We start from the raw sequence: 144,179 nt of genomic DNA, 5'->3' as shown, positions 1-144,179 counted from the left end.
AAAATGGTTCTGGTTGTATGTGAGTGAAGGTAGTTGGTACTTCATGTTAAAATTAGGTCTTGACTGGTCAGTGTTGCAACAGTCAAAAATCAGACCTTTCAGCTGAGTGAGCTGACACAGGGTCAGAGACAGGAAAGGACTCTGGGCACATTTGGTTTGCATTATGCCAGGTGCAGTACATTGGGTGACACCTTGACTGTGAGGCCTGTGTAACCTCAGCATCTTTGTCATCTGTCCTTGTTGTTCAAATTCTGAGATGAAGTTTGAGTGGCCCCCTGGGACTGGGAGATGCTGGGAAATGACAGACATCTGTTTGGTTCATTTGGGAAGTAAATGCACTGAACTATTTTGAACAAACTAGCTGAAGGCCAGGGAGCTTCATCGCTGAGTTTTAAGACTGGCATCTTTTATCTATTTTCCTTTGGGGAGCCAGACAGGTCTTCAAGAATTTGTCATGTTAAGAAGTATTCAGCCATACATAAGTTTTGACAACTTTCAGGACTGAACTGACAACATTAAATAGGGACCAGCCAGTCATCATTAAGAATCAATAATCCTGAAATTCCTGTTTTAACTTCAGCAATATTTGGTGGGTGTTCATTCCCCACTGCTGGCTGCACCACTGGTGATCTTCTGTGAGTGGCCTGGGGCTGTCAGGCTTTAAGCAGTAGGAATGACAAACCCCAGGAGCATCCAGCTCACCTAATTGCAAACATCTACACTTCAAAGGCACGTCGGCTCACACCCCAAGCTCTCTTTGGACGAGAGAAATAAAACATGTTCTGTGTGCAATCCTAATGACCTGTGCTGGATGGCTGGTTTACTCTGCTGACACATATATTTTGTCAGATGAATTCCACACCGAAGTGAGCCTTGGGGCAAAATGCTCACAGCATTCACTACATGCTAGTAAATTGCCTAATAAACATCTGTAGTGGCTCCACCTTTTCTGCAGTCACATAAGGCAGAGTGTGTTTGGCATCTCTTTGCTTGTAAAACAGCTTTAGGCTGGAGACCAAAGGGAGCTCTTCTCACAGGAGGGTTTATGGTACTTGAAGCAACTAGAATTGAACAAACAGTTCTGTTTCCATGCAGCAGCAGCAGCAGCAGCAGCAACCTTCTGGGTATTGGTGGAGGCCTGGGAAAAAGAATTCTTGAGGGAATGTCTTACACATGACTCACCAAGTTTGTCTGATCACGTGGAGAGTCATTTTGGGACCTCTTTTTAGAAAGGGATTGGACACCTAGATGCAACACCCCCAAATTACCTAGGTAAGATTCTTCCATCTGGAAGGCTGTAAAACATTGATGCTGCACTTCCTAGGACTGCAGGGATTTACATTCATCAAAAGCAATGTAAGTAACACTTAAATAAATTTTTATATCCTACTGTCTATATGCTACAATAAGGGTAACTGAAACAAAACATGTATTTGATGTACATATAAATTTATATGTGTACAAATCACAGAATCATAGAATATGCTAGTTGGAAGGGACTTGCAGAGAGGGATAAAGTCCAATTCATCAAGTCCAACTCTTAAGAAAACAGCCCATGCCAATGTTGAACCTGCAGCCTTGGCATTATTAGCCCTGTGCTCTGACCTACTGAGCTCATAATGAGAACCTCTGAGAAGCTGAGAAGAACAATTCCCACCAGAGAATGCAGATGTGTGTAAGTCACTCCACTTCTCTGAGAAACTGGATGCTTTGGTTTTAGTGCAGACCAGAGGGAAAACAGCATCTAAACTTGCCTCTTGCTTGCCAAGACACTTTCCTTGCTTTCTCAGATTAAAGGGAAGGGCTTTTGTGGGGCCCCAGTCTGGCAGCCCTTCTGAAGAGCTGTCCCAGTGCTGTAATAACTTCACTGAGTTGAGGGTTTTGGGTTTATGAATCCTAATAAATACACAGGAAGAAATATTTTAGAAAGGATCAGCATGAAACATTTCAAGATTTTTTAAAAAATGTTTCGTAGAGAATTTTTCTTTTTTCTTTTGCTCCAGGGTGCTGTAAAAACAACACCCACATTCCAAAAGTTTCCAGGAATGTAATTACCATTTCCCTGCAACTTTATAAAGCTGCAATCTGGTACTAACAACTGAGTTCTCCACTGCATTACCCTGCTACACTCTGATATGTATGCAAAAAGCAGTGGGAAAGTAAAGAAGTTCCCTGAGTTCATCTAAAATTCCAGCTATCTCTGTAATTTTAGTAAATATATTTACCCAGTGAAGATCCTTGAAAATGTAAAATAGTTTAAGGACATTAGGATTAAGTTGGAATTCTGATAAATCAAGATCATTAGGCTTTCCCTGAACCATATCAAAAATACATTACCATCCACTTTATTTCCCAAAATAGTAGTAATGTTTTTCAGTGGTAAATAATCTATTGTATTTCAATGAAAACCAGAATATAGATGCTGATTTGTCTGTGGGATACCTCTGTTTTCTTATAAGGCGTGCAAATTTTTTTTGTCTTTTCTGCTGATTGTGAGTAGCAATTATAAAACCAAATTAATAAATCTCATGTAAATTAACTATCAGAAGTCTCCTAGACTATAAGCAGGGCAGTGAGATAGACAAATAGAGAAATCTAATGTTCATGCAAATTATTAGAAGATGAGTTTATAAAAAGAACTGAATGCTAAAATAGAATGATTCATTCAGTCAAGAATCTCAAACTGTGGTACATGGTATATCACAGAGAGTTACAAATAACTCTTTGTGATTTATTGTTATGGTATATCACAGAGAGTTACAATAAACTCTTGTTTATAGTGAAAATCTCTGCATTGAAATCATCATAGAATGTGAATTCTTCATCTACTACTGAGCACAAGTACATCTACTTTTGTGTGGGAGTTCAAGCATCCACTCTAAAGGATTCAGCACACTGATATGCAGTGATTACCCACTGACCAGAGCAAAGGATAATATAACAGGGATTCTGTAAGGATCCCACAGCTGGAGCTTATCTGAGGCATGCTTTTAGAGACCCTGCCAGTTTTCTTTGCATGGTGTAATTTCCTCATTCATTAAAGAAAATATTCAGTTATGTTGAAATTCCAGACTTGTCAGGCTTGTGCATCATCTGCTGACTATTATTGATAAGAGTGTGTATTAGCTGGAGGAGCACATCTCACAGCCACATTTTGTTTCTTGTACTTAACAGATGTTGGAATGCTCACCACAGTTCTGTTCATCTGCCCCATTCCCACAGTCATTTATGCTATCACAGTGAAATGCCCATGGGAGACATGTCGTATGATTTCTGCATGGAAAATAACCCTTTTGGCAGACACTTCCAACAGAAATGTTTTCCATCAGCCAGGGTTCTGAGAAAACATGGAAAGACATTTCCTCTACATCTGATTAAGTTTCAAATTAGAAACTACAAGCACCACATTTGAATACTTCATTTTTACTTTAAAATGCATTGTGTGCCATTATAATTCAGCCTTTTGCACTACACTGTCAGCCACAAATGGCTTACCACCACTGAAATTTGAGAAGAGAGAGCTTAACTTTTTTTTCCCCCCTCTCTTTCCCATCTCTGAAGAACTGTGCTGGCCAGAATATCAGTGCTCTTTCCTGGTAGATTGACTCCTTGGAGGTGTAGGCATTTAGTAGCAGAACCCTGTGGCATGGCTGGGGATGGACAGGGATGTGTTAGCTGGGGAAAATGTAAGTCTCGTGGCTGGGGGAAATGTAGGTCTCATGTGAAGAGAGAAATTCCAGCTAAAGCATGTGGAAGGCAACTTCCTAAGCTGAAGGCAGCTGGGCAACAAGAAAGTGTTGACTTACACATCAGAGACATACAACTACATAGAACATTTTCTGCACACAATTACAGTAAAATACTTGAACAATTGGCCAGTGAAATCATAGTACAAATCTGCAGAGTTGGACTCAGTTTCATGGCTTTCCCTTTTTGCAATAGTGAAATTATATTTATAGTCTTGTAAATCACCAATTTGAACAGTATGTTCAAAGCAATAAAATAACTTATTTCCTCTTGTGGTGCACATCACAATTTACTGGCTTTCTGTAGAACATTTTCAGGAAATCTGCTCTATTGTTTCATTACATGTATGAAGAATATGTTCACTTATAAAACACTTCTGCCCTTTCAAAAAGATTACAGGAACCAAGAGAAGCCAATGAAAGAATGCTAAAACTGGGGAAAAAAAAAGCAAGCCAGACAAAACAGGAAAGTTCTTTGTGTCATATAGAGCTGATTCTATTTTTACTTGTTAGCCATGTCTTTCAAAAGAGAAGTTCAAATTTGAAAAAGAAAATTTTATTATAAACTTAACTGAAGAGGTAGAAATGTCTATGAACTCAGCTTGTAGTGACAGACATTCTGACTGTAGACACTTGAGATTCCTTTGGAATATAGACCAGATTAAAATGAAATATATGGGATAAAATTATGGAAAGGAATGACAGAAACAAAGTGAAGTAATCTGGTTCCTATGAGACCAATGGGCAGAACCAAAAAGGATGGAAAGAACAAAAATTCAGCTAAATGGTGATCTTTTAAAAGTAAGTTTTAGTCTTACCTCGTTTTGTGCTCATAATACTGCTGGATGCAACGAATTGTATTTCAGAAACATAGTTGATTCCTAGCCCAGGCTCAATTTCCACATTCAATTAGTTTTGGATACTTCAAGATACTCTTTGCCTTGTAAGTGAGATTTTTTCCTAACAATCTCTTGCTACAAAACCTAAAGATGGATGAGGAGATAAAGATTAGCTGTTCTGAAGGCTTTTGCAGGGATCCACTATGTGAACAGAAATAGGTAGTTTAGACTGGTTAAACTATTGATCTTTGTACATCAGTATTTTAACAATTAGACTCTGATAGTTTGCTGTTCTTGTTGGAGTCCTTATGGTAGTGCCACTATTTTTAGTTCTAACACATTTTTTCATGTATTGAATCTTGTACAAAGGTTGGACTGGAAAAAGCTTTCTCTCTGTATTCGTTCAAGGACAGAAAAAGCCTTTCTTTAAAGTACACATATATGCTCAGTATAGCCTGACAGTCCCTTTTAAAGAGCCGAGTGTGTACGTGACCTCTTGAGAGAAGCAAAGCTGCAGCAGAATGCATGTGGTATAGCCAATCTCAAAATGAACCCTGAATCTCTCTTCCCTCTCAGCATTCAGTTAATTGCCCTGGCAGACAAGAAACCTGCTACTATTCAAACAGAAAGGGCTTGCTCTTTTAGTTTTTCTCTTTGAGCCTCTAAATTCATTTTAACTTGCATTAATTGACGTTTTTTCTCAGGCATAGTGCATTTACTGAAGGCTGCACCTGTTCCTGACACACTTTCCAGTAACCCTGACACACTTTCCCACAATGCTGACACACAAACAACAGTGTCATCTGCTCAGTATCCACATCCATTCTCATCAATGCCTGCAGGATTATGTGGTGCAGGTCCACAAGACTCATGATTTACTACTCCATGGACAGCACTTTGGCTGATGAATAGATACAGATAAAGCAAAAGCTTCCCTTTCAAAGCAATAATTCTCTAAAGGCAGTCCTTTCTCCACCATGTGATAAAATTCAGTCTTCAGATTTCTGCCTATGATGAAGTTGCACCTTCCCTACATACTACTACATTTCCCCTATTTCTCACAATAAATTTCTGAAGGGCAAACATCAACCAAAACGTTGCATGCATTAAATTCATGCAACATGTGCACAACTCTCAAACATGTCATCATTATTCAGTGCTTTAATGAAATAAGTCTATAAATTGATTGCAAATGTGGTAGTGCAAATAAGGAATGTTGGCTCCTTTAACGACTGTGCTTGTAAGAACAGTTTTGTTTAAAGCAGAAAACCTGAAAGATTCTCTGCAATATCCAATTTGTGCAAAAGCTCTCCATTGCAATAAGACAGATCCAGAGATTTCAGCAGTGGTTAAAATTGGTTTATTGAAAGCCTCCAGTTGAATCAATACTGCTTGAGGCCATTGTAACACATAATTGTGGCACATTTCAGATGATAACAGAATATCTTTTGATCCTATTATTACTGCTCCCAGGTCACTGGGAGACAGTTTGCTTTACTTAGTTTAAAAATCACTGAGATAATACTGACTGAGACCTCAGTGGGAGCACAGCTGTTATTCACTTATTACATAAGAAGGAAGAGATGAAAAGAAACAACAAAACAACCAAGTCAAATGAATCATAAGCACTTAGAATTAGTAAAAAAAAAAATTGAAAAATAGAAAAAGAAATATTTTTATATCTGGATCCTATTACAATAAAGACACACACTAAAACATACACAAAATTATTTATTTGTGGACAAATTTTCCTAACCATTTTTCTCCCATATGTCTTTTCTAGCTGGGGAAAGAAAGACTTGGTCTTATATCAGATTTTCCATGGGAAACTCCCCAACTGCATAGATTCTAACTACAGGATAAAGAGATATTTGATGAACTGCAAGAATTATTGTCATAAAATTTTGAAAATTCTGTGTACTGTCAGCATGAAAAATCCATGTCTGAATAGTGGAGCAGGATTAAAGCAATGGTGCAATTTAGATACCATCCATATTTGAAATTTAAAAAAAATCTACAAAAAATGACACTGTTGTCGGGTTTTCACATAAATATTAAATGTTCTTGCTTTAAGGTTCCTGCATTTATTATGACAGACTCTTCATCCACAGTGTTCCATAGGAAAACAAAATCTTTTAATGCTTTGTTTTTTGTTTGTTTTTGATAAATGGGTGGTTTACAAGCTTATTCTTTTCCCTGGTTAAAAAATTACTCATACTATAATTCATGCTCGGTAGTTGTATGACACTTAAATAGGATTGATTGTGTCATTTTTAATAGGGGAATTTTTTTGTCATTGGTACTCTTATTAAGGACTGGACTGTAAATCCCTTCCTGGCATTGAGAAGCAGCTACTCTGAAGAGGTCCTGTGGCTTCTGTGAACAGTAGTTTGCCCTAAAAAGAAAAGGCTTAAAAGTTTGATTTAAATATTTTATCCATAAATTTGTTACTAAGAGTATTTCTAGGCAGTGACACAAAAAGTGTGAAATTGCTGTTAAAGATACCTTTTCTCTCAGCTACATCAGAAGAGCCTTCAGGGCTTATCAAGTCAGACTGGTAAGACTTGTTCAGATGTCAAAGTTTCAGCCACTGATGTTTTAGACACAGTTTGTCCAACTACCATCAACCACTAAGTTACATCTCTGGCTTGAACAACCTTTTTCCACTCAGGAGGGTTCCAGTTTTGTTTCTCCAACATGCCCAGGGTGCTGTATAGTTACTTTTCATAGGTCTTTGCATGTGAGGATAAGTACGCGAGGTTCATTCTGTTTGGAAGTGTCTCAGTGGCCTGCTGAGGAGAGTTTTTTGGGGAATAAATGTGGAAGAAAGTCTCTGGTTCTGGGCAGCCATTAGAGGGCACTGGAACACCATCTTTTTATTCAGGAGCTGTTCATCGGCATCAAGGGCACTTTTTGAAGGTTAACCAGCCCTTCGGATAGCGACAGGATTTATAACCAAGTGGTGTTTTCCACTCATTGGGGGTGGACTCACACATCTGCTCTAGGAATTGTAGAGGACACACCTAGTGAAGCCTAAACAACCCGTAATCAATACTCATTTTACAGTACAGATATTTTCTGAGGAAGTACACTGCAGATGTGAGTTTCCCAGACATAAGTGCATCCTATGACATTAAAGCTGCTGTACTGGACATGTTCATTTGTAGAAACATTTAAAAGTAGGAAGCAAGTCAGGAGCTGGTCAAGCATTCCCTTTCTCTTCATATTTCTGTACCCCTTAGAATACAGTTATGTGAGGGCTGTGGAACTCATCCATGCAGGAAAAATCTGTCTGATATTTTGTGTCTCCTTCCCCATGGTTTTTCCTTGTACCTGTGATTATTCAAGGCTTTTGAGCAGCAACTGGTTCTGAACTGCCTTGGAGTGCCCAGATGTCAGAATTCAGAATGCCTCTGGTGCAGTCTGAACTGGCCTGGAACTGGTAAAAAGAACAAAGATCTTACACTTAAACCAAGATAATTAGTGACAAAATTGTTTCAAGCCTTATTGCCAATTCTTGATAGCGAGCATATGGAAAAAGAAATTTGGAAGAATGGTAAAGTGAATATTCATATTGTTTTCTAACAGTTGAAAATAAATAAAGATACATTTAATGGTGTATGAATAGGAAACAAAATAACATGCTTTGCCAATAAATTATTTTCAACTTTCATTTCTTCTAGTCAAAACTGTAGTAACAAAAGCAATATATTAATTATATTAATTATATTTGTATATATATATATATATAAATAAATATATAAATATATATAAATATATATAAATATATATAAATATATTAATTATATTAATTATTATTGTGTAATGAAAATGGGAGTCATTATACGGTTTTTATTAACCACATTGCCTTAATCCAAATGTTGAAAACATAATTAAAGTTTATGTTAAAAATAAAAATTTTATGTGAGTGGAGTTTCAATAACAAAACACGACTTTAACATAGCTATTTTTAAGTGAAATTCAGTATATTAAACCTTAGCATATTTTACTATTTTATATCACAAGGTGTCTACAATCTCTATTGCTAATTTTCTGTCTCTAATAGGCTGGCAATTTCGAAAATTTCCTGATATCAATATGTTTTTTGCTTCAGTACTTTATTTGGATTATATTTGGTTGAAGGACAGATGTCTGCCAATAAAGGCAGAAGCTTCTCTTTGAAATGGAGAATGTAAACCCCCCTCCCTACAAATTATTATAATTTTGAAATTAAGGGGCTCTCAGGCAAAGATATGGGAATTAGGAATAACAGTTTTTACTAGGAAAATTAAAATAGAAATGCAGTATTACAAAGAACAATCCCAAAACACTGACAGAGTCAGAATACAACCTGACACCCCATCAGTCAGTCAGGGTGTTGGTAGCAGTCCCATTAAATGGTGGCCACAGTCCCCCTGCAGTGACAGATGTGGTTCAGCTGAAGCAGTGCTCCTGTAGAAGGCGCAGTTTTCCTCTGAAGGCCCAGGGATGATGTGGAAAGGTCTGATTTTCCTCTGGAATCCAGTGGAAAGAAGCTATCTTGCTGTCCAAAATCTCAGTTTTTATCTAGGTAGGAAAGGCTTGGCTCCCCCCCTGGCTGGAGCATCTCCCAATGGAATGATGTAATTTTATCAGTCATGCAGTGGGACATAATGGGCCAGCAGCAGATGATATCCTCCTGGAGGGAGGATGGGTTGTGAAAAAGATAAAGATGATTGCCCCACCTGGTTTTAAAGATGGCCCATTAGCAGATAGTGTGTGCCACAGAGATAAGGGTCACTGCCCCACCCAGCTTCAACAGATGGTGACAGAATACACATTTCTGGCCACATCAACCCAACACAATATTATAACCTGTCCTTTGTACATTGTTAAATAAATAAAAAAGGAAGCTTTTCACAAGATGAGAAATTATCATTCATGAGCTAATTAAAGTGAGAACCACTTATTCATGCCTTTGTAATGCTCCAGGAATTACTAAGAATAAGAAAAATATGTATTATTGAAAAATAAATTGTGCAGGTATTGGAAAGGCTTAATTCTAGAAATGTTGTGTAAATGAAAACTGTAACTTCTACTTGTATATGATTATACACTGTGTTTCAATGGGAAAGATCTTTTCTCGTAGAAGCAATATTTTAGGCAATATTTTCTGAGATTCAAAGGGCTCTAGCAAATGTTTAACTCAAATTTTAGTGTGCTTAAACTGAAAGGATTTTCCTCATGTGCTGTGAACATATTTTTCCATAGTTATGCATTTTAAAATACTGTAAATGAAAGTTCCTTACTAATTCCTTATTTTAGATGAAATATCTTGGTAATTCTTTAAAAAAAAACTTGGTGAGTGTGTCCCAAAAGGCGGTCAGGTTTATAATGAATTAAGAAAGAAGCAACCTTACATTGGATTTCTATCAGAGGAACAAAATGGAGTAAAATAGCATTGCTGACAGTCTGAAGTCAGTAAGATTAGAAGTCAATAATATGTTTATGGCCACTGAGCAGTGCTTAGGGTCTGGTCACCTTTGTAGCTGCTCTCATAAAGAAATCTCCAGTTCAGGTTGGTGTGGCATTGAGCATGTTCACAGCCTGCTGCTTCCCACTTGTAAAGGAGAAATCTGTCACCCATTAGGTTGTTGACAAGCGTTTAAAGCATTTGAACTGTTCTGTCTGACTGAGATTACTGCTGCTCTCATCTGAGAAAGAGTGTAAGAGATTGAATTTTTCTGGATCTGTGAGGGATTTCTGACAAGGTAATTTTGCCTTATGGGAGAGATTTTTTCTATGAAAATAATAAGTTACTTTGTAAGGGTGATGAAAATTTCAAGTTTGCTGTTTTTGTATTGCAATTGGGTTTACAAATATGTCAGTTTGATCTTTCAGATTCAATGCCATCTAAGTATAAATATCCAAATATTTAAACATGCTATCAAACACTGCATGGAGTTTGCCTGCTGAAGTCAAGTTGCTCAATTGTGTCCCAGAATGATTTCCAAAATGACAGTTTCTGAAAGAAAAATCATTACCCCTTTGTCCTAATTATTATTCTGGAAAGTTAGTACTTTTGTGCCCCATGCTGTGCCAGTCTTCTATATGTCCCTCCCTTAATAGATGTTTTATTTCCCCTGAAAAAGAGGATAACAAAGACATTCAAAAACATCTTCATCTGCAATTCTTATACTGGAAAAGCAGATGTAAAAACTGAGTGAATTAAAGGCACAGCTCAGGCTGTGAAGAACAAGAATCCAGTCAACAACAAAGGGTCCCAACAAAGTGCTGTGGTCGGGGCAGTGCTCAGGCACAGTGTGACAGGAGTGAGCTCACCTGCAAGAGAGAATGAGCAAAAGCAAGGTGCAGGGGGGGCACTGGTGTAAGGGCAGTGCAGGCTCAGGCAGGAGTTGCTTGATGAGCACCAGGCAGTGAACTCTTTGCAGACATTGAGCTCTGATGTGCCCCCTAAAAGTGTCAGGAGAGTGCTCAGGAAAGGAAGATATGAGCAGATGTTGAGGAAGACCCTTGGTAAAAAGGAAGGCAGGAAGTCTGCTGTGGGTGTCAAACACTTCGAACTGAACTCATGAAGCAAACATGAATTTTCCTTTTGAGGAAATAAACCTCCAATATGAGATTTTTAATAAAAATAATAAAATGGAAACATAACTTCCAGTCAGTTCCCCAACATTTTGCCATCCACCTACTGATTTTTTTTAATGTTGCTGGATTGGGGTCACTACTGTTTCTCATCAGGCTGTGAAGAACAGCTATATGTTTGTAATTCTGTTTTTTGCCTGATTAAAACTGGCATCAGGAAAGTAGCTGAACTGTCACAGGGAGAAATTGTTTCTATTCCTGCTTCAATCTTTAAAAACAGAAAACAGATGTTCCTTTCATTGTCTGCTGTCAAGTACCTCCAAACAAGAAAAGCATCTGTGATATAGGCAGGACTGTAGAGCCTACAACAGAGTAGATATGGACAGGATATTGTCTTGTGCAAGGTTTCAAGGTTACCAGAGACAGTTAATTTTGATCTCCTTTTTGCTCCTTTATTCTGTTTTCTCGTTGTGTTTTCTCACATAATATTGTTTGTGGAGTTCTTTAGATATGACTAGAACTGGTTCAAGGTTTGAAGGAGAAAGTATCAGAAATGTTGCTTTGCAACTGCTGGCTTTTGTTCTCAAATCTGTGTATCACCTACACATTAATTCAACTTAACTCCCTCCAACACTTTCAACAAGCTAGCAGATTTGCAGGCAGTGCCTCATGATTTTTTTCCCAGACGACTCAAACCTCTCAGAAGAAAACATGTTTTACCTGTAGTTAAAATCCTATCTCTTAACACCCACAGAACGGAGTTTTTTGAGTTTAATGAGTGCACTATCAGGTCAGAACTCCTTGCAGAAGACATTCCAGAGTGCTGTCATCAGGTACTTTTCTTGCTCAGATAGTACAAGACTGGCCTGAGGCATTCTGTGACATTATGTTGTCTTCAGTGTCTTGGTTTACCATTTTAATAATTCTTTCCATGTGCAGGGAAGAGTGGCTTGTTTAGCCTGAGTAATTTTCCCTTAAAAATGGTTTATTTGCTCCATTCAGCTGTAGCTGCATTTATATAGTGTATACTTTTTTAAACACAAAATATAGCACTATTTTAAGTAAATGTGAAAGTTGAATAAAGCTGTGCTGAAAATGATACACAAATGGGTGCTTTCTGAGTTTAACTTTCATTCATTGTTTTCAGGAGCTTTGTGTGGGGAACACTTATTTTTCCTGGGTTGCAGGGCATCAGCTGGAAGAGACAGCTTGTTGTTGGGAGTAAAACACAAATCCCAGGCAAGCTCCTTTTAAACTTCTAGTTAATTAATCCAATCAAACAAAATTTGAATGCTGGCCTTTTAATTGTCTGGCTTTAATGTATTTGTGTGTCTGAAAATGCACAAAATGCTATCAAAAACAAGAGGCAGACATACAAAGGCTTTGTGGTGCTCCCAAACTGATTTTCAATATTCAGTATAGACCTTTGCAACAATGTTTGTGACAGTCATATCCATAAAAACTCATCAGAATTGCAGGAAAATAGAGCCTGAGGAATCTAGAGCTGCCACCTAGCCTGAGATGAGGAATGAAAGCTTTTTGTGATGGATGGTTCACGTTGCCAGCCCCTCCTCGCCCTCCCCAGTGAGGCTGCAGAGCTGCTGCCTTGCTCAAGTCCTGCTCAAGCTGCTCTCCTGTGCCTGGTCATGCAGCACGAGAGAACATCTGGGCTGATGTTGCAGGCAACAGAACCCTTTACATTCAAAATGACACTGTTAGCCTGTTTTGCCAAGAGACATTAATGTTGGGTGTCGTACTGCAGTGTTATGACTCTGTATTGTTTTTGGTTTATGTTTTGCACTGAGAAAAATGGTTTGTTCTGCACTCTCTTAGCTCCTCCCTACCGGTGCAGCCCTGTTGGCTGCAGATGGGTTCCTCCTCCACTCACCCAAGGTTTGAAAAGTCCCCACCACTGCATGCTCTGGCTTGGAAGCATTTGGGAATAAGCCTTGGATTATCCTGGGAAGAAGAACCTCCTCAGTCTTTTGCTTTGTCCATGCCAAACCCCCTCCATCTCTGACCTAGAGCTAGCCAGAAAAAAGGTCAGAGAGTGGAGGAATCTCGACAGCTGGGGGCAAAACTGTTAATTAATTTGAAATACTCAGAGGCACCCAGTAGAAGTTTAATTTCCTAAATTGGATGCTGTGTTACCAGGCTACTCAGTGAAGGTGAGATTTTTCCTTAAGGCCAAGCTGACCTCATGGTGAGCTGCTGCCAGATAAACTGCTCTGGTCCCTCTTCTCCAGTGACATCCCCTTTGGACTGTGCTCTCTGCAGGAGCAGATTTCTGCTGGTTTCATTTTGTTCATCTGCCAGGCACCAGAGAAGCAAGAGGGGTAGTGGGAACCTGAAGCCAGGAACAGGTGGGGATAAACAGAATGTTCCCATCAGAAGACACTGTAAGGTCTCTCTCTGCTCTGAAGATCAAGGTCTATGCCTTTTTTGGTGCATTATTCTGTGCAAAAGGCATGCAAGAGACAGAAGAAATCCACAAAGAATCAGAGAATAGGATGAACCCAGTGCTGCACTACTTACAGAAAAACTACTGACAGCAAAGTCTGCAGGTGAGAAAGCTCCCTGCTTTTCTAGTATCTCTACTTTACTTCTTGCCCCACCCTTGCTCCTTGGTGGAGCAAAATCTGTCTTCTGCTAGACAAAAAAAAAAAAGCACAGTTAAAAAAACAAGTGCTAGGCTGTTGTGGGTGTTTTTGTGCTCAAACACTTATTTGCCTTGGTCTGCAGTGGTACAGCTGTCAGCTGAACTTCCTTCTGGTCTCCTGCTTTGCTTGATGAAGAGGTTCACTCACTCTGCTCAAGATCTAGCTGGCCTATAGAAAAAAGAACACAGAACTGTAATGACATACTGAATCACTTAAATGCTGAGAGCACACTGAGCTGAAAGCACACTGAGCTTCTAGGAGAAGAATATATTAGCTTTCCAAAAGAAGTCCAGGAACAAATCCAGTTTCCTGTGTAGGACAGGGTGCCATGCAGCAGAAATAGGGAACCATCTATTTCCAAATTTTTGGTTCAATTAGCAGATGCCCAGCAAGTTCCTGCAATAAGCATTTGTTTCCTGCCAGCCTATTTGTATGTCAGATCTCATGGAACTTGTGGGGGAGAAGACTGCAGGAGGTCTCCAGGGATCCTGGAGGCATCATGCTTAGCTCAAGCCTCCACCCTGGGTTTTTCTCACAGTGCCTTACACTGAATTCCTGGCTGTACTTCCAGAACACTTCGGAAATTCCTGTTGATTGCACTAGAAATATCAATACATATGTTTTGAGTCTTTAATGATGTTTTGATGTCATTAACATGTGGTTGACTGTGTGGTTCTGTGACTCCAGAGCCAAACTTGAGAGACTGAGAAACATGAATAGCTGTAATTGCCATCTTAGTTAACTTTGATTTAGTCTTTCTCCCCTAACATATAGTAAAAATCACTGGAAAGATTTTGAAACCTATTAGAAGAAATTATGTTAGAGGAATCTAAGTGGCTTAATGTAAAGCAGGAGATACTTAAAGAAAATATGCAAGTTAATATTTGAGACTATAGCATTTTTAGAGCCAGTGTGAATGTGTGTGGTCAAGAAGTTTTCATATCTTTTCCATAAAAATACATTCTAAACTGTTATTTTCTTCCTCAGTTGGCTCATATGCTTAGGATGACTCTCAATTCAGTTCATTGCAGTTCACCTTCAAGTCCCAAAGCTGTTTTGTTCCACGAATATTCTCATAAAAGAGAGAGAAAAAGAGGAGTACACTGTGATTTATCAGGGACATCAAAATATAGCACATTTTGTGGATATAATGTCAGACTAGACATTCTATCAAGCTGTCCACAATGCCTTTTGCATGATCTCTACATTTCAAGAAAGAAAGAAAAATTGACTCATTTCCCAGCATAAAGTTATCTTGCATCCAAAGCGGTGTTCTGCTGGAGGAATATGACATGCTCATAAAATAAGTGACAAGTAATAAAATTGTTTTCTGAAAGGCAGCTAAGTTTAAATGCAGAAGTCCACCACCACACAGCTCACACCAATTGTTTGCACATGACCCACAGCACATGTATAAATACATGTGTATTTACACATTTTACATGTGTATTGTGTATAAATACCATCCAGTGAAATGTGTATGTAAACCTAAACCCATGATTGTAAAGTTTTAACAAACAAAATATGGTTATAAAGCACCCAGCAGCTGAGGAAGCATGAATCTCTCATGGCACAGATGAGTGACTGGGGATGGCAAGAGGAAAGAGAGGGAGGAGAGAAACTGCAGCAATCACTGTAAAACAGTACCATATGCTTGTAGCCTTTAGGATCAACTAAGACCTCATTCTTGTAATGCCAGAGGTATTGGGAAAATGCTCTGCCTTTGGAAATTAATGACAGAGATGCTAAAAATGCTTATAAAGATATTATCTTTGTTTAAACTGAGACATTGAAATTATCTAGGCAGAATTAAATAGCACATTATCACAAATAGATTCACCTTTTAAAAAGGCAGAAGCACTTTCGTGCTGAATATGTGAACTAGGTCAGCTCTTATTTGAATTCTGTATTGCTGAGAAAAGGATGCCAAAAGGAAAGTGATTTATCACTAGATCCATCTGGCAGATCATAGCAAAAAAATAGTGTTTTAATTACCATTGCTTTGTCAAACCATGAAAATCACAGAAATGTGTAGTGAAAGGGACTTAAAATGAATCTTTTATGCTTCAGTAATCAAGTAAGATTACACCTCCTCTGAGAGATACTTGGCTAAATCACAATCATCCAGGACTGGGATTTTGCTATCTTTCTTAAAGCCTGTTAAAGCCTTTTAGCACTTTCTTCTATGTTAGCCTTAATAATAGAAGGTTTTCTCTCATATCTAGCTGATACCTCCATTTCTGAAAATTAAGCTACTTATTTTTTTTTCTAGCTTTTGTAGACATGGAGAACAACCACAACAACCACCTTTATTATTGCAGCCCATAAAAAAAAATTCATTTACTCAGTTATTTTCTGAGCTTCCTGACTCCATTTGTATTTTTTTATAGACCATGGTGCCAACAACCTCTCCAGCTGACTAACTTTCTTTACCTTCCTGAAACACCTTTGTCAGATTTCAGGCTGAAATTTGACATATTTTATTTTGTGAAGGTGCTGCTTTAGCTGAGCCAAAATTATTCTGTTTCTTATCATAATACTATATAGGCAAAAAGAAAATACTTCTCCCACCATGAAAAACAAATGTGTGATTGCCATTACAGGACTCTAATATTACTAGCTAAACAGAAGGAGTGAGCTTCACCATGCTTGTTATTTTGGGTTAATGATATTCCATTTGACAAAACCGTAAAGACTGAAAGACACTTTTTTTCATTTGCACACACTTCTTAAGAATTGATTTTCTTCCTGTTTTTGCACCTTCTAATCCTTTGTTGGTGTTTTATCTTCTTAAAAAAAATATTGGATGGAGAAAGATCTCGAGGGAAAGAGGCTGAGTGACTGGATACCCACAAGCAGATCTCCTTAGGTTTTCCTAAAGGCTGGAACATGGATTTTCTCCAGAACATCCCCTTTTCCTCTGAAGCTGGAAGAGGACACAACTGGGTGAAGGTAGCATGGCCAGACCTGTTGGAAGTCCTGTGTAGGTACCTCCTGAGGTGAACTGAGCTTTTCAGGCAAACAACTAGTCCAGTAGGATGGAGGGATGCCTTCTATGAAAGGAGGAGAAATTATTTTGTTTTCTTGTCTTTCTTGAGCATATGTACTGCAGAATTTTCAAAAATAAATTTTAACTCTCCATATGTTTTTGAACTGCTTGCACAAACAAATTAGATAGGGTCTTTTGATGTTGTTATAACATACTTATCTAGAGTGAGATTTATGAGTATTACCACATATTACCATGAGGCCACACCATGGCAGACCAGAGTGGGAGAATCCCCTCCCTTGACGTGGTGGTCATGCTCTGCTGATGCACTTGAGGACATTTTATTCAGTTCCTTGTAATTTCTCTTCAGGCACTTTACTGCCTCTGCTGTAAGTGGTCTTTAGTTTATCTTATCATTGTTTTCAGTTTTTCCCAGCTGAAAAAATAAACCCCATCTCTTTGCATCCTCTCATGAGAAAACAAAACAAAACACATCCCAAAACCCCTGTAGCTAGGGACTTTCATCAATGTAGCTGACTTTAAAACCTGCATTTCTTACATGAAATGCATTAATTCAGTGTTCATTAATTTCAGTGTTTATTGGAGAGGGGTATCTTTTTACTAAATGGAGCAAAAGAAGATAATATTTTTGTATCACAGATTTAGAAAGCTAGGAGAGGTAGTTACAGATAGGAATCTTGTACCTACTCAGGGGAATAATATAATATTCTGTCCTACAAGATATTTTACCTTATTATTTTGAAGAATTGTCTTTAGTGTGTTTTGCGAAATGCTTTGAGATCTCAGAGGGAAGTCTTATGTAAGAGCTCAGCCTCAAAAGATGCCGAAAATGCTCTGACCAGTAAAGCACCTAAACAGGTATTTAACTCTAAGTGCACAGGAATACCCTGGGGCATAAATATCTTAAAGCTAAATACATACATCTGTGCTTTGTTGGATCAAAACCACAGCTCTCAAATCCTTGCAGGACTGAGCCCTTGTGTTTTTTGTTTTTATAGAGTATTTGTTTACTGAGTCTCATAAATCTAAGTATTTCACTCAGCTCAAATACAGTTCTAGAGAATATTTCCAGGGCTGTACTGCCTGATCCTGCACCATTTGTGGCCAGTAGAAAGCTCTGTTTTGATAAGACCAAGTCTTCATGGTTTGATAGATTCCTGTGGAAATCCTGTTCATCTATCAGACAGATAATAAATGTACTGAATCTGAACAGAAAATACCAGTCTGTGTCCTAAAGTTAAATATGTAAATAATAATTCTTGTCGATTACAAAAAGCATCCAGAAATGTTCATAAAGCAAGGCAGAGGGAAACACTTCCCTTGAGGCATTTCCCACCTGTATGGCAGTGCACCAGGGGATCATCATGTGTGGACAAGGCTGTGAGCAGGAAAGGGAAGATGAGCTGGGAATGTACCCACACCTTAGGGGCACAGCATGAGCCCTGCAGAAACACTTACAGCAAACAGCCTCTCACTGCAGAAAGAATGAGTTAACAGCCTGCCACTTTGGATAAAAGAGCTTGCCTACCTTTCTCACTACTTCTCAAAGATGAGAAGGTAGACAGCATCATAAAAGGCAATAGTTGCAGGAAGCAATTAAAAAGAAAAGAGGAAGGTAAACTTAGGAGGCACAATAGAATCAGGCTGTGGATTTCTTGCTCGTCTTAGAAAAGCAGAAATAAGAAAACCAAGAAAGTGCTCTTTGAAAGGCTTTCCCACTAGGCTGTGGCCAGAGTTCAAGAATATGCCTGCACTTACCCCATACAGAATGCCAGAGCTGTCTTGGTAAATCATATCAGCACTCTTATAACAAAGTCTGAGGGTTTATTTTTAGCAAAATGTTGATATAGCAACTACCTGGATGTACTGTGAGAACCTGCCGATGAACTTCTCAGTCATGTCATCAGGTCTTAGCCAGCATTTATATTGGATAGTATTCATGAACTCCTGATCCACCTCTTACAACCATTCAGGGCTTTTTGGTTGACAGTTGATTGATTGTTTTTTTGGGGTTTTTAAAATCCTTTTCCTTTGTAATCTCAGTGTGTGGAAAACTACTGGTCTTTTCTCCTAGTAATGGTTGTTTCTGCCCTACAAAATGAAAGCTGCAGAATGACAGGCAAGATCAGAAATCACAAAACACAACAGAGAAGTTGAATCAAAAGAGCAGAAAATATACAAACAGTGCATGAGACGTGTAATTTTGCATAAAGAAAAAAGTAGCAAGAAAGTAAGTGTACATTAAATACTAAGAAAACCTGTTCTTATCAAAATCTATTAAAGGAGCAACAGACTAAGTTGCTCCTAAGCCCTACTATTGTCAACGTAGTGCAGTACTCAAAGGAGATGGAGGTGAACCATGGCAAAGATTATTTTCTTCCTAAAGTACATAGCTCTACAACAAGGTTATGGCTACAAATAGTTTGTGTTGTAATCATTTACAGCATTCAAAATGATAACAATTTACCATTCTACTGAAAAACTTAACAGGAACATACTTCTTGAATAGACACACCTTTTTATGGCATAGGAACAATGGCACAGGGCTGTTGCAGCCACTGTATTCTCTTGTTGATAACAGCCTGTATTTCTATTGTATTAGGTCTTAAAATTCTGGAAGATGGATTTGTTTTATTATAAAATACACAAAGGAATGGTATAATTTCTTAAATTTCTTTCAGCTACTACTCTCTTCTTTAAAACTGTCCATGGTTTACTGGTTTATGTTTTTGATATATTTTAGGTCTTGCTTTACTCTTCTTTATAAATTCATACAGTACCTCCCTGTACACATATCCTCTTTGAAGTTCAAAGAAAATTATTAGCATTTAAAAGAGTTTTGGGAACCTGAAGTTTAAGTCTGTATGAAAGTCCTTATGAAGGTAACTGGCAGGAGATAGAAAAGAGAAGAAATATGGACATTTTAAAATCAACTAATGGTAAGTAAATCATTAAGTGTACCTTTTTTATATGAGGAGCTACATTTTTTCTCTCTTCTTAGTTATTTTGCAGCTTGTTTCTATCATTAGTAATTTATAGTTTTTAAATGACTATGAGTAAACTGCAGGGATACTTCCTCTCCTGGATATCCATGGAACAAATTACTTTTTTCTATTTGTGGTCATTCTGTTTTGCATGGCTTTGAATGCAAGAATGTGCTGGATTTTACAGCAATTAGATTTTCTGCAAATTTCAATGGTGACAAGTAATCAGTATTTTGTTTTTGCCAACAGAATTTATCAATGAGAAAATGCCAGGAGCAAGACAAGTATGATAAATTACTGCAGTGATCAATACCATTATGATTCATTGCACAATAGCACATATTGCATATATTGCCTCTGTTGTTCCATTATTCTGTGAAGCATTTGCTATGTGCTGTGGACAAGATCCTGATGACAATTACATCATTAACAGATCTTTTGCTAGTTTAGGGGGTGTTTCACTCTCTTTAATAAGACAAATATGAATGATTGCAGATTAATCTAACAAGCAACACCAGATTTTCTTCCAGACTCCCCCTGGTTTTCTCTTGTCTGGGAGCACAGGCTGCAGCATTGGCTGGGGGATCTGACTCACTCACATTGGTGGTGGCTGATGCCACTGCCCAAAAGGAGCTGCTGAAGGTAGAGGCTGTTTTGGAGACCCCAGAGGGCTGCAGAGGAGCTGAGACCTTTCTCCTGGGGCAGGGACAGTCAGCAGGGACAGGACACCTGCCTGTGAAAGGTGTGCCCAGGGCAGGACCTCCTGCTGCAGGTGGCTGAGCTGCAGGACATGGTGAGAGGGCTGCATAATGCCTGGGAGACTGAGAAGGGCTTGGATTGCTGGGCCCAAGCACAGCCTTGGTCAAAGAGCCCAAAACTCCCACAACAGCACACACAGCAGGGAGGGAGGGGGGCCAGTATCACAGAAGAATGGAACATTGCAACAGTGAGAACCTACAGGAGGAAGAGAGTTCCCCCAAACCCTGGCATGCCCTTTCAGAAGCACCTCACTGCCTTGCAGGCTGAAAAGGGAAGATTTATCAGGAGAGAGGGGACCTGCAGGAGGGCTGGAGAGGACCTTTCTTCCAGGGCACATTGTGATAGGACAAATGGGAAAGGCTTTAAACAGAGAGCAGGTTTAGATTGGATATTAGGAAGAAATACTTAATAGTCAGGGTGTTGAGGCAACGGGATGGGTTGCCCAGAGAAGTTGTGGATGCCCCATCCGTAGAAGGGTTCAAGGCCAGATTGGATGGGGCTTTGAACAACCAAGTCTAGTGGAAGATGTTGCTGCCCTATGGAAGGGTGTCATAACTAGATAGTCTTGAGGGATCCTTCCAACCTGAGTCATCCTGTGATCCTATGATTCTATGTAAAATTGTATTCTTGGTCTGAGTTTCAGAAAAAAATTAAGTCTTTACTCCTAACAATCTTCCTTATAAAGATGTATGCCTGTCATGGTGCCTTGCAGATAAGGGGATGGAGTGTTGGCAGGTAACAATCCTACCTCCAGACTTCTGGGAATTGCAGGATTCCTGTGGTTTTATTGGACAATATGACCACAAAGTGCAAGTGAGAGTGAAAAAGAGAAAGTGAAAAAGAGAAGGCATAATAAAGTGAGATTTCCTATGTGTAGATAATAAGTCCAAAGGAGGATGGCTGTGACATGTCTAGCAGAGGGAGCTGGACTTTTCAGTTCTACTTCTTGTGAGAGTAAATCTTGGCTATTTACAATCAGCCTCAGGTAACTGTGGAAGTAAAACCATGAAAGCATTGCAAGGTAGTAAAGATTTATAACAGTGTAATAATTTTTTACTTAAAACAGAGATTCATTCTCTCTTTTGTGTATCAGAAATAAAACATAACCTCCCCTTACAGTACTAACATCTTTTGAGAGCTGAATGAATTTCTGAGATTTTAAAAATCCAGTCTGCTAGATAGTTTAGGAATTAAAATTAGTGGAAACTGAACTCTCTAAGAAATTTAGCATCTGTTTCAGACTCTATTCCTACCCCAAACGAGCTAAGTAATGAAATAGCACAGGTGAATATATATTTCCTATATGGCTAAGCTTATTGAGAAACAGTGCATATGCCAAGTAGCATGAAATTGAATAATCTATTATTTATAGAATTATTTATATATTTATTAGAAGTATTTCCTGGGCATGTAATGGAAAGCTGAATCAATGCAGAAATGGGATTATGAGCACAGAATTTTGAAATCCCTGAGGCAGGCATGAAAATACATACACGTCGATTTTCATGACGGAAATATCTGCAGAAAGACTATTCTTTCTGATGGAATATTGCAATGAGTTCCCACTTTCCTACAGAAAAATCTCTCATGTAAAACTTGTACTAACTCCTTGATATTCTTGCATATTACAGCATCACATGGTGTTGTGGCAATTTTTTGCATTCCAGTTCGCATACCCAAAATACAGACAGGCATAATTGGTATCTCCTTAGCAGTACCTGATTATACTTTAAAGCAATATTATTGTAATCATGTTAACATTTACTAAAAAGAAATACCCCACTGCATTTTAGCCAACACAACTTTTTTGAGGGCAAGTTTGTAAGCAATACAGTCAGAAGGCCACTGAAATCCAAATATAAAATTATTAAGTTTAAAGATATGCAAAATTTGATGTTGAGGTTTTGGTACGAGCCCACATCTAAATTAAATGAAAATTCTTATGGTTAAACACAGATTTACAACCCTTTTAAGTGTTTCTTTTAAGGCTGTTTAACTTACACTGTAACTCAAAAACACTTCAGTCTCAAAAGCACCTAATTTAAAATACACTTTAAAGAACTATCCCTTCCCTTCCCTCTCAGCCAATCAAAAGGTTTAAGATTTAAATGCAAAAAAGGCATGAGCAACATGCAGGGAATTTGCACTGAGAAAAAAACCCAGAAGAAATAAATTGTGTGAAGGATGAATTTTAAGGCAGAAGTACTGCAGTGTTTCTATGATTGGTAAAGCAAACTCAGATTTAGCAAAAATTCTGCATGTCACATCAAACTAAAGGCTACTGCAAAAATACAGAATAAAAAAAAATTACAAACCAAAATGGCAACATGCTTGGTCTGGATGTTTTATCTATTTTTTCTTTTTCAAATTAAACTGCATTTTATGCATTCCCTTATCAGAGAGGTAAAGCTGGTGACAGGATGCCTTCCAAAGCATTAGAAGGTAAAGCATTGTTAAAAAATAAATAGTAAACTGTTTGTAAAGGCCTCAGATTTCTTAAACTTTTGGTGAAACAGAAAATTTGCAAGGACTTTCAGGAACTGCATGATTTTCAGTGTACAATTACCAGTGGAGTGGCAGTTCAGAAATTGCATATGATGTTCCACTCATGGTTCTTTTGCTGCTCTGGGTGGCAGCAGCTGCCAAAGCTCTGTGTTGCTCAGGCATGATTAGATGACAGCCGTGCATGGAGTTCTTAATTGAAAACTTGGTAAACCTCTGAGTTCCTTGCTTCAGCTTATTGAAGATAGCAATATTCATATGGGCTCAAAGAGATAATAATTTCATGGAAGGGTAAACTAGTGGTTTTCTAACTACACAGAAACCACATCAATCTAAGGAGGTCTCTGGAGCTGAAAACAGTTGGAAGCTTGGAGCATATTAGAAAGAAATACTGTTCTCATTGTTCAGGCACTTGCCAAAATAACGTTTTTTGAGTGCAGAGTTGTTCGGAACACATATCTGCATTTCTTATCTCTTTCATATAGTAGTTGATATCCTAAAAGCAGGAGATTTTGCCATTTTTAACAAAGTTTGCGATTTCAAAAATGCTAAAATAAGGCAAAACAGTGAGTTTTGTCTGTTGCCAGAACCCTAGAATTCACTGTGCTTGTGGAAGTGCTGGTAATTATTTCTGAGCAAAAGGATATTGCCTAAATGGTGTTCCAAAGTAATGTCAGTCAAATTGAAAACAATGCAGGTCTTTGGTTTTACTTCTAAGTCTCAAAAATATTAATAGTATACACACACACAAAAATTGGAGCAATCACTTTCTTGAGTGATAAGGTAATTACAAGAGAGAGTTATGATGCAAATAGCTGCTCCCCTCATCAAAGTGAAAACATCAGATGTTACAGTCTAAAAGTGTTGAAAAGCTGTTGAAAGCCTTAGAAATTAAGATAGTAAAAGGGAAAAATTTATGCCTGTCAGAAAACCAAAAGCAAGGTTTATCTCAAAATGGCAAAAATATCCTGGCAAATAGAGATAATAACAGTGAATTATCAGAAGGGAGAACAGCAACCATTCCATAAATTCAGTGCTCTGGTTTTATATGCAGTGTATGTCTGCTGCCTCTGTGAATTCATGCAGTTTATTTAAAAAAAAAAAATCAAGAACAAAAGGTTAATTCTTGTCTCTATCTGGTATATCAGGCAGCTGAATATGCTTCAGATTTAGAAAGACTTTTCATATTAAAAGTGACTTTAAAAATTACAGGAAAATGTTTTTGGTATTCCTGGGGACTGTAAACCATTCCATTCTGAATGTGAGATACTAAGAGAATACATAATTATTTATATATATATATATATATATATATATAGCCGTTTAGTCAACTTCCAACTTTCATGTTGAAATCTACATGAAACCATAATGAAAAATTTATTTTTGCTTTTGCAGACTCCAAGATGAAATTATAAATAGACATCAAGGCATTTATTCAAAAGAGTAACTAATTACTATCTAAAAACTGATCTCAGTATGATATATTCCAATACACTTTAATGTGCTGTAGAGTGACATATCACAGGTTCAAATGAAAGAAGATGTCCTCCAACACTGCCTTTGATTGTAGGGGCTTTTTGAATTTGTGTTTGTTACTTTAATGTCAAATTGAAGAAAAATTGTAATGCATACTAAACATTCATGGGTTCATGGATTCTGGATTTTCTACATTGTTAGAGGCTGCAGGGTCCAGTGAACATGAGGACCCAGGGGCTTTCTGTCCCTGCCAGCTGACTCTGGGCATTCCTGCAGCTCTGCCCTCCAGCTATGGCCAGCAGAGACCTGAGCAGGCTGTGGGAGTTTCCACTTGTCAGTCATCCTCTCATTCTCACTGGACCTTTGGGATTATAGCATTTAGCCTTTAATCAGGTCACAAATTAAAATGCACACAATTTTCAGAGCTGCTGTAATCTGATAGCATTATAATATGTTTTTGAGGTTTTTTTGCAGAAGGGGAGAAGGAAAGGAAAAAAACTGTGGAAACATCAATTTGTTTTAAGGGAAGCCTCATTATTTGCTGTTCCTAGCTGATCCTACTGCTCCTGGTCACAGAGCTCCTTGTGGCAGTTTCAATCAAACAGCTGCTCCTGGCAACACTCAGCCATGTACATCAGCTTCTTCTTACCAGCTATGAAAGTAGGCAGTGAAAGATTTAAAAATAATGGGAATAAGTTGGGAAGTATAGGTAAATGGAGGGATAAAAATTAGATAGTGGAAATGAAAGAAAAGTTTAATTGTTATCACACACACATTTACTTTACTGCTATGAGCACAATTTTCCTGATTGCAGACATTCATGTTCATCAGTGGGCCTAGCAAACAGTAACCAAACAGGATAAAAATCATTATCAGTCAGATCCTCAACCTCATCACATCATGACATGACATAATAGTCTTTCAGAAGAGGAATATAATATGAATAGCTTTTTTTCCCCAAGCAAATAATTTGAGAAATAGCAATTACATTCTCCAACCTCTCTTTATGGGGACTGTTAATGTCTTTGATGTTAGTCTTTCCATTACATCTGCTTTCAAGCTCCAGAAATATTTAATTCATGAATACCACAGAATCTGTTCTGGAAACGGTTTTTATTAAATAAAAGTGGTTTTAACTAAGTTCATAGTAATTTTATGTTCACTTTCTGTAGGTATACTTATACCAAAATTTAATGGCAAAACTCTTTTTGAGTCACTTGAACATCAGTTCAAATTGTCCACGGAAAAGACTTGAAATGAAAAGGCAGGCTGAGCAAGAAAGATGAGTGACTATTAGGCTGGTGACACAAAGAAGCTTGGTTTACCAGCAGGACTTGCAAGGTGTGGATCTGGTTCTTTTTGCTGTCAAAACTCAGCCTCCACCAGGTATTCATTCTTTACAAAGTCCATAAAAGTCTAAATCATAGGGCAAGGGGAAGATAAATTGTCCACTTCAAATACAAGTTTGCACATAGACAGGAACTCAAAGGCATATTGTGCACCAGGAAAAGTGGTTCTAATGTGTGCAAATCCACAGTGAAGGTGGAAATACCAATTTAGAGACATTACTGGAAAAATGGTGGTCAGGCTCTGCAGGATCACAACTTATCACAGTGAAAAAACACACTGTAGAGCTACAGGTATGAGAAAATACCCACTCCCCATTGTTTCCACCAAAGCCAAAGCTAAGCTGTGGCAGCCAGTCCATGCAGAGGTGACTAGCACTGACTGACCCAGATGTGCTGCTCACTTTTTTCTCCAGCCAAACCAGTGGTTCTGTTACCTTCCACTCCAGTCCACTCCACTTCTGTAATTTGAAATCAATTTGTAGCCATTCCAAGCTATTATAGCAAACTTTACATCTGGCAACTTTAATAATAAGCAGAAAAACTATTTTATTTACTGCACTCGGTTTTAGATTTGCTGTAGGTACTTAAATCTCAACTGGACAGCTGTTTCTGCACATGCCCAGTTTGAAGGAATGGAAGTGACAGGTGGCAGTAGCAGTAATTCCTGCTTCCATCAGGCTTCCTGTGACTCTAAGTGGTTTTGATTAATGCCCATGCTTACCACTTTCTCTCCAAGATCACCCATATATCAGAGCAATCTGAGTGTGAGAATGAGTAAACAATCATTCCTTTCACCATATAAATAATTTCTAGACTCCTCTAAATTCAGGAATAGGCAAAATAAGTAATTTTAAGGACAAGAAATTGGGTTCTGTGTGAGTTTTATGTATACGGTTGTCCCACACTTGGTGTTTCATCTTCCTCAGGGGCAATTCCTAGAAGTAGGCTCTTCAAAGGAGATCTTATTCCATAATAAAAATTCTGAGAAGACACACATTTCCCCCCGCACCTCCAGATCTCATATACTCATTACAGAGTGTACCACTGCCAAAATTATTCTTTCATCTGCAATGGGTGTTGTAATTGGAAGCAGGGTATATAGCCCTTAAATAACATGCTGCAATAATTCAGTCCATTATTAAAAAGTGTATTATATGACATTCTCAGGAAGAGACAGGAAAACCTTCCAAAGGACAACCTTTTAGATCCATTAATTTAAAACCAGTGCTTCTTAAAAAGGAATGCCGTTTTCCTTGGCTCTACACTTCATATCCTCTGTTTCTCAGACCTATTTATCACAAGATTTTGACAGAAAGTTTAGAGAATCTAATCTAAAAGTTCTTCAGTGGAAGAATCTCATACCTTGAAGGCTTTATGCCAGTCAGTAATTCCTATTATGTTCTGAAGACTCCCATAGTTTCCTTCAACATCTGCCTCCAGAAATAACAATCCCTTTAGCTAGAGGAACTTTGAAAAGCAGTAAGTTGAACAGTGGGTACTTCTAATTTTAACAAAATTTTTTGCTTTGCAAGGAATATGCCAAATTACTATATTATTGAAAAAAAAAATTGGATTCACTGTCATGACACTAACATTAAAAGCTCACTGGTTTTACTGGTGTCATTTGAACCTGGGATCAGTTTTATATTATTCATCTTGGTTGACACCAATTCCTTTTTCTAGTATAGAGTGAGACTTTCTAACTCAAAGGAAATGCACTAGAAAAGGTAGCTATCTTTAGAAAATTCTGCCCATGAGATCCCCTAAGAAGAGCTTCTTTATGAAAACAGTTTCATGAGCAGCTTGTGAAATTTTCTTCTCTTCCAAAATGTGTGTAGTTAGGACAGCACACAAAACATTCTCACTGTATTTTGAAACAAAGAAAGGCATTCAAAATATTATGTTCCAACTTTTTCTTCTGTTTACTTTATGTTGCCTCAGCGGAAATGCTTTCATGTGGTGCTAAGGGAAGGTTTATACTGGATATTAAAAAAGTTTTACTCACTGAAAGTGTTGTCAGGCATTGGAACAGGCTTCCCAGGGAAGTGGTGGAGTCACCATCTCTGTAGGTATTTACAAGTTGTGTAGATGTGGCACTGGGGACTTTGGTGGTGGACTTGGCAGTGCTGGGTTAATGGTTGGACTCAATGATCTGTCCTATGGTTTGATGCTTCCTGATTATTTTCCTAATTTTGGTCATGTACATTATTCTGTAAGTGTTAGGTTTGCATTAAAAAGTTATAAACAGTGTGGAAAAAAACGTAGTTTGGTATTTACATTTGAATGTAACTTATCTAAATCAAGAATAAGTTCAAAAATTGATATTTTGTCATTAAAAATTTTTACAGGACACATTCTGACTTTTAAAATGCCATTGAAATGCATGTTAAAAAAGAATAAAAATAGTTTATGTAAAAAGGAGGTTCTAAAGGGAAACTGCTCTAGGAATTTCTTCAATCTCTTGTTCCACCTAGAAAGCACATTTTTAAATTGCTTTGAGTTAACAGACAAAACCAATACATGCATATATAAATATATATGTATACATACACACACATAACATATATATATATATGTATGTGTGTGCATATGTATGTCCAGCATACATAGCCAGCATAAGAGACTAAACAGCACTATCCTCTGGAACTGGGATAAAGGAAAACAAATTTTTGATAGATAAAAGTGATTACCTGAAAAATAGAAACAAAATACTGCTTTTCACTAATAACTAAAGGATCCCATCACAGGTCGCCTGGAATGTCCCTAAATTAGATTTTGGCGCCTCAGTCCCATCCACAGACTCAGCAGTGATCAATCTTCTACGACCCAAAAATCAATAGTTACTCCTACAAATAGCACAGAAGGTCCCATGACAGCCTAGGCTGTGCTGCAGGCACTCTTGTTGTACATGAAAAACTGAGCAGAACAGAGAAAGAGAAAGGAGATCAGGAGTGGTTTGTGTGCTCTGCATCTTGCTCTAGTAACTAATACCTTATGGTCAAATACTGTTCTAATTTTCCAGCAAATATGTCATAATACTGTCAGTTAAACAAAGCATTGCTAGGGTTATGTTGGTTTATGATCTTAAAGTGAAAACACAATACTGGTCCGTGACAGCCCCTAGAAGTCATGCTGCAGGCTGCAGCACAGTGAACTTCCACTTCTCAGGAAATATATTAATATATATTTGAATATATGAAATATATTTAAATATATGAGTATATGCACTCAGTGAGCGCATGAGACAAATAAATTGATGTTTGATGTTTTTGCAATGGAACTGTGAAAGCTTATCAAGTGGGACATTATTAACCACATGAAGGACATTTGTTGAGGTGTTTTCCTGTGCTCAGTCTAGTCAGTATATCTGGCAGCTCCTCATTTCCTCCTCATTGTGTTTTTTTTCTAGTGGCAAATTCCATCTGCTCTGTGGCACCACAGTTGCCATGTGCTCCTGGCCAAGCATTTCACGCCAGTGCATCCTTTGAGATAACAGCAGGATGCCCACAAGGAGCCCATGGACTCAGGATACCCTGTGCCCCCAGCAGCCTTTTGCTGAGCCTGTGCAAAGGCAGGGACACAGCTGGGTCACCTTCAGCACAGCAGAGCGTTGCAGACTGGCTGAGTGCTAATAAATAATGTCCACAGCTGCTCTAGTAGGAATATTAAGCTGCACTTTCAATTGCCTGGCTCACTTTCTCAATCACCTCTTGCAGCTCAAGATATTTCCTTGAGATTCGTGCTATCACATCCGACATTTCTGAAGCCAGTTCTTTGCACAAACTGGATTTATGCCCTTCCCCATGAAGCTGATTTTTAATCCTTCCTCAGATTTCTCTTTGCATAGCCTGCTTCTGACCAGTCACCCTGCCTTTATCATCACACTCCAGGAGTATTCCACTAAAAAAAAACAACAAAAAAAACAAAAAAAACCCAACAAAATAAAAACCCTTAAGCATTTAGGTGGGGATCATGCCTAGAATGTTTTCAAACTGCCCCTCTGTCTCTGTACTGGTGACCCATATCTTTTGTTTTCCTCTTTTAATCACTATGACTCAAAAAGCACTTTCTATTCAATGTAACTTAAAAAAAATGTAAGGCAATTGCAGGCTATAACTTATCTTACCTTTTGGCAGTTCTCACCTTATGCCAATGCTCTCTGACCTCTGATGCTGAAGGTGATTTAAGTTAATTTATGGTTACTTTGCTGTGAAGCAGCCTGGAGTGCTCACACATATTTAATGTTTTCAGCTCTGGAGGAAATTGCTTCCAGCTGACAGTAGCCATTTGAACCACTTCTGGTAGAGCTGTGTGAACATGATTGTTAACACCAGCTGGTGTTTAACAACTTGGTAAATCAGAGGGGCAACTTTAGGCTGGCACCTGGCAAAAATAGATGGGAAGTAGTATTTTATCTAAACATAGTGCCCACTCTCTAAGAGTCTAAAACTTTAAGCAAAGTAAATTAGAACTCAATCTACCTGGTAACTTTGGTAAATATATGTTATTTGCATTTCTGGCACAGAATTATTTGTCATCCTCTATTATCATACACAGAATGCTGGAGGAAGCTCCAGCAATAAAAAAGACAGAAAGACATATTCTGCTCATTCGATTAAAAACTAACAAAAGAGATTGCTTTTATCAATGTCAAAAAAATATACTAACTCCTGAAGGAAAAATCCTACATTTATTATTGATGAAAAAAGAGACACAAGGAAAAAACATGCATTAAATTAGAGCCAAGGACTAGGAGTGGCTAGCTAGTCTAATTACAATTTAAAAAGTGGTGTTAAATAATTTCTATTTTTATTTATAAACTCTCTGAGAATCTGAATTATTTATATGTTGTACTGCTGCAGAATGTTATCCAGCCATTTTGCTCAGATGAAAATAAAACCCATGTTACACTCTCACACCCCAAATCTGAACACTGTGACAGCTGTCTAACATTCCTAACAAATTTTTAGGTATGTTCACATAATAACATCTCCAGCAACTACAGCTAGAAAAACATCTGCTCCTATAAGAAAATATTTTCCCAAACAAAAGACCTTTTAACTGTCTTTCTTTCTAGTGCTTCTTCAGCTGAGAAGTCTTCTCTGTGTGTGTGGTGTTCCAGTTGCACTCTTCCTCCCCAGGTTGTGAATCACTGTAAACAGCTGATTTTCAAGACTTAGTAGGCATCACAACAAAAAAATTAAGTCTTTCATTTGCACAGTTGGAGCAGGGGGCTTCCCATGTTTTTCTGATAAATACAGGGTACCTTGGCATTGTGATGCCTTCACTTATCAATTTTACAGCATCATTTTGTATATTTAAGTATCTTTATACATGCCAATAATGTACTGTTTTTTCTTTTTTTCTTTTTGTCAGGATGGTTTGGGGTAGTTTTTCTCAATTCAGCAGTTAAACAATTTTTTCATCAATCTCCAGCAAGAAGTCCCCCTTCACAGTCCTTCCTCTCCCCTCCAGTTGTGGGTAGTTACCAGCTTAGAAGGAGAATGGATATTGCCTGTGCTATTTTAGAGACATTTGACATCACATCCTGACATGGCCTTTTGCAAAGAAAATTGTTCTGCATAGTTTATTTTATTACTTTCTGGGATTACTAGTGTGTTCTGCACTAGAAATCTCAGTCTGTAGTCAGAAAATGTTACAATCAGCAAGGTTTTTGCAGGTATTTCTCCACATTTTCAACAGGTCTGAGTTATTTCAATTTGATAGTTTTTGTTTTATGCACATATGAACAGAGCTTGAGATCTATCACTGAGTGTTTACTTTCACAATGCTACAGTGCTGGTAAAGGTAAATCCTAAAGAGGTTTGAAAACACTGAATGTAATAGACAAAATTCACCTAGTAGGCAGATGTTTAGAAAGACTTGGCATGGTTGAAATGGTGTGCTTAGGAATTTATTTTAACATCAACATTTTTTGTGGCTGTGGAAACGGCAAAACAAATTTGTCAAGGTCTGAGCAAGAGCAGTGCAGGACAGCACCGTGGGTGCACACCCAGTTTCAACCTGAGCAAAAGTCAAGGCTGGGCTCTTACCTGGAGCAGCTGAGAGAGGGCAGAGAAGAGCCTGAGCTGAGCACTGAACTGCTGAGATTGGTGCCTGAAAGGAGGACCAGAGCCTTATTTTCAGCAAGCACCTGGAAAATGCATTTAACTATGGTGGAAAGTAGTGACAGACATGGTCATGGGAGCTGTGCTCCTAATGAGGTCCCTTGGAGCACCTGTGCCAACAGAAGTGGCTGCCAGCCTTCGAAGAGGGGTGAATCTCCAAAGGATACTGAGGGAGGCAACCAGCAGACCAAGAGGATGGTAGAACAGTAACAGCACTCAAGGCAGTGGGGAAACCACTCTTTCAAGACAAGCAGTGCGCCTCATTTAGCCTCTCTGTGGATGGGAGATGAGAAACTTGTTCAGCTCATTCAAAAAGTCATGGACAACTTCCCCTGTAGCAGCCTCAAATACAGATCTCCTGAGCCACTGAGTTCCAGCTGTCCTGGGAGCCCTAGTCAATTGTGTCTATCTACTCTGTTATCCTGGGAAACTATTGTGTTAAGCAGTTTTGATAATCTACTTGATGAACATAGATATACTCCTGACATTCCCTCACTCCTCTCTATTGTTAAATCCTGCTCTAGGTGAAATAACCGAATAAATGGAAATCAGAATAAATGGAAAAGAGACAAGGAATGACTCCTGGGACCTTGGCTCTTTCCTACCTTCCTCCTCTGGTACTCATTCATTTAGAGGCAGACTGAATACTGAGCCTTTTTGTGTTCATAGTTTAGTAACCTGGCATTGTAAGTGCCTCTCATTTTTCAAGACTCAACCATCAGACAATGTACCAAGGAATGAAAATACCTCCTTAGTTCAGCAATGCGTGCAGAGGGATCAACATCTTGAATGTGGACAGAACTTGACATTTGTTCAGGTCAAAAATAAAAATAACATTTGGAACCTGCATCTCAAGGAGGTGATAAATGCTTGTAAGATCAGAGCTGCAGCTGTTGACTAGCTGAATACTACACAATGAGATGAATACTCACCTCAAAGAGAATAGAATATGAAGTGAACCTGCAAAGAACAAGAAATGCTCTTTGGAATTCAGAAAGTGAGCATAAAGTAAAAAACATTAAAATGGGGTTAAAGCAGGTCTTTCAGTGGAGATTTAAATAAAATGAGGGGGTTCTGATGATGCAAAAGAAAGAATAAATTTATGAGTTGCTCTGTAGTGAGGCAAGGTTTATGGGAACTGTCACAAAGTGAAAGGGGTGCCCTGTCCCACCTGGGTGCTCAGGAGCCAGGATCTCTGTGGATCAGAATCTTTCAGCTCCATAGGTGTTACAGATAGAATCACAGAGAAGTTTGGGTTGGAAAGAACCTTCCAGGTCACCTGCTTCCAATGCCCCTGCCATGGACAGGGACACCTTCTATTAAACCAGGCTGCTCAAAACCTCATCCATCCTGGGCTTGAATACTTACAGGGATGGGGCATCCACAACTTCTCTAGGCAACCTGAACCAAGACTTCACCCCACACACAGTAAAGAATTTCTCCCCAACATCTAATCTAAATCTGCTCTTTTTCAGTTTAAAGCCATCCCGCTCCCTATCATTGTGTGCCACTGTAAAAATTTCCAGATATCTGGTTCACAACTGCAGTAATAAGTGTATTTAATTTCAGAAACTGGTCTGTGCTTGAAGAAATAAATAAATGTCAGTGGTTTTTGTTTTAACCTTATCTGTATCCATAACCTTTCAATGCTGGCACGAAGCAGATTTAAGAGACAGCTCTCTGACCCATATTCCTGAGGAGGAGTCTGCTCCTGGCTGGGGAAGATGGTGCCATTTCTTGGAGGCATGTCCCACCTGCTCCAGGACAGAAGGCTCAAAGACCAAAGGATGGTAGGATGAGGCACAAATGATAAAGCAATACACAGTACTGCTGTAGACTTCACTTCCCAGCAGCATAAGGGAACCAAATTGTTATAGGTAAGGTTAACTGTCCCGTGGGTAGAACTGGAAGACTAAGAAGATTTTAAGTACCAAAACCCTGTTTTAGGTTCTGAAGTGGCCCTTCCTGTCCCTTCACAATTTTGAGAATCAGTGTACCTGAAAACTGGTTCGATTTTTGCAGTTTTACCTGCTGAGCTAATATAGTTATAGATATGGCATTAGCTTTACCTTGCTCATGTAAGCTGGGATTTGCTCCAGAATTATAGCTGAGGCAAACATGACCTTGCACTTGAATGCAGCCATGTGGCTTTTTTACACAATAGCCACACTCATACCAGCAGGATGTTTGGATTAATCCTGTCTTAACAGAGTGATAAGGCACATATCATGTGGGACAGCTGTCCTGGCCAGCAGCCACACTACTCTCTTTTTCCAGCTCAAGTTTTCACCAGCTCACCGAGTCCACAAAGCTGTTGAAAGACCCTGCTGAAATGAGAAAGATTCAATTAAAGCTGTGACATATAGAACTGAAAGGGTTGTTTTTGAGAGTGCTCAACTGCTTTGCTTTGACAGAAAAGGTTTGGGTTTCCTGAGGACAGATGCAGAACACCTTTTGCCATCAGTAAAATCCTGTATGGGAAGGAGGGAGGGAGGAAGGAAAGGAAGGAAAGGAAGGAAGGAAAGGAAGGAAAGGAAGGAAGGAAGGAAGGAAGGAAGGAAGGAAGGAAGGAAGGAAGGAAGGAAGGAAGGAAGGAAGGAAGGAAGGAAGGAAGGAAGGAAGGAAGGAAGGAAGGAAGGAAGGAAGGAAGGAAGGAAGGAGTGCTGAGCTTGTTTGTGCCTGGGAAAAGCCAGGAGCAGCAAAGCATGAAAGACAAAGGTTAAATTGGAAGTATGGATGCTGAGGGGCTGGGGAGAAATGTGGTGATTCTGTGCATCACCACCAAGCTCTTCCATGGCTTCCCTGGGGTGGTTGCAATGATAGAAGGAGTGGCAGTTTTGGACTAGCTGAGGAAAAGTTGCTTTCTAAAGAAAAAAATCCAATGGGAAAAAGGACTGAAGTAATTCCCTGAAAGTGTATTTTATTTATGACATTGCTTAACAATTGCTTAACAGTACCATTAATAGATTTAATTTGACTCTTTCACTTAAGAAGAGTAATGGACATTAATTATAAATGGTAAATGGCAAGGATTTTATTTGGGGGCTTAAAGTAATTCTTAAGAGTTGAGCCCAGGTTTATGTATGTTTAGATTTGTATGTAGAAATGGGGAGTCACCTTTGACACTGGAATATGTCACACTGGGGCTTAAATGGCATTATTGTGCTCAGGTCACAAAACAAAGAATAACCAGACTTGTGTTAAAGGTAACTCAGGCAAAGGGCTTTACACACTTCAGCAGGATCAGCAAGTTTAATTGGATTAGCCAAAAAATTGAGTGAACAGATTAATAATGCTGCATGTCAAGTTTCCTGACTGTTTACATAATACAGGAGATGGATCAACCATCAGAGCATGAGTCAGCTTCTCCTCTCACTAATGCAATACTGAAGTTGGGGTTCTGAAGGGTTCTAGGGGACAGCACATTTTGTGCCTGTGGTACATTTTAACATCTATACCAGGAAACATTGCAAAGGACAATTAGGGATTTTAAAGGATAAAAGGTGAAAGTGGAGGGAGATAAAGATCCTTAGAGGTTGGATAGAATTGCTTATTTATGCAAACCCAGAAATAGTTGGTGAACATAGAGCATTTTAGAATATTGCTAATATATTAATTTACTGAAGTAAGATAATTCTTTACAGCAATTTTGGCAAAAGAGAGCCAAATGCAGAAGATACAAAGTTGTGAAGAAAAGGATGTAACTTATGATTTCTAAGACTTGGATCTATAGGATACAAGCCTTTTATAACTCTTAAGTCTGTTTTTACCTGGCACCATGCCTTTATAGCATAGCTGCTGGAAGTGCTTTAACTGCAGGTGCTTAAAAGGATGTGCTCTTCATGAAATGTTCAGTGACATTTCCCCTTTGGCTAATTAGGAGCAAGAGTTAATTCTTTTGATTAGAACATAGCCAAGATACTCTGTGAAAGTGAGCTAATTTCAGTCCTACTTCACATCAAACATTATTTTTTATCTGAACTCTAGTTGAAGAACCCCAGGCCAAGCTCTCACTTATGGCAGGTTAAATAAAAATGAAAGAAAAACCCAGTGAAGAACCAATTAAATAGACTTGTAGGAACATTTTTGATCTGATATTGTGAAAGGTATGGTCTTCAAAGGTGCTGAGCATCTATGTGCATCTCCACTGACATCTCAAAAGCTGCAGGTGATGGCTTTGCCGTGGTACTGCTGGGGTTGGCAAGGCTGAACATGGTCATTGGCCTGTTCTTTATGGCAGGAAATAGGAAGTCTTTTCCTTTCTAATGGTTAAATTCTTGCTCTCAAGCAGTGATTCATGATTTCACTTACCTTTGAATAAATCTCTTGTGAGACTGTGTTCCTGTGGTCAAAGCCCTGTAGGTTTCATGCCTGTTGGAATAGTTCTGTAAGTGATCTCATACATTTAGGATGGGAGGAAAAAAAAGAAAAACAGCAAATGGTGTCTCACAGCTAAATGATCCCACCAAGTAAATCAGGCACACTGGAAACAGAGCTGCTGGATTGTGTGAGGGGCTCCAGCTTTTCTAGGGACTCCAAAACTAAACCATCTTTACTCGAGGCTCCCTGACTCTGCTCCTTCTCCATCTCACTAGCCCACTCCCACAACAAGCAGGTTCTGTTTAATTTTTGTATTACCTTCATCTGTGTCTTCACCTCTTATATTAACCTAGCCTCAGTGTAAATTTCCCATTCATTATTTCTCCCTCTTTTCTTCTCCTGACTTGTCTCAGCACATTTCTGTATTTCTTGTTGCTGAGGAAACTCAGCCATGTTCCTCAGAGAAAAGGAAAACACCTCCAGGGCTCTTTTCCTGATGTTTCTTTCTCTATCACTCAGCTTTTTTTCTTTCTCTGTGATGTTGTTTCATGAAGAAATGTAATAATGAGATTAAGACATGAGGAAAAATGTGAAGAACACAGGGGCTGGAGCAGCTGACTGTGTCCATCTCAATTTTCCCAGTCAGGTCCTATGAAAAGGGTACCATCAGTCCCTTTTCTATCTGCTGGGAAGGGAGGGCAGCCAGCCTTGTTCCCTTCACCCCAAAGCAGGAAAAGTGCTAAATACTGTGAAATAGCAGCATAGTCTCACCTTGTCAAAGGCTGAACTCCTGCTATATGCTCCTATCTGTGTAAGACTGCAGGTTTAGGCAAATAAACACTTTCCCTGTCACAGCTTATCCATTTTGATCAATTCATAGGATGCTAATTTGAGTAACTGAGTACAAGGATAATTAGCAATCATATCACTGATAGTGCACTTATTCAAATTAAGTCACATGTGAGTAATCTCTGGATGTTTTTTTGGGTTTTTTTTTTAGCCAGCACAGGGGAGAATAATTTAGCAGCTAATTTTAGACTTCTCTGAAAGACAAAAACAAGTTCCAGAGGCTATTCCTGCTTTACCTGTTAAGAAGACCCTGGGCTTCAAAGAATAATATTTTAACATAATTCAGAAAACTCATTTTCTCATTTTGCTGCCCAGTTATGGGAGAAAAGGTTTTGATCCAATTTCTTGGATCAAAGGAAATGATCTCCTAGTTTCTTTTTCCTCCCACTCACCCTGTGGGTGGGATGTTTGCCTTCCACACCAGGGATGGGGAGCCATAGCACAGCTTGTTGCAGCCATGGACACTTGAATTTACAGCCATTTGGATCACTGGATGAGGAAGTTGCTTGAGTTGATTTATAGCCCTTAGTGAGGATTTTTTGGGTGATACTACAGCTTCTCACTAATGAAATTCCTGCACATGAGCTCTTGTGGGACTCTCACAAATAATTTTACTGCACATATTTTATTGATCCTCTGGCAAAGGGGTACCATGCACACAGGCAGAGAGGTGCAGCAGCTGGATTCCAAAGCTGGTTGATGGATGGACTCCAGGCAGGGTCCTTTCCAAGCAGCCTTCAGTTTCTTTGGGTCTGTGTGATGGTGATCTCCTTCTTCTCAAAGGAGACTTTGCACCTGCCCTTTGTACAGACCACATCCATCCAGGTGTCCAGCTTGCCCTGGGTTTGGTGTGCCCTGCTGGCCCACGGTGTCTGCATGCACCAGCAAGCACCAGCCCAGACTGGGGCAGTTCTGCAGGTGTGAGGGCTGCATATGAGGCAAGAAACCCTGGTCCCTCGTGCACTTCCCAGGGGAGGGTGCACACAACAGTCAGTGCCCACCTTGCACTCTCCTGAAGGTTTCTCTTCTTTCTTGAAACCCTTCCCTATCAGACCTATCTGCTTTGCTGGTGGCTTAGGAGGGACAGGGCTTCCCAGGGCTCTGGCCCAGTTGTTGCTGCTGTCTGCATGCCCAGGACATAAGATAAAAAACTGCTCTGTGTCTCAAGAGGAGGGACTAAAGACATGCTTTTACCCTCCTGCCTGCCCCCTGAGTCTGATCTCTGCCCTGAAAGCCACCTCCTGCCCCGTGGGGATCCTTCCTGAGGCACCAGGAATAGGATGGGTCTGGGATGGGCTGCCCTGAAGCTTTGCTGAGACTTGAGGTAGAAACAAGACTGGCATCATCTGCACTTAGAGCAATCAGTTCTTCTATACGTGTGCCAAGGATTACTCCAGGAATCAAACCAAACAATGTTGATATATTAACATTAGTTAATTTGAAAGATCCTATAGCAAGTAAGTTAGAATTTAATCAGTCCTATCCATTGATTCCTTTATAATATGAAGGTGTGATATTATAGCAAGATCAAGTGCACAAATTAAAACAATCCTGTCTTAGGTGATTTTCCAAGCAGAGATTTTTTGAAAATTTCTACCCATCTGGTCCCTGATGAAAACACACATGTGCCACTGGTGCTGGTACCAGGACAGTGGGGAGGAAACCAGGCTGAGAAGAGTGCTCAGCATTGCTCTGATTTGAAGGAGAGCACACCTTCTTCATCAGGACTGCCTCTGCCTGGTGTTCCCTTGCTGGGTTCATTTTGCCTTGAGGAAACAAACACCTGCTTTGCAGATCTTGGAGAGCTCTGTAGTCTTTTTCTTGATTTTCCTCAGAGGGCAACAGAGTCTAACTCAGTTGAGCATAACTCTATTAACTGCTTTAAGAGAAATCCACATCTTCAAAAGAAGCTCATAAAACATGCAAACAGACATGCATTATTTACAGACAGCTGCTGCAGTAATGACCATGTGCAAAGAATAACAGAGTCACAAATCCTAAGCACCACATCCTCATAAAAGTCTCTGTGGATGTAACCCTAAGACCCTGGTAGCCTAATGGGACTAAATACATTCAATGGTTTAATTGTTTTGCAGTTCTAAACTCAGTTTCCCCCCTTACTTCCCTCTGATTGGATCAACCCTGGGAATTTTTTCACTGAGAGACAGATTGGCTCATATTTGGATCAACAAATTTTTCTGAGTGCTTGAGAAAACTCTTACCACATGGACTGAGTCTCAGACAATGGACAATGACAATTTTGGACAGATTTGTCCTAACAATGGAAAAACATGTTATCACTGATGGCTTGTACTAATTAATTCTACCTCCCTAGAACCAGGCCATATGTGATATTGATTCATTCAGTCACAGGGTTTTCCACTGCAGATAATGCAGAGGCAGCAAGCTGAGTGGCTCACAGCAGCATATCAGAGCAAAGTACACAGCAGACACACACCACCAAGATGCAGAAGATTGAAAAAAAAGCACTAGGCAAAGCTCTAGAAGTACCACTTGCATGATCCTGATGAAAGCTCCAAAGGGGAGCTCACTGTGTGCTGTTTTAGAAAAGCAAAAATCTGTCCAGCTTTCCATGCCCAAGACAATTTGGGTAATTGCTCACTGAAAACCAGTGATTATTTCTGTTGCATTTTCTGAGGGAAATTGGAGACCAAGCCATCACTCAAGTGAGCAGAAGGGCTGATCCCTGTAGGGGTCTTAAGAGAGATTATTTCTTGCATGACCATGTACAAGCTGAAGTACAGTGCCAGTGGCCCCAGGCACAGGTGTTTATCACCCTGCCAGACACAAGGCATCACTTCTCACTGTGAAACCACAGGAGTTACATGTTCTTTGATAACTGAGCACTGAGAAAAGCTCAGTGACCTTCAGAGGTTTGGATTCACTCCAGTCTGCACTGCAAAGGTGAGAGAGGATGTTGCATGGACACTCCTTCATGAGCTGTTCTGCCAAACCAAGCAGAGCTGAGTCCAGAAGATCCAGATTGCAGCAAATGCTCCACTTAAACCCATGTTTCTCATCCCATTCCAGGGCAAAACGTGGGATGTATAATTTTGAGCAATATCAGAATGAACCACTTCAGCTTCTGCAGAATCAGAGTACCTGGTTTTGGCACAAGGAATTCATCTTGTTGCTAAGTTCATTTGATAATTTTCAGCTCAGAGTTGATGATTATATTATTGATCTTTGTAAGCAAAAGGATGGAACAAATTCAGGGTGCTGTCACCTCCAAACACACTCAGTAGGACAAACAATTTTCTATAATCCTTGTCCCACGAGAGGCAAAAAAAGGGAGAAGTCAGGACTCCCTGAATGCTGAGAACTCAGAACATTGTGACTTGCTTCAAATCTGTAAAAAAAGAAAAAAAAAAGAAATTTTCCCTAAGAAAACATTGGGGGTTTCCTAATAATTATTTTTCTTTAAAATGCCTTTCTAATCAAAGTTTACTGGCCAACTCTAATTCTGAATAAAATAAGAAATTTAGTTTTTCAAAATTTTCATGGTAAGGTAGGAAAACTTTCTCTATAACAGTAAATAAAGTAAGTAAATATACGACCATTTTCAAATTATTAATTTTATATTTAAGTAAGAACAGCAACTCTGTTACTTCCTTTGATGAAACATCATCTTCCCCTTAGGACAAGACCAATGGACAGAAATGAATGGGAGCTGTGAGCTGCTAAAGCATCACTTAGTTTCCAGCAGGGAAACAAGAAAGATTTAACCTTGCAGGACTCTGTAAAGCTGGGCAAAGTTTTTCAGTGAAAATCACCAAAAATCCCTTGCTTTTCTTGAAACTTGCAGGAAACCCGAGGAACTTTTGTGAGATCCACTTTCTTCCCATAAGGCATAGCATAAGAGGAACTGCACAACACTGAGCTTGAACAGCATTTACAGAAACAGAAAGAACTCCAAAGCTACCCGGCCATAGGTACACTGCTCTCTGTTACTTGATAAAAGGGTTGTTTCAAAATAATTCCAAGGTTTTCACCAATCCACTTGCACAGACACCCACGGGCACAAAGGAGGTTTCAAGAGTGCTTCCTTAAGGGGTTCTGACCATTCCCATTATCCCAGCCAGGGCAGAAGGTGGCTGTACAAATACAGCAGTCACAGAAATGTCCATTTAGGCAGAGTATTAGCTTGCATGGCCTCTAAGAGATGAACTGAACAGACAGTACCTTTCCCTTTGAAACCAAGTCTGAGCCCCAGGGATGGTTTGAGCTTGTTAAATTTGTGGTGGATCCCTCCCCAGCATCTCCTCAAAGGAAATCATCCTATGAGCTTGATTTTAGTCTGCCATGGGCCGTGAGGCAGTCACAGCGTTGGCCATGGCAAACAGCCTCACATGGACTGTGTGAGATAAAACCATGGGCAGTGCAGGCTCACACACAGCTGAGCAGGCAGCTCCCATTCATCTTCATTTCTTTCTTGGCTTTGAAGGCAAGCAATTCACCTCAGCTTTGAATCTTGAGCGTAAATTTGATTTTTCTTTGCCTTCTAAAGTAGTTTAATCTAGTCCTTTCCAACTGCCAGATATAGCCAGAATTACCACTAATGGGTTACTATACATTAAGCTTTATGACTTGGTGACTGACACTGTTTATATCACAGAGATTTTCATTTATGTACATTCTGTTTGTCTCGATTCCCAAACATCAAATTTACTAGCTAAGAAGGGCTGCCTGAGCTGATACAGGGAGCAGTATTTAAAACACATTTGTCAGCCAAAAGAAATCTGTGATACAAAGTGTGTCTCTGGGGATTTCATAGAAAGAGGGTTGTCAACAAGCTTTTTTTGGAGAAGTTGTGCAATTACCCAGCTCATGTATATGTACACAAACGTATAGATGTACCAAACACCTATATGAAGACTCATCTATCATACAGAAATAAAATTTACTTCCACCAAATGTATAGTTTTCTGAAGGTACAGATTATTCCAGTGCCCAGAAAAATAAAGTAAAATAAAATGGAGGCCCACATTTCACTAAAGGTTATTTGGTTTCCTGTGTCTTGCTTTAGGTGTCTGTGGCTTTCCTTTCAAGGGTACTCCAATCCAGGACTTTCTATGGACTTATAGACATGAAACTATGCTACCAATTGACATCTACAGCTATCCCATCTCACCAGGCACAAAATAATTTTCCTGAGGTCATGCAGGGTTTTGCAAAAAACCCCCAGAATTTACTTGAGTCACATTCTCTCAGTCTCTGTGGACTTTTATCATCTTTGCCTTTTATCATCTGCTGGAGTGCAGCAGAGAAAAGTGTTCTGGAAGGAGATGAAATACTCCTGAGCTATAGGCATGTGCAGGAAAATTTGCCACAGGCCTTGAAAATCAGTTGAGAAGGCATTTTATCAGATAAGCCAAAACAACAGGATATAGACACTGCCTGGAAATCTGAAAGTGGAGAGGAGAAGAAATTTTTATGGATGACCACATTTAGAAACCTTGACCAATGATAATTTTTCTGAGAGTCAAAATTAAATCATCCCAAAAAAGTGATTTCAGTGGACATGATGTACATACAACTGAGATGCCATCAGTCCTTGAATACCTGAAATACTTGAGCTTATGTAAAATTTTTAAAATATTCAAGCATGATTTGGAGTAAAGATCCATATTTATCTATACAGTAACATTTTGGTTTATAAATGTCAAGGAAAGCCGGAAAGCAGAAAGAAAAATAGCCTTATTTCCTGGAAAAAGTATGTTAAAAAGAATCACACTGGCTGTGGAGAATTTTTTTCCAGTTCTGAAGAGAAATTATACCCACTGCAGTGTTCACGAGTACTGGGTGCAGAGGAATTAATTAAGGACAAAATAACAACTGTGTATTGGTCTTCAACAGCCTGCAAAACTTTTCCTTTTTCTGGGTTTGTGTAGTTCTGAGTTCTGCCTCCTCCTGTAAAGCTCTTCAACTTCAAGTGTGTTCACCACTTTTGATAATTCTTCCTTCATGGTGATGCTTGGATGAAATCCCTTAACTGCATTCAGCATTTACATGTAGGGACCTTAATCTCAGGTAAGAGAAGGGTTATTCAAAACACAGGAGGCAGATTTATAAAGGTGCCAAGGGCCAAGGTGGCTGAGCACTGGAAAGAAGGAAAATACCACATTTTGTTTTTTTGGAGAATTCCTTGCTGGAGGCACCGATGGGAGCACTGACACACAATAGACCTGGGGTGCTTCTCTGCATTGACACTGTCAACCAATTTCACATCTGTCTTCTCTGTGGGAGCAAAACAGAAAAATTTGCTCGTATATGAAGGCATAGACTGGCAAAAATGGCAAGCAGGAGAATAAATCTGAGGTATTTTCTACTTCTCAGGCAGCCTTGGTTTAAACAAGTTGGCTGTGTCCATGTCGAGGGCACACCAGACTAGCTGGGCTGGGGTGGGTGACTGAAGTCCCCTCAGTCTCCCTGCTAAATCTGTTTGAATGGTAGGTTCACTAGGCAAAAGAAATTTAAAAAAAACAAAACGAGCTGGAGACCAGAGGGAGAGAAGAGTGAAAGAAAGGAAAAAACAGAAAAGAGCAGGGAAGTAAAATTTAAGACTGCATGAAGTCTCTAAAAGTCTTACAGGCCTTGGCATTTGTTACACAATACTGATTCTGACTGCCAAGTGAAAAGAAAGTTTAAAGTGTTCCAGGAGGAACAGACAGACTTGTAATTATCCCTGCAGGACTGATGAAATGTGTGGAGCTTTGCAGCACGCCTGTGAAGAAGCCCCACCAGGTTAATCCACCTCTGTTGCTTTTACAAAGCATTTCCCTTTGCCTGTCTGACAGGGCTGATCCACAACCCCTGACAAATAACTAGAGAAAGAAAAGATTGTTGTGTTTTTTACCTGTGAGTAAATCTCCTTTTTCTATCTCCCTTATTCATAAATAAAATTGAGATGCTTGCCCAGCAAAGATAATAATGTTTGTTATTCAAAAGCTTATTGTTGAAAATTCCTGTTTCCTGCTGCCAGGAAAAACAAACTCTCAAAATTTTCTATTCAATAATCTCTTCCAGCAAGTAAGGCTTTGCCCTGGTAAAAGTTTGTTTGTAATAAGACCAGGGTTTTGGATGAGCTGTGGCACACAGACATCAGAGGCAAGAGGCTGGCTCTCAAAAGGGATGTGGCACCAGGGCCTCAAGGTGTCAGTGGCCATTGGTGATCTCAGAGGCTGTTCTGCTCACAGAGAAGTCAACAACATGAGCTAATATCTTGTGAAATGATAAGGGATTTGGGACTAATGGTATGATTTTGCCCAGGGAGCTGTACATGGCTATGAGAACATAGCTTTTAGCAGTATGCAGTTTAGACATGGAAGTCTTATACTAGCTTTGAACCACTTTTGGAAATAATTAGAAGTTCACAAAGTTATTTGAAGCTGCCTGTCTCCTCCTTTATACATTTTTAATTATATTTGGTAACTTCAGATGGAAGAGACCTCTTATGTAATGTTTGGATGTGTACTTTTTGAATAATTAATTACACCCTGAATGGGATGATTTGGTCAACTCAAACAGGATTTGTTATTTGTCTAATGTGGGATATTTCCATCTGTACAATAGTCATTGCATGAGATACATTAGAAAGACTGCATTTTAAAATAAATTCTAAAAACATAGAATTAAGGAAACCTTGCTACATTCCTCACAGTGCCTGAGAGGTAAAAGCCCACTAATCACTAACATACACCACATGTATTTTTTATTTCTGGCTCACCATTACTGTGAATAGAGATAAATGGCCCTCTGCTGCAGAGAGGTGCTCTACATCCACAGCAACACAAGCAGAATTTTGCTAAACATTTCTCAGTATAAAGACAGGTAATTGCAGCCTTGTCACCTGGATAGGGACCTTTTATCTTTCTTTATCTCAACAGAGCCCACAACCACCCAGCCAGTACAGAGGAAGACCTGAGATCTGTGGACTGCTGCTCTGGGTGTGTACACACTCCACCTAAAATGAAACATCTCCAACAGCAGCCTGGCCACCACTGCTGCTCCACAAGTCCAGTGGCTCCAGGGAGCATGGAGTGTTTCTGCTTCAAACTTAGAGATGGGCACTCCAGCTCCCTCTCAGCACAGGTGGAAAGGGCACTTCAGAAACCAAGAACCAGAACCAAGGCATGAGGAGCACCCAAGAAAATTACACAGGGCAGTATAAATCATTACCTGTATGCTCCTCTGTATTGCACCATTATTTCCCAGCCCAGGGATAATTAAATGTAAACACAGCATTTTAATGGTGGTAACTGCATAAAATCAGTTCCTTGGTGCTATTAACAGTGAGGTTTGACAGAATCATGGGTCTTTGAAAGAGGTCTTAGAAATGTACATGTATATTGTAGAACACATACCTATAAATTATCTTTAGGCATACATTCCAAAGAGATTGCTGCTGATTTTTTTTTTTTTTTCATTTGTGGATGGGGGAAGAATATATCATGGTTATCTGGAAATCTGCAATCATAACTATATTTTCACTAATCAGGAGGACCTAATATGGGAAGCAAAACATTTTAGAAGCTGAGGGATGTTACAGAAAACAGTATTTGTATCTTACCATTTTAAACAGCTTATATTTCCAAGTTGCCACCCATAGGTCAGATCCTCAAGAGCTGACTAAAAGTAATTATACTGCTCTGCACTCCATGGTGAGGCTGCTGTGGAGCTAATTGTCTGCTCCTGAAGATACAAACCTGCTTTGAAGGTATAAACTGGCTCTTCAGTCCTATTGGGGCATCTCTGGAGAAATGTATTAATTTTTTTCTCACCATGGAAGCAATTCCATGTGAACGTTTAGGGAGATAGATGCCTGCACCAATCCTTCAAATGTTTTAAACCCTCCACTCAGCCTCAGCAGCAAACACTTTTCCTCCATCCTTTGCACTGGGAGAGAAACTGTGGCAAGAGAAACCTCAATTTGACCCCAAAAATACTGACACAGCAAAGCATGCACTTTTAAGAGCAGGTTTGTGCTGGCAAGATGAGGGCTCTTCCACACTGGAGTGTCAGGGGAGGCACAGAGCAAATGGAAGGAGGAAATTTCTGGAGGAAATCTCTTCCCAGCACCTTCTGTTGGAGCAGTACAATCCCTAGGGAGGATGCAATAACACCTTATGCTGGATACTGGTAATGAACCCTGAAAGGGGGCTAAGGGTTAATGGAAAACTGACTCTCCTTCACATGCAAACGATTTAAAACCTGCAGATTACAGCAACTGCCCATTGATTTTTAGTAGGATGAGGGCAGCAGGAGTGCTGTATATGTCACATAACTCATGGCTGGTACTGGGGGTTGATGTGCAGAGCTGGAGAGCTCGGCACAGTGATGGGGTGACTGGAGACAAAACCAACCAGGGCAGGGAGGCAGCAGCAGAGAAGGTCTGAGCAGTGATGTGAGTGATGCAGACAGATTGGGCAGCTTCCCACAGGGCTGTGATCCATGGATAACACGGCTGGCAGAAAGGTGCCACGTGCAGGTGCGGGGGCACCGAGGAGCTCACGCGTCTCTCCAGCTCCCAGTGCTGCTGGCACCACTCCTGCAGGGAAGAGAAATGGGACTCTGAGTGGGGAACTTGCTTTGCATGGCTGTGTGGGTGGGATGAACCTCGGGGTGCAGGGAGTAACAGAGGTTTTGTGCTGCTGCTGACCGGAATTTTTAAAAGCGTTAGCATTTTGTATAAATGTTACATTTGAATCTCTTTGACATTTTCCCCTTGGTGCTAATTATTCCCAGCAGCTTCTCACCATGCAGCAAACGCCTGGCACTCTGACAGTCATTAAAAACCTGTAAACAGGCTCTGGTTGAAAGTTCCTGGAGTCACCTTGCCGTGTTAAAGAGAAACTGTCAAATAAACAAAACCAAATTGAATCTCAACCCCACTTAGCAGCTTCAGAGACTTTTCAGAGGCAGAGGCTCAGGTAGGATCTTATCAGTAAGTACATGATGGGAAGGTGTAGGTTAGATTGAGCTAGTCTTCAAAGTGGAGCCCAATGACAGGAAAGGAGGCAGTGGGAACACATTGAAATACAGGGAATTCCAGCTGAACATAAGAAAATCCTTCTATACTGTGAGGTGTTGGAAAGGATGAACCAGGAAGACCTTACAAATATGAATGCTTAGATTCTGAGAATATGGAAACCATGAGTGAGATTGAAATGAAAGCTATCTTTGAGATACCAAACCTCAGTTACTGAATAACTAGAAGACAATAGGATGGCCAGCTAAAAGTAATCCCCTCTTGATAGAACAATGTCTTCTGCTGGAGAGCAGGTCCAAAGGTCAGAGAAGACCCTGCTAGAGTCTAAAGAGTAGTTTTTAGAGTTTAAAGTATAACACACTATGGTAATGTAAGGATTCTCATAGGCTGTATGTAAATGCTATAGAATTTGTATCTTGTGTTAGATTGGTTAGTGGAAATTAGAATATTCATCATAGAAGAAGATTTATTGTATTGTAAATGGGAAATCGCTCTCTTAGCTACCACCCCTCTCTTACCTTACTCCCTCACCCCCTCACCCTCTTATTTTCTTACTTCTTTCTCTTCCCTCCCATTTTCTCTTTGTCCTACTCTGGGCTGTGGCTGGCAGCCCTTAGCAGGACTCTGTACACCCACACCCTTACAATAAACTGCAGCTGTAACACCAGCTGATACAGAGAGCATGAGTTTGTCCCTGAGGACCGTCCATCCCGACACAAAGTGAGGATGGTCAAACATGGTAGCCTAGAGAAGTGGATTTCTCACACTGCTCAAGGAAAACATAAGAGAAAGGAGTTATAACAATGGTTATGCACCTGCAGGGTGTGTGAGAGATGTGATTGTTTTTGTGAGAGCATGTTTACCAGGGTGTCACCTCTCTTGTGCCAATGAAATCATTTCTATCCTTGCTACCATGAACTACTCTATATAAGTGTAGTGTTTCTTTAAATAAAGGGCTTTTCACTTCTCTTCTGCATGAAGAAAGTAATGTTGCTATATTCTTTTAGCCACCCTCCTAGCTCCAATAGCAACAGGACTCCATCATCCTTTTCCCAATCCAGTGGGAATGGTATGGTATGGCTCAGTTCACAGGCCCAGCATTGAGCAGATTTTGCAGGATGCACAGAGCATAAGAGAAAATTGTAGACAAGAAAGAAACTTCCCTGCTTGGAGCTTCAGCTTTCAAGCACCAAGTCCCCAAGAGCAGGGTTTGGATAATGATGGCAGGACAATTATTGGCTTCTAAAGCAAGGATTGTTTACACATTAATCATATCATTTAACTGAACAAGGGGCAAGCCATGGTAGAGGTAAGCCAGCTCTTATGAAACAAAATCATATCTTTTTCAGACATTCCAACTGCACTTGACAGAGTTTCTCACAAGAGTATAATGATCTGGTAATTATAGTATGATTATCCACATTTCATTTTGTTAAAAATGTATTTCACTTTTTATTAAGTGTAAAATCATTCTAGAACTTGCATTTGAAGGATCAGATATTTTAGTTAACATAAAATCCATCAGCAGGAAAATTCTAGCCTGAAGAAACAGCAACAGAAAGAGGAACAACCAATTAGTAACTTGGTTTGTCAGGACAAGAGATAGGCTGAGAACTTTTCAGCAGAGCTTCATGGCTGGGCAGAATGAGGCCATGGGACCACAACACAGGCTGCATCAAAGCACTGCATCTACTCTGAAGGAGGACCAGTGAGAGCTTCCTTAAGACATTGAGGAGCTCACAGGTCTTCAGTCCCACAGTTTCCCTCTTTCCTGATGAATATGTGCTGTATTTCTTGCTACTCTCCCAGGCTTTTGGGGAGCAGATACCAGACAGTGTCACACAGCACCCTGTGAGGATGGGGTACATGTCTGTAGAACTAGGGCAACATATGAGCTCCTGCTATGGGAACCTTGATGGGGTACATAATAAACTGTCTGATTAGACCTTCATCTGGAGGATGTCCCAGCTAGAAATACATAAATGAGAAGTGGGCACAAATCAGTTGATGATGAATAATGATCTACCCAGCAGATTATTTATTTATTTATTTATTTATTTATTTTGGTGAGTTGAGTCTGTAAAATATTAACAGCTTAGTGCTCTCAACCTTTTTGGAGTTGTTCTGTTTAACAGTCAGGCTCTTAAGCCTTCAGACTTACAAAAGCATTGCTTTAAAATTTTATTTCTCACAGGAACAGCTTAGCATTGTTTATTTTTACCTTATAAAAGCTGCATGCCTATAGATTTTCATAAAGAATGCTTAATTAAACTCCATTGATGTAATTTCCTATCATTCCTCTCCATAGCCTGTTTTCCAAACCAGTTCTTCCTTTTTGTGACAGTGAGTCCTTTAGGCCTTTTGATGCATTTGCATAAGGCCTACTTACCTTCTCATCTTTAAATAAATTATTTCTACTGTGTCTTTTCCTCTTGTGCTCAGAACTAACCAGTGCACACACTCCACCAAAGCTGTTTCATTCTTGCCATGCAAATGCAGGTCCTAGCAGAAGAAATCTCATTATCTGATTTCAGTGGAGGCACTTCTGCTTCTTAGCTGACAAGGGCACAAATGAACAAGTCAAGGGAATCTGCAAAAGCAGGTGGATATAAACAGATTGTTCAAATCTCTCTTCTTCCTCTAGTCCCTCTGGTCTCTTCCTGTAAACCACAGGCTGACATCTGAAAAGTATGAGGGCTTTTCTTCTCAGGACAGAATTTAAATCAAGTAGTTACACAATGGCTACCACTATGTGGCTGTGTATTTAAAAAGCTATTCTTTATACCTGACCATTGTGTGTCACAAACTGAAACAGATAAAGTAGTTATCTACAGATCAATAGTGAATCTATTTCTTTGCTGAATGGAACAGTAACTGGAGGATAAAACCCTCAGTGTGTCTGGAGAGGTGAATTTGCTCTATACTGACACAGTAGATGTCACAGGGGCAGTACGAGGGTGAAGCCACCATGGTGATGAGAGCTGGGACCTCAGAGCCAGAGCTACACCAGGCAGCACTAATGGAGTAGAGTCAGGTGCTCCTAGATTCCTCAGCCAGTGTATGATGAGGTGACACCCTCAGGGAGCACTTTGCTCAGAATTCTAAATTTCTCCTTCAGCTTCATATCAACAACAACAAGAAGAAATTGCACTGAAGCAGACTCAAATATATTTATTATCATGGTGTCCAATGCACAAAGGCATTCAGAGTTTTACAGTGTTGCAAAAAGCAAATCTCTTACTACTTCTCCATGTTCCTTGGTAATGCACTGGCACTGTTGGCTTTGGAGGTGCTCACAGTGAATAATCATGGCAATCTTGCACACTGTTGATCTCACCTTCCAGGAATCTCACTGAATGGTGTCTCAGGTCTCTAGCTGAGACATTCTGGTTCCAACCTTGATAATAAAATCCATGAGAAATTGAAGAATTGAAAATAAGGTAATTTGGACTCCTCCCTCCAGTCAGCAGCCATCAGAGCTGGTGTCAGGGCAAAGTATTCCTGCACAAAAAAGAAAGTTACTCAGCTTGCAAGCTGCCTCAAAACTCTTGCCCACTTTCACAGAGGAAGAGACAAAGGTCAGATCCTTTTGGGTCTCTCCATGCCTGGGACATTTGCAGATGTAGGGAAATAAAAGTAGATTCACAGCCCTCATTCTCGCTCATGATCAAATGTGGGCCTCAAATTCTTCCTCACTCTTCATTTACATATCTGCTCTACTGGAGGCACAAGGAGTTTTTTGGCTCCTGGCAGATGAACCAACCAACCAAATCATAAAAATGGTTTTGTGAAAGAAAGACCTTACTACATGGAAAACTTTTATGCTATAAACATTAAAAACAAATAGTCATTAACGTTTCCCAGATTTTCATGCCACAACCCTGCAATGTCTCAGAAAAGGAAACTTCAAGCAGTCAATCAAGCAGCCCTGTTTTAATCTGCCTGTTACCAAGTGAGTTGTGAATGCTGCTTCTATTGATTTGCTTTAACATTACACCATTTATAATCCACTTGATTTTCATTAGAAGCATTAGTACTGTTCAGGCTCATTAACACACAGTTTTGTCCTTAGGTTTCAGCTAGTAACAGTCATCCTGAGTCTTCTAAAAGTTCACATAGAAGGCTTCACATCTTGTTTATAGAAACTCTTTGTGATCCTTTGTTGAAAAAGTCTTATTTAGGTGGTGGACTGTAAGGTCGTTTGTGTCGTGCTGCTGCAGTATCTCAAAAGTCAGAGTTTTGGGAGCAAAATACTTGAGCAAATTATGGCTTTGTTGCCCTCAAAACTATCAGAAGCAAGGGAAAAGATGGACTTTATGACAGCTACTACTACATTTGTCAAACCAGAAATAAAAGTCAAGTAAGCAATCAATCAACGAGTCAATGTACTTCCCACATCTAAATAAGAAGTCTACAGGTACAATACAGCCTGGACTCAAATCTGATCATCTTTTTTGATCTAGTCTGCCTCCACAGGGCCCAAGGAGAGATTAAATATCACCAGTTGGAAGTTGGACCTGACTGGACTGAGTTGCAAGACTTTGGAGAATTAGATAGTGAAATATGTTTTGTGACAGCATCAAGGTTCCCAATCACAAGGTGTTAATTTGAACAGCGTTTTCCATTTGCACAAAACTAGAGGCTGGAAACTGACCTAATATGGAGATCAGGACAGAACATGAGAAAACCCCCAAAGATTAAGCTGCCTTTTAATAAAATTGACAGTAAATACTATTAAGGTGATGAACTTATTTCACTGGTGCTTAAAGAATCCTTCACTTGTTTTGCAAAGAGGAAGAAGGCACAAAAGGTTAAAGAATGCTTTTATTCAGCTTTCACAGTTCTAAACAGTAAACATAATTAACAATTCACCAATGGTATCAGAGAACATAGTCCTGGCATCAGTAAAATGTCTACTGTTTAAGGCACTGGTAGTGGCAAGAAAAAAAGACATGGATTGCTCTTTCTTAACCAGAATTTGAATCTATTATGATTATGTGCTTGCTATTCAATGCTTAGAAACCCACAAGCTACATTCACAAACAAATGTTTATACAAGTTTGGTAATTACTGAGACAGGAATCACTGGCTCCCCTACTTTAACTCTAGAGTAAGTATTGCTTTTCTTTGGAGTGGAATCAATTTTTAACCTACCAAAATAAGAATTACTTCAGCAGTATGGCTTTAAGACCCTGTATTTCATTACAATATAGCAAGCCAAGGTAAATAACAGTATATAAGAGCCATATACTGTAATTTAAGAAGAAACAGTTTTACAATATAAAAATTAGTTTCGAACATACTAAAGTCTGGTTTTGTACAAACAATTTTACAAAACTGAACTACTAAAAAAAATTCAAGAATGTTTTAAATATGAATCACACTTTACATGTAGTATGCATAAAATTACTTATCTTGATGATATAAATTAGGGATACTACAAAATTTTTAAAGCTGGCATTTATATGCTATTGAAATGCACACATCAGAAATACTGAAATGTTAGTTCTGCAAAAATCCTTAAGAGTCACTTTTATATTTGCCAAATTGATGTACGGTGACTTGAGTTTCTAAAGGAGCCACAGTGACCTCCCGTGGTCACCCAAGAAATCCCTGTCCTTAACCTTTTTTTCCATTTTGTACATGACATTCCACACAAATGCCAATAAACTTAAAGGTACAACAGTGGTTTCATGCCTGGTCCAGCTACTCCAGAAAGCTACAGTATTTATATTTGAAATGAGCATAAAGGAGCACAGCCTTCACACAATCTAGCTCCTGGTCACAGAAAAAATCAAGAGTCCTCTATGATTTATCAAGAAACTGTCCCAGACCCTTTCAGACAACTGTTTTCTGTAAGTCAGTGACAGATGATGTTCAATAGATGTTCAACACTTATTCAGTATTAGGCTCCCAAATACATAAATTCAGCTTGTGAGAGAGCAAAGGAAGGGAATGTAAATTGATGATATCTGAACAAAGACCAAAGCAGAACACAAGTAAAGTTGTACAAGACTCGTAAATGTGAGTCAAGTTCATTGGTATACAAAGCCAAAAAACATTCTAAAAAGAAACCAAGCAGAGGAAAATAATCCAAAAGTCATTTAAGTGCCTTTTCTCATTGTTCTGAAGGGATACAACCAACAGGAACAAAACATTGTCTTCTTATGTCATGAACAGATGAACCACATTGTGAAAATAAAACAAAAATCACAGTAATGACTGTCTCTCAGCTGTAGAATAGTAATCAACATTTACATTCTTCTACTGCTTATAAATCCTCTCTGTTATATCCAACTTTTTTTCCATTATGTGGCTCTTCTGTGTTTGGTGCCAGCCATGTGAAATACACCTTCACTGGATCGATATTCCAATGCTTGTGAAACGATACTGGAATTTGGTGTGAAAGGTAGTCTTTTGGGTAGTCCATTGGCCTTGCCTAACGTGGAATAATAAAGTAAAAGCATCAGTATATTGAAAGAAGTAAGCCACAAGAAACAAAACAGGAGAGTATACAGACAGGATTTTTTTATATGGACAAGGAATTAAAATATTGAATAGTATGCTCTCAGTCTTCCCGTTTCTCTAAATAGTAAAAGCAATCAGAATTTGAATCTTAACATAGGAGAAGCTGATAATTTAAATAAGAAATTCCCCCCCTCCATTGACAGCTGCTTTGAACTACAGGGTAATTTACTCAAGTAATTCTCAAGTAGCTTATTATCTTATTCTGAGCTCATATTCAGATATGCAGGTTCCAGATTTTCAGCTAGATCGACACCTGAAGAACATCAAATGCTACACTGATTTAAATGTCGACTTTTAAAAAAGCTGTGCACTGTTTGGGAAAAGAACTCTCCAGGGCTTCTTGCTCATACCATGGAATGATTTGGTTTACTTTGGCTTGCAAAGAAGAAAATCTCTATAGCCTCAATGTATCATGCTTTCCACTGTGACACTACAGTTACCTTGTTAAATACTGTGGAAGACAGAAACAAGATTCAAATCTGCTCCAGCCCTTTTCTCCCAAACTCACATGAAAATCATGTTTTATAAGCTCTCTTTCCCATGTGCTAGCTTAGAGCAATTTATGGTAGTTATACCATTCTTCAGAATCCACCATAAAAGCAATAATTTCATATTTTATATCTTCACTAATGAGGTATTTCAGAATAATAAATACTAAATCAATAGAAAAATCAGGTAAGTAGAGCAATATTGAAAAATTTTACAGTCAGTTTTCCATTATCTGAAGAAAAAAGTATTGTATTGTAGGTTTTTTCCCTTAGAGGACATATGACAACTATTCAAAACATGTGGCTCCTAATTCTATTTATTTTTCAAAATCCTCACCTCTGACTGCATTTCTAATAAAATGTAGTTATAGGTTAGCTAAAACATCATATAAAGCAGCAAATCATTGTAGTAACCCATGGTATGAGAATGCTCTTATTTGATCAGTCTTGTTCTGCTGAGAATCAAGGTAAAAAGCAGCAGCAGCATCTTGGTTAGTGTTATAACATATTGATCTAATTTGAATTCTTATGACTGTTTTATGTGTATACTTAAAAAGTGAAATACATTTTCAGTACTCAAAAAGAGCTCTCTGACCTGGTGAAAAAGTGGGCTGTGTGTTATAGGGATTCCTAAGCCACTGAAGCACATCCCAAGGACCATATCATCGGGTGCATCCATGCTGTAACACCGGCACTTGCTAGCAAGGAGTTTCTGAACAGCTGCTCTGCTGAAAACCATCCTGAATTTTAAAAAAAAGCACATGAAATGCACAAAAACTTCTAAAGACACCAAATAACTGTAATTAATAAACATTGCTAAATTACTTAAAACTGCAAGATCAAATGTAGCCCAGTGAACCAACACAATTGAAATTCAAAATTGAAGGTGTCAGAACTGACAAATAGAGCTAGAGACATTTTCTGAAAGATAATTACTTTTTATACTGAAAACTGATATCACCAATTATACCCATTGTTGTTATTCCAACAGTAAGTTATCTACCCACCATTTTTACTACAGCAGATAATTCCTCCTAAAAAAGGGGTGTTCTCCTCAATCTTATTCAAATGTAAGGGAGAAGAGCTGGGGCCTCGAGACCAGCATGTGTCACTACACAGAAGGTGAGTGGTAAATTGCACGCATTTGGGGAAAACATCACTATTTCTGTTGAAACTGCTTTGTGTCATGATTTAAAACATTTGCACTCAAAACAGGGACTCATGTAGATGTCAGTAGGAAGTTAAATAAATTACCCTCCTCCACCAGTGATATAACTGTATCCTCCTGTTCCCAAGCCGTAGCCATAACGCTCTCCAAGGAATACTGGTTCATTTGGGTCATAGCAGCTGAGCAATTTTCGGAGTCTGAATATACTATAATATGAAAAGTCATTAAAAAAAAAATCTTGTAAACAATATTTTTGGAGCAGACATTGCTACCCTCAACAGCGTTCTATTAAATAGCACAAAGATGACAGAAATTCAGAAATTCTACCCAAAAAAACCTCCCCCAGAGATACAAACTGCTAAACAGAAATTTATGATGGATTATTTACTATGAGATATGATCGTGCAATTTGGTCAAAAGATGAACAAATTAGCTTAAAGTATTTCTTAAAGTAGGCAGTTTGTCAGCAAAACTGCATCTCATCTCAGAGAAAACATGAAATGACACTTTCCAAGCAATGATCTTTGCAAATTATCTATGAACATTCTCAAATTGAAAACTAAAAAGGTAGATTTAATTATATGAAGGTGGCATTATCCACAGTTACATCCTCTCACTATTTCTTCTTCTGTCACATCATTTAATGTAAAGTATTGTCTTGATCCACTGTTGATAACCATGTGCTCACTGTGCCTTTTTTTGCTTTCATTGCAGTGCCAGATTTTATGAGAATGGGATCTAATTTTCCAACAAAGCCAAGTTCCAAAACACCATTCTGGGTGGCTCAGACAACTGACCTGAGCTCATGGAACATTTCTTTGACACATTTGTCTGAGGAGCACAGGCTAGAAAGGTTATTAGCAAATGACTAAACCCTATCAGCTCAAACATACCTACACTGAGGAATCACAAAATGTGGTGTATTCAGACTATATGATTACATGATAACACTGATATGCACAGTTTTAACCAGCTTGCAACATTGTTTTTAGTAGCAGTAGAAAGCATACTGATGGGAAGAGACATTTTTTTCAAGTAATATAAAGCCTCATAAAATGTATAATAAAATGTATCTCTGTATATCTGTATCTCTTAAATATATGTATCTCTGTAAAGTAATGTATCTCTGTATCTCTGTATATCACTGTATTTCTTAAATAAAGAAGGATAGATGAATACTGCTAAATCTCTTATTGACATGAACAGTAGCAGCTCCTGAAGTAATGCAATAGATACCTTATCAGGGTGTCATCATCCACTACAACTAACCAAGGGGTTCTGGGAGAAGTATGATTCAAAAACCTTTCCAAAATGGCAAAAGTTTTCCCACAGTGACCTAAAAAGAAGAGAAATTAACAGAATAGACACTTAAATAAAATAGGGATTAAATTAAAAACAAGCTTTATTCCAGTTATCTGTCAAACTGTTGAACAATACTGGACAAACTGCTACTCTTAATTTAAAGAGCTGCAAAAATGAGGAGACTCTGATAGAAGCATGTTCTGCAAAATACTCCAAGATACTGTCATAGCATTTCATCATGCATCAGGCAGATCCATTGCTTTTATAGAAATATTCAAATCTATTTTAATATACTGTACTCCTCACTGGCAACTCAGGTCCTGGTCACTGCCTCCAAGGAAAGGTCTGAACATTCATCACAAGAATATAATGAAGTTCAGAGGTAAGACACTCTGCTGGGAGTGCAGAAGTGAAACACCCTTATTCTGAATAAGCAGGACACAAGAAATAAGAAGTTTCATACTTCTACTGAGTCTTTTTTAGATCTTAGACAAACCTCATTTCAATCACTCTTTATTTATCACAGTTGATTGTCTAAAGTAATTACTGCTATCAATATTACATTTAGTAAACAATCATTCAAAATAACAATATTATATTTGAAGCCACTTTCAGTTAAAATATTGTTTGAGAAAATGCAGTAATTCTATGCTAAAGAAATTAAGGAAGTCCTTGCTCTGGTGATTTTGTAAGACTGTGAACTTTATGCAGCCAAAAAAAAGGGGCAGAAGTAACCTAGAGGTCAGAACAACTGACCTGGTGGGCCAGATAAGGCTAACAAGCCTGGACACCTGTAATTCAGAAGGCAATGGATATAAAATATCAGCCTAAGAACAATATGTCTAATGAAAGAACAAATTAAAATTAATAAACTCAAGAAAGCCATCATATCCATACCCTTTTTTCTATTCAAAGCAAATTAATTTAAATTACTTTTTTTTTTTGCTATAAAAAGATGTTTCAATCTTAACATTTAGTTTTTGTGCTTAAATCAAGACATGCAAGGCACATGGATATAATATCTGAATACCATATGGCAAGCAGTTTATGATTAGTAACCAGTAGGCACTGCCTGAGGTCTTTAAAAATAAATTTATAATTTCTTCACTGATGATGATCCTACTGAAAATCATAAATAACTGTCTTAATTAGTCTTACCCCAAGTAATACTTTTTTTTTCCTCTTGGAGTACATCAGTATACCATACTTTCATAATCTCAGTATTTAGGTTTCTGCTAAAAAGAACATGTTCTCTACACAGGGGGACTCTGTACTCTCCATCCATTTCCTGTGCAAAGAGCATTATTTTACTTTAGGCTGCACATATGTGCATGTCTAAATGACATGCTTGACGTGAAAGACACATATCATCCATAAAACTTCATTTTTCAGTCAGTCATTTGTGCAAAACTGACAGCAGTCAATAGCTCACCTCTGTCAGTGTTAGGTATGCCTAAATCTATGGTAGGAATGGAGATGTCTGCATAATCACTGTAGTATTCAATCAGGGCAGCTTCTCTTTCCCAAGTCTGCTTTACAACTGGTACTGCAAAACAGTGATTGGCATTCAAACACAAAGGACTTGATTAAAATAGATACTTGATCCAAATATTCATGGTAGCCACGTTTTGTTAGCCATATTTCTTCACATGGTAATAAGAATGCTGCTTCAAAGACAGCATCACGATTCTAAATGTTCATTCTATTTTCTTTCCTATAATATTTAGAGAAAAAAAAATTAAAATTTTGTGAGAGGCAGTCAGGACAGTTTTATTTAATTGATAAAAAATATTCTATTAGAATATGACTATAATTTCATGATAGTATTATTCATAATAATAATAATTGAAAAATATGATATTTACATTTTAGCTAACCAAAGCATGGAATTCTACTTTTACACTTGCTATTGTATGATTCATAGCACACATCAGCATGAACACTACCAGAGATAAATCCTTCTTCCAGTATTGAAATGGCACATTTTAATCCAACTGTACAGTCTGTAACATATTCTGAATCAGAAAGAGACCAAATGTACCTTTTGAAATACTATACTGGTATTATACATATCCCATCTACAACACATCATATTAATGCTCCAAAGCACCTGTCTCTAGAGACACATTCACAGAACATTTTATAACCATTCCTGTTATAAACATATAAATATTTATTGCTTCATTTATAAATAAGAAGTATTTGTATAGTATAGTTTAGAAATATCATACAATCAATTTTTATCCCATGGAGATTCCATTCAAAGGAGGATTGCTTAATGCTTCTCTAAAAGAGCAACCTTTTCCATACTAGCTTGCCATTTCACATCAGCATTTAAAAGTGATCAAACAAAATTCTAATAATGATGCTATGAGTGTTGACATTACATCCAGAAGTGAATAATTATGGGTAACACAAAAAAAAATCCAACCATCTACAGGGTGCTCAGAAGAAAACTTGATTGAATAACAGTCAGTTTGATAACAATTACCATTTAGTTCATTTTAGTATTATGACAGAGTAATAAGAACTCAATGCACTAATGGAAAGACTTTAATATTTTGAAAAGTAAAAAATCACTTTTATAGTATTTTGCAATGGTCCACACTACTTTTAAAAGTTCTTAAAGAAATGTAAAAGTGTTCTCTTTTTTTCATAAAAAAATCAAAAGGTATTATGTACAAAAAATGCATAGGCAGAAAATTATTTTCTTATTTGTTGAAATGTTACCCTTAAAAATGTTTCTCAGCAGAAAGGTTAAAGAAAACAAGGCTCCAGAACAGAAGAATCACAGAGCATCACAAAGATGAATCACAGAGAATCACAAGAGCATCCAAACTTCCCCTGGCAGAAGAGATTCATTTGTGAATGTTGTTTTACCTTTTTTTCCAGACAAAGACCTGAAACTCAGCAAGGTCCTTTAACACACAGAAATATTTGCAATTACAGACTGAGCCTCTCAATTCCTTTGGTGGAGCCCCCTTATTTCTATAAATGAAGACAAGTTTACTGAAGCAAGGACTTGGGTCTCATCTCAGTTAAAAGGTCTAGCAAGGGGGCTGTTAGCTAAAGTATCCTTCTCTTTCCCTTGTTTGTCTTGATGCAAGTGTCACCAAGCAGACTAATGTCTTTTGTTAATTCAATCACACAATACTTTGTCATTTCTGGCAAATTGTGTCTTCCACAGAAAACTACTGGAAATTTTGGAGTAGATGACGATGCAAATATTTATCAACATGTATTAATGCTTGTGATCACACCAGTGTTTTAATATCACCAGAGATATTTAAAGGTCAGCTCCAAGCTCTTAATGATATTTTGTTTCTGCTATTTCTAGAATCCTGCATGTTTGTAGCCTTGAAAATTTCTTTTATAACTACAGATGGTATGTGTAAGAAGGAGAGTTGTATTTGAAGTAAAGTCTGAGGAAAAATTTAGCTGCTTTTAAAAGCACATTTCCAAGCCTTAATGCTGCATTAATGTAGTTTCTGGCATACAATAAAGAATGACTTACCAGGTAAAAAGAGCTCTCTGAAGCTGGCATCCATTAATCTTTCAAAATCTGGAGTAAGATTATCCTCTATTGCATAACACTGGAAGCTGTGAGGAAAGTTCAAGAATTTTCCTCAGTCTTCAACAGGTGTTTCTTGAAGGATGTTTATATTATCTTTGTGAGGCCTTATGTTTCTTTCTGACTTTCTAGGGTTTTTTTCTTTTTCTTCTTTTTAAAATTTTGATGTTAAAAAATTAACATGGATCCAGGAAGGAGAACTCTTCAGTGAACTCCAATTACAGGATAGTCAATTTTGTTTTGTCAAAAGCTACTTTAAAGATAACCTAACAATTATGTGATTAAAATACTACAAATGTGCCTTCATCAAGTGCAGTAGTATTAAGAAAAAAATCCACAAATCTCATTATGGAAAAATCCCACTTGTTTTTAATCAGACTTAGTTAAGAAAAGAGCTTTTACTTTCATCCTGTCCTCTGACAACAGGTGTGGAAAAATCCCCTCAAAATTTGGTACAGCTAGTAACCAATTACTTGATTTTCAATTTTTTTGCCAATTACAATCACTTTAAATTATGCTTATAAACAAACTAAGCCTAATGGAGACAGTATTAGGCAACTGGAATATCAAAGAGCACACAAAATTCAAGCAAATTCCTGGAAACAAATCTCTTCCTTGTTAACTAAATGTCTAGAAGCAAACTAGAACAGACTGGTAGGTGGCATCAAGTAGGTGGAGCATCTTCTAAATTGGTGGATTGAGAAGTTTTCCTTCCAAGCTTTGTTTAGACTTGATCTCCCTCAACTTAGCTGAGCATTACTATGTGTTAGCAGGAGCTCAGGGTGTCTCAGTGTCTCTTTTTTGTGCCTCTGGGAAGGAAGTCAATGCTTGCTGTGTGTCTCTTGCTGGGCTGCACTAGAGGTTTTTTGTTTCTTGTTTTTAGCATGGTGACTGCTTGTGAAACTCTACAATTTTCAGATGAACTTTGAGATGAAACATGCTGTGGTGTATCACACACTCTTGATTTGGGCCACTGTTTGGACAAAGTACTACATATGACCAGATTTCTGGAAGGGACAAATTTTCCCTTGCCAAGCATAAACCACACGTGCACATGGAGCAGCTAGAAGCAACAGGAGAGCATAAGCTGCTCAACCTTTTACTGGAGAGGAGGGCAGGACAAAAGGGAGGAGGAGATGAGGGACCCTTCAGCTTGTTCAAATTTCTGAGTCAGCCACTAAAGGGCTGCACAATTGTCACTGCTGGTACAAAGAAAAGAAGTGAAGCAACTATCTGGGGGAAACCCACTGTTTAATAGCTGCTGTGTTAATTCATATTGCAACAGCTCCAATTTACAACAATAATCAAATAATCAACAATAATCAAATGCATGTTTTAATTTAGGTATTCAATCCCAAGTTTTTTGCCAATGATGAAACAATTTTTTATCTTAAATGTTTCACAGCACTCCTGAGGACTCGGAACAGCAAAAAGATTCCACCTGAAGGACAAGCTGTTTATAATTCCAAAACTTTCTTGTTTCCCAGTCAATTTGCAAACATTTAGTCCCAAGAGCTACAGAGACAGCACATACCAGCATATTTTTAAAATATTCATTTTATGAACTATATTGCATAGAACTATTACCTTGACCAGGCAACAACTTACTTCTGTCACCGTGGAATTTTTGACATGTTTTTACAGCAACAAAAACATCTTCCTTTTTCACTGGCTGTCCCTATATGAACAAAACAAAAATTAATCTTTTAAGTGCAGGCTGTGCCTGTAGTATTTTATAGGATATGTATGTCTGTACATATAACAAAACAAGAAATATCTTTTTATTGTATAGCCTATCAAGCAGAATACTGTTCTTGTAATACACCAGGAAGTAAATTTTTATCTCTCAAAAAAAAAAATACATTGGTTGTTTAAAACTCCTGAAATAACATTATCGGAAATTTTTTCCATTGATACAATACTCTAACAAAGAACTAAAATACCTATGATTAGGAAAAGGCTGTGAGTAAAAAAACTTCTTGAAGTAAGAATGATTCATCCAAAAAAATAATGTTTTTTCTTAATTTCTTTGAAATTGATGACTATGAGAACACAAATTGTATCATACTTGGAAAAAACAGCTCAAATGCTACACACTAGAAATCTTTGAATTCAAAGATTGCTCAACTGTAATAAACCATTTGACCACTTTGATTTGTTATTCTTTTTGACACCTAGAATTTTGCTCTCCTGGAATTGCAGAACACTTTTTTGGCCTCTGGCTACAATTAACTCATAATATAATAAATGTATTCTCCTATAGGTGGAAGAGATGGGTTGTACTTTAAGGCACCAAATACTATATTACATTTGATCTTTAGCCTCAACAAGTTTTAGGTTCTCATCTGTGGGGAAAAAAAAAAAAAAAAGATCATCTATACTTCAGTATCTCACTGTGTAAGGAGTGTAAGGATAAATAATTTATAGATAATGTGCCAAACAAACATTGTGGTAGAAAGACTCATTAAAGCATATGCAGTATTAGTTGCCAGGAAATACTCTGTGCCACAGAAGCCCTAAAGCATATCCAAAATACATCCTAGATAAATGCCAGAACAAACTGCTTTGTTGGGGTTTATTTTAGCTTACTTAAAAATATTTTTTCAAGTTTCAAGAATTTTGAACTCAAGTATTATACATTTTAGTAAGAGTTTTGCTTTTACTAAGCAAATGGTATTCAAAATATTGTACTTACACAAAGTGGCAGAAAATTACTGAATGTTGTTGCACAGTGATCAGCCTTATAGGAATTCACATCATCTGTGCAGAACTCAGGCACTGGAGTGAGGTGTGGTCCTTCCCCTTTCTGCCAAATGTACAGGGCAATCTATCAAAATTGGAAACATTTATATCAGTAATTAAACTAGATGAAAATTTTCAGGGCATACAAAGAAACCATATTAACAAGAAAAGTGAAAGATATGGGATGGTGTAGCAGATTTGTCCCTGAGTTAATTAATTCCTCCATATTCTGCCAGTGGCACCATGCTCAGAGCCAGGTACTGGCTGCTGGCTCTTCCTGTTTCTTCCCTCATCACTCCCTGCAACTGGAAGGACAGAGAACAGCACTTCTGTTCCTGGGCCCTTCAACCAACTGGCCCTGCATTAGTTCAGAATTCAGCTATTCAGAATTAATGTCTATCACATGAACCAACAAAGAAGCAATGCTCCTAGACAGCAAAGAGTATTTGACAATTGTAACTTATAATTCATTATTTATGAAAATTCACAATGTGCTAAAATTTTCCACTGAAAAATGAAATTTCAACAGAACACCTTAGAATGGTGCTGTTTTATTTCAGAAATGTGGTTAGACTGTGATTTTGGGTTGTAGCACAGGATGACACAAGGTTACTAAAACAATGGAAACAGATTTACAATAAAAAGACAAAAATAATCTTAATCCTAGTTCAGATCTAATGTTAGATGTACAAAAAAATATTTTATTCAATTCCAGCTTTGAATAGGCATCAGGGAACATGCCATATATTGTACAATTACAAAAAATCTAAGCAGCAACCTACAAATGAGCAGCAGCACAACAAAAACACTTTATTACATCTGCAAGACGTGAAAGTGATATAAGGAATAGAGATTTGGAAAGTAATAGGGCAACACAAACAAAACAGAAATAATAAAAAGAATGCAGAGCACAATAAAATACCAAATGGAGGCATGTGTTATTAGGAATCTGTCAAACTAAAATATTTCTTATAAACCTAAACATTATACAAAATCATTAAAAACAACAGATGACATTCTGTGATTTGTTGTCAATCTTAATTCACACAAGAGGAGCATAGAGATAAAAATGATTTAAGACAGAGAAGATGGTGATTTATTAAATAAATGAGAGTGAATGAAAGTGTCTCTAGGGAGACATGAGACTGTGCAGAAAGAATAACTACAGAGCTGAAGTAGGTTATCAATGGCAGTAAATTTCAAATGAAACATATGCAAGGACCTGCTAACAGAATAATAAGTGGATGGAAGTAATCTTGTTGGTCAAATGATCAACTTTTTTACTAAGCAATCTGTGGCACATAAAAGGAGTGGGTCTTACTGATTTTTATTTTTTATGACAATATGTTTAGAGACTTTGTTAGTCCTGAGGTAGACTGGAATACTGGGAATATGTGAGTGAATTTCTCTTAAAAATAAAGTTAAAATAAAATAACATTGTGAAGCACAGGTTCTGGCATTGAGAAAAATTAACAAGAGGAAAAAAAACAGCTTCTTGTCTTGTTTCTCAGAGCAAAATGAAAGCTAAGAGAGACTCAACTGGTTTTGAGGAATACATCAGCCAATGAGGGCAAACTATATAAAAGAATGGTTTTGCATAAAACCAAATTTCTTTAAATATGCTACAAATCTCTACTCTATAAATACACCATGGATTTATGTTGTAAATGAGCAGGATTATGACCATCACAAGATGTGAAAAAGCAGCAGTAGTTTTATGTAAATGTGTTGTTTTTTTCTGGACCAGAACAGCAATTTATAGATGCTTTTCAGCTCTAAAGTATCACAATATTCTAAAGGGAGGAAAAGAAATCTAACATGCCATTGCAAACTTTTTAGCAATGTTTAAGTAGAATCTCTTATTCCCATTATGATTTAACACCATTCAAATATATAACTTTGAGACAATTGTTTCTTTCATCACAACACTGCTTACCTCATGCTTTAAATCTATTGTAAAGTCTGATTTGAGTGGTTCACTCTTCAACTTCTTTGCAAGCCTATGCAATTAGAGATGAAGAAATTTAATCAAACATATGAAAAAAATCAATCATTAGTGTATGCAGAAAAGTGACCATTTTATAAGGGAAAAAAATAATAAACAGCCCATTTCTGTATATATTGCCTCAAGAAACAATTTATGTTTATTGTATAAATAATTTTGGAAAAAAAATCTGAACAGTGTCTGATGTTAATATTAATTTTCAGCACACACACTTTGATACATTCTTCCTGCACAAGTAGAGAGTATGGCATAAAATATGCAATGAATTAAAAGCAGCAGTGCATTTGAAGCATGAATATTGATCAGCGTCTCAAACTACAGACAATATTCTCTTTCTGTGAATTTTAAAGCATAGTATTTAAGGACTTTCATGAGAATATGCTTGCTATGGTAAGATGCATCCAACTTCTGAAGTCTATGAACATTCAAACCTCATTTAAAAGCACCTAAGGGTCTAAGCTGAAATAAATATGTAGCACAGCATGAGAAACACTTCTAGATTCTTCAATGCAGCCACTCTGCAACCCAAGAATAAAACCACTGTCTGAAGAAGAATGCATTCTTAAAATTACAAGATGGGATTGAACTAGTTAAACAATTAGTACTGGACAACTATTAACTAGTTGATGTAGGCAGAGTGAAGCAAAATAAAACATATACACAGCAATGATAAGGAAATCTATTTCTGCACTCTTGTTTCATTTTGAAGTGTTTATAATAATTATACATGGAATGTGTAGAATAATGGAGAATAAACAGGGAGTGACTTAAAATTAAATTCTTACTTGTTAACAAGTGGAATGCTAAGTGCCCAACCAGCAGCAAAATCTGGAAATTTAAAGACTGTAGGATTTTCAGCAAAGGCGTAATGGTGAATTATTGTAGATTCTTCATCATATAATGCTTTACCTAAAAACCACTCCTGCAAAGGAATATAGGAAACAATTTTGTTCATCTACAGCATCCTTTTAGTGAAGATGACGAGTGCATCATGCTGAATAAAGCAAACCTGAAAACAAAAACAAGGGAAGCATATTGTTCACAATAAATAATCCAGACAAAAACTGTACTTGGTAAGAAATGAAACTAAAGATTGTTCTCTGAAATCAAATACAGAATATGCCTTGGCTTCCACCTGTTCGAAGAGCATGGAATCCCAGAGTCACAGAGCAGCTGAGGTTGGAAGAGCCTCTTGAGATCACCTAGTCCAATTCCCCTGCTCAAGCAGGATCACCCAGTGCAGGTTGTCCAGGACTCTGTCCAGTCATGTTTTGAATAAATTCCACAATCTCTCTGGGCAACCTGTTCCAGTGTTTGAATTCCCAATCTGACTGCTCTCTAGACAAGACACTCAGAAGCATTGTATTCAGGAATTCTTACATACCAGTTTTGAATTTCCATCCATCTGGCCTCTTCTACACTAGGGAACTTAAAAAGAGATCTCAGCTGTCACACCCTCACTGTCTCACTGCATTTTATGAGTTCTTAGGATTCTTAAAGACAAACTGTTCTTAAGACAGATCTTTTATACCCTTTAGGTATCAACAGCTATTAAGTCATTGCTGCCCATCCACTTGGGTTTTTCTTTCCAGACATTTTTGGGGCTGCAGTCCATCACCCTGTTAGGATGACTGGAAGGGGAGTGGCACATACAGTTTGGTTTAACCTTGGTGCCATCTTCCAAACTTGTTTGGAGGCAGAGTTTGAATCAATCTACTGCTGAAACAGAATCACAGAGGGGCTGAGATTGGAAGGGACCTCTGGGGATCCCCTGGCCCAATTTCCCCAGCTTAGGCAGGGCTAGCTACAAAGCAGGATGCTCAGGACCATGGCTCATGACTAATATCCAAAGATTGAGACTTCACAGTATCTTTGGGCCACTGCTCATTCACCTGCACAATAAAAAGGGGTTGCCTGATGTTCAGGTATAATTCAGCATCTGAGTGCTTGCCTTGAGGTCTATATTTAAAGACATTGCCCACTCTTTGTCAGTTTTACTGCAGCCAGTAATGCCCTTGGTTATCAATGCAGGACATTCTCTTAACACTCCTCCACAGTCTCTTTCAATGCTTTGAAACATCCATTTTCACTGATTATTACATTCAATGCTACCTTGCATCAGTCTCAATTTTTCTGTTACTTATCTCTGCATATGCACATTGAAAAGCTGCAGATTCATCAACAATTCACATGCCCATTGCAGACCTCTTAATGAGATAAACACACCAACCTTTTATTATGCTGACTGCTGAGACTTTAAAGTGAATATTGAAGGAGCTCTGATGTAAATCACCTTAAATTGTGTACCTGATGGACTACTACTGTATATAAGGAATCAAGGATGGACTGTTACAATAAGATGACAATTACTATGTACAAAAGCAAAATGTTTTATTTTCCTTTTATTGCAGGTTGGAATGTAATTTGTTATTTTATTAGAATCTGTATATAATGCAAAGGAGAGAGTAAAATATATTCAGAATATATTCAGTCCTCCATTCTGAAGACCAAATGTTTAAGAAGGTAAGACCTCTGAATTGTTATTGTTATTACTATTTTAGAAAAGAATTGTGAGAAAACACAAGGCCATGTGCCTGAAAAAGAAGTAAATAAGCTAAAGTGAATCCTGAAGCAGAATTACAATAAAAAAGCAAAACATATTTCACATACAAGATTTTGGCTTCTTTTATTACAGGCAAAGGACTGACACCAAGGTGTTGGTTTTTTTTCCCTGAACACTGAAAATTCTAAATATTAACACCTTTCATGTCAGTTGCATTGCCAAATTTGTTTTTCTCCTTGGTGAATGTATTTCTATTTTATTCTGCAAAACTTTTGGTGTTGTTTTTTTCCCAAGAGGTAGAGAATACTTATCTCCAAGACAGAATGCAAGTAAAACACCCTGTTATTTTACATCAGAGGCAAACTAGCATCAGTCATTCAGTCTGATGATAAGCAGAATTGATAACAGACAGGAAAATGGGGAGAAGGGATCACAAAACAGACTATATTCCTCCTTTTATTTATGGTACATAATTTTAGGCTATTCACAGAAAAAAATTGGTTTCTCTGCTCAATTTTAACAGTTCTTCAACAGCCATACAGGTGTTTATGCTGCTTCATGTTAAATACCTTTCTCTAAGCCCCAGCAACAGAAATCTATGCACCTGTTTTAAGGTGTTTGGACACATCTTTTCCAAAATTTGGCAAAACACACTCAATTACATTAAAAAAAAAAAGTCAAATTTCCTAATTTTTATTTCACCTTTGACTTGTCAAATCTTCTGAGTGTTTCTATCAGTTTTATGACTTGTATTCTTGTATCTTCTTCACAGAAGAAAATCCATGAGGAGTTCCTACCATAGGTAAGAGAGAAGCTAAAAAAAGAAAGAAACATTTTACTAATAGGGCAGCTTATGAACAAAAATGGCAATCAATGGCCATCAATTCTTCATTTACACAAAAGAGGAAAATTTTACTATGGATTTAGAATTACACATCAGAGGACTACTGTGAATGGATAAAGATACTGACTCTGCTGCTATCTGTTTATAAAGCACCAGTTATTCCAAAAAGAAGGGAACAGAGATACCTAAAGAATTGCCATTCAGAAATGTACATCAAAACACACCTGTATTAATTAATAACATCCTAGTGGAAAAAACCCTACAATGTTTATTTCCCCAAATTCCTTTGCATGGCTTTTGGGAATGTTTCCCAAGGCTAAGCACTTAAGGTCTCCAAAAGAGTCCTATGGAGACCACAAAGTTTGGAGTTCAGACTGCAAGGAGACATTGGAGATTCCCAGAGAAGGTCCTGTTTTGGATAATTTTTTAAAGGGATTTCTTCTCTGCTGAATGAACATATTACTGAGAAGAAATGTAGCAGGACTTCTGGGCAGAGTAAGGATACTGTGTCATAACACACCCACTGATTGTATCCTCTGAAATTAAATATTTTGTCCTACTTAATCTGTTCCCAAGAACTAAAAATTAAGAATTTTCACAACTGCTTAGAGACCTCCTTAAAAAGGCTAACAACTACAGGACTGAGAAATCTATTCTTTTGAAAGCAGTTTTCTGATGCATCTTATATCCAAATTAAAAGCATCATCAGCTGCTGCAGGATGTGCTGAACTACCTCCATCCTCTTTTGTCCATTGAGAAAACAAAACAATACAAGCTTCAGAACATCAACATACTTCTAAACCACTCCATGTCTTCATTCACCAGAAGTACTAAGTGAAACAGTACATGCAAGGAAATTCATATTCCAGAAATCTCAAGTTGGAAATCCTCTACTTAAGATTCCTCTTCTGATTTCTAAAGTATTTTCTTCTGCTTTCTCACACAAATGAGCATTGTATTTTTTCTTTTAGTTTTGCTATCTTGTAAGAGCTGTATCTGTAAACCCTGTCACCAAGACATAAATAATTCAGAAGAGGAACCACAAGGTCATGGAAACAGGAGCTAAGCAGGGGGAAAAAAGGAAGATGATTGATAGTTTGAACATCATCTTGCAGTTTTTCAATTTACTTCAAATCTCTTTTGCTATTTTTCACAGTTTACATACATCTCAAAGACAGCCACTATATAAGCACCATTTTCATTTTTCTACACACAAAGCAATGGAAAGCAGAAGGAAAAGTATCCTGTCCTGCAACCACTCTGACATAAAAACCTCACCCTGAATAAGTCTAATAAATTACATTAACTAAATTAAACCTCAAGAGGCTGCAGATTTCAAATGCAAGCTTCAGGCAAAAGATATTGTTCAGTACCATGGAGCTTCAGGATTTCTGAAACAAAATCATTGTTTCCTGACAGTTTGCAAGATACTACCATGAAAATGCAACATGTCTTCCTTGGAGACATCTGTATAAGCTAAGAAGAAAAGATACTTCAGACTACCTGTCTTCTCTGATCATGCTAATACAAAAATTTGCCATATAAGCATCTAAAAAGATGCTGAAACCTACAGCTTCTCACTACAGAGACATATAACCTCTTGCAAACACTATAAGCAATAAAATCCCTAAACAAGTATTATGATCTCATTTTTACAAATTTATTCCACTTCATTCAGTCAAATAATCTGAAAGATCAAAATTTCTGTAATACCTCATACCTTACACTGTAAGAACTGGGGACCAAATAGAAAAATACACATTAAAAATGCTGTTTCTTTAGACTAGTTTACTTCCCTAATAATTTTTAAATGCACCAGGATTTGAAGAAAGTTGTGGCTCAGTTAAATTGTATTATTATTGTTCTTTTATTTTAAATAGGCTTCTTTTATTTAATTAAGTTTATCAGAAAATTGCTCTGTAAAACAAAAAAAAAAAAAAAAAAAAAAAAGAAGTACAGTAAGAAAATTAAACTATAAGGTTTCAACTCTCATTAAAAATTTTTGCTTCTGAAACAAGAGGTCTGAGTAACTAATATATATATTCTTGGTTATAAAAACTTCTGAAAATAACTGGTATTCATTACACTTACTCTTTCATTAATGGCAATATTGTCCATGCACCTTCATGCCTGTCGATCTGATGAATAAGCAGAACTGTAGGCAATTCCTTTAAGACAAATAAAAATATTCCCATTAAACTTGAATTCTTCCTAAACATCAATTAATCTTCAAAAAAATTTTCTGGAATGACTTAGTTTTCATTGGTTTTGACTAGTAAGTAGCCATGAAGAATAGATGACTTAGGATGGTATGAAACAAGTTGAGGATGGTGCTTCTTCCAACTCATCATTTCTTAATTGTCTTTTAGTTATAAAGCTAACAGACTTCAGGTGAAATGCTTTGCATAAGAACTCATGTAATCAATATATCATAGTAACCTCCCTGCTGTACCATAAAATCCCATACTGTAAAGAAATACTTTTAAATAATGTAGGGTATTCTACAAAGGCTTCCTTTGGACAAGCATGTTACACACAGCTTAAGTGAGAGTTCTAACACTCCTTATTTTGAGCTGAGCTTTGACCTGTCACACTAACATCATGACAAAAACCCATGGATTTACACAAAAATCAAAATGAGGAGTTAGCTTTTTTTTTTTTCTTTCTGAAAGATGAAAGAAGCTTTCCTACAAAGGAAAATATTTCTCTTAAGTTCCTTTGCTCTTTTGTTACTTGAAACCCCTTTGATGGGGTTTCCCAATGTCTAGCAGATAAGCTATCATTCTGGGGTAGTTCCCAAGAAAAGACCATTTAAACACAGCCTTCTGATAAACCAAAGTGCTTGATTTGTAATACATGTGAAAAGCTGGATAGAGATACATCCCTTAATACACAGGGATTACTGACAGGGCACACTGCCCACAGGAGCATGGGACTCACCACAGCAGCACTTTGGGCTGGCACCAAACTTCACATGAGATGCTTAGGAGAAAGCAAAAGGTCAGCAAAAGAGGGACCATGCTCATTCAACCTGTTCTTTCCCTTTTTCCTCTATCCTAGCTGAAACCAGGACAAGGAGGAAAAATCGTAGGTAGGTACAGGGGAAAAAATGGAATTGGTCACTTGTAACAAATTGCTGGTCAGGACACTTGTCTGGCCATGCCCTGCTCTGATCCTTGCAGCCTGTCCTGTCTCCTCCTTAAATTCCATTTCTAACTCCTGGGCAAGCAGCCTTGTGTGTCTGTATTTGGAGGTCTGTGTTCCCACAAGCAGAGAGAGGACCATGAGTTATAGGGGTGCACCTGTGTCTCCAGGCCCCAGTCCTTTTCCACTTAGAGCTTGCATGTGCCAAGCATTCCTTCTTGATGAATGCATTTTGTGAACTATACCATTAACATAAAACTCACACCAAAACATGAAAATAGTTTATTTTCTAAGAAAAGCTGTAAGATAAAGTTTACACTGTTTGCTGACTCTGTCAAGTTTACTTTAAATCATTTTTAAGGGCAGTTAAGCAGAGCACCTAAAAATACATAAACCCTCCAAATTTCATATGCTAAAGAAAACATCTCTGCTACTCTAAGGAACAACTGTGTCTCTCAGGAATGCATTAACCTTATAGAAAAATAAGCATTCATGCTATTGGAAGACCCAAATTGAAAAGAAACAATGACAAAACTCTAATTTGGAACAGAATATTTACCTCCATCACAAAAAACAGCATTTCTGATTTATGATTCCAGTTCAAGCCAACCTAACAAATATGCTTCTGCTTGTTTTCAACTTCCTGAAAAGCCAAAAGTTCAGAGTATTTTTGTGGAAGTGACAAATCTTGGTCATACTATTCTCAACATCTTGTATTTCACTAAAATTTGAAAATGGAAAAATTTACTTTGGTATAATTTTATCTATATTGATTTTATTTACTCAGATTTATTGATTTATTTTTAGTTTTGGTATAATTTTATGGTAAACCATAACATTATGTTCACTTATGGGACTGCAGATAAGAAGATAAAAGGGCAGACCTCTGTCTATACAAGAACATTTATTTTTACATGTATACAAAACCTGCAGTTATGCTAGTATTTGTAGGCAGCCATGTATTTCATGTACAATGGGATCCAGACAAAGAAAAAAGTAGTTAATAATAATATACTCAGTGTCTCTATTACACTGAAGGCTGAAACTGGACTAATTTTAGATAAAAACAGCATTTATCCATGCAAAAGGTAAAAAGTAAGACACATAATCTAAGTAGTTAAGTACTATATACTCAATTATCTCCTCTTCAACAAAAAAACCCAACCATTTCCTTTGTTCAGAGCAAAGATGATAAAGAAAAAGCACTCCCTCAAGCTAACCCAATACTTTTACAAGGTATGTTTTCTCTTTGACATTCTCATAAACCTGCTCTCTTTCTCTACCCAACTTTCTGTAAAATATGAAAATACATATCCTGCATGATCCTTTCCTTCCACTCACCTCTAACCATGCATTGTTTATAATTTAATAAAGGAGATGCTTAAAACACACTCTACAGATCTAAAACACCTTCCTTCAAAAATACAGGGGGATTTCTGTTGCTTTTCCTTTCTCATTTTTACTTTGAACCTAGTGGAACTGGGCTGACCTATTTGTTTTATTTATTCTATCTTCAGTAGAGAGCCAGAACAAAAAAGCAAATTGAACCTGGTGTCAGCTTTGAGGAGTGGAAGGGCACCTGCAGTCAAGGAAATGAAATGTAACTTGCACACTGTGTCTGTCTTTCTCATAAAACTCTCCTACAAATGCATCCATGGCCATTCACTGGTTATTCTAGCTTGAAACTATTGTTTCCACAGACACAATGCACATGTGTTTTCACACATACCAATATTTTTCATGTGCCATAAGTAAAGTAACTTATAATCTAAATAAGATTGAAGACTGAGAAACTACCCTCCCACCTTACAGAACTGAGATGACTTTAAAGGCCAGAATCAATAAATGGAATTCCTTGTGGTCTGAAATACAGTATGAGACATTTTTACTCCAAATGTCACCTACTCTATCAGCACAGTGAGATCAGAAATACCTGCCACGGACTACAATTTTAAACTTTACACAAATAAAAAACTAAGTGTGAGTAAAGGGGTTAGATCCACGTTTTCAAGCCAATCCTAAAAAGACACAGACTCACACAGCCTCATTTTACCTTAAAATCATCTAGTATTTTAAGTATGAAAATGCTAATGACAATCCATTTCACACCAATTCATAGAGAGAACTACGGTTCTTGAATCTAAATATTGAAAGTTTTCTTCATTTACATGAAAAAACTAGAGGACTAGCATCTAACAATGAGAAGGTAATTCAGAATAAAATAGTTAAGAACTAAGTAAGGGAATTGTTAACCTGAAACAAGTATCTGTATTCTTTTTGCACCACATGCAATTTCATATTAATCTACCAAATCCTATATGAGAAATGTGCAATTTATAGAGAACAAAACTGTACAGGATAAAACCAAAAGAAAATGCTAAGGTTTCATAGACTATGAGGCCAAAATGGGCTTCTGTATGCATGCAGGTTGGCAGAGACCCACCCCAGCTAAAATGGGATTTCCAGGCTAGGTCACATTCTCTGTGATCCTCTAGCAGAACTATGTTTGCTTTGTTTTCCTACAAAATAGTTAAGTGACTTTCACCTAAGCATAACCAAACCTTGCCCTAAGTGTAATCTCTAGTGAGAAAATGCTTTATTGGAACACAAATCAAACTAGATCTTGCTCAGCACTAATAATTATATGTGCTGTGTGACATGACTTTGCAAGTGTGACATAGAAACAGGTACAGAACTGCAGTGAAATGCAAACCACGACAGTAACGTGGTCATTGTTCTGCTACTGAGCCACCTGAGCAGAGCCAAAAGCCATCTTGTAATACACTGGAGGAAAATAAAGTAGTGTAGAGGAATTTGCTCCTAATGAGTGCAGTTTGCTGCTATCTAGGTGTCTTGCATAAATCATCTCTGTGCTTTGTGAGCTTATTAAGCTGCCTCATGAAGCCCAGAGCTGAGGGGCAGGAGTGGGGATCTTAAACCCTGAGCACTGCTGCTGAACTGCACAGCTCCAGAATTAGAAATGTCTTCCTATCTCTACACACCCCACAAGCATGTAACAACATTTTCCCTACTCTCTTATCTTCTTTTCAGTAATCAATCCTAAGACACATTCAGAGCTAGCCTACCTTCTCAGCCTTCCCTTGGGAGGTTAAATAAGCCAAGCTCTTACAGTCGTCTGTTATGACTACTTTGACAAAGTAGAGGTGTGAAATACATACTAAAGTCTCCCTACAGCTTTATTTTCAAAAACATGCCAATTCTGTAGACATCCTGAAGGATTTCTAAAAGAAAGTAATCCCAATAGCAATAGTAAAAGAAAGGAATAGCAAATCTCCTACCTCTAAGCCCAGTGGGTCAGATAATTTACTGGGAATTGCCAGCTTCAAACATTATATCAAACACTGCATCTTCTCTATATTCTAACAATTTCCTTAAATATTGAAAATTACAATACACATTGCAAATATTCTTCATGTTTTAAAGACATAATTTTATCCAAGAATCCAGGACAAAATATTATTTCAGTAATCCCATCCAAATTAAACTCATGGATGATTTAAAGCACTATTTTACAATATCACTGTAAAGGAACTTTACTTCTGTTTAACATATCAGTTGTTTAGGAACTTCTCCAAAGTTGCCCAATCCTTTTAATTCCTTGCACTATTTCTCCCTTTGGGATTCTTTCATAGAATTGTAGAACAGTTTTGAGTTGGAAGGAAAGTCTAAAACTCTAGTCCAAGCCCCTCCAGTGAGCAAGGACACCTTCAGCTACATCAGGCTGCTCAGAGCCCTGACCAAAATGATGTTAAAGGTTTCCAGGGATGGGATATCAACAATCTCTCTGGCAAACTGCCAGTGTTTCACCAACATCACTCTAAAAATTTTCTTTCTTATGTTGAGCCTGAATCTACTCTCCTTTAGTTTAAAAACTTTACCCTTTCCTTATCATTACAGGCCCTCTAAAAAGTCTGTTCCCATCCTTCTTTATAAGCCCCTGTTAAGTACTGAAAAGCCATAATAAGGTGTAAAAAACCCACAACAACAAAACCCATGTTTCTAATAAGGAATGGTTTCCAATAATCTTTTGCTCCTCAGGAATCCCAAAGTAATAAATATAATGTACTGTTTTCATTAGAGAGGATTCCTACTTCTGCTCTACTCTTAGATGCCCAGTTATAATTTTTAAAAACCCTGAGTTTTCATAATGTATTATGTACCATTTCAGAGAGTTCAGTGAAAGGTTATAGCATTACCCTGCTTTTACAAATCAAGAGCAAGTACTGTGTGCAAATTAACAAATTAGATCTTCTTTTATAACAAGACAAATAAAAATATGTGGAAAAAATCTGGAAAAGTTTTGAGTGCTTATTATAAATGCTACCACAGATGTGTATAAGACAGTAGCCTAGGATGACAACAACATATTGCAGTAAAGTGCCATTTGTTTGCTCTTCCCTTGAGTGAATAAAAAGCAGCAAGGAATACTTTCTCCATAGCTCACAGTTTACAAGAATTCTAAATAAATGCAATCATACAAAAGACAGACATGATATACAGCACATTGCTATTATTCATGAAAGCCAATATTAAAGATGAACCATTATAATTATGTTGCCAGCTGGTCTGAGTAAGATGTTTGTTTAGAATGTGTTTAAGATAGAATTTCAATATTGTAGTTGTTAATATTAGTCTGTAAAGTGGGTTTTTACTTAAAAGCGAAATCTTTGTCAAGCCCAACTAGTGCATAGAAATACTTCAGGTTGGATATAAAGACAGATTTCTTCACTGAAAGAGCAATTAAGCATTGGAACAAGCTTCCCAGGGCAGTGCTGGAGTCGCCATCCCTGGAAGTATTCTAAAAACTAGCAGATGTGGCACTTCCTGATATGGTTTAGGGGTGTGGTGGTATTCAGTCAAAGACTTGATGATTTGAGATCTTTTTCAACCTTAATGATCTATGATTCAAGCAATGAAATTAAGCAATTTATGGGGTTTAGATGCTACTTTTTAAGATCAGCAAGATTAGCAGCACAAGTAGATTTTTATATTCACGGATAGCCTGAAGCATCTTTCACTGACTGCAAGATTGAGACAGCTGTCTCCCAAGCTAAATCAGTGTGATACATGGGGGAGCAGGAGCCTTCCCCACAACAGGCTCTGGCCAAGTAAATCTGCTGTACCTTTTTTAACTAGGGAAGAAGGGAAGGAACAGCAGAGCAGAATGAAGCTTCCACAAGGCAAGACATTTGGTAAATGTATTTCAAGTACAAGTAGAGATGCTCAGGAGAATTTACAAGAACAAAACAGCTGTCACCAGGTAATGATTTTAATCTGATGATTTAGTAATTCTAGTCTCATGTATACTTGAGCACTCTATTCAGAGATGACTGAGCAATTTTAATATAGCCAACAACAGTGGAGGAGGAAGCTTTATAGCAATCTCTTATTCTTCACCAAGAAAAGAAATACCTTAGTAAAACGGGTTTGTTCAAATCCTATTAAGTATGCAGAGATTGCTGCTGAAGAGGCTCAGACACTTAGCCTAAAGCACTTTAAACTTCTGAGTTTTTTGTATATATTTTGCCCTGACATGACATGTCTGTGAGATGACAGGTCCTATTTTCTGCATTTAAAAAGTGAAGGACTTTACCACATCTTTGATTGGTAAAAGCAGCAATATAAAAATGGTATATGATGTGTAAGGCAGGGCTGAGGGCAGCCCATCCATCACTACTAAAACATTTAAAAGGTCTCATTAGTGCAGAATTATCTGACTTCTACAAATTCCTTCAAATCTGCTGAGCATCCATTAGAGGAAAAGGATCCTGTTCACCTTCCAGCACTAAGTGTAGGTAACTTCCACAGTTTCAACAGCTAATGAGCTAGACATCAATTCTGCTGATAATAGAGCCTAGCAATTGTCAAAAGGATGCCAGTACCTCTGCAGAATGAGAAGCAAGGGCATATTAGAAAGTCAAAGATCAAACAATTAAAACAAAAAGCTAGGAGAACAGCTGGAGGAAAGCAAAGATAAAACAAAAGTCCCTCAAATGTGTAAAGCCCTGCAAGCTGACCTTAAATGGATTTAAGACAACTCTGAAATATATTTTCAGAACTAAGAGGTAGCTGCTGTACACCTTTCCTGGAACACTTTCAAAAGATTTTATTTTGAATCCACCTCACCCTTCCACAGAAAAGGATTTAGAAACATTTCACAACTTAAGCACCCAAATACTGAAGCTCCAGAATGAGCAGTTGCACTTTAAAATGCAAATCTTAAAAGGTATGATGCATTATAATAAAAAACAGAAAAATGACCAAGAGCATACTGATACTAGGCAATGTATGCAAGCAGAATAAGTAACACAACTTAAAACAAACACAGGTGTTAATGTGGATAAAAAAGTTGAAATAGGAACTTCATACACTAACCACTTAAACCACTTATTAGGGTTTTTATACTGCAAGTTCTCCCCACATAACTGTAGTTTTATGGACAGATTTGGAAAAGAAAAGTAAATATGAAAGTAGTGGATGATGTTGCAAACACAAGAAAGAATGAATCCTTGTAGAAAGAAAAAAAAAAGTTGTTTCTAGGAGGGAAACAAAGGGCACATTATCACTTTGCACAAAAAAATCAAAGGGAATTGATCTAGTAATCCTGAGAAATCAAAAATGTTGAAAGCTTTTGAAGCTAAAACATATCTGTTTCAATTTTTAAAAATAGGGTTGATCTTGATATGGTGGAAAACCTTGCCATAAAGACAAATTATTGTAGACATGGAGATGGAGGGGCAGGCCCAGCACTTCATTTAAGTATAATCTGTTAAAACTTGTTAAAACTGTAGGATCAAAAAATGAATTGCCTGATCAGTCTCAGCTGGAAAGTGGCTTCCATGAAATGGGAAGCCATTACAGGAAGGAGAGAAGTAAACAGGATATTCATACTAAAATAATGAATATGAGCAAGAAACTGAAAATTGAAGCAATAAATATATTATGGATTACATTGAATTTATGGCATTAATTTTGAAAAGTCTCAAGAAAATCATGCCTATTTTATCTAAATATGCAAATCAGTTTAAAAACAACTCAGTTGCCTTTAAAAATAAGTTTTTTCACTAAATCTTATAATCTCAACATTATTAACTTGTATGTAAAGTTTTCAGTAAGTTCAGACCTACTCCAAAAGCTGTTGGATAATTTTAACTGTAATGCTTGTTGTAGGTCAAGTAAAGGAATGTATGCCCATTGATTTGTGGAATACATCTCTCATGGAATGAAATAAGGAGAATACAGTCCAAGAAAAATATCTTCAGAGTTGTTTCTATCATAGCCTGATAGTATTGAAAAATTGAAAATTTCAGGTGAGATATGGATGTCAGAATACAGTGAATTCTGAATTTGTTGGATTCTGAATACAGGAAATAGTATTAAATACTAACAGAGGACTGCTTTGGAAAACAGAACTTCAGGTAGCTTCATTCCAGCATCTGAAAGCAAATGTGAAAACAGAGCTGGAAGAACTTCAGGAGACATTAACTCACCCAGAATGTCTCACTGGCCAATTAAGGAAAAAACAAAAGAAGACAACTGCCTACAAATTCCTTGAAAATAATCTTACAGAGATGGCCAAAACATTAGCAGGAACAATATGGAGGCAGATCATTGCAGATAGGAATATGGTGATGGTTAGCATATGTACATTAAAATTCAAGCAAACTGATGTAACTTTTTTCCACTCTCCAATCCCTTACCAGAAAAATCTTCCATATTATTGAAACAGTGCAATGCTGCCATCAGTACAGCCTAGGCAATTAAAACTGGTTTTTAAAGCACACATGCCTTGCCCAATGGTCACTGGCACTTTGGCAACAGATTTTGTGGCCATGAGCCTAATGCCACAGTAAAATAACACTGACATGGGCACTAAGAGGCTTTTCAACATCAGAGATCAGCAGCTAAGACACTGAGTTACAAATAAGTTGTGTTGAAAGCACAAAACCAGAACCAGATCTTGTAAGATAACAAAGACACTGAACTTCTGAGGCACAGACTACTGGTACAGCCTGCTGGGTTTCTGATCATCCTTGCTCCTGCTGCACTTCAGGAAACAGGATTTTGCATAAGGTACAACTCCAATTACAAAAAATTTCACCTCTCTCCCACAAAACATGCTCATATTCCAGCCTCACTGAAACCACTTGTATTTCTGCTTACTGAACTTTTCATTGCTCATATTCTGCAACATCAATTACAGAACTCAACTAATATCCTTGGGTTTAACAACTGACACCATAATCCTCTCTGCACACATTGTATCTGAACACTTGTCTCAATTCCAAGGAGGACTCTGAAAGAGGAGAACTCTGCAGAACAAAGGCTGTTCACATGACTGATTTCATTAAGGGATTAAAAATTGCATTTAGAATGGATTTATTTACAACAGGCTTGATAAGCTTGGATAAATGAAGCCTAAAACATCAAGCAATCTGATTTAGGCACTATAAGACTAATGTACACAAGACAATTTAAATCAGATTTATTTTTCCTTTACAACAAAGAACATGGAAATGAAAAATAGGTTAAATAACCTCACAGCAAGCTATTTCATATCAGGGGATGAATGCCACTCTTGATTTTTTTCCTTAATTTTATAAAAGACAAAGAAAATAAAGCATTGTTTATGCACACAGAACTTTCAGTGTAAGTTTCTTTAAAAGCTCTTCTCTCTAGGCTTAAGCTTTACAAATCAAATCTCCTATTAGAATGTAAAGTACAACATGCAGCTCTCAGGTCAGTGTGACCCACCAGCAGGTCAAGGGCAGAGGGCTCAGCCTGCAGAGGGGTGGCAGAGGAACAAGGGATACTTAGGGAAGGTACTGCCTCACAGAGGGACAGGGGCAAGAGAGGTGTGAAGGACTGCTGCTGCAAGAAGGGGAGAATCCTGCCTTAGGAATTTAATGTCCACACGCATTTCTGTTCTACTGCCACAATGTCACAATTGGGTAAAGGAATTCTGACAAAATCTACATTACAGCACGTTCACTGGCTCTATTAAAATACCTAAAATTATATTAACTAATAATTAAATTTTTATGCTTTTCACTTCATAGAGAATGCAGCTTTTTTCCTTTTTTTTTTTTTTTTTTTTTTGTAAGCACTACAATCATATTGAAAAACTGCCTTCTGCCAAGTCTTTCTTATCACTTTTGCATCAAATGCCACCCAAACAATAACAGCCATTACAAAAAAAGGTTGAGAGATGCAATTAAAAGTAGTGATAAATCACAGCATACAATCAGTAAAGAACCACTGAAATAGTTTTCTTATAAGCACATAGAAAGCAATTAATGAAAGAAATAAAATGGATTTGAAGAAAGGCACTACAAACCCAAATATTTTTAGTAAAATGTGGTAACAGCATATATAAAAAGGTGCACCTAAATATAATATTATATAAATTATAATATCCCACCATACCTTTCCAAGATCTACAGCCTGGTTCAAAATATCTCTTTTTAGATCTTCTGCTCTCTTGGAATGGAAAGAATTACTTTGACTCTGGATGACAAATACAATTCCCTTTAATTCTGTAAACAAGAAAATAAGAAGATTTGAAGATAAAATAAATTATTTGCTGATTTGCTTCAAAGCTAGTGAGAACCCAGGTGTGTGCAGGAATCTATTACACAGTGAGCTATTCCTTCAATTATCCAAACATTTCATGAAATAGTAAAAAGGCATTATTTAACACACACACACACACACACAAATCCAAACCAGCCCTTTTCAAGATTAATTTAAAAAGAGCATGGCATGACTGGAAGATGTGCAGCAGTTAACAGCAGCCACATTCATGAGGTTGCTTTTTCTCCAGTACACCAGCTGTCCTTGTCACCAGAGTTAAAAGGTGTTCATCACAGACCAGCATCTCCCCTCTCCAGGAAATGCATGAACATGAAACAGAAAAGCTGCTTCCCTAATAAAGAGTTTAAAATCCTACCCAGAAACAAACATCAGGTGGAGACACACACACAAGGACACTGAGCTGACACTCTTATCCAGTATGACAGCATCAGTATCTCACATGTGTCTTCACAGGGTTTAAAGGCATCATAACCAAAACTTTAAACACGAGAGAAGACTGAGGGAAATTTAAAATAAAATAATGAAACAGCTTTGCAAACGTTTATGGATTATAAAAGTGCATATTATAAAATACAAGTAGATGACAAAGCAGGTAGCCAGATTTTGTTGATGATAGGAGATAGAATAATCCCTTGATACTGGGAAATCCTAGAAAAACAGGAAGATATGATCCCATTCAGAAACAGAGCACAGCAGATAGCAACAGAGAATGAGAAAAGGAAGAGAACAGATGCCTTTTCCAGAACTCTTACCAAGTTTCATCTACGCTGTTTAGCCCACTCACGACCATTAACTAAGTATCAATCAATGAGGAGGAGCAACACACGATACTGTAATTTCCCTTCCTTTGGCCACAAAGGGCTGAACTTAACAGATACTATGTAGAAAGTGTACCAGGAAACTCAGAATATAACAACCTTAGACAGCACCACAAGGAAAGAAACTAATGCTCAGGAGATCTGTACAGAATGATGAAAGTTGTGGAGAAGAAACAAAGTTCACACCAAAAAAAAAAAAAAAAAAACCAAAAAAAAAAAACCAAAAAATACTCTCACTTTGCAAATAGAGTACAATGAGTGATAGATAGTGGAACAAAGATGGAGAAAAACTGGAGGAAGAAGGAAAGAAGGAAAGAAGTAATCACAAGGGAAAAGAGTAAAACTGAGCCCATCAAGAAAGATCACAAGGAAAGCATTGTGAACAGAAAGAGCATTAACCACAAATTCTTGCACTAAGGTTATGAGAAGATGTCTATGTCCAACACCTGAGGATCAATTGCATTGCTTTGTTCCTCTGAACAGTTATTTGTTAATGTAGACCTGTGACAGCTCAAAGCCACAGTTAGATGGTTTTCTGCTTTTCCCTCAATATTATTTTCCCTCAATTTATTAGCTTATTCATCAAGACATTGTCAAATTATTTGAGGTTTCTGGTGGTATGTTACAGAGATGGAATAAGCATTGGTTTAGATATCAGTATTCATTTCACATTTTTCCCATACAGTGTAGGAATCAACAGTGTTCATTCTCTGAACCACCAAACAAACTGCTTAAAAATCCCATCCATAATAAAAGCTTCTGAATAGCAACTAATTGTTACCTAGAAAGATCTTTGCTAGATTTCCTGTGCAAAAATTAAAACTACACTTCTTTGATGCTAATGAGAGTCAAAGGGCTAAATCTACATGCACAACATCAAAAACACTCACAGAGACAAACAGCAAACACGACCTTGTTTTTACATAATTGCTGTTTTAGTACCAGAAAATTTACAGATTTGGAAGCATCTGAATTACACTTTGTTTCACTAATGGTAAATTTAACAAAACCTGTGATACTCCACAACAGCTTACTTTCTAGGAGTGAGATTAAACCTACTTTTATGATTAAATCAAATGGAAATAATTTCCTTTGGTATAGGTAAAGTAGTTAATAAAAGACATATTCAGTGTATGTATGTATGAAAATGTCAACAGAAAATAGCTACAATATTGAACACCTCAATTGTTTCTCAAGCTGAGAAACACCCAATGAAACCAGAGAAAGAGCTTTTGAAAGATTAATCTCCAAAAGTGCTACTGATCTGTATATAACAGTTCAAAAGAGAAGAATGAATTATCAGAGGAACTAAGAACCATCAAGCACTACACTGTTTCAAACCCTTACCTTTAGAAATGGTTAAAAGACCTAAAAAATCCCGAAAAAACCTCAAACCAAAATAATTTTATTAGGGAGAGGTGAAAAAAAAAAAGATGTATTGCATCAGACCAACAGTCCATCTAGTCCAGTATATTTTTTTAACAGTAGTAATAGGAAAGAGTATTTAGGTACACCACAAAACCTTCACTTTTCTCCAGTGCTTCTCATACCCTCACAGCATTGACAAATATTATCTTAGGAAATGCCAGAAGACAGACATGATTAAGTTGGGTCCTTCTAGAACAAGCAGAGCCAAGTCCTGAGGGTTTAGCAGAGTGAGAAGTCCACAGTTACAGTGCACAGAAGAAAAGTCAGGTCTGTTAACTTCTTTGCCAGAAGGACATCAGACTTGTCTTCAGAGAAGGCAGGACCTTGCAGAATTTTTATTCTCATTATTTATCACTTGTCAGGCAGCAAAAACTTGTTTTGCAACTATTTTATCTGTTAAATACTTGCTTCTAGATATTATAAAGTTATTATAATTTGTTACAAGCAGTTTCTAATAACCCTAGTTATTACAATTAGAGCCTAGCAGAATGGTAAAAATTCAGTTTCATCTTAAATCGTTACAAGAACAGCTATTAAGTATCATAAAATTTTATTTCAAACTAGAGTGTACTACAAAAAGCAATTCATCCTTTTCACAGTGCAAGTGCACATGTTCAAAAAATCTAAACTACAAGAACTGCAAGTACAATCAAAGATTTCCAACCTTCTGTTTGATGAGACTACATGAACCAAGAAAAGAAAATTAAAAAAAAAAAAAAAAGGATTTGTGAAACAGCATGATATTCTGCTTACCTCTGCCTATTTTACTAGTTGTTCTACTTTTTTCAGACTTCTAGAAGAAAGAAAGAAAGAAAAAACCCAAGTAAGAATATACACAAAGCCTCAAATATTTCTACAGAAACACACCAGGAGTCAAAGCATTCATCAGATTATAAATGTATACATAGAGGTTTTAACCCAAAAATTAATATGAAAAATAAAGTAAAATGTTATTCTTCATCAAGAATTGCAAAGATATCCTAAATGCTTCCATACTATTACTCAGAAAACACAGTAAGAGTAAGGAAAAAAAAAAGAATATGCTTTTCCATTACTCAATTTATACCAGAGCTCTTTATATTTTTGCTAACAATGTCTTTTTTATTATTATTATGCATCTCCTGAGTGATAAGTTTGAATTATGGAGCTCTACAATAAAAACACACCTGCTCAGTGTGGAATCTATTCATTTAATCTACCATCAGAACACAATTCTTAAAAGAAGACTCAAATGCAATTCATATCAAGACAAATATCAACAGGTATTTGCACATAATATGACTCCACTGGAATTTATTCAGGAATCACAAACATCAGGTATCTCTGCACTGCCCAGAAAATTGTAGGAAGGAAAGCAGAAACTTCATTTGTTGCACAATTTATCCCAGGTGACAGCACCCCAGAGCTTTGGCTTGTCCACGTGAAAAATCAAACTCATCTTTACTAACTGCATAAGGATGCTGTAGGATTTATCTTGATTCCAGTGTTTCAAGACTTTCAGACAGAAATGCCATACATATCCTCAGCAATAAGCTCATACATAGTTTTCCTACCCTTGAGACAAGTTCTATTTTTAAATACTTAGCCCCCTCAATTTTTAAAATATCAGATCTATGCAATCCTTTTAGCTCTACTTGCATTGGATGATCTTTCCTCTGACTTTTGCACTGAAATGAATAAACTCCAACTTTCCTGGTAGCCATCTGTAAAATCTTTTCAAAAATTACTGCAGCTCCATCCATTCTTATGACCCTTTTCCTGATGCCTGGGTCAATAAAGTTTAAAAGACTTCTTATAAGATTATAATTATAATTTATTTTGATATCTATACAGAACACTGTCATTATATAGGACAGTAAGTTAACATTTTAAGCTAACATGTATCAGAAAAAAGATTGATTTTCCATGCAAACAAAAACCTAGGTGTTTTGTGGCACACCGTGAAGAACAAGCCATATTTAAAATTACTTTTATTAAAACACAAGAAAATTGTTGCCTGTTATATTCCTGTTAATGTTATTAAAAAAAAAAAAAAAAAAGGGGAGAAAAGATATTTTGGCCTGAAGAGTTCTAGAAAGCACCTCTGACTTCATCTGAGGGAAGGTTTTGAAACTCTAAAATGGTACTAAAGCCTTCATAAGTTATGTCCTATATAAGAAGGGTAATGGCTGGATTGAGACAGCAATGGAATTTAACAAACAGCATGTTCATTACCTGTTGTCATTACTACTAGTAATGGCCAAGTCTCCCAGACACCGTGCAAGATGAGTAGTTTGCAATAGGGATATTTTTCACTTAGAAAAATTACTGCAGTTACAGCAATCACCATCAAAACCAAAAATTATCTAGAAATATGTACTTCTAACTATACTTCTATTGTATTTGATGTTAGATCACTAGATCTAAATGGCAGCTATTGATTCATTCCAGTTTTTTTATTTTCCTCCCTTAAATTTCTTTTATACCTACGCAAATATCTGTTACAAATGTGTACTCATATAAAAATGGTAGTTGGAAGTATGTCAAAGGACATGCATGCATACACACCTAACACTCAGTATGCTATTTAAAGCTAGGGCTAGCTCTGACCATTAATTCTCCTAATCTGGATAATTTGAAATTTCATATGTGAGCTTTGCTTGAGCTGTGACTTGAGTGGTAATGTGTAATAATGCTGATTTGGCAGAGAGGCAGCCATTTCCCCTTCAATGTATTATATATTTAACAAAACCAAGAAGAAAGGATTTAATAAATTAAATCTTTGAATTAATAAAGGTTATATACTCAAAAACTTTTCTCAACACAATAGCAATAGGAACTTATATGACACAGAGCAGAAAGACATCATATGAAATTCAGTACTACTGAAGTCAGTAATTAAATAATCAATGCCACAGATATTGGGCTTTCTGCTCAGGTCTATTCTAGCTTATATTACAATGTCTGTAAAACATTCCTCCTCCAGCAATTAAAATTCATTACCTGCAGCACTGGTAGTTCAGTCTCATCTTCTGCACCTTCAGAAACTACACTTACAGCAAAAGCTGAAACAAAAAACAGACTTTTTTTCACATTACAGGAGTTCATTTTCACAACTGATGAAGTTCTGCAGTAATAAAAAAAAAACATTCCCCCCCTCCCCCATCATTTAGGTAGATTTTTCACATTAAATCATACTGTATTTGTAATAATCTTTGTGAACATGGGAGTCTGTTCTTACAGGATTTATACATTTGCTGCCTGACAGCTCCCACACCACCACTGAAAAAAATCACTCTGATATGAAGCCAATTTTATTTGGCTTCAAGGCAAATAAATCCCTTAAAAAAAAATCTGTTCAGTCCAGTAGCTCACTTGATAGCAGCCTAATGTGCTACCACACGAGAGACCTGCAGTCCACTGTTTTTAGGTTAAAGTTTGGATTACCAAAGCTTCTCTTGGGACCACAGAAGCTGACAGTGGCTGACAGAAATTTCTATCAAAAGTGAAGATGACTACAACACGCTTTGAATGGCATCTCTGAACAGCAGCCAAACTCGTAAATGTATGAGACCCAAATAAATGTTTACAGAAAGAATAGGACCATACAGAGCTAATCTGCACAGAAGTAGCATTTTCTTAAACTATTTATAGTGACACCACCCTTTGCATACACTTCTGGTTTGTTGAATTAGAAAAAATAATCGGGTTCTTGTGTTACTTTTTTTGTTGTTGATGTAGTCAATTTGTCTCAGCCTCCTCATTTGCAAAAGTAGTTCCATTTAACATAAGAAAGCCTTGCTAAGATTATTTCTAAGAAATCTTTTTCTTAAAAGTTCTAAAGAGATGCAAATGAAAGCAAACTGTTACAATTTGGAAGGAATTCAAGATACTATTCATCATGGTCAAATTGATGGTTTTCTTAAAAAATGGGGCAGAAAACAGATTCAAGTGGATTGTCTCACTACAAATTTAGATTATTTATTGCTTGTAATTGACTTCAGAGTGAATTGTTAGCCATTATCATTCCTTTGATGCACTGGACATCTACAATATGGGATAACAAGACAAGATTGTTCTAGGTCTAGGGTGCCCCATCTCTGAACACCTACATCCTTTTGCTCTTCCAGCTGGAGATCAAATTTCACCAAGTGTCCAGGAGCTGAGGTTCACAGCAACATCTCAAGTCCTCTTTAACCTGCATCTCAAATCACACTACTAGATCCAGACATCCCAAAAATCTTTCTAACACAGCAGACTCGTGGTGGACATAAATCAGAAACAGAGGATATTCTGTGTTGGAAGGGACCCACAACTCTTAAATGAGTGGCCAGTACAGGGACTGAATCCATGTCATGAGCACCAGGCCTTAACCAACTGAGCAAATCTCAAGGTCATTTTCCTCCTCTTCTCCCAATATAACAGTATTTACAGATTCAGACAAGGAATCACTTCACCTACACAAACCAGACCCACATCTTCTTGACACAATCCTAATTATAAAATCAACACAAAACATCCTTATTCCAGAAAATGTATTAATTATATAGTATTACCCTGAAGAAGTGTCACCTCACAAATTCAGCTTATTCACAAGCCTAATTTTCAGTTTTTAATATGCACCTGAGGAATGGCACATAAAACCTAAGACAACTATGACTGACAAGAGATGCTGCCTCTGCCACCACAGGGCATTCAATAACTCATGCCACACTGTCCCTAAGCTTTATGAAATATTAACACATATGATCCTTGAGACAAATCAAACACTAATCAGATCACCTATTTCACACCACATCTTTGAAAGCACAGATAAAGCTCTTCAGGGAATTAATTAAACAACCTACTCATCCTGGTATTACAGAACCACAGATTTATTGAGATTGGAAAGGATCTCTAATAGACATCTAGTTCAACCCCCCAGCTTGTGCATCAACTCCTCCTGCACATTCCATATCCTCTGCAACTTTGCTGGGGGTGCACATCCCATTGCCATTAATGAAAGGTAAAACACTACTGGAGCCACTCATCAGAGCCCACCAAGTCAGTTTTCCACCCACTTTGCTGTCCAGAGACACAGCCCATACTACCATCAGTGTGCTATGACATTATAGGAGACAGGGGTAAACTCAAACTCCTTGCTGAAGTTGAGATGAACAACACCCACTGCTTTCCCCACACTCATGAAGGCAGTCATGTCATCACAGAAGTCTTTTGGGGTGGTTGAGCATGACTGCCCATTCATAAGAACATGGTGACTTCTCCCAGTCGCCCTCCTGTCCTTCGTATGTTTGCCTTGTCCTTCCTTGTTTGCCAGCGATACTGAGGATTATTACCCACCACCTTCCCAGGGACTGAGGTACCAACTTATCCTTGCTCTCCTTGAAGACCAGGGTGATATTCTTCTAGTCTTGAGGACTCTCCCCCAGTCACCACCACCTTTCAAAGATCATCAAGCCTTGCACTGACATCGTCAAACTCCACCAGTGCTTGTATGTGCCTGCCATCAGTTCCTGTGGCTTCTGTAAGTCCAGTTTGTTAAAAAGTTCCCTAAACCAGTCCTCCTCCAGTGAGATTAACTCTTCTGTGCTCCAGACTTTCCCATGAGTTTCTCTCTGGGATTTTTGAAGGTGAGTCTCAGAAATATCGATCGAGGCAAAGAAGGTTCCAAGTTCCTCACCCTCTTTCACATCCTTCTTTTAACCCTGTCCTCCATGCATAAGAAGGCCTATTATTAGTTTCCCCAGTCTCCCTTTTGCTGAACAGCTGCAGAAGCCCTTTTCTTACCTTTCATGAGTTGAATCCCTCACCAGATTCAACTCCAGGTGGGCCCTGGCTTTCCCAATGGCATACCTGCACTCTCAGACAGTGTCTCCATGTTACTCTTGGGGTGACCTGGCTGTATTTCCATCTCTTGTGTGCTTTCTTTTCTATGTTTGAGCTTGGCTAGGAGCTCCTGTTTGTGCAAGTGGGCCTCCTGCCATCTTTGCCTACCCTCCTGCATGTGAGGATGGATCATTATTGTAGGAGATGAACCTTGAAAATCAACCAGCTCTGACCCTGTCACACAGTGCAATTTCAACACTCACAAATATAATTTATTCAACAAACCAATACATGCAATGAATGCTAAAGTCTCTTTATTATATAATATATTTCAGAAAGTCAGCTTCCCCTCCTTTTCCAACAATTAAACATATTAAAATGACCTGGTATCTTTTACATTAAATATATCAGGAAGACATTTCCCAGCTAATACATTTTAATAAGACAAGAACTGTTCAGACTATTTTTAAAGTGCTGAAGAACCATTCACAAAACAGACTAACAGACCCCTGAAGACACCACCAAAAAAGCCTCAAGAATTCTCACCCAACAGTAATGAAGTTTTTCATGCACACAGGCTGTACGAATTTATCTTAGCAACACTCTTCTACCTGATTAGCAAATCTGTTATGCACATCTAATTTGATAGAGCAACCATCAGAAGTCTACTGTGACCAAGACTGTTCTGCCTAAGCAACCTATCTCTCAGCATGGAAATAAATATCCTCTTCTAAGGATTTACTGGGAAAAGGGCAGCAGGAAAAGAACATGGTAAATTTAGCTAGCCTACAAAATATCAACAAAGGGACCACAGGGTAGGTAGAAAATACAGTGCCTTGGCACAAGTGGACAACTCCAAGATTAATTCATTCACAGGCAATTCACTTCCAAGAGGTTTCTGAAAAAGGTGTTCCCAGGAGTGGACCACTGACAGAAAAATTCTAACTCCAGATGCAGCTCTCATGGCCAGGTCACTTGTGCAAAACAGGCAGAAACTATAAATTCTCTGTGTGAAGGGTATCTTTTTGTTGTGTGCAAGGCACACGTGCACAAAGAAGGATAACCTACGTCTAGGAGCTATCAGATGCTATTGTAACAACACAGTAACTTTTTGTGCCCAAACATCATTGTTAATTCCGACATCCGCAATGGATTTCTTTCAGTATAACTCCCCAAAACACATATCAAGGCCCGGAGATAGAAGTACCTTTGCTAAATCCGGAATTTCCTCTAGTGCTTTCCTGTGTTCTAATACAATGTAACCACACCTCAGCTGCTGACTTGCCACAAGGAACAGAGAGAATACATCACAAGAAGAAACTTACTAGCTGGTAAAAGTTCGAGCCCTGCAGGTGCCGCAGTAACCAAAAGACCAGGGAGATTAATTAATTTCTCACAAACAAAGATACCCAAAGCAGAAAAAAAACCAGCAAGGCACCATCTTAAGTGCAACCTGCAATCCTGTATTTGTCACTTCATTATTTAATGCATTGTGTACTCTGAAGGTTGTTAACACAGGCTGTGCATTAACATCATGTCATCTGGCACAAGCAGGCAGAAGCAGAATGTGTCAATTGCTAGACCTCCCCTCCTTTTGCTAAATGGCCAAGAACTGAGGAAAAGAAAAGCAAATAAATTTTAGAAAGACTTCAAAGTTCTATATTATCATTAATCTTGTCTTTATGTCTTTTGAGAGCATGACTAAAATCCACTGGAAAACCTAGACAACATATTTGGATCCATTTAAAACTTGGACATGTAATATGAGAATTTCTATTCAATTCAACTCCTTCAATTCCTATTTATTTTTGTCAAGTGTTCTATTATTTCCATTAAAATTTTGATAAGTGAATAGACTAGCTTATAACACTAGAAAGTAAAACTCAGCAAAAATTTTCATTGTTCAGCAGCCAAACTGGAGGAATATGTGCAGGATAGAAAAATGGATGTAAACGCTGCAGCATTAAAATACAATAAACTGTATAAGTAAATACAATTATATAATATCACATTCTATCCAGAAGCAATCCTTTCTATGGTAACAGTCTTTCATGCATAAACACCTTCCAAACGTTTACAATTATATGCCCTTGAAGTGCAAAGGATATTAAAAACTGAGGAGTTAACTCCTTGCTTTCAAAGACTAATCCACCTGAGACAGAAAAGCATCACTTCTGTTATATTCCTCTTTTCCAGTCTGATTCAAGGTTGACTGACCCCAAAGTCATTACAACCACTTCACTGAGCTGTGGGTTTAAATGAGCTACAAAAAAGTAACAATTCTATGACTTAATGAGTGGCAAAACTGCAACTGATAATAACCACTTCAAATAATGACAGCCAGTGATTATGTTGTACACAGTAGAGAAAATATTTAAAATACAACTTCTTTATACTTCTAACAATAATTTAGTGAAAGGCCTACTTTTGTTTTGTTTGGTTTTCTTCCCCCTTACAAGTTCTCAAAGAACATAAGATTCTGTGGATTGACATGATACCAGAGAAAATCTGCACTGATGCTGTCAGTCAAAGAGATAGGATATTCAGTTATGAGACAGCCTGTGAGCACTATAAATTAGTTTTGTGTATTTATATGCAAGCTTTTACAATATTTCTTCACTTTTGCCACCCTATCAGCACCAAAGACTGGTCTAGCCAGATAAGAATGTATTACAGATTCATCAACACAAAATGGGGAGAGAGCAGGGGGAGGAGGAAAAGGAGAGGCTGATGCAAGCAAATTTACAGCATCTGAAGCTTTTCATAAAATAAAAGCAACTACTTATATTTTTTTACACAAATGGCACATAATGGGACAAAGGCAGCTGAAATCATCACTGTGAACCACTGGAACATATAAATGAGTGCTGTGTACACCACTATCTTTATAAAAGGCAAGCAAAGAAAAACCGTGGAAGAAAAAGCATCATCATGATCCCTTCTGATTGCCTAGAAGTTACACCATACAAAATCATCTGAATACATTTTCCCATTCTGTAAGCTGCCACTTGCAAGCTGGAATTGATGAAATTACCTAACTACCGACAGACAAGCTGTTTGCTTCTGTGGAAAGCAATCCAAATTATTTCTGGTTTTGAAGAACAAACTTACTATCTAGGCCATCTCAAAAACATGGGTTATTTGGGAAAGGACGGACTCTATAACATAAACAGGTATTAAAAAACCAAAAGAAAACCACAATACTGCAGGAAGCTTCTGGTGAATAAATCCCATACAAGCATTAATCATCAAGACCTACTAAACAAGAACATGTTACCATTTCTGCTTTCTACCTACATGTATGTAGGTATTTATGCATGTACAATACATACAGATATGGGAAAAACTGAATCTGCTATTCTCTGACAGTGATTTCAATCTGTTTGTGATTATAAGTGCTATAGTACCTTACTGGAGCAGAACTATTCATCCTAGAAAGAATGAAATGCAGCTTTAGGAAGAGCTGTAGAGTATTAGGACTCCTCCAAAAACCAAGCTGTATCAGTGAAAGGAAAAGTGTTTAGCAGAAGAAAAACCAAAATATCACAGTTTTACTTTGCTGAAAATGTGATTTATTAGTACCAGTTTTCCCCTGCATGATTTTCATGCACAAGCCATAGCAGTGGAAGAGAATCAAATCCAAAGGCTCACAACAAACTGAGAAGCCTATGCTAACAGAGATGGGAATATTTAGGAATAGAAATAATGAGAAACAGAATAGACCTAAAAATTTACTTCTTTTACACTCACGCCAACAGCTCCCAACTCCAGAAGCCTGTAGCAACCCAATCGCTGACATACTACTACTAATCCTTCTCCTTTCATCTTCTCCCACCTGACCAGACGCACGAAAATCGCCTCTAAAACAGAGTAATGTATTTTTTCCCTCTGGCATTTTAGGCGGGCGGTTTTGCCCTGAGCAGAACACCCCGCACGAGTGCTCCGCGCTGGGCTCGGCTGTTCCACGGAGCTGTTCCCCATCCCAGGGCCGGTTCCCCCGGGCCCCGCCGCTAACAAACTTCGGGAACAGGGCTGGCGGCTCCCCGCCGCCTCCCGGCGCGGGGCGGGACGCGACGGGCAGGAAGCGGCTCCGCGCCGCTCCGAGCTCTCCGTGCCCTCCTCCCGCCGCCGCCTCCTCCAGGGCTCTGCTCCCGCCACTCGCCATGGCGTCCCGGCCCGGCCCCCGCACTCACCCCGGGCGCGGAGCGGCGGGAGGAGGAGGACGAGCTGGGCGCAGGCAGCCAAGAGGAGCCAGCCCCGCTGGCCGCGGCCGCGCTCCCGACACATCTCGGCGGGGCCGAGCGGCGCGGCGCGGGGAGGAGGCGAGGGGCACGGTGCGCCCGCCGGCCCGCCTCTGCCGCAGGGGCGAGCGGCCTCCGGCTGCTGGCGGGGCCGCCTGCCCGCCCTCCTCCTGCTCCTCCTGCTCCTCCTGCTGCTGCTCCTCCTGCTCCCGCTCCTGCCGCCGCCTCCCGTTCCCTCCTCCCGGCAGGACCGGCCCCGCCGGCCGCGGGGGAGGCGCTCGGGGCCGCCGCGCCCCCTGGCGGCAGCGGCGGGAGAGGCAGCGCTGCGGCCCCGCGCTCCGGGGCGCTCCGCACGGCGGGAGGGAGCGAGCGTCTGCCCGGGATGCTCCCTGCCATCACCCACCGCTCCCCTCCGCCAAAAACTCTTCCAGCCCTCCCGGAACGGGCTGCCGGGGAGGTGGTGGAGTCACCGGCTTTGGTGGCTGCATGTGGCACTCTGTGCCCTGGTGTGGTTGGCGTGGTGGTGTTCAGTCGTGGGTTGGACTCGATGATCTCAGAGGTCTTTCCAACCTAATCGGTTCTGTTAGTCTGTGAAATGTTACCCAGCACTGCAACAAGAAGCTCATCCACCAAAGCAAGGGACCTAATTCATCTCTAAAACAACCCTCACCCAAGAGAGCACACGGCACCTTCAGATAGCCTTTCCCAAACTGCCTGTGTGACCAGCAGCGGGGACACAGAGTACAGGCATGTGACCTGGAGCACAGCCTTGGCACTGGAGCCTCCGCAGCTGAAATGACTCACCCTATTTGGATAAAGAAATGCAGACCTGGAGCTGCACAAAACTGGTTTTAGGGGTAACACAGAGGACAAAGTAGATTCTAACATGCATATATATCACGATACAGACAGTAAATTTGGATATAACAGAGCCACAGACCAATGAAGAAAGATCAAGAAAGTGAAACCTTGTTAGCAAACACAAAATGACCCCACGTGAATCCTGGCGCTAGGAAGAAGAAACCATCCATAGGAATGTCAGATTTTTCCTAATGAAGCACTCCGTGTGTTAACAACAAGTCCCCCCCCACACCCCGGAATTAAACTGCTGTCCTTCACACCCACAGAAGGCACAGAAAGACAAGCAGTGATAGGACTAGAAACTCAGCAGTGTGTAGAAAATTTTCAGTGCACCGTTATTCTTCCTTTTTTTCTGTAACAATTAGATATGTATTAATAATTAATAGAATTTTACATTTCAACTACAGTAGCAAGATACAATTCTTGGGACATAACATATAACATATAACATACGACATACGACATACAACATACAACATATAACATATAACATATAACGTGTGCTTCCTCTTTGCCCTTAAACATGATTTTGATTGTAACACCTGGTGGGCCTATGTAACAGTTCCTTTCATGCTGGATACATATAAACATGAATTCTAGCCAGGTCTATTTCTACACATTTTCACACCAAATACTTTTCACACAGACCCCTCCTAGCAACCCAACCATTCAGTATGCACTGACCTCACTGAAAAAAAATGGTGCAGAGTCAAAGTCAGCCATAAACTATTCTTAATCTACTAAGGCCAAACAGGACAGGACCCAACTTGGATCTTTCTTCAAAACACTGTAACCTTTAGATCTATGGCATTCTTTTCCAGACAGGTCAAGTGTTTACAACAGGATACCTTGAATATGCTAGGGAAGTGATTGTGGAGATGAATGGAAACCTTCTCACAGTGATAAATGCTCATTTCCACTGCAAGCTCAGGCAAGAACATTCATATCACAGTAACTTTGTAGTAGACCTCACACTTTCCTTTAAAACTACTGCAATAGAAATATGTTAGCCAGACTTCTTTGGAGTACTCAGCCTGCTTGATGTATTTTCTAAACAGACACCCCCTGATATCACAAGAGAAGGGAAAATGAGGCAGCACAAGTGTGAACAACAACAGCTTGTTATTTGCCTTACAGAACAACTACTTGTTGCTGACTTTCCAATTCACTAAAAAAGTTACTGGCCTCAATAATAATAATTCTGATGCCAACTAAATAGAAACTTACATACTGTTTCTCTGTCTGATTTTATGTTTATGCTCATCATTACCAGGAAAAAAACCAAAAAAACCAAAAAAAAAAAAAAAAAAAAAAAAAAAAAAAAAAAAAAAAAAAAAAAAGAGAGAGAGAGAAGTATAAAGTTATTCACCATTTCTAGAACTATAACAAGATAAAATATATGAAACCTTTTGCTACACAGGCATTTACTTGATCTTCCTTATAAATTTCAGCAGCATTTCCCACTCTTTCTTCCATATCTCTGTTTTGTGCTGGTATCTGTAAGAATTCATGTCACAAGGACCATGCCCACAACATCTGGGATAAACATATGACTTTTCACTTTTAAAGTGGTTAAGATATACCCATGTTCCAATGTTTCCCCACACAGTGAGTCTGTAAGGAAAAAAACCCCATCAGCCTTTTGCTGAGGTGTAATAAGTGTTTTGGCTTGTCACAAATATAAGAAAAATTCCATTGTAACAACCCCCAAGAAATATGGAACTCAACCATGAAACATGGCATTCTCCAACTCTTAAGAAAAAAACACTTAAGTGTTTTAAATCTTATAGTAAGGTCTGTGAGGAGGAAGTAGGAAATAAAGCTTTTTCTTGAATTCTACTCTACTTACACACTCAGATTGTGTTTGCTTATTATTCTAACTACCCCACTGAGAATTTCCATCTCAGGAAGGCTGAAAATAATGAACTTTCTGGTAGGGAACACAGAGGTTTAGAACACCACCAAGCCTTCTTTCTTTGTAGTTTTACATGTATTTTAGATTCCTAAATAATGCAAATGTAGCACTATAGCCTCTGAGATTAGAAAGGAGGGGCTGCAAATACAAATAAATGCTGCCATATATATACATACATACATACATACATACATATATATATATACACACACACACACATACATATACATATACATATATGTGTATATATATGTGTGTGTGTATATATATATGTATATATATATATATATGTAAAATTATGCAAAGGCTGGCATGTGATTCAAAGGTTGCTTGCTCTTTGTGCAGGCACTGCAGCAGTGTCTCCATATAACCTGGTGGCTCTGTTATCTCTTTCTATAGAAGGAGTATAATACAGGGAAACAGAAAAATTATGAACCAGACACAACAGCAATTACTGAATTAGAGAACTTGACTGCAACTCCTTTGCTCTTTAAGCTGTTTGAGGTTTCATCCTGAGATGACACCTGGTTTCTTTCAGTAGGTGGGGCAGAAAGGCCACTCTGTCAGAGACAGCCCTGCAAACAACATGGGTTAAGTTCTGTTCCAGCTCTCCTCAGGCTTCTGCAATTGGACCTCTCTGTCCTACTCAGGAAGTTACAGAAGGAGGGGCATAACTTTTAGTGGCAACTTATCACATGGAAATGAGCAAAACCAATCCAAATGGGTTCAGAATCCTGCAATTACTTTTTAAATTACAACATGCATTTGTAAACAGGGTTTCCCAGCTTTCAGCTACTCATGTCAGTTATTCAGTGCCAGTTCCAGTCCATTATTATATACCCTAAAATACTGATACCCTGGGAATACACCTACATTTATCAAACACTAGGCAGTGGGTTTGAGTGGGAATGCTCTGATACTCTGCAGCACTCAGATCTGAACTATACATGCTTGTCCCCTTTGGACCACTCTGAACAGCTCTTCCTGAGACAAACCTGCAGTAGCAGGGAAAGCCCCCCACACTCTAAACTTGACTCAGTCAGTGACACTTGGCTTGGGACTTGGCCCATCTTGCTCAGGAGAACTGATAATGTTGCAGTATCAGCATGTGCATGCTGTAAATCTGACAGTGAAATCACTGAGGGAACTCAGCTCTCCAGTCAACCCCTGTGGCAGCCTCCAGTGAGGTCTGAGCTTAGTCCCTCTCCTTCCTGGGTTAACCTGGGAAGTGCTTGTTCCTAATTAAAATTTGAGAACTCCATTTGAGCCAAGCCAGGGAGCCTTCAATCAAAGCTTTATAGAGAGCTGGTGTGTAGCTGTATCAGAGTCCCTGGAAAAGAGTTCAACCAAGCAATTTTTCATGATAGAGACTGCTGTTATTAGATCACACACTCTCTGGAAAGGACATGGAAAAGCATTGGGTGTGAAGCAATCAGTCACAGATTCTTATAAAATTGTAAAGATGGATCAAAGACAATTCCTTTCCTATGGGGCAGTAATGAGTGCTTAACTCTCTCTGCCAGTCAGCTCCTCTGTCCTCTGGCAGAGAAACAGTGAAAATAGCATCTGCAGCATATCTTCTTGTGTTCATTTAGGATTGTCCAAGAGGCAGAATATATACACTCAGGGGAGGGGGCAAGACACAGGAATTTCAACATCTTTGAACTATTACAGATCAAGCTGCAGATAAGAAACAGATGATCTGTCAAGCTGTGGAACTTCACACAGGTCCCCAGAGTTCAGGTGGTGAGATTATGAGATGCTCCTGTCTAATGTACTGCTTACAGTCAAGGAGAAAATTCTATAGGCAGATGTAGAGGACTGAAGCTTTTCAGTCTTGATTACAAGCCAAGGGCATGTTGCCCACTCCCTTGGTCAAATGAAGCTTGCCTAAAGAACTGTCAGACTTGCTGCTCTCTCCTGTTTGGTCTCCTGCTGCTTCCATCTGACACAGAACAGGATCACCCACTTTTCTCAACTGTGTCCTGTCATAGTGGCAGGGAAAAAGAATGAGGCAAACTGTTCAAGAAATACTGAAGTGGGTGGTTAAACAATGTCCTATGAATTTGTCTTTAATATTTCTGCTGGTTTGATGAGCTGTAAATATCATGATCACTCAAGCATTGATAAACCTGCATCAGCTCCTGAGATTCATCCCTCAAGATGTCCCATGCCTCACAAATAACTTCCATATATTGTGTTTTGCCTTATTACAGCTGCCCTGTAAACCATGACAGTTCAGAAAACAACTCAAACATTGTTATGACATCCTATTTTGGCAGCCAAAAAAAAAAAAAAAAAAATAAAAAAAAAAAAAAATAAAAAAAAATATCCCTGAGAGTGGAAGAGATAAGTAGTCACAGTAATATCCAGAGATGTTCAGCCAGCATGGAACATCTTAATGAGACTCTGGAAAAATCCATCCTATAATATGGTGACACAAAGACTTTGGGGTCTGTCTGTCTTTTAATGCCAGTACATGCTGTAATGCTGTACAGCTTTTAATGCCAGTAATCTCAAGGAACAAAGGGGCTGTATACTTGGATGTGAACACTCTAAACAGAGGCAAGGCAGAACAGCTGGTTTCTTCAGCTGAAGTGGTTTTCTTTTGAACCAGCTCAGGTGTGCACAGTAATCATGCCATTGAATAAGCAGAGTTGGAAAACTGTGCCACTTCAGAAGTAGCTTTGAGGAGGGTGTTGGACCAGATGACCTCAAAATTCTTTCCCACTTAGTTGTTCTCTTGTTCTGAGATTGTAGGGAGAAGAATAGAAAAAGACATGACACCTACCTGACATATACCTGCAGACAAAATCAGTCAGCTTTGGATATGTAAACTCACTCTCATTACCAACAACAAGCTGGTATTTGCTGCCTGTTGAGGCCTCCCATTTAGGCAAAACAGCAGTTTAAAGTCATTACACCAATCATTATTGAAGGTAAAATGATTGTTCTGAGCTTGTCAACCATCCTTGCTTATGAATAAGTCAACTAACAACCATCACTTGATATGAACAAAGCTGCATGAAGTATCTTCTATGCAATAAAAATGGATTTAGCTGTCTGAAAAGGACTTCTGCATCCTGATTGTCTTCACTGAAAGGTGGACATCTGCCTTGTCCTTCTCAGTGACATAAGGGGAAACAAGGGCTGGCATAGTTAACCAAATGAGCAGCTTATAAATCAAAACTGACAGTGGGAACCAGAGCACTCCTCACTCAGAGGTCTGCAGTTATGAAGTGGCCCTCAGCAGCCATTATAGCCTGGTGTCACTTCAGAGCAACTGCACTCATGGCAGCCTTTATTAGCCTCAAACCAGTTTTAGATTATGTCCACCCACAATTGCTCCCTTAGGACCCTTTCATTCTGCTTTTGGTATGGGAAGTCAAACACAACTGGATCAAAAAACCACAAAAAGCTACATCTGGTGCAGAACCATTCAAGTACAATAACTTGAAGTCAATATGACACAGGGAAACTACACAAGTCAAAAGGAGTTTGAGAGTTGGATGGCAACATCATCTAGGAAGACATTGACCAGACCCTCCAAATACACTGTCCTAAATCAAAACCATTCAGTTAAGAGTTGGAAAAATTGCTTTGTGACCAAGCAGTATGGCACACTGGGCATAACCAGTACCAAGCAGTACCAAGTTTTTACACAGCTCTATGGAAAACACAACCAGTCCTAAGAAAATTATCATGACATGCATAGTAAACCTCAATAACAAGCTTTGTGTAGACAGCATGGAAAAGAAAACAACTGGTTTATTGGATTTTACCTATAAAGCTGTAAAAACCTGGTGTACTTGGTCTGGCCAGGATGAAGTTTACTTCCTTTATAAGAGCCCATATGGTGCTACCCTCCCTTCCCCAAGTTGAGCAGGATGCTGTGAGAGGACCCAAACTTTCCAAGGGCATATTCCATAATATATAAAGTTATTCTATCCAATAGAAGCTGGGTTAGAAGAAGGGTGTGTGTGTGTGTGTGGCCTCCAATGTGGCTGATGTCTGAAGCTTAGCTAGATCCTGCACTAAGGGGTGGTGAACAATTGCTTTGGCATCACTTGGGTCTTTCCCCTTTTCTCCTTCATTTAGTAAAGTGTCTTTATCTCAGCTCACAGCTTTTGCTCCCCTTTTACCCACTGACATGCTGGGGGAGGAGGAACTGTGAGAAAGCAGCTGTGGGGGTGCTCAGCTGTTGGCCAGGGTCAACCCACAAACCTTGGTAACAATCTCTTCTAAATCTATGACATTCTGGTCTTTTCATCACCTTTATTTGGCAGTGAATTTACTGTAGCACATTGTGGTCTGAATAGTAAGTTTGAAAGACAAATCATTGTTTCCAGCAGATTTATCTACTACAGAATGTACAGTGTTAAATCCGTGGGGTGGGATTGAACAGGATGTAGAGAGAAACTGAAGAGGTTCTTTCATATCTGTTCACAGCAGGACTCAGGCTACTTCTCAAATCATGGAAACATCAGAAATCAAAAGTATCCTTCAGTTGTGCAAGGCATTGGCTCCCAGTTCCTGGATGAAACTGAGCTTCAAACCTTGTTGGAGCCAAAGGATACTTCCTTGTTTTAATTTTAGGATGTTATTTCACATCATATCCTTAATGGGCCTAGAGAAAGTCCTTACATATTTATTTTCAATACTTGAGAAATAGTTGCATGTTTCTTTTCAACTTCTGTTCCCACTAAAAAGAATAGAAAAGTAGAATACTTTCAGTGTTGGATCACTGGTCCTCACCCATTCTCAGCATATATTTGAAGCTTCTGTTTCACTTTTCAGCTCTGAAACTCAGTTATCTGTTACTTCAAGTTTATTTGTAAGGTTCTGAAAGAAAAATGAAAGGCTTTGAACTTAAAGAACTGCACTGTGATGAGTTCTAGGGGAATATAAACATATAGAGCTGGTCACATTATGCACTATAGATAATCCAAGAAATGTATTTTAATGATCTGCTCTTTAATTTTGCAGTTGGCTCAGATTTTAGTGAACACACTCCTTACAAGGCTTAACTCTGAAAACTTTGATAAGTAGCAGGTTCTTAAGTTGTTTATAGTAGGTACTACTGATACATTATTTGATATTGTTTCTGAAAATGCAACTGTTTGGCAACACTTACAAAGAATAAGAAATACTTTAATGCAAATGTATATTTATGCTGAACTTCTACCTTTATGTTGAACACCAACATATATGGAAGCAGGATTGGGGTTTTTTAAAGCAAATTTTTTTAAAAAAATCACTATTATTCTTTTGGCTTTCATCAGAATGCCTTCTCCCAAGTAAGTTAATACTGACACTGATCTACATAGCTCTGACTGTGCTCTTCCATGAGATTCTCTGAAATAATGTCAAACTTTTATTCTACACTTTTGCCTCAAACAAAAATAAAGCCATAAAGCAAAAACTAATGGGAAAACTGCATTTCTTTTTGCTGGCTCATTCACTTCCACAGTAGTCACTGCTGTGTAACTGGTCAGAAAATTTTCAAAATGCAGTCTCTGGTGGTTTAATTAGTCTGAAAACAAAATACTATTAGTTATCTACTGAGTACTTTGTACAATGAATTTGATGGAAAAATTCATACTGATGTAAGAAAAAGTGTATTTGTTGTATGTTTTTACACCAGTCTCTTCATTTGGAGCAAAGTTTTTGTACTTGCCAGGAAGGAGATCAAGGTCCAATTAAAAAGACCTAAATACAAACTAAAAGTAAACCTAGAGGAATCTTGACCTTAAGAAGCACATAGTGGTATCTGATATATCAGCCCTGCTACAGACATAAATCAGCTCTGAATTTGAAAATTGTGTTTAACTGAATTTTATTAAAGAAAATGAAACACACAGGTGGTATTCCAGCTTTTTGCATTAGTGTACAGCTTCATCACAGGCTGGCTGGTGCACATGCACATGAGAGCAGTTTGACTGTACAGAATATCTTTCCATTTCAGCACTTGAAATCAAAACACCACTGCCCTAAACAGAGCAATATCAGTTCTTGGTTAAAAATCCATTACTATTTAAAGCAAGATGACTACTTAAAAGCAAACTAAAAAAGGGAGAAAAAAAAAAAAGAGAGAGAGGGATAAAGAGGGCAACTAGTTCTGCATTCTGACTCGCCTTATATAGTTATGCTAAAGGAAAAAAGGAGAAGAGCCAACACTGTGAAGGCTTCTGTGAGGCAATGGTGCCACCCAATGTCCAGAAGTTATACATAAATTTGTTTTTCTTTAATCATCCAAGAACAAAAAACCCCAAGCTCAACAAATGGTGTGTAATGTTATTAGTAATCATAACTATATGCAAAGGCTTGGCTCAGGCATAAGATTAACAGATGTTGTAAACTTCCAAGCAGGCAAATATTTTTTTAATTTCAGCTTGAATTCTCTGTAAAATGAATGTTAGCATAGCCCAAGTAAATCCATTCAAGCTGTCAAAACACTTCTACCAACATTTTCCTAAGGCCTTCATTATTTTAGTTTCTCACTTTTTGAGCCCTCTGAGCTGGGGCCTCTCACAGAAATCAGCATGTTTCAAATAGTGCAGGAACTTCACTGTTACACTGCTAAAATGAAAATTCTTGCACAATAATCCAGTTTTGATAAAGGGATGAATCTAGCCTGTGTTCAAAGGACAATAAGTTTTTAGAAAGGCACCTGTAACTATAAATAAGGAGTTTATAATATTGGAAAACTTCAGTAGGAAATCATTAATGACAATTACTGTTAAAAGTGCACATCTCACTTTTGTTTGGAATTTTGCCCTCATCCCTCTACTAGAGGAACATTATGTGACTGCTTCTGAAATTAAAAAAAATGTTCAAAAGAGCATTACCTCTTTCTTGTGTAATTCTAAGAGTTTATTTATACCACTTTGCAGATCATGTGTTCTGCACTACAAAGTATTCTGCCAGCTCTTTGGGATATCTTCAAGTCTTCCAAGTCATCTATAAATGTAAATACAAAATTACCCATGGCAAGCCATGCATATTTACTGAAGCTCTCACATCACAAAAAGTATTATGGTGTTAAGATCTTTTCCCCTGTATTAGAATGTTCTGATTTTTTTTTCAAATATTACTTCTTTCTTTGCACTTGCTAGTTCATTATGCAAGTATGGGTTTGTGCTGCCTTATTTTCACCTTATTCATAACCAAGTCTTATGTTCACATGACAAATAAGCTCCCTTCAGAGGCCTTTGCTTTTCAGAATGCATGTAAGATTTCTTTGTCAAGCATATTGATTTCTTTTTATTAAAAATATATTTCTGTAGTGTTAGATGCACCACCTTTGAGATATTCCTTGAAAAGGAAGCAATTTCATCTATTAATCACTCACTCAGCCTGTTAATTTTTAACTCTCATTATTTAATCTTCCATCCAATAGATTTTATTAGCTTTCATATGAAAACATTGTGAAGTTTTCAGCTCTCAGAGTACATTTTATTAACAGGTTTATGTTGCAGCATGTTTAAGATAGAGATATATTTATAAAAGTTAATATCTTCTAAGTATAGCAGTAGAAGTACTATACACACTCGAAGGAAAATTTCATAGTCCTCAAATTGTGGCAATTGTTGACTATGAGAATGAAAGTGGGGAAATGACCTACCTTAATTTCTTTTTAGAAAAAAAAAAAGTGTTTGATTTGTGTATGTATAGACACAGTGCAATGCACAAACATTTTTAAAAGATAATTTATTACTTGATCTTTATAAGCACATTTACTGTAACCTGTAGTGTATATATATTTATGTACTTAGTTAACTTTTCATGCTGCCCAGGCCTAACCATTCAGTCAGTAGATTTTCTGAAAGTTACTTGGAAAAGCAAGAGAAATTAATTTCTTAATGTCTGGACAGAAGATCCTGATATTATATTGGAGTTTTTTGTTTCGTTTCTTTTTTTTTAATAAGTCAAAATCTGAACAGTCTTTGAAGTGCTTTGGATACTTTCTAGTGAAAAAATGGCTTGGTTTACTGTCAGAAATTCATAACAAGCACATGTCATACTAATAATGTAAGTGATATTTTTAAAACATTCTAGCAATGTTGAAAGCACAAGAAGTCTGCATAATCCGTGCACATCTAATTAGCACTGAGTCATACAAATGATACATAATGATTTGGCAGCATATTGCCAGATGGTTTGCTATCAGATCAAGTAGTAATAACTTAGCTTATTTTTCTCCATTCCTCTCATCCCTTATTTTCATTTTCATCCCTTTTCATTTCCCTACTTAAAAATAACATTCAGTTCCTTTCTTTTCATAAACAAAAACTAGTCAAAACCCCGCTGATTTTTTTTTTTTTAATCCAGACTGTCTAAAGAGGTTTTGCAATCTTTCTGCAGTACATTTATTTTATTAATTGCACTTAGACATAGGAGAGTTTATACAATCTAGTTCCATATTTACTTAAAAACCATCCAACTCTCCCTTTCTTCCAATTAGTGGTGTTCAGCTGGTCACCTATATTAATTTTGTTTTCAACCATAATCATACTGTCTCATTTTCTTGTTTAAAACACATCTTGTGTCTAAGCAACAGGAGAAAAGTTTATGAGGGAATTATAAACATATAATCACTCAGATTTGAGTATTTGAGTTTCATGAACACACCAGGTTTAGTACTATCTGAATATGCCCAATCTCCATCATTTTGGATCTTAAAGCATTTATGGTATGCTAGCCTTGCGGTGTTAAGTTTCTTAAATACAAAGCAAATAAAATGCAAATGTTCTTTTCCCTTAAGTCTTAACATTTTCCAGGGGAACAATCCAGTTGTTTAGGTGAAAGGATGAAAATATCTGTAGATCCAAGGGAATGAAACTAAGAATTTCACAATAACTTTGGCACTATAACTTTTAACTTACCTTCTCCTCCTTTGCATCAGTTTCAGTCTAAACCTGTGCTTTTCTAAGCACTAATAATGTTTAATCAACATCAGATGGTAACAGTAGTTTCCCAGCCATCAAAGCAAACTTTCACAGCTACAGGTTTTGAGGAATTCATGTTAAACTCAAAAATAAAGTCTGCTCCATTTTAACTCATGTTTTATAAGAACACAGATCTATTAATAGACATGAAAATGAAAAAAAAAAAAAAGTCGCAGGAAAAGGACACCCTTGTATTCAGATTAAGAAGGATTTTTTTTTTGGGTTAAGAGTCTTACTCAGAGTGTGAGGAAGATAAAGCCATCACCCTGTGGGTTACTCTGGGATTTGGATCCATGCTATGCTGTGTGCACAAGTGCTGATACATGGCAGAGCTGCAAAGAGCCTCGTCAGAATTTGCTGAGGCTTTTATCAGGAAGACTGCAAAATCTATCAGGTTAAGTTTATCTGCCTCACCCAAGAGCCTGTGCACTTTGTACAAAGTGGATACTCCCCTCAGCAGGGATGCTCTGAGCAGCTCAGCTCAGATTTCAAACGTTCAAAAGGCAGTGCCCATTGACTGCTATGCTTCAGGCTACTTACATCACCACATCGGTGACATATCCTCTTCAATTTTCCTCTCTCTCTCCAGGATAAGAGTATGAATGGAGGTATTAGCAAAGATGACACTGTAGAAATTATCATTAACACTTCCTATACAGAAGAGATCAAAAAGAATTTAAGTGAAAATGCAGGCATGAAGTGTTAGTCTCACACAGTTGGATAGACTTTCGGCAACTTTTTCACTTGATTTATGAAATGTTTATATACATGAAAATAAATATCATGCATTGGTAACATAGTGGTATGAAAATCAGTGTAAAGCAAGAGCTGAAGTGCAGGATTGTACTGCAAGAGTGAGACTACTGGAGCTGTCTAGTGAACTAATTCATATTTCCAGAGAACCACAGCTTGATAGGAATGCCAGTCCTTCTTTGGAATAAGCAATGACCTGAAATGCTCTTTACCCTTTTAAAACTTAGCTGGGAACCCAAGAACAAATGAACCCTAATCTCATTAGGTTGCACTAAAGACCTTCTCAAATGATGAGGGACAGAAACAGTGGAGAAGCTTAGACTGACCAGCATGTGCTATCCTAAGAGCCAAGTGCTCACATTTACAGAACAGCAGCTGCAGCAAAGCTGGCACTGGCAACTTCCAAACAGATTAAACAATAGCATGGGCTGGAATGCATCTCAACCCCCAAATGGAAAGTGAGAACATACATAAACTCCCCAGATAAATGACAGAGACCTACTTAATTAGAATGCAATGTTTAGGTGCTACCTGTCTATACTGGGATGGGTTTTCCTGTTTTCTGTTCCAATTAAAAGATGAAGATTATGTACAAAGAGTGCTGCCTCTATTGTCCCAGCAGAGCTCCTGTAGGTCTCTGTTTGGGCCTCTGGCAACACAGCAGCAATTTCAAGTGCTCAATTGATTCCCATGTTATTTTCTGCGACGCTTGGCCTTCCACAGGAACATTATTAGCCCATCCTCTAGTTGACTGAGGTCATGTTTTATAATGGTAACATTCCCTGTATAGACACTAATGTCATTCTATCTCTGCTCCCCATGGCAGTTTACCAACATCAGGACTGGTTTAACAGATGAGATAACTCCTGTTCCCATGTTAAATTCAGTTTCTGAACTCCCTTATTAATGCTCTGGTAGAGGCCACAGTATCAAATATGAAAACAATTTTTAAAGGCCTGATCAGCAAGCATTTTAAAGCACTGCTTGGACTGAAGAGGGTCAGATTGCTGTCTTCTCCAGGTCAGAATGTGAGCATGTTTACAGAAGCCCTTACTGTCACAGTAAGAGCACTTACAGAACTAAACTCCCTGCAAGTACTGAGGGGTGAAAAAAAATCCACCAGAGATACCTTTTTGTCACCAAATTCTTTCTCAATTTATCATTAGTTAAACACCAAAGTAGAGAGAATATTTGGGTAAACTGGGCAACACTCATCCTAAATGTGCAAGGCAACCTTAAAAATTAGAAAAGTATGGCTCAGATATTTATTATATTCTGGTAACAAGCTATGATAGTTGGTGCATTGCAAAACCACAAAGGTTAAAATAAAGCACCCATGTGTAAGAACCCAGTATCCCACTGAACAATGAGAAAGAAGGAATAGCAGAACTCTTCTCTCCCCTTCCCAGGAGCATTAAGATCACAGACTACATGACCAAGCAGAACATTAACAGAATTTTCACATCAGGCCAGCATTTCTGTCCACATGGACATCCAGTAAAGGCTGGTGTGACACCCAAAAAGAAGGGCAGCACACTGGTTAGCTTCAGTTCCAGAACTCATAAGCTTTCCAACACTAACAAACACCAGCAGAGGTCACAGCATTTCCCCACCCACTCCTACAAGGAGATTGACTGTCCATATGTAACCCTTCCTGTCACTAGTTTAGAAGGAAGAGACACAAAATCTCTACATTGCTGGAAGAAAGAACCAAGACTTTTCAGAATCTTTTCCTTGACTTTTAAAATAAAGTTTATCATCTCATTCCTCCAGCCCTAGGTAAATCATGGTTTTAAGGGTTCCAATCCTGCTGGCTTTATCCAGAGCATCACTGCAGACAGACAGATGCCAGTGTTCTCACTGCCAGGCCTCACCAGGGTGTTAACCTCAGCCAGCCAATGTCCCGTCATTTCTTGATGTCTCTTTGATCTTGTATTTCTTGGCTCTCATCAGTGATGAAAACCAGGGGTTTCTTATTCACATCCTAACATTCAAACTCGTCCCTTCACAAAGCACTTCCTGGTGGCAGCAGGCTGTGCCCACAGCCACAGGGTTTCCAGCCTACAGATTTCCTGGCAGCATGCCTGTCCTTTCAGAACAGCCCTCACCACAGCATCAGCTGCCCCAGACTGAGATGTAGGAGCCATTTCTAGCAAGCACCTTACCAATATTACCTCCCTCAGCAGTTCCTACCTCCCCTCTACTCCTCCTCAACACCATTTACAGTTCCATAGTGGGAATGCATAGCAAGTCACTAGCAATATGTGCTTCTGCTCTAGGCTGAGTAAAAATAAACTTTATTCCTGTACTGGGATTCCAGTTCATTGAAGCTATAACTCAACCACTGCACTGCACCATCAGAGGTGGTGCCAGCAGAGTAACTTCCAAATTCACTGCTGATCTTTTCCTCCCTTTAGAGAGCAGCTGCAAATCTGGGCAAACAGTCAAGTTTCCTTTTTTCCCTATTCAAGGATAAACACTTTATAACAAAAGAGAAAAAGAAGAAAGAATGTTTGGTATTTACTTTTATCATCTATGGCAACACTTAAACCACCAAGCATCCTGCATGTCCATAATTTGCCACAATAGGACATTCTAAACAACCACTGAAAATGCCAGGTACCTCACTTCTTGTCAGATAAGGTGACAGCTGACATACAGGTGAACTGATAAATGAAAATACTGGTTTTTCACCTTCAAGTTCTACAGAAGTATTGTCCAGGATGCAAGGATTTTGGATGCTCAAAAAGGCTGCTTAAATACTTTAAGCATTTTTGTATCAGGATATTTAGCAGCAAAATACTTTAATGAAGTCTGTCTCCTTATTCAAAACTGGAAATGCATTATCATGAATATTTACCATGTCAAGTAAGGACACAAAACCTCATCATCTCACACACACACATCTATCAGGCCAACCTATCAGCTCATTCTGAAGTTAGAAGCTGCATCCTTAGCTAGTCACACTGGTCTCATGAATTTTTCAGCCCTGTGTCTCCTCTGAAACAGGCAAGCACTATTTCAGGAGACCAAATCCCCCCCATACACACTCAGGAGGGGTCAAAATCCAGCAGAGCTGAATGTTACTAAAGTCTGAAGCAAAGCTTTATCAGAAATTGCTGAACTACAGTACCTAGAAAGAGGGGGATGGGGGTGGAAATATCTTGGAACACCCAGGACACTGAATGCTATCACCTCTTCCTGCCCTTTGTAACATCCAGGACCTGAAAGGCAGCACCTAACCTGCAGAGAGGATAGCCTTAAGCTGTGCCAGGGGAGGGTGAGGCTGGACATGTGGAGAAATTTCTTAGAAAGTGTGATTAGACATTGGAATGGGCTGCTCAGGGAGGTACACCAGGTGGAGTCACTGTTCCTAGAGGTGTTTGAGGAAAGACTGGATGCGGCACTCAGTGCCATGGTTTGGTGGTCACGGTTCAATCACAGGTTGGAGGCAATAGGACATTTATGTTACAGCGGATTGTGGCACACCGAGACAAAAGCCTCTGCACAGAGCTGATGTGTAGAATTAACACATTTAGCCAGCCCAGGGGGAGATACCTACAGGAGCGTGCCAAGGCGCTCCAGAGAGGGTTCCCAGCGCAGTAGAGCGGGAGCACTGGCGCGGAGAGCGGCGGGTCCCTCCGTTCCCGCACACTCGGGGTGCCGGAGCCCCCGCCCTTCCCGGCCCTTCCCGGCCCTTCCCGCCCCGCCCCGCGCGGGGCCGGCGGCGTCCGCCGTCGCCATGGGAACGGCGCGCGTCACGGCGCGCGGCGCCGCCGATTGGCGGGAATTGTTCGAGAAGGCGCCCGAGGGCGGAAGCGGAAGCCGCACGTGGAGCCGGTGAGTGGCTGCCGCAGTTTCTGGAAACTTCGCCTCATTGTCATATTTAAAGCGGCGGCGGCGGCGGCGCTGGCGCTGGGTCCCCTCCCCGTCCGCCCGCCCGCGCACGCTACGGGGACCGGCGGCCGCAGCAGCACCGGGAGCGAGCCGGGCACAGCGGGGGCCTCCTTCTGGCGCCGGCGCCATGGCCGTGGTGGGCTTTGATTTGGGCTTCCAGAGCTGCTACATCGCCGTGGCGCGGGCCGGCGGCATCGAGACCGTGGCCAACGAGTTCAGCGACCGGTGCACGCCGTGAGTGCGGGGGCGGGCGGGGGCCGCTCCGTGCCCGCCGTGGGGAAGGCGCTGGAAGTTTCGCGGTGGGGCGGGGGGGGGTTCCCGCTGTGCGGGGCCGGCGCGTTCCCCGGCACTCGCCGCCTCCCTGCGGGCTCCCGGGGCAGGTACGGGCTGGCGGGGCCGGGTGGCGGCCGCCGTCTGTCCCCCCCCGGGCCGCCCCAACCCGCTGTGTGTCCCTATCCCTTCACCCGCTGTGTCCCCCTGTCCCCCCACCGGGTCCTGGCCGCCTCCCCGGCCCCCACCCGCTGTGCCCCCGTTCTCCGGGGCTGTGCGGAGCAGCTCGGGTGGCGGCGCGGCAGAATCCCCGCGGGGGCAGCCCGGGTGAAGTGGGACGCGGGGGGAACACGCTGCCACTCGTGCTGCGTAGGATGGGCTCTGCCAGCTGCTCCGCTTAGTCAGAGGTCGGGTATAGAAAGGCTGTGGCTCGGAGCTGGAGTTAGTTGGCAAGTTAGAGGCAGCCGTGCACAGGCGGACAGGGTGTAGTCTGGCTGTGAGCTCTGAGTGCCATCACACCGTTTGGATAAGCCATTGTGAAAAGTCCTGGGTTCGAGCCAAGGCTTTAAGATGGATAAAAGTGTTCCTGTAGTTTTTTACTGCGAACTGGAGGAATGACACTTTGATGGAAAGACTTAGGTGTTTTAGCTGTTGTAGCAGAAAATGAATCTGTGGCAGTTGTCAGTCGTGTTTGTTGTCAGGACCGAGTTAATTAGCCTGTTGTTCTTTCCAGGTCGGTGGTTTCATTTGGATCAAAAAACAGAGCTATTGGTGTTGCAGCTAAAAACCAGGTAGGTTATTTCCTGCTGCAAAGTGTTGAAGTACCAGAGGGTGTAAAGAGAGTTGGCTGGGTGCAGCTGAAGCTGGACAGCTTCAGTTTCTTGTTGAGCCTTTTATTTTAGAAATGCTGCACTATGCTGCCATGCTTTCTTCAGAGAAATGTAGGATGTTTTTGCCAGAATGCTTCTGCTCCCTCTTTCATTAATGTAATACTTTCCAGTTGAATATGTTCTTATGCTGTTAGGGTCACTGGGTTCCTTTTCCTAATGATTGTTTACAGGATTTTCCTTGTACTTGAAGGAAAACATTTCAAAATGCTGTATATAGCTTCTTAAAATTAGATGTAAGGGGAGAGGTTTGGCTTAGATTCTTAAAGCTATTTAGGGTACCTTACTACCTTTGGATTTGCTGTAAATTAAATGCCTCTGGTTTAGAAGGTAAAAGTCCTTATTTTGGGGTTTTTTGTTTTGTTGTTTTTTTTTTATTATTATTGAGGTGCTCTGAAAGATTGAATGTTTTCCTTGTTAAAGTATTGTTTTTAATTTAGAAGGAAAATTTAATTCCAACAAGTCTCAGAATAACAAAATGTCATGATTAAATAAATCCTTAGGCACTGTATATTGTTACATAACTGCTGCTGAGAGATCAAGCATGCAGCTTCCACTGGCCTGTGCACCTCTCTCATGTAGTAAAAGGACTGCAGTGGGTTTCCATGGAGAGAGCACTAAAGGAGACTTTATTCCACTGTAATAGCACTCCTTTTAATTTTGAATAGCTGAGGCAACACAAATACTTTACATGTTAACAAGCACACACACTTTCAGTTACAGTTACAGGTTAACATTTGGAGTAATGAAGTAGATACACATTTGTGTTTTTTCCTTAAATTTCATTTTGGCATTGCTGAGTTGACTGCTGACATTGTTACAAGTTAGAAACCAGTATGACTCATTAGTGTGCAAAAACGACTTGTTACTCAAAAAGGGAAATGACCTGACTCCTATGTACTCTCAAGCTATTTCAGTATCGTTAGATTGTTCCAGTAGATGCTGTGGAAACCATGAAGTAAGCTGAAAGTGGGGCAGATTCTCCCTTAGATTGCATTTACACTGATGAACACCTGTGACTTTAGTTACCTTCAGACTAACCTGTATGATGTTACTATATTGAGTGTTTCATGCTTGCCTCTTCTAGTAGTTGAAGCTAAATATTTTTGCCAGGAAAAAAAGAATGTGATGCTTAAAATGATAAAAGATGATGGATGATTTATTTCTCTAGTTGTAAGTGGTCCAGTTTGGCTGATGACCTGAGATTTGAATTATGTTTCTTTTGTAAATGTGGCAGTTTCCTCACATGGACTACTCACTGTTACATTTTTGGTGTCCTAAGGTGTAGGGTTGTAGTAGGGTTGTTCTTAAATCTAGGAGTACAATGATTCTTCTAATTTGAAAAAAAAAGCAAACAAAACAATCCCACAAAATAAAAAAAGAGCTTTTGACTAGTGACTTCTACATGTGATTTTGTGAGAGCTCTCAAAATACTCAGAGGTGCTCTCTTTAACATTTGAGAAATAGCTGCTGGAGCAAATTTTCAGAGAATTTCTGTTGCCTTTAAGTAAGTGTGGTCGTGCTGGAGATGAGAACAGTACGTTAGTTAACAGACCATAATTCTCAGCTTTCTTAATTGTGACTAAGCAGGAAGATATTAAAACATGCTACAGACCTAATGGCATACAATTACTCTAAAAATATCCTAAGATTGTTCTCTTAGAAAAGGCTTTGAGGTTAAGTCTAAATTAGGCTATAAAAGCTGCCAGAGTGTTTGCACTTCTCTGCCCACTACATGGTAATAATTCCTGCTGCTACGTTCTTCAGCCATACAGCTGTGAAATATGTAGCATTCAAGTACTCTGAAGTTGTGGCCATACAAATAAATGAAACCATGCTGGGAAACAATCTTCAACACAGGAACCTAACTACTCAATCACATTAAAGTCCTGGAATAGTTCCTGGCATGATTTTTGGCCTGTGCTAACTTGTGCTTGTACTATTGGTTGCTGAGCACTGTTTGGTGATTAGAATAAACCAAGGATGATTCTCTGCAGTGAGTCCAAGTGTGACATCTTTCCACAGACACAGCTGTCTGAAAGTTAGTGTTTGTTAGTGGGAGTGTGACCTCCTTTTTTGTCAGGGAGCTTTTCTGTAGGAGAGCTGTCCTAGTTGAGTAGTGTTCTAATACAAGATGTAAGTTGCATTCTTCCATTTCATGGTGGAAAATTTTATATGCAGCAAGGAATTGTTTTTGCTTTTCTCTGAGGGTGATGAATGCTAAATACATTCCTTGGTATGCTCAGCATTTGAGGTGCTATCATGCTGTCTGTTGGTGCCTGCCTAAATCTATTCTGTAGATAACACATTTTTATAATTTTTCCCTAATAAAGTAGTATTACTTCTACTCTGAGGTATTTGCATTATCTCTTAGGCTGCTCTAGTTGTCTGATTTCTGTTGTGCTTTGCATTTCTGATAAGAAATGCTTCTCTATGTCACGTGCTTGCACTGGTGAGCTTGCATTGTAGTTTAGCATATACTTCAAGCTAATGTTAGAAAAAAGGTTCCAGGTTGTCTATGCACTGTATTCTTCTTTGGTCTAGTGCAAGAATTTGCATAGCTGCTAGGTGAATGTGAACAAGGAAATGATGTGATTTCAAAATAGCTCAGGGAGGAAAAAGTAGGTATTGCAATGTTTGGGGACACTTAAGCTTGACACTTAGTAACTAGGAAAGCCCTTGTTTGCTCTTAATGTAATGATGCTTAAAGAGGAGGTAGTGGGGCTTGGGTTGGAGGGCCTGCTGACAAACAGAGAAACTGGCTTCAAATGTAGTTGTAGTCTTTAAACATTTGGATTTGGTCTAAGTTCTGTCACCCAAGGTGAGTGGCTCTGGTTGCCCACACAGGCAGCAGCAGAATGTTCCAGTGCAGAGCACAGGGGGGTTTCCTGAACTGGGGGAATGTCACAGGGAGACAAGAGCTGCCAGTGGCACTGGCTGATGGGACCTGGGTGGGGCCAGCAGCAGCAGTTTTCCCCCAGATATAAAATAAGCCCTTGGGGATAAAGACACTGAGGTGCTGGAGTGAGTCCAGAGAAAGGCAGTGGATCTGGGGAAGGGTGTGGAGTGCAAGTCCTGAGAGGAGCAGCTGAAGGAGCCAGGGGTGTTTAGCCTGGAGAGGAGGAAGTTCAGGTGTGCCCTTATCACTGTCTGCAGTGACCTAAAATGAGCATGAGTTGCACCAAGGGACGTTTAGATTGGCTGTTAGGAAAATTTTTTTCACCAAAAGGTTTGTAAATGCTTGAACAGGCTGCCCAGGGAAATGGTGGAGTCACTGTCATGGGAGGTATTTAAATATGTGGATGTGGATTTTGGGGACATTGGTGGTCTTGGCTGTGTTAGGTAAATAGCTGGACTTGATCTGAAAGATGTTTTCCAACTTAAATGATTCTGTGATTCTAAATTAATTGACTAAAGTAGTAAGGCTCTGTTGATCATGTTATTGTTCACCCAGTTGTATCAGCATTTCAGAGAGTTTTATAAACCTTAATAAGTAATGGTCTGGAAGTCTGTGTCTAACTGATTAATGAGTTGATAAAAAGTACCAGACAGTAATTACCAGTGTTAAATAGAACAGTGTGACAAGGAAGGGAGTGACTGGTTGTCTGAAAACTTGACCTGTGCTTGGGGGCATACAGAACAACACTGAACATTGCTGATTAAGAGTGGATTTCTAACTGTCCTGTGTTTCTTTACAGCAAATTACTCATGCCCACAACACTGTATCTAACTTCAAGAGATTCCATGGCCGTGCATTTAATGATCCCTTTGTTCAGAAGGAAAAAGAAAAGTTGAGCTATGATTTGGTCCCCATGAAAAATGGTGGTGTTGGAGTGAAGGTAAATCTGCACTGTTTCTTTCTGAGTTGTATAGATAAATCTGAAGTCTTACATTTCAGCATCTAGTCATGAAAATATGGGCTTCTTTTAATTACCCTAAAGGGTAGGTTCTTTTTAATCTTTCTGTTAAGGAAAAGCTCTTCTATGAATAGAGACAGCTTGATCTTTAAATAGTGGATGTTAACCTTCAAATTAAGGTTCATTTACAAATAATTGCTGAAATGCAGGTTTCCCTGTTGGCAAATTGCACATCTAGCTCAAACACACTGGCAGAAAAACTGCTAAGTTAATTACAAGGTTGTATGGTTTTACTTCAAAGTATGACTTTGTCACTTTTGTGTGGAATGCATTGCAGCAGATATTATTAGGTGGTTTACAAATGCTTTAGAAAGTAGTCTGAACTCTTCTTCAGAGTAATTACCATAAATTAGTGGCAAGTGTGTCTTTTGTGGACTGCCTGGAGTCAGTCACTTGCAAAAGGATGTTCAAAACCAGCTCCTACCACACTGCAGGTTTGGCTCTTGCTTACTGTGTCCAACGACTTCACTAATACAATGTCATCTTTCCTAGAATAGGTTGAGTTAATTACGTTGTGTTCATTTACAGAAATATGTACCACTGCTGATAATGAAGCCTTGCTGGCATAACAGGCAGTTTTTGCTTGTTAAGCAATTGTTTCACTAATGAAGACCTTAGCTTGAACTGATCCCTCAAAACTTCAGTGTATATCAGTCCTAAGTAGTGAATAGATCACAGAATTATATGCATTAGAAAGAATCCTGACTGGAAAAGTAGCCAAGCTTTACAAAAGCAGAGATGCTTTTTCTTTGGCTCTTTGTGACTTGTGAGGTTAACAGATAAATTCAGACAGAAATTATTGGTTTCCTTTAATCAGTGTGTGTAGGAGTCATATATTATATGAGAGTCTAGTGTTGGGAGAACACTACTAGTTGGTATTTTTCCTATTTTTCTTAGGCTGCTTGGAGAACAAATTAGTATTTATTTCTATTTAACTGTGGTTAAAAAGTTTTAATAATTGATTCAGTAACATTCAGTAAGACTGGGAGGTTCAGGGAACAATTTTTTCTATTGAAACCAAAATGCCTAATTTTTCCCCAAATTGTACTGAGTGAATAGAAGTGCTACTTTCAAGGATCAGTTGTAAAGTGTTACTTCACTTCATCATTGTCATGTATTCTATTGCATGATAAAAATGGTGATTCAAGAATATTTTTTGCGAGGAGAGCAAGAAAAAAGCTTTTTGCTAAGCTTTATCTTAAATTTTAAGTTGTTTTATGTGCCTAGGTGAACTGTTGTTGCACAGTTCTTCCTTTCAGAGACTCCTAATATATTTGAGCAGAAGGATAAAAATGCCAAGGGAAAATAGACAGCAAGTAGTTCTGTACATTTTTTGCATTTGGCATCAATTTGAGAAATGATGGCTTTTTTTACTTAATGGTGTGCCACATTTTAAACTTGTGTCACTTTTGGCCATTTCCTTGCCATTTCCTTGATTTATGGAGTTGTTATAGTTCTTAATGTTTTAAGATGGTGAGAATGGAATTATTGCTTGTATAAACACTCAACTGGGAAATTAAATTGTAAACTGAAGTTCTGTAATGAAATAATGAAGCATGTCATGATTCATAGAATATTAGCTAGCAGTGTATCAAAGAACATTCAATATATGTAATTTTCCTCCAGTTGAACTAATGGAATTGTTTTACCTATTCTATCCAGGTCATGTACATGGATGAGGAGCACATCTTCAGTGTGGAACAGATTTCAGCTATGCTATTGACTAAATTAAAGGAGACTGCAGAGAGTAACCTGAAAAAGCCAGTAACAGACTGTGTTATTTCTGTAAGTAATTGTAGTGCACAGGAACATCATGTCTTTTAACTTCAGCTATTGAGGGCATTTTGTTTCTATTCATGCAGAGTGAAAAAGAACTCTGCTAAGCACTTACAAAGGGATTAATCTTAACTAGCTTTAGAGCTTTTGACTTAAAGAAATCCCAGGGCTGCTGCCGTATTTCAGACCCTGACTAACTTCATGAACTCATTCTCTTGGAGATGTCTGAACTTTTGGACCCAAAATGTCTCTGGATCCAGGTATATACCCTTTTGGAACAACTTGTTTTCATGACTAAGCATACTAATTACTCATTAAAGTAAACACATGTATTTGTGGTTTTTCTTGAATTTAAAACAATTTGTTAACAACTTTAATGAACAATTCCCTTTGTCAAAATTTCCCCTTTGGCAGCTGAAAATTTTAGTTTGTCCTGTTTATCTTCATCTTTTCAGCAGATTTTGTTTTGGGTTTTTTTTTCCAATGTTATGACTGTGCAGAAAATGACCTCAGATCAAGAACAGTCATTCCATTGCAAAGCCCCAAGTATAAAATAACACCTGCCTCTGTTCTCAATGACTCTGAACAAGTCTGTCTCATGTTGCATCTAGGAATATTTAGCTCTGTTATTATTAGAAATGTTGATTCTCCAGTTGATACCTGGAAAGCTAGCTCTTCATGTGTCCCTGGGAGGGGACATCAGAAGGCACTGTCCAATGCCAGTGCTAGAGATCTGTAGAAAATTTTCAACAGTATATTCCATCAGAATTTTTGAGCACTTTTTGCCCAAAGTAATTTCTTCCAAAATAGAGTCTCTTCATTTGTTATCCCTTATCTCTTTGCATCTCTCACATCTGTAGTATTGCTGTACATTTTTAGTTCCAGCTTTCCTTTTTTTTTGGAAAGGAGTATACCTGCTAGTTCTAATTGAGGTATTCCATGTCACTATTTTAATAATACCCAGTTTCACATTTTGGGCCAGCACTTAATGTTGTTAGCATTTGTATACAAATAACTCATTATATCTTGCTAGTGTGTGCTCATGTAAACTAACTGATGCTGGTTTAATACCATCTCTGAATAGAATATTTAAAGTGTCAATTCATTATGGTAGTTGCATTTTACAGGCTTGCAGTAAGTGTCTTTCTCCAAGAGGAGGAATAGATGCAATTTTTAAATTAATACTTTTTTAAAAATAGTGTAATGTCTCACTTTCTTAAAATAACTTTGTATTCTCGCCTACTTTCTTCAGGTTCCATCATTTTTCACAGATGCTGAAAGGAGGTCTCTTTTAGATGCAGCTCAGATTGTTGGCCTAAATTGCCTTAGATTAATGAATGACATGACAGCAGGTAAGTAGGATAAAATAGCAGTTCCTGCAAGTGACAGGTGGGGTAGGGGGTGCATTTAATTACTCTAAGAAATAGGACTAACTTGAAAAGGCAAATATGAGACATAAATATTTGAAAAGCTTTGCTATTCTTCTCTTGGTTTAATGTCTTTTGTGTGAAGAGGTAGATGAGATCAAGCTCCAGTGATAATTATCTCCCTGAGCATTTAGGAGCCACTACATGGGCCTGGACTACTTGTTCATTTATTCATTTATTGCCCAGATGCACAGTTGCAGGATTTAGAGATTCTTAAAGAAAGTTCCTTGATTAAACATCAACACTTCATAACTTAAGGCTTTTTCAGTATAGCTGGGGTTTTAAACAGACCCATGACTCTGCTGGCCATTTATACAACTCTCAGACAAAACTTCCCAGCTTGGAAGATACTAACTGTAAATACAAAACTGGGTTTGGATTGTTAAGGCATTCTATGTTTTTGATTACTTTGCAAGGCAAAAAAAAACCAAAAAAAAACAAACCCAGAAAACCCAAACAAATGTTTAGGGAGCTTATTACACGATTAAGGGAGTATGTTCTGCTTTTCAGGTCCTACAGCTTAGATTAATGGAATAAGGCTTCCATGAAGATATCTTGCACAGGTGTATGTCTGGATTTTTCTTGATGCTTTTGGTCTTACAGCTTCATGTTACAGGGATTTGATGGTATGCCACTGGAAACTAGAGCTTGCATGGATAATATCTGACATTTCTCTTGCAGTGGCTCTGAATTATGGAATTTATAAACAAGACCTTCCAGCTCCTGAAGAGAAGCCACGGATAGTTGTGTTTGTTGATATGGGACATTCTGCATTTCAAGTATCAGCCTGTGCCTTCAACAAGAGTAAACTGAAGGTAGTAAAATTAAATGGAAATAAAGGTTTATAAGCAGTTAAAATCAAATACCCTGCTAATCTGCCTTCTTTTTTAAATTCTGAAATACTTTAATGCATGGAGAGTGGCAACAAGTCAAAGGTGAAGGTTTTCATCAGTGTCCTTCATTTCATTAGAATTTTTTCAAACAGGCTGTAAATTTATTGCAATATACAGGTGTAAGATATATAATACAAGTGCTATAATTTGTTTTAACTAAATGAGAGTGTATGGATTAAAATTTTGAAAACTTTGGATTGCCACTTAGTTACTTTGATCTTCACTTTTACAGAGGAAATAAGACTATCTTTGGCTGATGTGGTTGTGCACTGGAAGACAGGCTGACCTGTCCCAACATTTTTTTGAAGCAAGGATTTGCTGGTATTGGAAGATTGCTATTCACTTTGATTTTATTAGTGTAAGACTAAATAATTGTGTTCTTTCAAACCAGGTACTTGGCACAGCATTTGACCCTTTCCTTGGTGGGAGAAACTTTGATGGAAAGCTGGTAGATCACTTTTGTGCAGAAATAAAATCAAAGTACAAACTAGATCCAAAAACCAAAGTTCGGGCTCTTCTTCGTCTGTATCAGGAATGTGAGAAACTGAAGAAGCTAATGAGTTCAAATAGCACAGACATTCCCCTAAATATTGAGTGTTTCATGAATGATATTGATGTATCTGGAAAAATGAACAGGTGAGTTCTGTGCAAGACAGCCATTTGCTTTGGTGGCCATATTTTTTAAACAAGTGTTTATTTCTGTGTTTGAAAGAAACTTAACATGCTAAAGTTAAGTGTTAAAGTTAAGTCCTGAATAGCTGTGGCATTTTTGTAATGATAGGCTAGCTGAGGCTGGGAAATGTGGTGTTCAGCTACTTGAGTAATGTTTCAGTGCAATAAAGCATGCATAAGAAGTTTGGATTATTTTTGTAGAGTATGCTCTTAAAACCATGGATTGGTGCATGCAAACCAGAGGGTTGGCTGCATATTTAGACCTTCTGCATATTTTAGGTAACCTAAATCCCATGCTGCTCTTAAGACAGCAATAATTTAAACTTTTTCTCTGCTCTTGGTGTACTGTGGATATTGGTAGAGAAATGGAGGGCAGAAACAGTGCTTATGGGTGATGACTTGGTTATGGTCCAAGTGTAAATGAAGTCTCTCTCTTTCTTGCACATGTTCACAGGCATGTATTCATTTGTTAGTTCTATAGCTGCTGCTAAGAGTGGTGGGTTCTTTTTCTTCCAGTATTTAGGCAACTGTTTTTCATTATAAAGGAAGTGTCATTGTTTTCTGATTTCTTATGTGTAACCCCTGCTCTCAGGCAAATATATAGCAGCTGCCCAAACAAAGCCTTTATCTTATTTAACTACATTGATAGTGGCTTAGGAAAATTAGTAAGCAGTTGTTTATGTACTACCTTGTCTATGGCTGCCCCTTTGGCCTACTCACAGTTTAACTTTAAGTCTCTTTGTATTGTAATTAACTAACCCAGTCAGCATCACTTTGGAAACAAATACCAGGCAAGGTATTGTGGGACAGGCATTCTTTAGTTAATTCCATTTTTTTTTTCCATAGATCACAATTTGAAGAATTGTGTGCTGACCTGCTGCAAAGGATAGAGGTGCCTCTGCTTTCATTAATGGAACAAACACAACTGAAAGTGGAAGATGTAAATGCTGTAGAGATTGTGGGAGGAGCAACCCGTATTCCTGCTGTCAAAGAGAGGATTGCTAAATTCTTTGGCAAGGATGTCAGTACAACACTGAATGCAGATGAAGCCATAGCTAGGGGCTGTGGTCTGCAGGTATAGTACTGGCAACTCTTGATGAAATTAAAGATGTATTTCTTGGTAGCACTTCCATGAGAAGTGGTCCATTTTAAATATACATGTTCACAAGGTCTTTTTATGGGACTGTGCTGTTTAAAAAGTCCAGAGTGCTCCTCTCTGGTGCAATACTTTATTGCAGGGTGTATTCTGTAAGCAGCCCACTGCTCTTCAGATGAACATGATCTAGGGATCTTTAATGCCAAAAATTTAAGTTGTTGTCAAGATGAAAGATATTTTTACTCAACAAGTTATGAGGAGTATCTATGGAGAGCCCAAACTACTGCTAGTTTGACTTTTCTGGTATCCAACTTGCCATCAATGTGAAACAGGCTTTATTGTCTCCCTCCCACTTTTACTGTTTCAAACTATTTTACAAGCAAACCACTCATTCTGTGTTCTTCCTGTTCTCTTTTAACATCTTGTCTTATTTCATCCTCTTCTTTGACTTCTTTCTTTACTCCATCTCACTAACAGCTTCCCATTGTCAGCAATCACTTGTGTTCAGGGAAAGCAGCAGGACCCTTTAGATAAACACTCCTTTTAGGACTAAGCAGCAGCATTTCCCTTTTCTAGTCCTGCTATTAGAGTGTTGCCTTTATTCACAAGCTACAAGAGGCCTGCTAACACAGCACATAAACACTTAAAAGTGAGATTTCTCATACTGCATTGAAATAGAGTATTGAAATAGTTCTGCCTAATAAAATCAATACAGTTCTCACTTGTTCAAAGATTTTTTTTTTGCTGTCCTGGCTAGTGAAGTAGAAGAGTTAACCAGCTTTAATGCAATTTTTTTATTTTTATTTTTTTAGTGTGCCATTCTTTCTCCAGCTTTTAAAGTGAGAGAATTTTCTGTGACAGATGCTACACCCTTTCCAATATCTCTGCTGTGGAACACAGAAGCAGAGGACACTGAAGGGTAGGTTGCTCAGACTACCATTCTGTGATGCTTTTGACCTTCATAATTCAAGGGTAATGTTCTTGTATGCATTTAAATTAAGATCTTGGTATTCTCATGTAGAAAACTCATAGGCCATGTACCAGAGATGGTTGACAGGGAAGATTGTAAAGACCTAGGTTGAAATTTTAACTATTTCCTCATTTGTAAAAATATAAAGATTTTTAAAATGTGAGTGAAAGAGCTACCAACTAGTCTTGCACTGCCTTTATCTGGTTGTCAGGATTAGGAAAATCAACTAGATTAATACCTGCACTTTGCCTTCTGGCTTTTCATTTTTTACTCAAGGTGTTCCCAACACCTATCCTGATTTATTAGTAATATTAGTACTATGGATATATTGTGAGCTTATATGGATGCTATTTATCTGACTGAAGCAAGAATTTAACACCTAGTAAAAATTTAACATTTATAAGAATAATTTCTTGCTGCAGTCTCTCACAACTGACATCTGTTACTAACTGTGCAGTGCTTGTGGGAAGTGCAATTGCTTTCTAAGATGTAAAGAGCTCCTAGTTCAACTTCTGGAAAAATAATGGTTCTAGAGGGATCTGTTCATACCTTTTTCAAGTTCTTTGTAGTTAAGACTTTTTTTTCTTTCTGTCTGTTTTCTGTGGAGGTGCAGGGCCTAATTGTTCTGTCACTTGTGAGAGCAGCCTGTGGGTTCATGTTCTAGGTAAAGCTCTCTCTTTCTTATATCTAGGTTATTAGATGAGATCCTCCACAGTTAGAAGGCAAAACTTAGTAGGAAATTAGAATCAGGGTGACATAATAGCAGACATGCTGTAGAACACCAAGCAAAGCTGGTTGTTTTTCTGTCGTGTTGAGGAATGAATAATAGTCTGGTGTCAGGGTTCTCAACTGAGCCATGGAACATAAATAAGTAAGGAATTAACAGGGCTATAATTATCTCTCTGAGACTAAGGAAGGGTGCTAATTATGATTCAAAATACAGTGTTCCAAGCTCAAATAGTGGAATAGGACAATTTCTTATTACAGTAAGGAACAGTAAATCCTTTTCTCTTGCAATACAGTAGTGAAGTATCTTCATTGCAGTTGTTCAGAAGGGTAAATATGTCAAAACATGATCTTCCTCTGAAGAATTCTGACCCTATCAAAACCTTTCAGCTCAAATACACCACTAAAAGTGATATTTTTCCCTTAATTACAGAGTTCATGAGGTCTTCAGCAGAAATCATGCAGCACCTTTCTCTAAGGTTCTTACATTCTATAGGAAAGGCCCATTTGAGCTAGAAGCTTTTTATTCTGATCCTAATGGAGTCCCATATCCTGAGTCAAAAATTGGTAAGTAGTTGTCCTGGAAATGGTGTTGTGTCCAATAGAAGGATTTGAGATCAAACAGTAACTGTGTTGTGGTGCAGTGTGGTTATGATGTATATATTCAGGTTTTTGTCTCTGAAGGACTCAGAATTTTCCCATTCCTGAGGCAACTGAATGAGTATTATTTCTTTTTCTTGCTTATAATGTTGCTTTGGCTAAATGAAGAAATGAGGGGAAAAAAATGAATGCCTACAACTAAAATGTGGTTATCACTACAGAATGTAGTTTTGTAACTTTTTAAATTTTTTCTGCTTATCAGTGAAGCAAGCTAGGAATAATTTTAAAATACTCTCTGTATATAAAAAAACCCCATGTCTTCAGTAACTAGTTGTTTTTATACCTATACCCTCTGGGATTGACATAATGCTGAATAACTTTTAATCAAAGCAGTCTGAAATAGTGGCAGCTACAAGACTACAGTATTGATTTGTCTGTGTAACATTTCTAAGCAGCTCTTTCATACTTTTTGATGAATTGCAGCCCTTGACAGTGTTGATGCTTACAACATGGTTAGTTAGAAAAAGACTGATGGTAAAGACAGGCCAGTTAAATAATTGTTCTTGAGTTTTAAATATGTAATTGAATGTTGTATGTTTGAATACCATATATTTTGAGAAAGCAGCACATTGGAGGACTTACTACAAGCACAAGTAGTGACCATACATGCTTTAAAAATTGCAAGAGAGGAGGTTTAGATTATATATTTAGAAGAAATTCTTTGCTATGAGGGTGGTGAGGCACTGGAGTAGGTTCCCCAGAGAAGTTGTGGATGCTCCATCCTTGGAGGTATTCAAGGCAGGTTGGATAAGGCTCTGAGCAGCATGGCCTAATGTAAGGCAAGGAGTTTGGAACTCCATCTTTAAGGTGGCTTCCAACCAAGGCCATTCTTTGATTCTCTGACAGTATTCTGTAGTTACAGAAACATCAGACTTCCTTTTGTGGTTAACTCTTACCCTAAAGGCTGATGGTAGGGTTTGTCAGTTCAATTTATATGGCTTTAACAAGCAGGAAGCTGTTTAACTGCTGTTCTGGAAACTGATGAGAACAGAACTGAAGATCAGATTTGTTTTCAACTCTTTGCTCAGAACAGAATTACTGGTATGACTAATGGGTGAAGTAGTAGTTTTAATGAAACTGGCAAAAGGGAGAACAGGTCACATGACTCAAATATTATTGCTGAATTTACAAGGCAGAGGATTTCATTCCTTAGCCTGTGAGACAGGCAGGTAAAAGCTTGTGCACCTGTGGTCTAGATCTGCTGCTGGAGGAATTGTGTGTGTAGATGTGTATATTTGACCTGCAAAATTGGGGAACTTGTACTTTTGCAGCTATTTTCTGTTAGGCAGCAACTTGTATTAGAAGGGCACCACTTAATATTGGTGTTAGACTAAGCCCTTTGATAGTTTTCTTTCAGCCCACTAGTAACACAGATAGCACCAGTTTTGTATTTAGTCTGCATTAGTGGTGTCAGGGGAGCCTACTGTTTGTTTTATAAGATTAAGTTGGCTGAAAAGCAGTGTGCTTTGGTTTTATTGTTTTGGTTTTTTCTGGCAGTGCTGATTTAATTTGAGGGACCATGAGATTAGCACAGAGGCTTCCTCAAATATTTAGAAAACAGTTTGTCTATGAAAAAGGGAGATGTTTTCCTGACTCTAGTATTACCTACTTAATTCTACTGTGTGAGTTTTGATTCTTTTGGTTTTAGGTAGGTATGTTATCCAGAATGTGGCAGCCCAGAAAGATGGAGAGAAGTCTAAAGTCAAAGTGAAAGTCCGTGTCAACACTCATGGCATTTTCAGTGTGTCCACTGCATCTATGGTAGAACCAGTTAAAAGTGAAGAGTGTGAAGATGTCAGTGTTGAGACTGAAGTGGAAGCTCAGGACCAGAGGCCTAATGAAAACTTCAGTGATGTAAGTTGACCTTTCTTGTGTGTGAATGTCCTTACTGATTGATTAAAGTGTGTTCTGCTGTTACATACTCTGGAAGAAAAATAGCTTCCTCTAAGGAAGCAAAAGGAGATTAATTTTAAAATGTGTGTAGCTGTCAAGAAATGGCTTTATAAGAACAGGAGACAATTTGTGCTATCTTGCAAGTGTGTGGATTTCAAAATCAGTTATTGTGTGAAGTGCCAAATAGCAGCAGGTCGGTTGAGGGTGGGGTTGCTTACAGCTGCTTTAGTTATCCAGCTGTTCCAAACAGGAAAACTAGATTTGGATTGTTAATAATCCATGCCCTTTGTGATGAAAGGATTTGTATGTAATCCTTTGTATCAGTAAAGCTTTTTGAAACTTTTTGTGAAAGGAAAAGTTGTTTTCTGCAGCATTGAAGGAGAGGGGAACACTGGGGAATAACGCACACTGTTACAGTCTACTTGATATTTTAATAGTTTTCTGAGGGGGAAAAACTTAAACATTGACTCAATAAATTAAAAGCCCCTTTTTCTGAAGTGGTAGCATGTGCACACACGCACAGCCTGGCACTGTTAACATTTCCATGAAGTCCTCCTGAACCTGCAGCTAGTCGGAATCTCCACAGCTGAAGCGTGTGTGTTTCTGCGTGTGCACAGAATGCTTTGTAGGGCACTCTGGACCGTATGTGCGTCAGGAGTGAAGTGCCCTATACTTAAATGCAAGTGCACATGCCTTCTACATCCTTTGTGCCTGGGCTTTCATTTCAGAAAAATATCCAGCAAGAGAACAGTGAGGCTGGAACACAGTCCCAGGTACAAACTGATGGTCAGCAAACGTCACAGTCTCCCCCTTCATCAGAACCTCCCTCTGAAGAAAACAAAATCCCAGATGTCAAGAAAGTGAGTGACCCTTTAACTCTGTTGAAAATGTTATCCTATATAATGGCTTTTAAAATGGTGACATATTTCAGGAAAAGGAACTTGGTGTTGGAACCTTTTCATTTTCACATCTTTACTATAGTGAAAAATGTCTATAATGTGATGGTTTTTGTGCAGAGTTTTCAAAAGAATTCCTGCAAGAAGCCTGTCTCTACCACTTCTCTATCTTCTTGCATTGTTGTAAACAGTTTATTTGGGTTGAAGACATTTCAATTTAAACAGCAGTTTAAGGCTGAACTTATTAGGCCTGCTGAGGGAAGCTGGGATCAGGAATTCATAAACCTGAAAGGAAATAATCAATATGAAACATTTGCCTGCATGTTATTGCTAGTGATTTTGTTTTTTCATCTGTATGAGATGAAAAATGCTTTGGGTTAAAATCTTAACCACTGTCAGCATCCTTAGTGAACTGCTATGTTACAGATGGACACTTCTGGAAAATCTGCAAACACACCATGTATCTGAGGAATGTCCTTGCTGTAGCTCAGTGCTTACTGACTGAAAAGGAGACTAGGATAGGAGGTGGAATCCTCAAAAAGAAAGTGCCTCATGAGTATATTTTGAAGATTTTAAAAAAACATGGAAAAGCCTTTGTCTGTTCTTCTTCTGAATGTCTTTTATCGTAATGGTACTTCGTCAGAAAAAAAGTCAGGAAAATTATCTTATTTTTCTTCTTTCTAACTCAGACAAATGAGAAGAAAGGTGATCAGCCCCCAGAAGCTAAAAAACCCAAGATAAAAGTGAAGAATGTGGAACTACCCATTGAAGCTAACTTGGTTTGGCAGTTAGGAAAAGATCTTCTCAATATGTATATTGAAACAGAGGTGAGTTAGTGTGGTTTAGACTGCTTTCTTGTGTGCAGTTATTAACCAGTCACCTGCTTCTCAAGGCAACCTCTGTTCTTGTCCTGTCACCCTGGAGTGTGGGCTCCATTAACAATGAGCTAACATACTGTCTGCCTTCTAACACATAGCTGACAAATGTTTATCAGAAAGATTGAAGTGTCCTTTATAGCAATTAGTATCAGAGCACTGATCCATGGAATGACATCAGATTCATTTAAACTGTTGTAAGAACTGCAACCCATTTCTTCAAATGAGTCTACTGCATAATAATGAGAATTTCAACAGTTAGGTGAGCCAAGGCCTCTGGGAGATTTTACATGAGCTGTGCTTCATGGAATGCTGCTTGAATATTGTTATTTTTTAATTAAAATATTTTCTGTGGTATACAGGGAAAGATGATTATGCAAGATAAACTGGAGAAAGAAAGAAATGATGCAAAGAATGCAGTGGAGGAATATGTATATGAGTTCAGGGACAAGTTGTCTGGACCATATGAAAAGTTTGTTTGTGAGAAGGTAGGTTATGGTTTCAGGAACTTCTCTGAAAATACTGATATCAAATATCTGTTTTGTGTATCTTGATTAAACTTTCTCAGAGCCACTCTGGACATAGGTGCAAAACCAGAACTTCATTTGAATATGGCAATGACTAACCCAGAATTAGGTTTAAGTGTGTCAAATACATATCCCTGAATATAGACTTGTCACAAATGGAGTAGAATTTTGTTTCCAATTGTAGCTGGTGACTGGAAGGGGAAGCTGTGTTGCTTTATGTGTAAACAAAACCGTGAATTAGTGTTGTACCCCAAGAATTGGCCTAAAGGCCTTCAAGGACAGAAGTCTATAAATGATACCCTTGTTGTAGGTGTGTTTCTCAGTCCAGAAGCTGGCATGTTTTAAGTAACTTAATTAGGTAAAAGCTGCAGTAGAAATTAAATTTTTGTACATGAGGCTGAGGATTAATGTGTATATTTACCTCTGAGTTACTTCAAGACAAACTTGGTGGATTGGTGTGTATTTGGATGTTTGATGTGTTGAATTATATTGACACACAGGATCTGCAGGGATTCTCTGCCCTCCTAGCAGAGACAGAAGGCTGGCTGTATGAAGAGGGTGAGGATGAAGCAAAGCAGGTGTATGTAGAAAAATTAGAGAATTTAAAGGTAGGCCTGTTAATATACCCAAAAAGCAAAATTTCCAAAACACTGTGCCAAACAACATTAATGAATGTGAATCACATGAACATGTACAAATTGCTTTTTCTAGAAATTAGGTACTCCAATTGAAATGCGCTATCAAGAAGCAGAGGAACGACCAAGGCTATTACAAGAACTGGGACACAGGCTCCAGTACTATGCTACAATAGCTGGGGAATTCAGGAATAAAGTAAGTGACCTTTTTTTAGCCACAGTGCTTCAGTGAGGCTCATTGGCTGGAGGGGCTTCAAATGCACTTTCAGATGAGCTGCCATCTACTGCTATATAGGTCACAAATTTAACACCACAAATGTTTCCCAGTACTCAAAAACTCTCACACAGTGTCGTGTCTTCAGTTGCTTGATACTTCTGGATGTTTTCAGGTTGAAGAGGATCTTCTTATAAAGAGTTTAGACTTGTGATCTGATTCTTGTTCTTTAAAAAACTGATCTATTTTTTTTTTTAAATGTGCTGCTCTCCCAGTTCTTTCATCATCTTGTAGGATGAGAAGCATTAGTGTAAAGTGTAGTTGCAGCTAAAGTAGAAAACACAATTTTATTATGTGTGGGTATTTAGGGCTTGGTATTTTCTGGGTTTTTTTTGTTTGGGTTTTTTTTTTTCCATTTTTATTTGTAGATTATGTTCTTGATAAGCATTCCTGCTCCTTGGATTTCAACTTAAAGACTTTTAATAGGACAGCTCACAACACTCAGACTAATTCAATCTGAGACTTAGCATGAGAAACAATTATGTCCTTACAGTTATAGATTTACAAAATTAAGTGAAATTGCTAGTAGTGTTATATGTGAAATAACTAGCATCATTGTAAATAGTATATTTAAGGCTTGGTTTTTTTTAAGAATTCCAAATATGGATTCACTGGTTGTGTTGCTGGCAGGTCCTTCTCCTGATAGTAGTTAATTATGTAACTGTGGCATTTTAGGGAATGCTAAAGTTGAAAACTCTGATCCTTTCCCTCTACATCAGGATCCTAATGTCTCAAACTACCTTGGGTGCAGGTAGCCCCTCCAGAATGGGAGGGAATATTTTTTTTTTAAATCAGCTTTAAGAATGTGAAAGTTTATTGCATGACCCTCTTGTGAAGCTTCTATGTCCTCTTTCAATCAGATTTCTTGTTCATTTGGGCAAAGGAAGCTTTATATTGACATCTGTATTTGCTGTTGTCTCTTGCTCTTATGGCTAACTTCTGTTTATTTTGGCTATTGGAAGAGATTTATAAGTTATAAATAATTGATATAGACTTGTTGGCATAACTTGATTGCATTGTTAACACTTGACATTATTAGCTAATACAAAATGTTTGTATTTGGACAGGATGAGAAATATATCCATATTGATGAGATGGAAATGATGAAAGTAGAGAAGTGTGTCAGTGAAGTGGTAGAGTGGATGAATAATGCTGTGAGTGCACAGGCTAAGAAGAGCTTAGATCAGGATCCAGCTGTGCATTCAAGTGAAATTAAGGCCAAGCTACAGGTGAGTACCATAAGAAACTATCTTTAGAGGTGGGTGCTAAAAGTAGACTGGTGTCTATGCCTTTTGTCTTCCCAGTTTCATCCTGCTGCTCTAGTGTTCTTAGAAGGTAGAAAGTATGGAAAGGAGGAGATGCAGTAAAAAGCAGAGGAGCTCTGGATACAATTCTGTGGAGCTCATTGATGTTTTGTCTTTGTCACCTTAAATTCAGGTTGTTTTTCAGTGTTTTACTGAGAGACAAAATAGTATTGAAAAAAAAAACCAACAATGTGAAGTTCAAAATACTTAGCTGAACTTGGCCCACAGAACATCAGAAAGTATACCAATTAATGTATTTCAGGGTACAATAAGTACATGTCAGTTTAGACTCAGGACCAAATGCAGAAGCCAATTTCAGTCAGTCTTTTGGGCACAAGGCTTTTGGCACTAGTGAAGCTGGTGGCTCCTTAATATATATATTCTGCCCACATCTTTTCCATTTTTTTTTAGGAGTTAAACAATGTCTGCGAGCCTGTTGTGACACAACCAAAACCAAAAGTTGACTCTCCTAAGGAGGAAAACCCATTAACTGAACAGAGTGATTACAAAACTGAAGACATGGGAGAAGATGACAAAAATTCTGAAATGCCTCAGCAAAATGGTGAATGTCATCCAAGTGATCAAAACACCATTAACATGGACCTGGACTAAGCCACTGCACTTGCAGCAAATTATTTCATCCCATGACAGAAGATGTTTTGGCTGTCATATGTGATGGGGGTGGGAATGCATTGTTTTGGAAACTATTTATATTTTTTTTCTTAAGACTTGTCTGGGATATGTTATGTTGTGGGAGGAAGAATAGTAATAGTGTTGGTCATGACTATCCTAAAAGGAAAATTGCCTTGGTAACTTTCAGATTCCTGTGGAATTGTGAGTTCATACTAAGCTTCTGTGCAGTATTTAACCATTTGCATCACTAAAGATGAAAAGAAGCCCTTGCTTTGAAATGTACTGCTCCTTTAAAAGGTTGTAATCAAAACACTCGTAGGCATTTGTAGATGCCAAGGTAGTTTTCTTTTGTCTGGACATCTAATTGGGTATGTCAGTAAAAGCCAGTGTCTGTCCCCTTCATAAGGACTTTGCAGAAGAAACCCTTCTGTCCTGAGGTTTTTGATTGTTGCAGTCCAAAGTACTTATCAGGTAATGAGATGGTGAAATGTGTTAGTAGCATGCAGAAACGCTTACGTTTCATCTCTTGCTAAACAATACATTTTTCATGTGGGGTACATAAAATGAAGGAAATGCTAATTCTGTTAGTGTTATTGTGAAGCTTTTTAATGAGCTTTGAAATAAAGTTCATTTTACTGGTATCTCCTGACCTCTTGAGTTTAACTGTTTTCAGTACTTTGCTCTAAGTGTTGCCCTTCTCACAGTTTGTCAGGCCAATGCTTTGTGTTCCTGTGCAGGAGAGTCATAAACATGCTTAACTCTCACACTTTGCACAGAACCAGTTGTACTGTGGGATTAATGTAATTCAGCCCCTTAATGAGTTATGCTTCTTTCTTTTCTTTGGCCCAAGGGTTGTATACACCTGAAAGAACCTGGAAACTTTACAGATGTTAGAGCATAGGACAATGTTTATAACTGATGCCTATATAACTTGGGTTACAAGGTGCTTGCATAGCTTGAGTCAACATTTCAGTATAACCTAAATCACGACTTTTTATGTATCTATATAACCTGATATCAAGATAAATTGTATCATAGCTTTTTGTACCTATATAAACTGAATCATAGCTTTCTATACAATGTAATGGCTAGTATATGGTTAAGTAGTTGCTTAATGCTGAATAGAGGAAAAAAGAAAAAACAACCCAGGTGGATAGCTTTAGAGATAAGTAAGTATAGTACTAATGAGAAATTGGCAAATGTAAAGCCAATTAGCTGTAGAATAGAGGCTTTAGGCTGGTTAAGACCAGACAGACTAAGGAGCACTGTAAGAAGACCTTGGAAGCCTTCATCAAAGACCCCTGACAACCCCCAAATTGGGGAGGTACAAGTGCAGTGCAAAAGAACTATCTAATAACCATGAGATCATGCTATGTAAATTGGTTCCAGTGTGTATGTGATGATGTTGTAGTGACACAGTGATACAAAGCAATACTTACTGCATAAATACACCACAGCACTTAGCAAAGGTGGGTGAGTTAGGTGGAGAAATCCCCCTCACCACCAGTGCTGCAAGAAACAAATATCTACTGTATAGACATGGAGGTCTGTGGGGGTTTATTTCCAGCCTATCTTTCTGGCATCATAACAGAACCCTATAACTTAGAAATTGTAATCCACAGTTCAGAATAAACTGTTAAAACCTGGTTGAATACTTAGGCCAGGCTCTGCTTTTTGTTGTAGACTAAACTGAAATAAGGATATTTTTAGCCCCTTCAAGTTGCCCTAGTTAGACCTTGGTAAAAGTTTTGAAAAGTAAGAATTCCTCTCAAGTAGATCTCTAGTCTGTTGGAGTATTTTTTTTTTTTCATACTTGGTGCAGGGGAGGATGCTCTGTGTTAAACATCAAATTACACTAGGGAGTATTAGGTACCTGAAATGCTGTGGGAAGAATTTTTCTTGGAAGCATAATCTGAAGGGTGTTAACTCTGCTGATGCATGGAAGCACAGATCCCATATATAAGCATATGGCACCAGATGCTTAAAGATCAGGGCCACTAAATGCAAAAGTGTTTTGGCTTGTTCTTTTAATAAGGGTTTATTGTGGCTACAGCAGTATTTTGTCTGGAACAACAAAACCTAATTGAGAAAAGAGGAAATTGGTGCCACTGGAGCTGCTAAAGAGGGAGTACAGATGAGAGGACTGGTGCTTTCTGGGGCCAGCTAATCCTATCCAAGGCAAGTCTTTTTCTTCTAGTTGGTGTTTTTAGCATCATCCCTTTTGCAACACCCTGAGCTCTAATGTGGTGTGTGCAGCTTCCCACAGTAGTGCCCAGTTTTCTGCATTGACTATATATAACCCATTTGGTAACTGGGTTATCAAAATGCAGATCACTGTTACTGGCTGCTTTGAGCTGCCTGTTCTTCACTTCTGATCCATTAGACAATGGTGTACAGTTAACAGCAATAGGAATATTTGGACTTTTTTTCTTTTCCTAGTGCTAAGGGATAGGAAATCAGACCAAACTTCAAAACAATGTCTAAGGTGTGGAGAATATTTCTGTGTTGGTACCAGTAGAGTGGTTTCATCAAGGGTTAACTTTTTTTAGCACACTACTGTTTGCTCATATTATTGCTGAAATGGAAATGAACTATTTTTGCAAAATCAGTAAGATGCCTTAGGAGAAAGCTTAACTTAATCAGTGGAAAATTTTATAAAGACATTTGAAGTAGAATTCTGTCAGAAAAGCTAGTCCTGAATCTACAAAAAACAGCTTTTCAGGTCCTGATGGATTGCCATGTATTCAGTTACCTCTATAGAATGTACTGAGTTTTCCTTCTAATTTTCCTCTAATGAACCTTCATAGAAAGTTCTGCACTGAGAACAGATTAATCTGGGCTGGATTTTTTTTTTTTTCTCCAGATTTCTGCAGTGTTAACTATTCATACCAGCTAATGGTGTGGCAAGTAATGAATCCCTTATGATTAAGTGGCTTATTTAAATCTTTACAGTGCTTATGCTTTACCCTGAGGTGGGGGGAAAAGGAAAACAAGAATAGATCAGTCATACAACTTTACTTCCTCTTCCTTTGCTGTAGTTTAATGACTTTGATTTCTAATTTACATTTTGCCAGACATGTGGAAATTGTGTGCCAGTTTCACTTTGATCTCAGTATCAGTGACAGGGAGGTGAGGAGGTTTGGGATGTTGCAGTTCCCCTCCTGCTGCAACATAGCACAAAAACACACAGCACCACAAGACAGATTATTGGCCAGTTATATCTCACTAGTACAAGGCCTCAATGTTTTACTGACTAAATACTGCACAAAGGTTTGACTCTCCTTTTGGAAGGAGAGAAAAAAATAACTTGATTCCTCTAAAGCAAGCTTTTGTAATTCTTTTCATAAAGGATTTTTGTGTATTGTTGCATTTCTTAAAGTTCCCAATTTTACCCAAGTCTTTACAACTGTTTTGCTATAATAGCATTACTATGGGGAGAATTTACATCAGTGTTCAGTAGGGTTTTATTTTTGAGACATGGTTTTTCTCAAGCTGTATTCTGGAATTCTTCTTTTGACATAGCATAGAAAAGTTTATGATTCAGAAAATGTGTGAAGTATACAAAAAAACTCAAATGCTCCACTAAAAATATTTAAGGCCATATTAGGGGAAAACACTCAAAATGGACCTAACCAGATTGCCTTTTTGGATGTAATTAACCTTAATTACATATTAAAGTATTCCTTAACTACCTTTATCTTCCCAACATAACAGACTTGTGACTAAATTCAGTCTTTAAAGTAAAGTTTGTAAACTCACAACACACATCAGATTGCCTAAAATTCATTCTTTGTGCAATTCTGAGTCTTAGAGGACTAAAATTTATGTAAAATACATAGGACTTGTCATAACTGTTGTATTTTCCTTTGCCACTTATTTTTTTGTGAAAGCCTTAGTGGAAGGAAGAATTATGAGATTATGCAGTCAGAGAAACTATTTTTACATGAAATTTTAAAGTATTTTAAACCAAGAAAAGCTTAGAACCACAAAAAATATATGGACAAAATAAGTTATAAAAAAGGGTAAAATACTATGATTTATCTCTTGTAGAATCTCTTTCACACAGGTTTGATGTAGCATGTTTTGGCAGGCTACCAGTACACAGACTGACTACTACTGAACTCTAAATGATATGTTTTAATTCTTGGTCAGGTACCTTGCCCCTTAGTGAAATATTCTTTTATTATTTACTGTTCCCATTTTGTAATAGGTTTGACTTTCCTGAAGGTGTGTGTGTGTTGCAAATGATGGAGCCCAAATAAGATAATTCCTCTGGAATACCAAATTTACTTGTATCATTTATAATGAAGTTCTCATTTATCAGGTTGGGCCTTTATTCATGTGAATTAGGAATACTGGTAAACTCTGCAGGTGAAGTCACTGAACTGGCAGGTGAGTTGCTAAATTTGAGTGGAGTTTTTAACTTTGTTGTTATAACTGAGCATCTGATTGTCAGATTGTACTGCTCTGGTACAGATAATGTTTGTGTACCATGCATATATTTATGCTTTGTGTCTCGCTGTGATTAAGCCACAGCACAGCTCCTTGAAAAATATTCCAAAAAGAGATGTAGATGTGTTTGTTTATTCCATGAACCTTGACCAGACTGGTATTGATTTCAATCAATGTTAATTTGGAGAGCTTTCAACCGACTTTCAAAAGTAGTGAAGAAGACAAAACAGAACTTAAGCAAAGAATGTCCATGTTTTGTTATCATTAAAAAGGCATAGCAGGCATAATAAAACCTCTTAACATTTTAGATTTTGGATTGTCTTATAAACCAGCCTATAGTTAACCTGGCTAAAAAAAATAAAAAATATTCACCATGTATTTCCTCCTCAGAGTGAAAGTTGCATAGGAAAAAATAGAAAAAGCCCAAAGGCACCCCCTGGGGAGTGAAGAAACCTCATGCTGTCACCTGTAGGGCCTGGTGATTTAAAATACAGATAAAGACTAAAGCAGAAGAGACATGAGGAAAGTCTAGGTATAAACTCTAAGTGCAGCCCATGAATCTAAGCTGTATGGACTCTCCCACCCATGGCTCCAGCAGCAGGGTGATTAGGAAAGGCCATGCTGGCTTCCTGCAGGTTTTCCTTCCCTGTGCACCTGCTATGTGCCACTTGCTCAGCCCTTAGCATTACTTAGCCCTGTGTTCTCCCGGCAGACTCCAGAAATGAGCTCTGCCATCCAAAGGCAGGGACAGCAGGACTCTGTCTTTGCACATCAACTCTGATCTATCAAAGCAGAGGCAGAATGGCACAGAGATCCACAGGTGGCTGCCAGGAGCCCTGTGCCAGCATCACTGCTTTCTGCTGCCTGCTGTTAGGTCAGAGCTGAGGTTCCTGTGCTGCCAGGGGGAAGGTAGTTAAGTAACCTAATGTGCTTTTGGATATTTCCAGCCCAAGCTGAGCTGTGGAAGACCATACCTACACAGTAACTGTTCATGTGTGCTTGCCTGGGATTCCTATCTACAGCAAAACAGGGAATGGATTTGTAACATCCCATACACTTCTCAGTTGTACACAAATAGAGGTCAGCAGAGAGGAGTTTGTCAATGAATGGCATCTCAAAGAGGCCATGCTTTGTGCAGGGCCAAGCACAAAGCCTGACAGGTGAAAACTGAGTAAGGGCTTCAGCAATGCTGTTTCAATGCAACAAAATATTAAAGTAGTTGTCATGCAGAGCATGAAACAGCCCCACGTGGGTAAATAGCTCTCACTAAACTGCAAGGATGTGAGTGTCACGGGATGCTGTGCCAAAATCCTTGCTGAGTTTATGCTCAGCCCTTACCTCCCACTGCATTCAAAGTAGGTTAGTCAGCATTTAGCCAATGGGCCATTAAATTGCTTTACTTGAAATGCTACATAGGGGCAAACTTTGCTAAGCTGTAAACAAGCCACTGCAGTACCAAGGACAGATTTGTGAAGATGAACAAGAGGAGAAAAGAGATTAATGTGGGGGAGAAGAAGGGATTTTGATTTGTTTGGTTTATTGTTAAACAGGGCAGGACATTGCTCATTTAAATCCTTATTTTCTCTTATCGTGTTTGCTCAAACGTGCACACATACATACAACCCCTCAAACAGTTTATCTAGGCTGGGGCAAGTGGCACCACATACATTGTGGTGGCTCCTGCTCTGAATTCCCAGGGATTTGATACTTGGTGCTGTCAGCATGCACACATCCATCACCATCAGTCACATGGAGAAGCTGAGCTCAGACTGGGTGGATGTCCAGGCTGCTGGTGTGATTAACCAGCAATTGACAGTCTGTGTTAGCACACAGGCTGTTTAATGGACACACACTGCACCATGTGGAAGCCTGTATCAAACCCCAGAATGGCTGGATGCACGTCAGCAGCAATTTTTCAGAGAAAATGTTTTCCTCCTTCCTTTCCTGTGTGCTTTGTCTGGAGTTGCACTCACGGTGCCAAGCTTGTTTTATGTGGTGTGCACACACTGGGAGGTGTGAAGCCAAGCAGGCTCCAGGAATAGGAGAAACCTGCAGAAGAAAAAATGATGATGGCACAACCATTTCTCAGTAATGACAGAAGGTGAGTCTGTTGGACAGGGAACACACAGGGGCTGAAATTAGAGGCAGTGATCCCAAACCTTCCTCCACTGATCATCATGCTTATAAGATGCTTATTTACTAGAGCTCCCTAGCACACTGCCTTTATTGGTTTTGCCATTCGCCTCAATAATTCTCTGGGTGTTTTCTAAGAAATTATTATTTTCATTCAAAACTTTAATACATATTAAAAAAGGGAAGAGGTTGATAAAATATCCATATTTAATGAAAAAACCCCCAACCTTAAAAGAGCTAAAAAATGTTAGAACAAGTCCTGTTATCAGGGAAAAATCAGGCCTCTCTTGGATCACTGTGGAATGGTGGTTCTGCAGATTTTGCCCCACAGGAGAGGTGTGCTGCACTGTCATGAAATGAAGAGTTTTGTTTTAAGATGCTGCAAAATCAATAATTTACATCTACATGTTCAAGGATTAAAAGCAGAGGGAGAGGGAAGGATAGTTATCACTACAAACTGAGAAACAATTCACAGTTTTCAAGAAACACATAAGCAGAGTCTTTTTTTAAAAAACAACCCCACCCCATACAGCACAGAGCTGTAATGTGCTGGGACATGGGCAATATCCCAGTGTTAACACCTGCCTTGAGACCCACTGGAAATGAGACTCACTGCTCCAGACCCCAACCCAGCCTTTGGAAATATTGCTTGGGTACCGCTTGTGACTGCAGCTTGGAAAACAATAGGAGGGAAAAAACCTGTTATGTCCACTGCAAGCCTGCTCAAGGGTGAAAAGACTTAAGAATTACTCCACTTGCAGAATTCAGAATTGCTTTTCTTTAGCAAATGGTGTTAAATGAACAAAACATACCATGTTGACACAGCAAGATGTCCCCATTACTGTGTTGAAGGTAAAGCAGTAAATCTTTTTCTGAAGCAGTGGTAATGCATTGATAAGCACTTCTTAGAGCTCCCTTCACAGCCTCACAAGGCCACTGCTGGCATCAGGTATCACCACTGACAGCTTTCAATAGGGCTGGCCAAAGAAAGCTGGAAAGATTTTACACCAGAAAACCTGAGTCCACTGAAATGCAAAACAGCTTCTGAATGATGGATTTTACTTAGATTTCACTTCAGGGCAAAACCTTTATAAAGTCCAGCAAGCCTCTATCTAAGAGAGGCTGTTTAAGCATTTTCAGAACAAAGCCAGTTTTGTTTTCCTTTAGCAATCCACTTCAAAATAGTTTTGTAAGATAAATATGTGGTAGAAGCAACCCCATAAAAGTCAAACCCAAATGTTTCGATCTATCTTAAATACTTTTCTCAATGTTTGTTTTGCAAAGATTGTTGGAAGCTGGGTCATTTTATTATTTTCCCAAGAAGCACTTTTTTTCCACCAGTGCAGTCAGTGGGAAGAAGAGTGTGAACTCCATGGCAGTTGCAGCTGGAAGTCAAGATCCAAACCAGAGTGTCACTTCTGTAACTAAGTAAAGCAGAGAGAGTGAGTGGACAGTGGCTCTCACACAGGGTATCACCTTTGCTGCCCTGGGGCTGGATGGAAGAAGAGAAACACAAAAGAACCAAAGTTTGTCCTCCTGTTTCATTCTTTGATGGGTTCTTGGGCTTGGTCAGACCATACACATAAATCTGACCCTACCCCAAGCTTAGTGGCCCCTGATTTCCACCTCCCATCTCAGCTCACAACCACACAGTTTTAATGCCTGTCCCTTCCCAAGTTTTTATTATTTCTGTCTCTGACTTTTCCTCCTAGAGCTTATGAAAGGCAGTGACTGAGGATCATGCAATGCTAGGACTAAATTAACACGTTAACATGAAAATATCATTTGCCTGAATTAAATACAAACCAAATTTTTATCTGTTGTGCCATGCAGCTTTACCCTATGCAAAAACTTATTCTCAAATTAAACAATACATTTGAAATGCTGACCCAAGGTGGATCCTTACCATGTTGCTCTGCCAAAGGGCTGAGATTTCTGAGCATGAAGGACCTCATCTGCCAAATCCTGGCCCAAAGAGACCAGCAAGGAAGAGGCTGGTTTGGCCTCCACCAGAAGAGTTTTATCCTCCTTGGCCTCTGATACACATTCCCTGCTTGGGGAACAGGAAGGTCACCTGTGTGCCAGTGATGTGGCCCTAACAGCAAAACAGATGGCCAGAAAATGGGAAATCCGCTTCAGAGATGATTATTTTCTGACTTCACCCCTCCACACCATCCCCCCCATTTTGGATAAAATAGTCTACTTTAGCTTTTAAGAGAGAGTGAGCAAGAAGAGTGTCCTGAATAGCCAGCAACTTATTCAACAAGTGACCAAACAGTCAAAACCTCTTTTGTGGTCAGTGGCTGCTGATGCCTCCCTGGGAGCTCCTCAAGGAATCCTGGACCTCATTAGGAAAGAGGAAGCCCTTCACATCAGCACAAGTAACAAACATTTCCTCTCTGCATCCTAAATCTGTTGCTATCAGTTTGGCTGCCCAGCAAAAGGCAGCTGGATGCTTCTCTCACCACTGGCAAATGCACCTTTGCACGGGTTTGATTTCTTAATGAATGGTCCATGATTCTGCATTCAGAGGACAATAAAACCTCATGGTGTTTCTGCAAAGATGTACAGACACACCCAGCTCTGGGCTGATTAGTCAAGCTGACCTCAACAAAATTGCTTCCATGTTTGTGTATCATGGACTCAGTTTTGTTTTCCAAAAAGCCAATTCTAGTTGTAGTGATTTTTGGTCTGTTGTATTTTTTACCAGGCTCTAAACACCAAGTTTGGGTTTTCATTTAAAACAATTTCCCATTATTTTATGCTAATAGATCATGTCTTTCTTTCTACTTAGAAATCACACATTTATTCCCACCCAACAGCCACAATACACCCAGAAAAACATTCAGGGCACAGCTCTGGATGTCTCTGATTTACCAATGTACTTTTCTGAAATTAGAAAGAGATGTGGTACTTACACATTGTTAATTCAAGTACTCAAACATGAGAAAATTTACCCACTGGTCTGTAAAGGGATGGAATAGTAATAATTTTCCACTCTGGAATTACTGTTCCTCTTGGAAACTACAGAACCTTTTGTTGATTCACTTGGTCCTCTGCTTAGGTTTTTGTTTGTGGGCTATGCAAGATTAAATAGCGCCAGTTCAGCTGTTTTGGAGGAAAAACAGAAAAAAAAAAAGAAACTAAGAAACTTTGGATTTTGAAAAGTAGCACAAACTTTCCACTGAAATTTATAGAATCATAGAAATGCTAAGGTTGGGAGAGACCTCTAAGATCATTGAGTCCAGCTGTTAGCCCAGCAACACTGTGCTTACCACTAAACCATGTCCCCAAATGCCACATTTACCCATTTTTAAACAATACCAGGGGTGGTGGTTCCACCATTTCCCTAGGCAGCCTGTTCCAATGCCTGACCACTCTTTCAGGGAAGAAATTTTTCCTGATATCCAATCTGAAGCTCCCCAATGCAATTTGAGGCCATTTCCTCTTGTCCTGTCGCTTGTTACCTGGGAGGAGAGACTGACTCCCACCTGGCTCCCCCCTCATTTCAGGCAGCTGCAGAGTGATGGGTCCCCCCTGAGCCTCCTTTTCTCCAGGCTGAACACCCCCAGCTCCCTCAGCTGCTCCTCACAGCACTTGTGCTCCAGAGCCTTCCCCAGCTCCGTGTCCCTTCTCTGGACATGCTCCAGCCCCTCAGTGTCCTTGCAGTGAGAGCCCAGAACTGAGCACAAGAGTTGAGGTGTGGACCCACTGTGCCATGTGTAGGGGGACCATCCCTGCCCTGCTCCTGCTGGCCACACTATTGCTGATCCAGGCCAGGATGCCACTGGCCTTTTTGGCTACCTGGGTATATTCTGGATCATGTCCAGCTGCTGTTTGCCAGCACCCCCAGGTCCTTTTCCACCAGGCAGCTTCCCAGCCACTCTGTCCCAGCCTGTAGTGCTGTGCGGGGTTGTTGTGACCCAAGTGCAGGACACTGCACTTCTCCTTGCTGAACCTCAAACCATTGGCCTCAGCCCTTTGATCCACCCTGCCCAGATCCCTCTGCAGAGCCTTCCTGCCCTCCAGCAGATCAACACTCCCACCCAGCCTGGTGCTGTCTGCAAACTTACTTCCCACCCTCATCTCATCTCACCTCGAAGCTCCACTTTTGTTTTCTGTTGAAGAGCACAGACAATTTGTCTCTTCAGAGCTGTGTCTGACCTGCACACACTCTGTGGGTGGGCAGAGCCAGCCATGGACAGCCTCAGCCTGCTCAGCCAGGCTGGGCAGCTCCCTCTGCTCGGGTTCATTTCTGCTCTTTTCTTTCCAGAAGCCATAGTACACATTTCTTTCTGAGGCACACAGATCTGACTAATCCCTCAGGAATGTCTCAGGGGAGGAACCTCCCACAGAAAAGCACCATTACTTGCAGTATGAATTCCCACCAGATGCATCTGACCCTGGGACAAGACTTACACAACATCAGGGAAAAGTTTACTTACTTCTGTTCACCTCTTCTCAGAACTCATCACAATTCCCTTCTGCAAGAAAAGAGAAAAGCCCAATCCACTCTCATTTATGTTCTTAAAATGATTCTGAGTTCTCCAGAAGTTTGCAGACTGCTTGCCCCTTTTCAGAGCACTCAGACAGCGCCTTACAGTTGTAACCCCCCCTCTTGAGGTCTCCATCTCTGCCTCCTGCAGCCAGCCTAGCACAAGACTCAAACACAGCCTTCTCTGCTGCAGGCACCAGCAATAGTGCCCACAGAGGTGTAACCAATATAAAAAGAAATGTAGCTTCACCCACTGCTATCAAATCAAACAGGTAATTCCTGCCTCTCTGTGTGAGCATCAGGGAGCTCAAATAACTGCTTTCTTATTTCAAAATCCCACACTTCAGATGCCTTTAAATAAAATTTTAAAAGGATTAAAGAAAGTTTGGACTTTGAAAGGTAGTTCAAAGGCTCACCCTTTGTCCCCACTTTCATGCCTTGGCTTTTTCTTTTCTGTTGAACATCATGGAAAAGGCATGTCCTTATGTCACCTTTGCTCAGATCTCTGGTCCCTGACCAATACTGCAATGCTGGCCAGAGGGTGAGTAGGAGCTTGTATCTGTTTGACTAGAGCCTACATTTAAGCAGGCACTGCTGGGTGCACAGCTGCCCAGACCCAGGCTGCATCTCCCTGGACTCTGCTGGGTCTCACAGGAGAGGACAACCATCACAAGAACAGCTCTGTAACTGTGCTCAGAGCACATCCACCCTCTTCCAGTGAGGGATGGAAATGATGCTGCTAGCTAGTTTTAACTCCAAGTCCAGTGATTTTCCACAGTCCCTCCTACAGAAACTGCTCCTATTTTTGTGGGGAGGGCTGGAAGTCATCTCAAGGCAAGGGACTGAGGCCACCTTGCAGGGATGTGAGAGCCCAGTGAGCAGCATGCCAGACCCTCTGTCTCACTGGCAGTCCTCCAGGGTTAATCTAGTGGAAATTGCTGTGGCAGTCAGCATCAGCACAGCTGCTGGGTCTTATTGCCACTTGAGTCATTCACCCAAGGGAAAACCCACAGCAGGCTCTGGACCCACACAGCACGGTGGGAGTGGGAGCAGCATCAATAACAGAGTCATGTTCCTGGGGGCAGCTGCTGAGAGGATTCCTGGAATGTGCAGCTGGAGAGCAGGGTGTTAAATAAGCACAAGCTGTGCCCCCACGCTCCAGAGGGAGGGAGGGAGAGAAGGAGGGAGGGAGGGACTGCAGGCCATGCTGTACATGCCCCAAGGAGCACAGGAACATGTGTAGATGCTTAGCATCAGTTTCTCAATACATTAAGCAAACAGAAGGAAGAAAGACACAGGACTCAGTGGCTCTGAGAACTGAGATAAGGGCAATGAGGCTTTCAGTCCTTGCAGGCAGTGTGGTTCTTTTCTGCTCTTGATATGGCACTCCTGCTGTCATTTTTGAGCTGTGCTCTCACAGGACTTGCAGGTTCCTGACCACAGGGTTTGGGGGAAAACCACAATGCAAAAACACCCTCCTCTCTCACCCCTTCTCCCCTGCTGCCTCTTTTCTTCACTTTTAGGAAGTGAAGAGCAAATGTATCCACAGCAACACAAAGGGGTGGCATGCCAGGTGCATGAAAGCAAGCACAGAGCTCATCCCTGCTTGCCCTTGTGCAAGCTGAACACCAGCAGCTCTGGAAGTCCACAGAGAAAAAAGAGAAGGAAGAAAAGCTCAGCCTGCCTGGGGAGGCAAGTGGGAAGTGGAGCAAGAAACACTCTGTTCTTTAGAGCATTTACAAGATAAAACTGCAATGATAGTTTCAGATCCAGCATCTCCCAGTTCCTGAGTATTTCACTTCAGATCTGTAAATGCTCATCTACTGCTAGCAATGGGCTTGTGCTTAGTTTTTACAGATGATATACAAATTACACATTCAGATATTAGACAATTTCAGGAAATCTGCATGGAAAGAAACAGATTATTGTAGCTTTTGCAGACCTCAGCAGTGGACATTCCCAATATTTTATATAATTATTCTATGATTATATGATTTTAATGTCTTCTGATGTGTGAAGGTAAAACATAAGTGCTGTATTGCTTCTGAACATGCCTGCACATTGGCTGAAGTTTAGATAAGAGCATCTTCATGTTAGAAAGTTCTTACATAAACCTGGGAGTTTCTTACCATGCCAAATCAAATGTAATGGTCCCAAGTCTCTCAACAGCTGTGTTTTAGGGGGGGAAGTTGTGAGACTTTCCTCAGGCAAGTCTAGCCAGAGGAAGCAGCCCTTCACTGAAGGAAGGCAGAGGTATTGCCAGTGTCTGCCTGAAGAAGCAGCTCTTCCTGCTGGTGATCATTATTCCATGGCTTCCTTGTGCCCCATCTCTGCCTGCAGCCATCTCCCCTGCAAACCCAAAGTCGCCTGGGCTCTGGCAGCCCCACTCCATAGAGACCCAGCAGATTTGTAACCAGGTTTGCAAGTGTCTTGGCAGCAGTGCTGCAGGACCCTGCACAGAGCTGAAAGCCCTGAGGAGCACCTGTGCAGAAAAAAAAATGCTGTGTGATTGAAAGCTTAGGGATGAAGAGGCAAACTCCCACTGAAAAGAATTTGTGTTTCTGCAAGACATTTCTTTAGAGGAGTGGTTTTACTCTGGGGCTTGTGTGAGCAGAGGAGTTGCTGTGCTGTGCTCTGGGGTGTCTGCCCATGCCTGAAGCAGTGCCATGGTCCTGACTCTCAGCCAGCACAGACACCAGTGACTCCCTCCCTGCCCTGGCAGCCAGGACTCCCCAGCTCTGCCCCCAGCTCTGTGCTGGCACACCACAGCCCCTGCCTGGCAAGTCAGGCACTGCCCAGTGCCCTCCTCCTGTCACAAGCAGGTCATAATTCTTACTGAACACAAATGCTTTTGCTTCCTTGGGGGTTCTAAATACAGCATGGTCCCCTACAGCTCTCCTTGGAGAAGCTCTCACA

The 144,179-nt window shown here is 38.8% G+C and overlaps 2 protein-coding genes and 1 long non-coding RNA gene across 4 annotated transcripts; 1 reads left to right on the top strand and 2 right to left on the bottom strand.

Moving 5' to 3' along the window:
- Positions 1-52,022: 52,022 nt before the first annotated feature.
- B3GLCT (beta 3-glucosyltransferase) lies at positions 52,023-93,654 on the bottom strand. The gene is made up of 15 exons (XM_056497053.1): positions 93,431-93,654; positions 86,415-86,476; positions 84,186-84,225; positions 81,019-81,128; positions 70,519-70,595; positions 68,286-68,397; positions 65,806-65,942; positions 64,952-65,015; positions 62,969-63,100; positions 61,882-61,951; positions 58,135-58,248; positions 56,637-56,736; positions 55,487-55,606; positions 54,828-54,972; positions 52,023-53,655 (listed from the first exon to the last, which is right to left on the bottom strand). Exons 1-15 carry the CDS (start codon positions 93,522-93,524, stop codon positions 53,488-53,490), a joined length of 1,545 nt encoding a protein of 514 aa, XP_056353028.1. The 5' UTR covers positions 93,525-93,654; the 3' UTR covers positions 52,023-53,487.
- A 16,103-nt stretch (positions 93,655-109,757) lies between these two features.
- On the top strand, positions 109,758-130,824 carry HSPH1 (heat shock protein family H (Hsp110) member 1). 2 transcript variants are annotated; one of them, XM_056484148.1, is made up of 18 exons: positions 109,758-110,086; positions 110,856-110,913; positions 114,708-114,848; positions 116,589-116,711; positions 117,955-118,054; positions 118,811-118,944; positions 119,414-119,658; positions 120,541-120,769; positions 121,603-121,709; positions 122,920-123,053; positions 124,795-125,000; positions 125,768-125,899; positions 126,625-126,762; positions 127,173-127,298; positions 127,838-127,945; positions 128,049-128,168; positions 129,314-129,475; positions 129,962-130,824. In XM_056484148.1, exons 1-18 carry the CDS (start codon positions 109,980-109,982, stop codon positions 130,160-130,162), a joined length of 2,571 nt encoding a protein of 856 aa, XP_056340123.1. In that variant the 5' UTR covers positions 109,758-109,979; the 3' UTR covers positions 130,163-130,824. The 2 variants fall into 2 exon arrangements, with proteins under 2 accessions (XP_056340123.1, XP_056340133.1); XM_056484158.1 differs by lacking the exon at positions 125,768-125,899.
- Positions 130,825-136,590: 5,766 nt separating this feature from the next.
- Positions 136,591-141,033, bottom strand: LOC130252326 (uncharacterized). The gene is made up of 3 exons (XR_008840334.1): positions 140,865-141,033; positions 139,689-139,876; positions 136,591-138,186 (listed from the first exon to the last, which is right to left on the bottom strand). It is a non-coding gene; the product is annotated as an uncharacterized LOC130252326 (long non-coding RNA).
- Between the last annotated feature and the right edge of the window lie 3,146 nt (positions 141,034-144,179).

The sequence above is a fragment of the Oenanthe melanoleuca genome, chromosome 1 (assembly GCF_029582105.1).
Source record: "Oenanthe melanoleuca isolate GR-GAL-2019-014 chromosome 1, OMel1.0, whole genome shotgun sequence".
Classification (NCBI taxonomy): Eukaryota; Metazoa; Chordata; class Aves; order Passeriformes; family Muscicapidae; genus Oenanthe; species Oenanthe melanoleuca.
Note: the sequence above shows the minus strand (reverse complement) of the source record. Positions and strands in the feature narration are given on the sequence as shown.

Coding starts and splice junctions, on each gene's coding strand:
- B3GLCT (XM_056497053.1), bottom strand. CDS start 93,524: ATGTGTCGGGAGCGCGGCCGCGGCCAGCGGGGCTGGCTCCTCTTGGCT. Junction 84,226..86,414: donor CTGAACTACCAGTGCTGCAG/GTAATGAATTTT, acceptor TCTTTCTTCTAG/AAGTCTGAAAAAAGTAGAAC. Junction 68,398..70,518: donor ATATTGCCATTAATGAAAGA/GTAAGTGTAATG, acceptor TTCTTTTTTTAG/CTTCTCTCTTACCTATGGTA.
- HSPH1 (XM_056484148.1), top strand. CDS start 109,980: ATGGCCGTGGTGGGCTTTGATTTGGGCTTCCAGAGCTGCTACATCGCC. Junction 110,087..110,855: donor TTCAGCGACCGGTGCACGCC/GTGAGTGCGGGG, acceptor TGTTCTTTCCAG/GTCGGTGGTTTCATTTGGAT. Junction 129,476..129,961: donor AAATTAAGGCCAAGCTACAG/GTGAGTACCATA, acceptor ATTTTTTTTTAG/GAGTTAAACAATGTCTGCGA.